The sequence below is a fragment of the Polypterus senegalus genome, chromosome 17 (assembly GCF_016835505.1).
Source record: "Polypterus senegalus isolate Bchr_013 chromosome 17, ASM1683550v1, whole genome shotgun sequence".
Taxonomy (NCBI): Eukaryota; Metazoa; Chordata; class Cladistia; order Polypteriformes; family Polypteridae; genus Polypterus; species Polypterus senegalus.
In genome coordinates, this window is record NC_053170.1 from 78,055,829 (window position 1) to 78,200,007 (window position 144,179).

Here is a 144,179-nt window from a genome sequence, read left to right on the forward strand (position 1 = left end):
CCTTAAGTTCTTAATGAGGGTAGTGAGTACATATATAAACCCCTGACATATTTTTAGGAAGTCACTGTGCACTGGAAAGATTCCAAAGGACTGGAAAATGGCAAATATCATCACATTATATAAAGAGGGTGGCAGAGCAGATCCAAGCAACTATAGGCCAATAAGCTTAACATGCATCACAGGAAAATTAATGGAAGAAATTATTAAGGATAAGACTGAGCAACACTTGGCAAGGATAGGAGTTATTCTGAGCAGTCAGCATGGGTTCAGAAGAGGGAGGTCGCGTTTTACTAATATGGTAGAATTCTATGAGGAGGCAACAAAAGGATATGATCAAAGTGGAGCATATGGTATTATTTATCTTGACTTTCAGAAAACATTAGATAAGGTGCCACATACAAGGTTGGGCATCAAACTAAAAGAAGTGGAGTTCAGGGTGATGCTTTTAGATGGGTGCAGAGTTGGCTCAGACACAGGAAGCAGAGGGTAATGGTGCGAGGAATCTTATTAGAATTGGCTGATGTTAAGAGTGGTGTTCCACATGGGTCAGTGCTAGGCCCAGTGCTATTTTTAATATACTGTATATATATATATATATATATATATATATATATATATATATATATATATATATATATAAATATAAATGATTTAGATATGAGATAGATAGATATGAGTTAGATTAGATATAAGTAACAAGCTGTTTAAATTTGCAGATGATACCAAGATAGGTGTATTAGCAGATAATTTGGAATCCGCTATATCATTACAGAAGGACTTGGGCAATTACATAGAGGCTTGGGCAGATTTGTGGCAGATGAAATTTAATGTCAGTAAATGGAAAGTATTACACAAAGGAAGTAAAAATGTTAGGTTTGAATACATAATGCGCAGTCAGAAAATCCAAAGTACACCTTATGAGAAGGATTTAGGAGTCATAGTGGACTCTAACCTATCGATTTCCCAACAGTGTTCATAAGCCATTAAGAAGGCTAACAGAATTTTAGGATATATAGCACGATGTGTGGAGTACAAGTCCAGCAAGGTTATGCTAAAGCTTTATAATGCACTGGTGAGGCCTTATCTGGAGTACTGTGTGCAATTTTGGTCAACCAGCTACAAAAGAGGACATTGCAGCGTAATGTGTATCAAGACTGTTATTTTAAAATGAGTTCATCAAGAACATGTGGACACAGTTGGAAACTTGTTAAGGGTAAATTTCGCACAAACATTAGGAAGTTTTTCTTTACACAAAGAATGATAGACGCTTGGAATAAGCTACCAAGTAGTGTGGTGAACAGTAAGACTTTAGGGACTTTCAAAACTTGACAATATTTTTTTGGAAGAAATAAGTGGCTAGGACTGGAAATTTTTGTTGGGCTGAATGGCCTGTTCTCATCTAGATTGTTCTAATGTTCTAATAATGAACACCGTGATTGAACATAAGGTGGCTCATAAGTATATTTAGTACAGCATCACCTTAGGTCAAAGATCTATGATCAATTTTATAATTATATCATCAGATTTACACTCGTATGTTCTGGACACTGAGATGAACAAAGGGGCAGAGCTGTCAACTGATCACCACCTGGTGGTGAGTTGGGTCTCATGGTGGGGGAGGCGTCTGGGCAAACCAGGAAAGCCCAAATGAGTAATGAGGGTGTACTGGGGGCATCTGAGGGAGGCCCATTATCAGAAGACTTTCATCTTCAACATCCAAAAGAGCTTTTCCAGCATCCTGAATGAGCCAGCCTTGTTCAAAGTCCCCATTGTGGAATTGGCTGCCAAGAGCTGTGTCCCGAAGGGGCTGCATCTATTATTCAGGGAAGAAAAAACCCAGGTGTGGGAGGAGTTCAGAGAGACCATAGAAAAAACTATTGCTCAGGCTTAAAGAGGTTCTGGCAAACCATCAAGTGACTCAGAAAGGGATGATATGGTTTTACCCAGGCATTTCTCAGCAAGGGTCAAGAAGTGCTGACCTGGACTGATAATGTAGTTTGGTGGTGGAAGGAATACTTTGAGGAGCTCCTGAACCTGATGGAAATGCCCTCTGTGGTGGAGACACAGCCAGAAGCTGATGGGAGATCAATGGTCATTTCCCTCATGAGACCCCTGAGGTAGTTAAGCAACTCCACAGGGGCAAGGTCCCAGGGTTGAATCAGATCTGCCGAGAAACACATTGTTGGGCTGTCATAGCTGAAACTCTTTTCCAATGCTGCATGGTCATCAGAAGCCATGCCCCTGGAGTGGCAGACTGTTGTGCTCCAACTATCAGGGGATAACACTCCTCTGCCTCCCTGGAAAAGCTTATGCCAGGGTACTGGAAAGGAGACTCCGCCCAGTTGTGGAACCTCAGATCCAGGAGGAGCAATGCAGATTCTGTCCAGGCCATGGAAGAGTGAGTCAGCTTTTTACCTTCATGAGGATCTTGGAGGGGGCATGGGAGTTTGTCAAATTGGTCTACATGAGTTTTGTGGACTTAGAGAAGGAATATGACAGTGTTCTTTGAGGGATTCTCTTTTTGGTGCTTGGAGATTATGGGATTCTGGGGCCCTTAATAAGGGATATTTGGTCCCTGTATAATCAAAGTGAGAGCTGTGCCTGCATACTCTGAAAAGCATCAGCACTGTTCCCAGTGGGTGTAGGACTCAGCCAGGGCTGTACTTTGTCTCCTATCCGGTTTGTGATTTATGGACAGGATATCAAGTCTGGGAGGGGAAGGCGGCTTTAGAATTGCATCAGTGCTTTTTCTACATGACATGATCCTGTTAGCTTCATCGGGCAATGAACCCCAGCATGCACTGGGATGATTTGCAACTGAGTGTGAAGAGGCAGGGACTAATTGGAAAATCAGCACCTCCAAATCTGATGTCATGGTCCTCAGTAGATAAAATGTGGACTATCCACTGTGAGGTGGAGGTGAGTTACTGCCTCATGTAAAAAAGTTTAAGTACCTCAGGATCTTGATCACGAGGGAGGGTAAAAGGGATGTTAAAATCAACAGATGGCTGGGGCGGCAAGATTAGCAATGTGGTCACTATACCGATTGGTAGTGATGAAGAAAAAGCTGAGCCAAAAGGCAAAGCTCTCAATTTACCAATTGATCTACATCCCAATCCTTACCTATGGTCTTTAGGTAATGACTGAAAGAAGGAGATCACAGGTACAAGTGGCTGAAATGAGCTTTCTCAGCAGAGTGGCTGGGCTTTCTCTTAGAGATAGGAAGAGAAGCACAAACATCCAAAGAGGCTTGGAGTAAAGACACTGACCCTCCGTATTGAAAAGAGTGAAATAAGGTGGTTCAGACATCTCCCTGTGAAGGTTTTACGGGCACAAATCCCAAGAATAAATTCCAGGCACAAATGGACATGGTAAATGTTTCATTAACTTGTAATGTGGACCAATCCAAAAAGGGACTACATTATAAAATACAGACATCTAGAAGCAGGTAGACTCAAACATACAGTAAGAATTTACACTGGTTCATAGAAAGCATATGGCCTTAAAGGTCTAGAAGTATAAGAATATGTGGTAAGGGAGGAATAGAAACTAACAGCAGAGAAACGAGTCCGGATCTTCTGTGGTACCACCAGCATCTGATCAAAGCACTGTATAAGCACCTGTGATATCTGAATGAAAACATATACCCCAACTTCTCACAAGTCATCCAAGACAAACCCTAAAAAAACCCAATAAGGATACTGAAGTTTCTTATAATGCTCTATGACATTTATGTTAGGTAGACTGCTCAGCGGTGGCTGAATTACAAAAATATATTTTTTTTATAAATGTAAGCTTCTAAATAAAGTGGTGTTAACTGGTACTGTCTTGCTTCCTTCTGCTATATGAGGTCTCAAACCATAAAATACTAATAAGTCACTTTCACAGATACATTGTTTTTTCATTCATGTAGTTTTATATTTTATTGTACCATATCATCACTACAATAATGAATCATCAGATTTCACATCACTAAAATTGCCTCACTCAGACCTAGATATCTTGCCAGCAACACAAAATGATTCCACAGGTGCAATTGCTTTGGTTTAGTCAACTGTAATTAATGGGTTACCGACTCATATATACTTATGGCTCAGAAATTGGTAGTCTTGATAGAAGCAGTCAAAAAGGTTGCACAAAATAACACACAATATGAGTAATGTTTAAAGAAAATTACATTCTTTCATTCTACAATACAATGGCAATTAGAAAAGTACACTTTTGGAAATTAATGTTTTTGCAGTGCTGAAAAGGCGGAACACAAATGCCAGAGATGTTCATTGAAATTATGCAAGTTTACCAGACTCATGCACAATATCACATAAAATATATGACTACAAAAAAAAGAAAATTATATAGAAACAATTTCATCTGTATTGGCAAGTAACCAAACAACAAAACTGATTAAAAGTCTAGATGTGTTAATCTATTTTTAAAATGTCTAGTCTACAAGCACACACCTGAAGATTAGATTCCTTTTAATGTTTGAAACTGCTCTGTTGTATCCATCCAACCCCAGAAATGGAAAATTCAAACAGTTTTCATGTCCTTGAGGAGCTGGATGTTGCCTCTGAAAATTCTAAGGTGGTAAGCAGGCATGAAAAACCAATCCCAGAAAGACAGAGGTTATGAAAGTTGGGGACTCAGTCATTAGATTGAAGTGCAGGTTTGCTCCAAAGACAGACAGAGAGTCTTGCACAGTGTGCTGCCTTCCGGGTGTACAGGGGGGGAACCTCCCTGGATGAGTTGATAGGCTCTTGGCCAGAACAGGGGTGGATCCAGTTGTCATTGTCCATGTTGGAACAAATGAAATACATAATGGTAATCTATCAGTTCTGCAATCCAAATTTAAAGAGTGAGGTGCCAGGCTGAGGACCAGAACTGATAGGCAGTCTTCTCTGAAGTTCTGTCTGTGTCACACACCAGATGAGATGAGACTGAAGATATCAGAAAGCTTAATGTATGCCTCAAATCTTGGTATTGGTTTATGGGACATTGGGACTCCTTTTGGAACAGATGGTACCGGTTCCACCATGACAGGTTACATCTGAACTAGAGGGGAACCAATGTGTTAGGGAAGCATATGAGTAGGTTATTCAAGGATTGTTTAAACTGGGGACGGGTGGGCAGGCCAGGTATAGACCTATACATAAAGGAACACACAACAGTGTAAAAATAAAAATACATAGTAATGTAAATTCTAACACACAACCAAAGACATTTAAAATAACTTGCATTAATGCCAGAAGTATCAGAAATAAAATGGGTGAGTTAAAGTTGTATTTAGCCGAGCATAGTTATGATATTATTTCAATAACAGAAACATCTTTGGTTAAATAACAAGGATCTGGATGAGTATAACATAGATGGATACACTTGTTAAGGAAAGATAGACAGAACAGAAAAACAAGTGGAGTAGCTGTTTATGTCAAAGAAAATTTAAAAACAAGTCTGCTTCAATTGGACGATGAGCCCCCCACATCTTAGTGGGGACATATGGCTTTATCTGAAAAGCATTAGGGAAACAGACCTTATGTTAAGAGTATGTTATAGACCATCTAATGCAGACAGTAATTTCAATGCACATCTTTTTAGTAATATTAAAAAGGCAACTTTACAAGGGAATATTATAGCCGTGGGGGACTTTAACTATTCGAATATTAGCTGGACTAACCTTGCAAACAGCTAAACATAAGAACAGGAATTTTTAGAAGTAATCATTGACTGTTTTTTTTTTTTAATTATTTTAAAGCACCAATGCAGGGAGAAGCCTGTCTAGATTTAGTATTTTGTAATAATCAGGATAGAATTGAGGGTGTACAGGTTATTGAACCAATAGGGTCAAGTTACCATAATATAATACAATTCTCTGTGTTTTGGAAAGGCACGGATGCAAAGACCAAAATTATTAAGTTTAATTTTGCTAGGGAACATTTTGAGCAGATACATCAAAGTTTAAGATGGATGGACTGGGATAATAAGCCTTTAAGTGTGGCAATAGTCGAGTAGCTGTGGAGCAGGTTTGCAAATATTTTACATATAATGCAGGACAGTTGCATTATTACATTTGGAATCAGAAAAAAAAACTTGCAGTGGGTTAATAAAAAGTTGAAAAAGAAGCTGCAAAGTAACAAACAGCTATATAATGTTCATAAGACTGAAAACTTCAATGTGAATTGTAGGTGGTATGAGAGGGTGAGGGTAACCTTTAAGAATATTATTAGGGAAGCTATAAGGCAGTTAAAGAGGAATATAGAAGATAAGGAGAAAGATGACCCAAAGAGATTCTTTCAGTATTTTATTAGCAAAAGAACAGTCAAGAAGGAGGTGAAGTGCATCATGAATAATAAAGGTGAAACTAAAATACAGAAAGTATTAGCAGCAGATACTCCAAACTCTCATTTTTCTAAGGTCTTCACATATGAGGAAGTAGATAACTTCCCAGCATTAAATGGGGAAGTGCTGCTTAGATTAAATAGGCTGAAATCAAATAAATCTCCAGGACCAGATAATATTTACTCTAAAATTCTTAAGAAGGTTAGTGAGTACATATATAAACCCTTGACACATATTTCTAGGAAGTGACTATGTGCACTGGGGAAATTCTGAAGGACTGAAAAATGGCAAATATTATCCTGTTATATGAAAAGGGCGATCAGGCGCATCCAAGTAACTAAAGGGCAGTAAGCACAATGTGCATCACAGGTAAATTAGTGGAAGGAATTATTAAGGAAAAGATTCAAAAGCACACAGCATGAACATAAGTTTTACTGAACACACAGCATGGGTTCAGAAGAGGAATGTTATGTTTTATCAAAACGCTGGAAATCTATGGGGATGTAACAAAAGGATATGATCAAAGTGGAGCATGTGACATTATTTATCTTCACTTTCAGAAAGCATTTGATAAGGTGCCACATGAGAGGTCAGGCATCAAACTAAAAGAAGTGGGAGTTCAGGGAGATGTTTGTAGTTGAGTGCAAAATTAGCTCAGACACAGGTTATGGTGTGAGGAGCACTAACAGAATTGGCTAATGTTAAAAGTGGTGTTCCATAACCTTGAACGCAAAGGCAGCTGCTATTTTTATATATATATATATAAATAAATGATTTGGATAGGAATATATGTAACAAGTTTCAGATAATACCAAGCTAGGTGGATTGGCGGATAATCTAGAATTCATTGAATCATTACAAAGAGGCTTGGACAGCATACATGGCTTGGGCAGATTTTTGGCAGATGAAATTTAATGTAAGAAATAGTAAAGCATTATATGTAGGAAGTAAAAGTGTTAAGTTTGAATACACATTCAAATGCACCTTTTGAGAAGGATTTAGGAGTCATAGTGGACTCGACATTAGCAGCTGCCAGACAGTGTTCAGAAGCCTTAAGAAGGCTAAAGAATGTCTTACATAGTATGGTGTGTAGAGTACAAGTCCAAATAGTTTATGCTGAAGCTTTAAAACATAGTGGTAAGATCTCACCTGGAGTGCTGTGTACAGTGTTGGTCTCCAGGCTGTAAGAAGGACATAGCAGTGCTAGATAAAGTCCAAAGCAAAGGAACTAGGCTGATTCCAGGGCTATAGGGGATGTATAAAGAGGAAAGATTAAAAGAGCAGAGTCTTCTCAGTCTAAAAAAACTATATAAAGGGAGATATGACTGAAGTGTTTAAAATTGTGAAGGGAATTAGTACAGTGGATCGAGACTGTTACTTTTAAAATGAGTTCATCAAGAGTACAGGGACACAGTTGGAAATGTGGTAAGGGTAAATTTTGCACAGACTAATAAAACTAGACTTGGTGTTATTTTAGAAGAATGAAATGGATAGGACTGGTGAGCTTTGTTGGGCTGAATGGCCTGTTCTTGTCTGAGATTGTCCTTATGTTCTAAAGTACAGGTATAGTACAATGGTTACAGACATACCAGAAGTTGTTGGAATTGGTTCACTAAAATTATCCTTCAATGTGGTCTTTTCAGATATTTCAGAGTGTTCATCCACTTTCAATTTAATAGGGACTCCAAATCTCTATATTAATATTATTAATACAGAGTTCACACACAAATCACTTACTCAAAATAGAGGGAATGTCACACGGAAAGTAATACAAGAAATCAGATTTTACTAACACACAGTGAATTACAAGTATCACACCTTTAACATAGAGTTTAAAAATGTCCAACTGGACCTAAGATCATGAACTCTGGCTCACCATATCTGCCCGATATTATGGGTCATTATTTTAGTCAAGTATAAAAACAGTATTTTTTTTTATGGAAAGTTATTGCAGAGTGTAGATAAAGCACCATAAGACATTTACATTTCATTCTTGTAGAAATGAAAATAACTTGAAAAATTATCTTAACATGTAATTCATGCATTATGCTTGAATGTGTTTGATGTGTCTGTATTTTATATTCATAAAATCTAATGTATAATATTTAACAAATCAAGAAAAATTAACTTATGCAGAATTTTGTGGAACTTATTGGAATTAAATTCTGTTCCGTTTTATTCCAATTCCTTTTCCTCTTGAGCTTGGTTTAAAAAAAGCACTGCGTTATTTCACAAATATATTGCCAGCTGCAGTTAGAACATTATGCATGTACATGCTCCAGTCAACTAGTAATAGTTAGTGAGGAAGAGGTTAAGCAATCAACTGATAATAACTGAACAGATGTTCTAAGTAATCCTACATGTGCCGAAGGGAAAACTTATTCCCCTCCAGTTTATTGTCACAGGGATCAAGTGATTACTGCAGCAGCAAAGGGTATATAGCAAAAAGCAAAAATGGTAGACAGTATGCCAGTACTTTGCAAGGCATAAACCCACAACCAATCAAAAAGAAAAGAGTGCAATGCATGCAACCCAGTAACAGAGACATATAAATAAAGTCTTGTTCTGTACTGGACAATCTTCAGTTTTTGAACTGCAGACATTACATGTTAAGTTTTCATTTTTCCACAGTAAACCAGGAATAATTGAATTTAAGGGCCCTAATAAGCAAATTGGTAACATAGACAATTCACATTTAAAATATGTGTCTCTTATACATTCTTTTCATATTGTACTAGTGAATTATAACCTTAGTGCATCTGTTTCAGTTGGTCTACACTTTACTTGCTTCCACTGGGATCAGTCGTTAGAAACATAACTCTAATTTTCACTCGTATGTAGATGACACCTAGTTATACGTTTCTCCAATGTTGTCTTTAATTAGATGTGTTAGTGAGTTTAAAGAGTGGATGGATGAGAACTACTTGTCTTTAAACACAGACAAAAACAGAGAAGTTAATTATTGGAGGGAAAGATGCTGATCGCAACAATATTTCATCATTATTTAACTCCATTGCAACCAACATTAGTTTTACTGAATTAGCCCACAATCTAGCTGTTATCTTTGACTCTAGCATGTCATTTAAAGTGCATATTACAAAACTTAACGATGGTAAATTAAGGCATTTTCTAAATATGCGGGATACTGAAAAATTAAATGAATGCATTTACTCCTAATACTACTACAATGTGGTGTTCACTGGATGTTTCAAACTGTTCTTTATACAGCTTCCATTTAATACAAAATGCTGCTGCAAGAATTATTACAAGATCAAGAAAATACGAAAACGTAAGTCCAGTTCTTATATCCTTACACTGGCTCCTGGTTAAGTTTAGGGCAGATTTCAAAATCCTCCTTTTTAACATATAAAGTTTTAAATAGATAAGGTCTGGCTTATTTATCTGAACTTAAATAACTTACAAACCAAAACATACATTAAGAACTCAGGAAGTAGGTCTGCTTTGGATTCCAAGGATTAGATTTAAAATAACAGTGGAGGTTGAGCTTTTAGTTACAGGGCCCCTAAACTGTGGAATGGTGTGCCTACTATGATAAAAAATGCCCCTTCAGTCTTAGCTTTCAAATCCCAGCTGAATACACACAACTTCAGTTTAGCATATCCTGACTAAAGGTGCTGATTTCCTGTAAATACTGCATCTCTGTTGTTAGTCATTAGCACTAAAACATAAGTAATATGACAGTTATAATTTGCTACTAATCCTCACCTTTTCTGTTTCTCTTCTCAGTACTCAAATGTGGCACTTGCTGCCACTGCCCTACTGCCAAGTTGATTTACCTGCCTAAGGTAAAATCATCTCTGATGGAGGATTGCAGGAATCATCAGGTAGAGGCATCCTTTCATCAGATTGGCTAGCCTAGCTCTGTCTCAGCTGTGGAATGGGTAATAGGGGAAAGCAGCAAATTGTATTATGTAATATCATCTACTATTGAATTCTGCTCTATACTTGTAACATTTTTACTGCACTATTATATTGTATTGAGGATTACTTGTGTTCAGTATATTGTATTGTGTTTACACCATTTTTTGACACCTACTGCACGCCCACCCTATCTGGAAAGAGTTCTCTCTTGAACCGTCTTTCCCAAGGTTTCTTACAATTTTTTTTCCTACAAGGGTTTTATTTTGAGAATTTTTCCTTGTCTTCTTTATAAGTCAAGGCTGTGGGACTGTCAAACGGCAGAGCCTGTTAAAGCCCATTGTGGCACTTCTTGTGTGATTTTAGGCTATACAAAAATAATTTGCATTGTATTGTATAGTTCATTTTCAATTTGTGCATAATCCCTTGGTGTTAGTACTAAACCCCTATATGTGATGAGTATTCTGGATTCAGTTTACGTTTTTAAAGATGTATTCAAGACTATAGCTACTTTATGGAATTGAGTACTGAATACTTTTAAAGTACATCTCAGTATCCGCAGATTCAATCAGCTGTGGATCGAACATACTTTAAAAAAAAAAAGTTTGCATGAATGCATAAGAATAAAGTGATATGTAGGCAATGCCTCCCAGCATTTTACAGATCCCCAGTCTTTCCCCAGCATTCGTTGTTTTAGCATTGTTCGTCTCGCATCTTGTTCATTTGATACTTGTATTGTGTGTGTAACTGGTTAATTACACGTTCAAGCATTTTGGAAATTTGCACTTAACTTTTTCTGATGGTAAGGCTAGTGCTTGCTCACTCCCTCTCCATCTCTGTCTCTTTTGTACTGGAAGCAGCAGCGCTGTAGATGCAAAAGAGTTTGCAACATACTACTTTTGGGCTTTACTTCTCTTTGCTTTTTAGGTGAGCTAAAGTCTTATTAAATTTTGGTCCCTTTACTCAGTTTTCTAAAAATGTTTGCTGTTGAATTATATTTGATTGTGCTTTAAAGACTAGCAGTTAAGTAATTATATGATGTTTTAAGTAGTAGCTCTATAGACACAGAGAAAATGTAAAACCGTTTACGACACACTAATGATTCTGGCTATTCTGTTCGCTTTTTAGCCTGTTGAACCTAACTGCATCTTGAAACAGGCAATAAAGTTAAAAGGGGATATGAACAGTGATCTGTGGTTGACACTATATGACCAGATAAGACATAGTTAAACAAAGCAAAGCATGCTGTCTGGGGTCTGTTCCAGAAAAAGGTGCTAGATAATCCTGGATTTAAATTACGAATCCCAGCCTACTTTAGCATGACTTTACACTAGCCGATTAGAAGGCTCCAGAACACTGAATTTCAGTTAGCTCAAGCAATGCCTGATAGATTGATCCAGATTAACACATATTCACGGCAAAATTTACAAGCCCTTATAAGTCACGCACTGAACAGTTGATCAACCAAGGACTACAAGTCTCAGAAATGGGCAAACGTCATGCCAGCACAGCAAGATGTGATGGTAGCATTGTATGAAGGTTATCGTCACATTTGGTAAAAGAGCAGCCACGAAACTGTATGTATTTTTTTTTGCAGTGAAGCACCTTCAATTGTTTTTACATTATTTATAGGAGAGCTCTGCAAATCTGTACATTTTTTTAAAGCAAGGTATTCTTCACCTAATAATCCCTCTCTTATGAGGGATTCATTGGTGCCATATATAATCACTAGTCATAATCATCTATGCTTTCTTCTTCGCGTTGAACAGTCTCATTTACTATGCAGTTGCAATGTTTATTAAAAGCTGCTACCTGTATTAAGGTTTCATTCTCTCCAAGGACCACTCTCTTCAACAAAATAAGAAAACAATTTTATCCTTTTTCTTTCATCTGTTTTGTTTCCTCTTGCACATTGGTCCATTCCAACACATCATACATGTGTGTTAGCTAAATCTATACTTAAGTGAAACTCCTATTTCCATCATGACAAACTAAGCCAAAATCGTAGTTGACCAAGCACATCTTTGACGTTGGTTATGGACTCAGAGCAGCCTCAAACGTTTTCCCCATTATTTGCTAAAACTTCTTTTAAAAAAAAAAACACACCAGCTTCCCATCTATGGCCAGAACTCCATCGCCACTATGTCTCACTTGTACTTCTTGAAGAAACTATTAGGTTCCTAGTTCCCTTATATAACACTTTATTGTAGTCAATTAACACTTAAACTACTGTTCAGTTAGACTATTAGCAGAAAATATCCATGCTGCAATGCTACAACACTTAATCCTATATAGTTATATTATGCATATTAATGCAGTAATAAAATCAGAAATTGTGCTTTTTTCACAAATTTTATAATATAAGAGATAATTTTAGACAAAATTAACTGTGGATCAAAAAAAAATGTATTAAACATTTTCTGAAGAAAGAAGACATTTAAAGTTAAAACAAAAACAGGAATTAAAATTAAATGGTACTGGAGAATTGTATCAACCTCACTGCCAAAGAGTAAAATAAAACCTGTGACACCTAATTAAATGAAAAGCTGTATTAACCTTTATTTTTAGCAAAACGACTGAATTCATAAACCTTAGAATATAGTACTTGTAATAGTACTTGTCCATCCATCCATTATCCAACCCGCTATATCCTAACTACAGGGTCACGGGGGTCTGCTGGAGCCAATCCCAGCCAACACAGGGCGCAAAGCAGGAAACAAACCCCAGGCAGGGCGCCAGCCCATCGCAGGGTGCTCACAGACACACACACCCCCACACACCAAGCACACACTAGGGACAATTTAGGATCGCCAATGCACCTAACCTGCATGTCTTTGGACTGTGGGAGGAAACCAGAGTACCCGGAGGAAACACACGTAGACACGGGGCGTAATAGTACTTGTAATTTATACAAACGATGTTCTAACAAATTCAGTAAACAACCCACTTTTTCAAAAGAAGCTTCTAAATTGATCTTCCTTATTCACTTTTTGTTCACTAAACATGGTTTATTCCATAATTCTGTTTGTAAAACCTTTAATTATTGATGGGATGAGTTTACTGAAATGAACATTGGGCCTAAAATACAGTAAGGTAGAGTTGCATATATTTCTTTTAAAGAAAGGTTTATAGCGCACTGACAAAGTCAGCAAAGGAGGAAGGCATTTTATACCACCATACAGTAGCTGAAAATTGGTAATATTTTTTGCTCCATTTAATTTAAAATGTTGCTTTGCTTGTTTCACCAGTTGCCTTGGATATATAATGGAACTTTGTATTATCTTGGTTTGCATATTATGCCAATTACATTCCTGTACTGTGCATGGGCTGGCACACAAAATGAAAAAAAAAAATCTAAGTTTTATTCTTAAAGAAAAAAACTTCTTCTCAAGTTTCCTAAGGACACTAGCATGAACAATAAATATGTGTAATAACTGCTACATTAATATATTTAATTTCTGTTTCCAAAGATATCTCTGTTTTTACAAAGAAACTGTACAAAAAACATGTTTTTCTCTTTTGAACTATCAAAATTTCTAGCTGACTTTCTTGTACCAGTCATGTCATTTCTAAAACTCTTGTGACCAGCTTGGAGAGAGGGACCCCCAAAGAGCTTTATATCCCTCAAACTACCTCTAGTTGGCAGACGCCCTTAAGAGATCCTGGTTTTCAGCCAAATGAAGTTTCTGACTGAAACAAAAGTTAAGGAGCCATGTGTTTAAAGTGCATTACATATCTGTTCTTAACTTATAGTAAAGTCTGACTTTGTTTTAATCAATAAATTATAATCAATTCAACCTTTAGTAAAGTCTTAATGTATATTAGTTATTAAATCAAAATAATATTTACTTGAAAAAGGATACATTGAACTACTAAGCTCTTCCAGCTAAAGAAAAAACAAAGAAGGTTAATGTACATTCAGTAGAAAGGCAACTTTATGTATGGAAAAAAGGAACCTTAAGGCCCATTCAGTCAACTTACATTACACAGCAGATGCTCAAGGTTGCGGTCTGAGGCAGACTTTTTTTGGTCATCAGATAACTCCTCCATGTGACTGTCCAAGCTAAAATGCAATCTGGCAAGTTTTTCTTGCATTTCTCTCACATGCTCCAGCTGTTCAAATGAACAGACCTTTCCTAGAATAATAAAAAATAGGACAGAGGTGATTATTTGCTATTTTGATCTGTACAGAAAAAAAATGTACAAGAACTACCTGCAGAATTCAATGAACATGATAGACTCCAGCTTTCCCATGACCATGCCCAGGAAAAGCTGGTTAACAAAATGGATTGTTGAACATTATTATTTAATTCCTTCTCATATAAGGAGGTTGTCATATTCAACAGGCAAAATCATGGTTTCAGGGAGCATTCCTAAACAGAAAAACTGTCAAGATGTCATTTATGCTTGAGTGTAAATAAATAATTAAACCAGTGGTGTTTCTGGAAGAAAAACTGGTGTTGTCATGCGGACCTGGCAGCACTACACTTGCAGAATGAGACAGGCTATCCTGTTTTCAGTTTGTCTTCATGAGCTATTTAGAGTAGATTGGTGAGGAAAAATGGCAAATGTATCCATTTAAAACTCAATCTACAAAACAATAAAATGTGCAGAAAGTGAAAGGTCTGAATACTTTCTAAACATCACTGTATATATACACTACCAGGTGTTTTAGACGATGGCAATTTTTACTGTTTTTACAGAAATTTAAGTAGCTCAACTCCACTGAAAAACCAGAAAGGTACACTGTTAAATGGCAAAAGGTCATGCCAACATGCCAAGTTCATGTTAACAAAAACTGAAAAATAATGTAATTTTCACAATCAATTGTGATTAAGTCATCATATAACAAAACCGTACAAACAGATAAAATTTACAAGTCTATTATTAACATAAGTTTTAATAAATGATTAGACCAGGGGTCCCCTACTCCGGTCCCGGCGGGCCCATGTGGCTGCACGTTTTCATTCTAACCCTTTTCTTAATTAGTGACCTGTTTTTGCTCCTAATTAAGTTCTTTTCAATTAATTTTATTTGACTTGCTCTTGAAGACTCAGATCCCTTAATTGTTTCTTTTTTTCTTAATTAGCAGCCAAACATTAATGAGATACAAAATTACAAAAGCATGACCAGCAAAACTTGACCAACATTGTCAATCACACAATATCTGAAAATAAAGAATGGCAAAGGTCTCAGAAATACTGATCTGCTCAGTTCCTGTAAAAGAAAAATTAACTGCTTGCAAGCTAGTTAGGGTTAATAGCCGACAAAGCAGTTTTGCTATAGCGGCAGGTTATTCATACAGACAGCGCAGTAAGCTGACCTAGGAAAATTTCCAGTTTCTTTAGGAATGCGTCTATTTGACACAGGAAAGATGACCTTTCCTTTTTAGGGTCTATCTGACAAGTGAAAAAAATAAGAACAGATGTCCCATTAGCATAATAAAATCAAATGCTTAAGTAAATTATATTATGTTTTTTGTTATAAATAAGGGGAAGGAGAAGGAAGAAGAAAAAATGTAACTTTGCTCTTGTGCCTTGCAGCGTAGAATCCAGGCACTTCTGTGACTGAAAAAAAATCTAATTGATTGAACTTGTCCTGTCTTCTTCAGGGGGTTTTCTTCCACAGTGCTCTTAGAAAAGAGAAAATCGACAATTTCAGAAATGTATGCTATTGCACAATGAAAGCAGCAATAAGGCACGGAATTAAAGAACGGGTTTAATTAACAACAAGAGTCAGAGCCTAATTAAGCAACTGGTTGGAGTGATATTGGTTAGAGTCTCAGGCCCTGACTTAATTGACACCTATTTGACCCCAAAAAAAAAAAAACTTTGGACTAGGTAACATTAGTCAAGATCATGCACCAACAATTTCATAACGGTTTGTTTGTAACCAGGGAGCATTTCTTCACCAACAAAAAGGAGAGATATACACAGACGGCTGTGAAGTATACTGCACACGATAATTCCTGTTGGAAATCACACTTTCAGTAACTTTTTGGAATCACACAAATAAATTAACAAATGTGCTTGATCACAATGATCTATTCTTGACCTTTTCTCATTCAAAGCTGCAGACTAAACATAAAATATCGTCTCAGTGTATGCTCCGAATGCGGTGAGTGATGTCTCATTTCACATTTTATTTTACGGTTTTTACTCGTGTACCACGTGCCCTCATGTAAAATGAGCACCCTAATTTTTACAAAGAAAAATGCAAAAATCGTTTTGCCCCGTGTACGACGCACGTTGTGATTGTATAGGAAGCGTTTACAGAGAGAGAGAGAGAGAGAGAGAGAGAGAGAGAGCACGAGTGTGCGAGAGAGAAAGCAAGCAAGCGAGCGAGCGAGAGAGCCCATGCAGAAGAAGTAAACATTACAGAATTACATTTCCTCATGTATGACGTGTAACTGATTTTCTAATACGAATTTTTGGGAAAAAATGTGCGCGTGGTACACATGTAAATACGGTATTTTTATTTTATTCTCGTTTCACATTTTATTCGCAGCTTTGCTCTGTGGTTGATGCGACCACTGGCACTGACAAAATTGCAGGGCCTACAGAAGTGCCCAGTTTGTGAATTCTAACAGAACAACATGCAGAGGACAGAAAGATATGGGAGAAGATGATCCATTGTGGCAACCCGTAATGGGAGCAGCCGAAAGAAGAATTATATTATATATATATCTATATATATATAAATAAATATCTAACTATATACATCTATATATATAATTAAATATCTATCTATCTATATATAACTATATATATCTATATATATATATATATATATATATCTCTCTATATATATATATATATCTATATATATCTATATCTATATCTATATATATATATCTCTATATATACTGCTCAAAAAAATTAAAGGAACACTTTCTAATCAGAGTATAGCATCAAGTCAATGAAACTTCTGGGATATTGATTTGGTCAGTTAAGTAGCACAGGGGGTTGTTAATCAGTTTCAGCTGCTTTGCTGTTAATGAAATTAACAGGTGCACTAGAGGGGCAACAATGAGATGATCCCCAAAACAGGAATGGTTTAACAGGTGGAAGCCACTGACATTTTTCCCTCCTCATCTTTTCTGACTGTTTTTTTCACTAGTTTTGCATTTCGCTATGGTCAGTGTAACTACTGGTAGCATGAGGCGAAACCTGGACCCTACAGAGGTTGCACAGGAAATTCAACTTCTCCAGGATGGCACATCAATGTGTGTCATTGCCAGAAGGTTTGCAGTGTCTCCCAGCACTGTCTCAAGGGCATGGAGGAGATTCCAGGAGACAGGCAGTTAGTCTAGGAGAGCTAGACAGGACCATAGAAGGTCCTTAACCCATCAGCAGGACTGGTATCTGCTCCTTTGGACAAGGACAAACAGGATGAGCATTTCCAGAGCTCTACAAAATGACCTCCAGCAGGCCACTGGTGTGAATGTCTCTGACCAAACAATCAGAAAAAGACTTCTTGAGGGTGGTCCGAGGGCCCAACGTCCTCTAGTGGGCCCTGTGCTCACAACCCAGCGCAGTGGAGCTCGATCGGCATTTACCATAGAATACCAGAATTGTCAGGTCCACCAATGGCACCCTGTGTTTTTCACAGATGAGAGCAGGTTCACCCTGAGCACATGTGACAGACGTTGAACGGTCTGCAGAAGCCATGGAGAATGTTATGCTGTCTGTAACATCATTCGGCATGACCAGTTGGGTGGTGGGTCTGTGTTGGTCTGGGGAGGCATATCCATGGAGGGACGCACAGACTTCTACAAGCTAGACAAAGACACCTTGACTGCCATTAGGTATCAGGATGAAATCCTTGGACCCATTGTCAGACCCTACGCTGGTGCAGTAGGTCCTGGTTTCCTCCTAATGCACGACAATGCCCGGCCTCATGTGGCAAGAGTATGCAGGCAGTATATATATCTATATATCTATATCTCTATATATATATATATATATATATATCTCTATATATATATATATCTCTATATATATATATATATATATATATATATATATATATAGAGAGATATATATATATATATATATATATATATATATATATATATATAGAGATATATATATATATATATATATAGATATATATATATATATATATAGAGATATATATATATATATATATATATATATATAGAGATATATATATATATATATATAGAGATATATATATATATATATATATATATAGAGATATATATATATATATATATATATATATATATATATATATATAACGTCCTCTGACTTTCAACTGTTTTTACTTTCAGTAAACTTAATGTGTAAATATTTGTATGAACAGTAAAAGAGTCAACACCATAAGACATAAGCTAAAAATGTTTCACAATGTGTCCCTGAATGAAGGGAAGCTCAAAATCAAAAGTACCAGTCAGTATCTGGTGTGGCCACCAGCTGCTTGAAGTACTGCAGTGCATCTCCTCCTCATGGACTGGACCAGATTTGTCAGTTCTTGCTGTGAGATGTTACCCCACTCTTCCACCAAGGCACCTGCAAGTTCCTTGACATTTCTGGGGGGAATGGCCCTAGCCCTCACCCTGCGATCCAACAGGTCCCAGACGTGCTCAATGGGATTGAGATCCGGGCTCTTCCACTGCGAGGATGATGAGCTGTCCTTGCTGTCTCCCTGTAGCGCTGTCTTAGGCGTCTCACAGTGCGGACATGGCAAGTGAAGAGCACTTTTTGCCACTCCTGTCTGGTCCAGCGAAGGTGGGTTTGTGCCCATAGGCGGCGTTGTTGCTGGTGATGTCTGGTAAGGACCTGCCTTACAACAGGCCTACAAGCCCTCAGTCCAGCCTCTCTCAGCCTATTGCGGACAGTCTGAGCACTGATGGAGGGATTGTGTTTTCCTGGTGTGACTCGGGCAGTTGTTGTGGCCATCCTGTACCTGTCACGCAGGTGTGATATTCGGATGTACCGATGCAGGCGTTGTTACACGTGGTCTCCCACTGCGAAGATGATCAGCTGTCCTTCCTGTCTCCCTGTAGCGCTGTCTTAGGCGTCTCACAGTGCGGACATGACAATTTTTTGCCCTAGCCACATCAGCAGTCCTCATGCCTCCCTGCAGCATGTCTAATGCACGTTCACGCAGATGAGCAGGGACCCTGGGCATCTTTCTTTGGGTGTTTTTCACAGTTGGTAGACAAGTCTCTTTAGTGTCCTGCGTTTTTAGAACTGTGACCTTAAATTCCTACTTTCTGTAAGCTGTTAAGGTCTTAACGGCCATTCCACAGGTGCATGTTAATTAATTGATTATGGTTAATTGAACATGCATGGAAAACATTGTTTAAACCCTTTACAATGAAGATCTGTAAAGTTATTTGAATTTTTACAACATTATTGTTGAAATACACAGTCCTGAAAAAGGGACGTTTCTTTTTCATCTCATGGCACAAATAAAGTAAAATTCTTCCGTACCCCCAAAAATATATATTTTTTTCCGATCTGACAAAATATAGGCATCATTTTTGATTGACTTACAAAAAAAAAAAATAATAATAGTTATTATTTACCCTCTTTGCTTCAAAGTGGGTTTTTAAAAATCCTTTTTGATATAATTTATTTATGACAGCTGTCAGAGATGGCTGGGGCGGCGACCCGGCCGGGACGCCCAGGAGGAGTGGAGGTGGACCAGAGACAGTGAAAGGCATAGTGTGAAGGCCTGGACTTAAAGGGGTGATTGGTGCTGCAGCACTGGGTTTGTGCATTTTATTGTAAATATTATAGTGTAAATAAACGTGTGTGGTGTAAAAACATCATGTCTACAGGTCTGCGTCCAGGCTGTACCCCACACAGCTTGAAATAAAAAAGTAGTGCTCAAAATTATAATGTGCCGTATCTAAGAGGAAGTGGTGGTGGTACAGGGGTAAGATTGCCGAGTTGCAGTTAAATGATCACTGGCTTGGGTCCGGGGGGCTTCCTTTCTGTTATTTTATTTATTTATTTTTACACATTGCTTTGGGTAGTAAGGAAGGCGCTATAAAAACCATTAGGAATTACTATTATTATTACTATTATTATTATTATACGTGTGAATGCGGGATCAAATTCAGCTGCTGCGTAGTCGGGTATAAATAGGGACACAATGTGCTGGACAATACCATGAGTTCATTGAAATAATTACACAGCAAGGTGTGCACGCAATACAAACATAATGTGTATGTTATTGAAGTAAAGGTTCATATAAATTGATTATATACAAAATTTTAAGTTGAGACATGTAAACTGGTTAAAATACACACAATTATACAGGTATTGCTTTATAGTTCACATACAGTGAATATATATTATTAAAATAATTATATAAAAATATAAAATGGTACAGAATCTGCATCATAGACTTGTTTTGTGTCATATTTCTTCAAAGAAATCAATAATTAGTTTGCTTTAAAAAAATGTTATGGCGCACACCTATGAACCGTTGAAAATTGCTGATCTAAACCAATGAATATATTTGAACAGGTGCTCTAAAATATCTGTGCCTCGTAGAATTCAGTTTCCCTTCTCTTAGGTGCACTGAGATGTGATTGTTGCAGAACTCCTCTTGTTCACATGCCTTTGCGTACCTCTTGTCTTTTGTTTTAACGCATGCTCCGAGAAAAATGCTGTCATATCTGTCAGTAAACATGTACACGCAGCAATGTCCTGATGTCTGCATTCCAAGGCTGTAGGTATATTAAATGCTATTGCCGTTTTACTGGGGTGCTCTGTCATTGACGGTGGACAGTACACTTTGTTAAAATGATATCGAAAAATATCAGTCGTCAGTTGTATTTTCAGTCGTTTTGGCGCGTTTACTGTTCTGTTAACAACAAATTCTTCAACGGGGGCTCATCAACAAAAGAAATGTGGATAGTAAGATTTAGTAAAATATCAGTAATAATAATACAATGCTCAACACCCAATAACACTTTACAAAGACATTTAAAAGATAGTTTGTTAAAATAAATGTATTGTCATGCTATTAGTGATAGCTTGCTCTTAAACATTTACACAGGTGGTTGTTCCTAGGGATAAAAAGGAAAAAAAATCCACGGGAAAAGCTTTGTTGTTGAACTCAAATTTCACCTCCACCATATGAGTGATTAAAACTATTGGAATGAAAATGCATGTCTTATCCACTGGTGGGGACGCTCATTTCCATGGCTGTTGCAGAGCCATAAAATGTGTGCCCTCTGACTGCTGATTACAAAATGAACACCGGAGAGGTAAAATTATGCAAAATTGATTTTAAAACATCATAGGTATAGTCTTCTATATAATCCTGTCCACTATGCGACTATGCATCCTATCCCCTACAGGAAACACTCATTTCCATGGCTGGAGCAGATCCATGGGCTTGTGTGCACCCGGTCTGCAGCTTTCAAAATGAACCATGTAGAGGCAATATCTGAAATCCATGGTAAAAGATTGATATAAGTCTTCTACATCAATTTCAGGTCTACTGTGTCCCACGGTCCTCTCCACTCAAATGGACACTCACTTCTACAGCTGAGCTTTTGCCTCAGCACATTTTCCCTACGAGGACAAATAAAGTTCCATCTATCTATGTGAAATATGAGACTTTTAACATTAGTATCATTTGTCAAATGATGTACCAAATATCCACTGATACACATTTGTATGACAAGTCAATTAAAGAGTCTAATAAACAGCAACTGAGATATTAAAACATTTTATTGAATCTGTTCTGACAATTACAGTCTTTTAATTAAAATAATGACTATAATTACCAGAAAATGTAGACATTTTAATGTCAACATAAAACCAGGCCAGTAACATCTTTGTGAAATAATATCAGCAGTTTTATAAATTCCAGAATGTACACCGATAGCACTGGCATGAACTTCCTTATAAGTATCCTTTGTCTCCTAAACTCAACAAATAACTTTCATATTCCTCCTGTTGCCCTGCTTGTCTATTTTAGCAATAGTAAAGGTCACCCCTTGAAAAAATTATATTCACGCAGCAATTAATAATATGGTGCAATGTAAAACACTTCAAACAAACCTCCAAAATGTTCTTTTTCTTTACTTAAGTTGACTTCTTCAATGGATCTAACACTTACAACACTGGGCACTACCACACACATGCAGAAATATGTTTTAGTATTGTTATAAATGGCCTTGAAAGTTGTTAGTATCTGACAGGCTTGGGCCAGAAGACAAAAATGAGACTGAAAGAAATACCAGTCTAGTGTTTGCCACACTGACACTCGCTCATACTACTACAGTTTAAAAGTGTCACCCAACTTAATGCTAAGTCTTTCAGATGGGTAGTGAACCCCAGAAAATCTCTTGGAGGGGGAAAAAAAAGTAAAAAGACTTATTCTGACAGTGACCAAGTTGGGGATTGTTGATCTGTAAAGTCGCACTAAAAATCAAAAAACAATTTTGATTTTCTGATTACAACATATATCAAGAAAACTCAAAAGGTAATGATTAATTTATGAAAACTCCATAGAATAGATTCTAACACACGTTTTTCCTTCATCAGTCATGCTAATGTCAAAATTTGTGGGTTTTATTACCTACTTTGTGCACACATTAAAGATATTTTATGTAAAACATAAGCACATGGGTAAATAATTGTCAGCAGTTACAATTTAAATGTATATTTGCAGTATATACTGTATCCTGAAATGCCAAATCAGAAATGAGAGGATGATGATTGCTTAATATACTTTAATGAAACTGATCACAAAATTTCCTAATCAGTTTTACTTTGTTGGTACCATAGAGTGGCACATATCTTGGAAGAAGCTTTATTTGGATTTAAAAAAACAGACATAATAATAATAATAATATGTTACATTTATATAGCACCTTTTTGGCTACTCAAAGTGATTTTTTATAGACATAGTTAAAAAAGACAGTGTAAGTGCTTGATTTTTTTATTTTTTTTTAAATTAAAAAATGTTCAGTATCGTAGCCTAATTTTTCAGAACAGAAATAGACTTCTAAAGATAAGCTCCGGCCATGAAAATGAGTATCTCTGCCAGCTGACAGAACAGAGGGCCACAATAGAAAGGTAAGCAATACTAAAGAATGCCTGTGAACTTTTAAAAGGGATTTTGAACAATTATGCAATTCCCGTGTTCATTTTAAAAGCAGCAGACAGGGGCCCACATTTGTACAGCTCTGCTCCAGCCGTAGAAATTAGTGTCCCCTGCAGTAGAAGGTACAGACCACCACAATAGACACAAAAGTGATCTAAAATTGTTCAAATACAAGCTCAACAATTTTAACTGTCTAGTGTTTATGTTGTAAGCAGTATTCAGGTGGCACACATTTCTATGGCAAAGGCTCCACTGAGGAAATGAGGGCCCTCACCAGTGGATGAGTAAGGACATAGTAGACAAGAAAGTGATATAGAAAACTTCTTTCAATCTTTTTAAATAAGTTTTGGACAATTGTATAATTCCAGTACTAATTCTGCAAGCAGAAGACAGAGGGCACACATTTCTACAGCATAGACCAAGCTGTGGAAATTTAATTTTAAATATCTGGTGTTCATTTTGTAACTGACCACGGCAGATAAGAAATGCCACAGACTGCTTCCTACACGTTTTTGAAATATATATGACCAGTTTTAATCTCCCATGAAAAAACTGTACACATAACTCCTATGAGTTTCATAGGATAATTGCACCTGCTGTGAGAATGAGATCCCTCTCCAATTTTTATCTATATTTATATATAGAACTTAAAATGTTTCATTCCAATGGTTTTAATCACTCATATGGTGGAAGTGAAATTTGACTTCAACAACAAAGCCTTTACAATGGATTTTTTTTCTTTTGTATCCCCAGGAACAACCAACTGTGTAAATGTTTAATAGCAAGCTATCTCTTAAACCATGACAATGGAGTGCTACATTTATTTTAAAGAACTGTCTTTTAAATAAGGTGACCAGAATTTTTTTGGCCAATCTGGGGACATGGGGGCGCTACAGGAGTGTAGACTATATACAAAGCAAAAGCTTCTCGCGCGATTTCTCGCCAGTTGCAGGATGCGGTAAAGCATAACATCCTTTACGATTATATCTTAATTGCTGTTTTAACAATGTGCGGAATTAAATTAGAGTATGTTACTCGCTTTGCAAAAAAAAAAAAAAGAGCTTATTCACTAATGCAACACTATAGACTAGGGATATTCAATTGGCGGCCCGCGGGCCACATGCGGCCCAGAATCAACCTCCGAGTGGCCCAGCCCGTGGTTCCGCCCATAGATAATAAATTAATATATATTATTCATAAATTGTTATTTAATATAAATATATTTATATTATATTAATATAAATATATAGTACTGTATATTAATATAAATATAAAGTATTTATGTCTATGGTCCCGCCAAAAACGCGCATTCCAAGTAAATTACGTAGCCTGCAACACGCAAACAATGCAGAGCGTGCCGGTAGTAGCTTAGATTACTATCAATATGTCTTTCTCAACACTGAAACGTAAAATTGCCAATGAAAACCGTAAGTTTAACCCTGCCTGGACTGACAAATACTTGTTTATTTTACCGCCACATCCAAACCGATGTGTTTAATTTGTAATGAGTGCATTGGAGTATTTAAAGATTACAATGTGCGGAGGCATCATGTTGAGAAGCACCACACTTTTCGCACCAATTTTCCAGAGAGGGCTGCAAAAGTGCAGAGTTTTATTGCATCTTACAACCGGAGCAGTACTACCATGGTGCTGTCATTCACAGCCCAAGAGAGAGCTACTGCAGCATCCCTTCGTGTTTCCTGGATACTGGCAAAAAAGAAAAGGCCATTCACAGACTCTGAAACCGTGAAGGACTGTATGCTGGCTGTCGTGGATGAGGTGATAAATGACGATAAAATTAAAATGAGCGTGGTATCTGCTATAAAAAACGTACCCCTGTCAGATACTTCAAACATTCGTAGGGTTGAAATTCTTGCTGCAGATGTGTATGAAACGCTGTTAGGAGACTTGATGAAAGCTGATACTATGTCTATAGCAGTAGATGAGTCCACAGACAAAACTGATACTGCTCAGTTGTGCATATATGTCCGTTTTTTTGATGGCAAATGCTTCCGAGAGGAGCTGCTCGGCCTACTGCCATTAGAAGGACACACAACTGGCAATATAGTCTTTGGGAAAAATTTCCGCCTTTTTTAAAGACAGTGGTCTGGATATGAAGCGTGTGTGCATGCTTGTGACAGATGGGGCTCCGTCCATGACAGGGAAAGTGAATGGTTTGGCAGCACGTTGGTCCGCTGTTGCACCTCAGTTGATCTCCTTACACTGCATTGTGCATCAGGCGGTGTTGTGCGCAAAACTAAGCGGGGCGCTCAAAACGACAATGGACAGCGTTATGGCTATAATTAATTTTATTTGCTCCACATCAAGCCTCCAACACCGCTTATTCCGCATGCTGCTGTCAGAAATGTCTGCTGAGCACCACGACCTTCTTTTGCATAATGACGTGACGTGGCTGTCCAAAGGCAAAGCACTGGAGCGTTTCTGCGGTCTCAGAGAAGAGATCATAACTTACCTCCGGCAGCAAGCAAAAAAAGGCAGAAACACACTTGAGTCGCATACTGGACGACAACTTCATGGCCAATGCCTGCTTTCTGAGCGACATATTCAAACACCTAAACGATCTCAATTGACACAAAACTGTCATCGACCTTGTGGAACAGATGTGCGCATTCCAAGTTAAACTGGACCTTTTCGCAAATGATTTGAGCACAGGCCGAATGCTGCATTTTCCGACACTCCGCAAATGCATCTCATCCCCCGCACAAATCACGGATGTGATGACAGATTTCATTGCGATGTTGAAAAATAACTTTGCTGGTTGATTGGATGGACTTGATCTGCCCACAGAGTTGGCCGTTTTTGTCAGAGACCCATTCACTGTTGCAATAGAAGGGGACTTATCCGCCAGAGCTAAGAAACTGGTCCCTTCCATTGACGAGGGGAAATTCACACTCGAACTTGTTGACATGCAGTCATCTGTAACCATGGCACAGGAGCTTTCCACTAACGGGCCTGCAATGTTTTGGACTGATGTCAACGCACATCAGTTCCCTAACATTAAGAAAGTAGCGATCGTCATGCTCATTATGTTTGGATCAACATATACATGTGAGTCAAGTTTTTCACACATGAACTCCATAAAAAGCAACTCTCGTTGCTCCCTGACTGACCATACTCTCCACCAATGCCTTGAATTGCATTGACAACTTGACAAATTATGAGCCTAAACACTGCTCTCGTTCAAAACAAAAAAATGTCACTTCTCCCACTAAGTCAGCAGGGTAACTGTAGCCTACAATACATCAATATAATGTGGGATGTGTAACAGAGGCATGCCTAATCACACATGGTGATTTAAAATATGTTCCCTCAGTGTTGTTATAGTTGTGAATACTGTGCACTTTTTATTTTATGCACTTTGAGATGTTCCTGGGTCAAATGTGTGCAAGTTGTTTATTTTGTTTCAAAAGGGAACAATGTTATTTCTAATAGCCTACTACTTACTGTGCACTATTTTGTTTTATGCACTTTGTGATCAGATAGGTCAGATATGTAGCCTAGGTCAGTTTTTTTTTCTTTTGTAAGTGGAAAAAAATAGGGGCTACCTCAGATTCTGTTAATTCAGCTCTTTTTGTATGCACCTTTTGCTCTGCAAACTGACCAAAGTTAAGAGAAACAACGAATAATCCTTATGTTTTTCAATAAATTTGTTTGTGTTGGTTTTAAAATTTGTCATTACGAGCTGCTTTGCCGCTAAAATGACTTGCCCAGCTAACCTTCTTGGTGTGACAATCTGGCCCAACTGAATTTGTAATTGAATAGCCCTGCTATAGACCACTGAGTGTGTTCAAAGAGAATTGCGTAGGCGTGCACGTCCAGCAAGCCGCAAGTTAGCGTCGCTCCCTGCCTCAAAATGAGAGAACAAACAGCACCAGATGATAAAACAGCCTTGCCATCTATGTCATCAGAGTTAATTGCCAGACATCGTTCATTCTCACTTGCATGGCAGTGGTTTGGTTTTAAAAAGACTGATGTTGCTCAAAAGACAGCAATCTGCAAACTATGTGGTAAATCGGTTGCCGTTAAAGACAGCTTGACAACTAACACGTTTCACCATTTACGAACTAACCACCGCACAGAATACGAAAAATATGTAAAGCTTAAGGAGCCAACTGTCCAGCACAAGTCTAAAGTAACCAAGGTACAAGCACAAAAACACACTCAGCAAACTTTAGCGGAAAAAGTGCCTTACGACAAGAAAAGCAACAGATGTCATGACATAAACGCTGTCACCAATTACATTGCAAAAGATATGGTGTCAATTCAAGTGGTTGAGAGAGATGGTTTTAAACAACTATTGAATACTTTAGACCCAAGGAACACACTGCCTGGCCGAAAATATTTCAGTCAAACAGCTCTGCCTAAGTTGTATGATTCGTGTCGCAAAACTCTGATGCATAAACTGCAAAAAGTTTCACATTTTGCCACAACAACGGATTTATGGTCAAGCCGAACATCCAAGCCATACCTTTCCCTGATGGTACATTTCATTGACCAAAACTGGCAACTGCAAAGCTTCTGTTTGGAAACATCCTACTTCCCACAAGATCACACTGGCGACATCATTGTGCAAGGTCTGAAAGATGCGCTGGCATCATGGTCACTGCGAGGAGACCGCATGGTTTGCATGACAACAGACAGCGGGGCTAACGTGGTCATTGCACTACGGATTAATAACTGGAAAAGACTACCTTGTTTTGGGCATAGGCTTCATATTGCAATTGGTGAGTAATTTGGGGTTTCTCTATAAAATGCAGTTTAGGTTAAATTAATCTTATTTATTATGATGATTTAAAATACAAAAAGACCTGATAAGTAAAGCTATAGATGACAAAAATATAATTCAATATAATTTCAAATAATACATTACATTATCTTGGAATTATCGTTATCGTCAAAGTCCCAGAAAATCCATCCATCCATTTTCCAACCCGTTGGATCTTAACACAGGGTCACAGGGGTCTGCTGTAGCCAATCCCAGCCAACACAGGGTGCAAGGCAGGAACCAATCCCGGACATGACCCTGTAGTTAGGATATAGTGAGTTGCATAATGGATGGATGGATAAATAAATTATGTCAAAAAGGTTTTTTAAAAAGCCACTTTAAAGCAAAGAGATTTTTTTTCTAGCATAGGAAAAAAAAAAATATATATATTATATATACATATACATACATACATACATACATACATACATACATATATATATATACACATATACATATATACATATACATATACACATATACACATACATATATATATATATATATATATATATACACACATACATACATATATATATATAAACACATACATACATACATACATACATACATATATATACACACACACACTAGGAAAATACCCACGCTTCGCAGCGGCGAAGTACTGCCTTAAAATTTTTATTAAGTAGAAAATTAAACCTTTTTAAACTGAGGGAAAATATAACAATAATTATTTGTTAAGGATCTCTTTGTATACCACATTGTCAGTTCGGCCCTCCGGTTGTAATATGACTAAGCTGTGCACTGAGCTTATCTTGAGCATGCAACGTACAGTTGACCATGTGAAAAGTAATCTTGCCTCAAATCAATACCGACTTTTGTAGGGTCTGTCCCTGAGACTTACTAATTGTCATCGGGAAGCAGAGCCTTACTGGAAATTGGAAGCATTTGAATTGAAATGGGAGATAAGAGGGCATAACAGGGATGCAAGGAATAAATACTCTCTCCCCTGAGCCACTGCCAGTAAAAATAGTTGCCTCAATTAGGTTCTTTTAAAGACACGTGACCTGAAGCCTCATGCCGTTACAAAGTTTCGGTGGCTGTAACTTTCTCAGTAACATTATTGGTGCCCCAACCTTCAAAATGAGGATTATGCTCAGGAGTGCCTGGAGGATTCAGAGTGTGGAGAAACTCTACCGGATAGTGAACCACGTCTTCTACTTCTACAACTGAATCCACAGACCTGATATGTTTTCGGTTGTGAAGGTAGTTCTTGAAGTAAAATGTGGTTTATAGTCATAGTCATGTAATTTCTTGGTGTCAGGATAGCTCTCTCCCTCAACCATGACACGTCGTTTTCGTTGGCAATTTCAATATGGCGGCCGACAGTGGCGTCATACCACCGAAATATGTATGTACATCGGTTTCGGTTAGCGCAGGAAGCCACCTACCAAATTTTGTGAAGATGGGGCCATAAATAAGAAAGTTCAACATGGCGAACGTTGTCGAACATTATGACCGTTACGCGTAGCATTTCAAAATGAAACCTGCCCAACTTCTGTAAGTAAGCTGTAAGGAATGAGCCTGCCAAATTTCAGCCTTCTACCTACACGGGAAGTTGGAGAATTAGTGACGTTGGAAACTTCAATATGGCAGCCGACAGTGGTGTCATACCACCGAAATAAGTATGTACATCGGTTTCGGTTAGCGCAGGGAAGCCGCCTACCAAATTTTGTGAAGATGGGGTCAGCCTTCTACCTACACGGGAAGTTGGAGAATTAGTGACATTGGAGAGTTCAATATGGAGCCTGACAGTGGCGTCATACAACTGAAATAAGTATGTACATCGGTTTCGGTTAGCACAGCGAAGCCGCCTGCCAAATTTCGTGAAGATGGGGCCATAAATAAGAAAGTTCAACAGGGCGGAAGTTGTTGAACGTTATGACCGTTACGCGTAGCATTTCAAAATGAAACCTGCCCAACTTTTGTAAGGAAGCTGTAAGGAATGAGCCTGCCAAATTTCAGCCTTCTACCTACACGGGAAGTTGGAGAATTAGTGATGAGTCAGTCAGTGAGTGAGTGAGTGAGTGAGTGAATGAGTCAGTGAGGGCTTTGCCTTTTATTAGTAGAGATAGACTTCTGCTCGATGCCCGCAGGAGGCGGAGTTACGCCTCCCACATAATTTAGTGCCTGCCCATATAAGGCCGTCCGTCAGCGCCAATCCAATAGAAACACTGCCGCTAAATATTCATGGGTGAAGGACTGTGCTTATGCAGAGGAAGATGAGATGGTCAGGGTGGTGTTTGGCACAAACCCGGCGAAACTGCGAGAGAAACTTTTAAGTGCCGGGTCTTAGCTAACATTAAATACAGCCGTGGACATCGCACGAGATGGCACCAGCACAGCTAGGAACCTTCGATGCATGGACACCGAACGGCTCACATGAAATGACGCAGTGCACAGACAAAAGGCAACAGTTTCAAAGAGTGCTGAACAAAAACCGAATTACACAATTGAGAAGGCAGCAAAAAAATATGAAACGTGTGATACATACAACCATATTCAAAAGTGCATCTACTGCGGAATCAAAGCACATGGTGGAAAAAGTCAATGTCCCGCTAATGGAAGACAGTGTAAAAAAAAACCGTCAATGCAGTGTGTCACGTCTCAGATAAAGAGGAAGACGAGCTGTTTATTGATGCAGTAAGAAACGAATCGATGAATGAAACCTGTTATCTTTACAACGATTGACAAACACAGAATGTAGCTTGAACACAACACATCCTACAAATACGAACCTGATTGAAAGAAATAATGATAATCAAATCCTTGATGACAGCAACACTCATAAACACTCACAAAACAATTACTGTATATTGACAATCATGTTACATTATTTTTAAAATGTTCCCTTTTCTTTTTCATAACTTCTTTAACACACTACTTCTCCGCTCACAAGCTGATATATATATATGTATATATATATATATATATATATATATATTATATACCCGATCTACATACTCTCAAATAGACAAACCACACGCCGTGGCGCAATGGTAGAGGCTTCGCCTCTAGCGGCGACGTCCGAGGTTCGATTCCCGAGAGGGGGTGCACTGAGTATGTACGCGCTTCCCGATTCATTTTACCCTCGCATCCCCTTGGTTTGAGACGTATGAAAAAATATGTGGTGAACACAGAAAGACAGATCACCAATTGAAGCTTTATGAATAATGGATACTTTATTCGCCTTCAATAATTGTTTTGGTAAAGCCATACTCAGTGTATTCATTAGATGAATGGTAAAAAAGTAAGAGCGAGGGGAGGGTGACTTATTGAGGCACGCAGATGAAACAACAATAGCACGCGGGCTCGATGCATCGGTGTGCGTCAACTCGATCTGAATTGCGTGATCACATTCGAAAAAAACATATCTTTTCAAGTTCTATTTAGTCGATACAAATATCTTTGGTTGGAATGTAAGACGAATTTACTCTTTACATTTGTATGGTGAAGAAAAATGTATGCAATGATGCCTACATTTAACTTACATTCCTACCAAAGATATTTCTGTCGACTAAATAAAAATTCCTTCTATTTAAAATTTAAACAGAACTTGAACAGATATGATAGTTCATAATATCCACACAGACTTGCACGTAAAAGCAGGAGTCATCCATTTTAACAAACACAATATTGCACTGATACGAAATAGCCTACCCATTTAATTATTTAGGAATGGATAAATAAATTAAGATTTTGTACAAATAATGTTTTCATTTTCTTCCTTGATGGATTCTGCCACCCCCAGCAACAGTTGCTCGCACCCCAAAGAGTGTATATATGTATGTATATACACTGTGTGCACAATTAGGCAAGTGAGTATTTTGACCATATCATCATTTTTAATGCGTTAGTCCAACTCCAAGCTGTATTAACTTGAATGCTTATTGGATTTAAGCACGTCAGGTGATGTGTATTTGTGTAATGAGGGAGAGTGTGGCCTAAGGAGATCAACACCCTATATCAAGGTGTGCAGAATTATTAGGCAGCTAGTTTTCCTCAGGCAAAATGGGCCAAAAAAGATTTAACTGACTCTGAAAAGTCAAAAATTGTAAAAAGTCTTTCAGAGGGATGCAGCACTTTTGGAATTGCTAAGATATTGGTGTGTGATCACAGAACCATCAAACATTTTGTTGCAAATAGTCAACAGGGTCACAAGAAACGTGTTGAGAACAAAAGACGCAAATTAGCTGCCAAAGATTTGAGAAGAATCAAACGTGAAGCTACCAGGAACCCATTATCCTCCAGTACTTTCATATTCCAGAGCTGCAACCTACCTGGAGTGCCCAGAAGTACAAGGTGTTCAGTGCTCAAAGACATGGCCAAGGTAAGGAGGGCTGAAACCCAACCACCACTGAACAAGAAACATAAGTTGAAACGTCAAAACTGGGCCAAGAAATATCTGAAGACAGATTTTTTTCAAAGGTTTTATGGACCGATGAGATGAGAGTGACTCTTGATGGACCAGATGGATGGACCTGTGGATCAGTAATGGGCACAGAGCTCCACTCCAACGTGGAGGTGGGGTACTGGTATGAGCTGGTATTTTTAAAGATGAGCTAGTTGGACCTTTTGCATTGAAGATGAACTCAAAATCAACTCCCAAACCTACTGCCAGTTTTTCGAAGACACTTTCTTCAAACAGTGATACAGGAAAAAGACCATGATTTTTATGCAGGCCAATGCTCCATCACTTGCATCGAAGTTCTCCACTGTGTGGCCAGCCAGTAAAGGCCTTAAAGATGAAGGAATAATGACATGGCCCCCTTCCTCATCTGACCTAAACCCTATCGAGAACTTGTGGGCACTTCTTAAACGCTAGATTTACGGGGGAGAAAAACAATACACCTCTCTGAAGAGTGTCTGGGAGGCTGTAGTCACTGCTCCACAAAAAGCTGATCGTCAACAGATCAAGAAACTGACAGACTCCATGAATGGAAAGGCTTATGACTGTTATTGGAAAGAAGGGTGGCTATATTGGTCATTGATTGATTGATTTATATTTTTTGAAATGTCAGAGATGTTTATTTGTAAATTTTGATGTGTTTTTTTATTATTCTCACTATAACAGATGAAAATAAACAAGTGAGATGGGAAAATTTTCATTTTTCCTTTAGTTGCATAATAAATCTGCACACTAATAGTTGCCTAATAATTGTGCGCACATATGTATTCCCCTGATGATGTTCACACTCACATTTCCGTTGTGAAACATTCAGGTTTCAGGTTTATTAACATTTTGGATTGACTGATAGCACTGTGTTTGTTCCATATTAAAATTAATCCTCAAAAATACAACTTGCCTAATAATTGTGCACACAGTGTATATGTGGATTTATGTGTGTATATATATATATATATCAGCAACACTCATCACTCACAACAGTGACAAAACAATTATATTGACAATCATGTTACGTTACAATCATGTTATGTTATTTTCAAAATGTTTCCTTTTCTTTTTCATTACCTCTTTAACACACTACTTCTCCGCTGTGAAGCGCGGGTATTTTGCTAGTTTTTAATAAATTTGCAAAAACCTCAAGTAAACTTTTTTCATGTTGTCACTATGGGGTGTTCTGTGTAGAATTCTGAGGAAAAAAAAAATGTAATCCATTTTTGAATAAGGCTTTAACATAACAAAATGTGGAAGAAGTGATGTGCTGTGAATACTTTCCAGATAGATCGATAGATAAAGCTTTTTTGACTATATATTGTGCTCTATAACCTTAGCATTTTAATGGCTTCTATATTCCACCTAGATGTAGAAAGTGAACAGTCTGCTATTGCTTTTAGGTTATTCCCATAAAGTGTTTTTTTAAGCTTCAAAGCTCTAACTGTGTCTTTGAATCTACTTTTAACATCCAATGTGTAGTAGTTTTTTCTTTATCTCTTTAAAATATTTTTATATTAAGCTCCGGCATAACCAGATGCAGAAAAGCCTTATGTTCTTTATTAAAGACGACCAAGTGTTTTATCTTTACATATTTTATTATGAACATGGAATTCTGTAGGCTTATTGTTCAGTGACTCTAAAAATGCTGAAATAAAACTCCCTTAAAATAATACTTTAACTTATAAAATATGTACAGAAATTATGTATCCACAATACAAATAGCATTAAAGAAAATAAAATGCTTCTTACAATTACAAGCTGTCATATTTCTTTGGTAATTTACTTATTTGAAACCTTACTTTAAAATAATATTTTTCAACATTTGTCTAAGAAAAAATGTATATTCTCATACACTTATTCAATTAATTTATATTGGCACCTGAACACTGTTTAAATGTAAATTTCTCAGCTCTCATCATTAACTGCACTACAGCTTTTTTGCTGTAAAAATATACATTTACTATATTTACTCAGATTTTGTTTGTTCCCCAGTGTACCAGCTAGACATTCCTAATTCTTCAGGTGTAATTATACATTTTTAATTATAAAGTATGCATTTTACCAAAACTTAAAATGCATGAAACACAAAAATTTAACACAGTACAATCCTTTAACATACTTATTTGATAGATTTGTGGCTTTTTTTAGACTTGGAAACTCTTGATAAATATTTTAACAAGTTTACAAGTAAAATTGACACATTTAGTTGTTAAACTAATAAGACTATTGTTTACTAAGCAGCAATTTCAAATTCTGCTTTATCTTGTTTATTCAAATTGAAACTCAAACATTCTGTTTCTATTTTAATTAAAGCACAAATTAAAAGGGTTTGAATCCATTAAAGTAGCTTTTCTTGCTATTTGCCTAATTGTACAAGATGATTCTTGTGATGATAGTTCTTTTTCTCAATTACTCAATTTTCCTTAATGTAAAGGTTAATATACCAGTCTTCAATCTGTTTGGTACAGTGTGCCTTGCTGTTTATAGTCTGCAGCAAAATAACATGTGCTTGCTCAACTACCATAATACCTCACCAAAAGAAGCACAACTAAATTACCATAAATCTTAGCAAGCAGATGCTGATAAAATCAGTTTTGTTATCAGCCAGTTTACTGATAACCAACTGAGTGTTTAGTATTGACACTCATCTAATTCAGATCAGCAGTCAATCGATTGGAGCATCCCTACAAAATGTTGCTTAATAATACAATGTTCAGTTGTTTTAGAGAAAAAAAATTTGGAACAATATTTCCCTCCCAATGCCTATACCAGCATTCTTACCAAAGGCTTGGAGCTTGCCAGAGTGGAAGTCATTGAGCAGGCTAAGTAACCCTCCCTCCATTTCCCGTACATCAGACACATCTGTCAGGAAAGAATGCTGCAGTGGTGATGATTGTAGTGGCTTAACTGGCTCGGATGGATGAAGAACCTTTACCTTTTCTCTGTGCAGTCTGCAAAAGAGTTTACCCCCCAACACCTGGTTAATTTGATTGAACACAACATAACACGATCAGCCAAGAGAGTCACATAAAACTAATTTGCTATTCAGCTTCCTGTTTGCTTCCATATCAGAAGGTTCAATTTCTATATAAATATAATTTGCTGAACTAAGTTTCACTGTCAGTCAACAAGATGCTAGGCTTATAATTAAGTCCTCTGCTAAGTATATGAACTCTAATCACTGTGTCACAATGCCAAAATAGTATAATTGCAACCTTGTTAATTCTAGAGATGTGATTCAGTATGAACATGAAGTTTGTTCTTGATTTCTTGCTTACAACAGCTCTTTTTTTGCACTGACCTTTTAAACTTGTTTCTTTGCTTTGGTGAGGGTGGCTGTGGGAGCCCCAAAGAGAACATGGCACTCTTGCTTGCGGGCACAGACAGCTTGCGTGGGTTGAAAGGTGGAGGAGGCTGGGCCAAAGAAACCTTTGGGCTCCGTTTCTTCTTCTTATCTTCCATTGGTTAAAACCTAGCCAGTCAAACAAAGGCAGACACTAAAAGCATTAAGAGAAAAAAAAAAAAAAAACATTAAATGAGACAAACTGCAGACTCAAGAAAGAATAAAGCTGCAAAAGCAATTGGACATCAATGCTTTTCTTACCACAGTGTTTTTAGAAATTTCGCTAATTTTTAAATCACATTTTCAAGTAGGAAATCCTATTGATTTAATTTTCAGTGTTGAATGACAAACTTATCACAAAGTACTTTAAAATTAGGAAAAATATTTTCAAGGAAAAGGTAATCATTAGGCGGCACGGTGGCGCAGTGGTAGCGCTGCTGCCTCGCAGTTAGGAGACCCGGGTTCGCTTCCTTGGTCCTCCCTGCGTGGAGTTTGCATGTTCTCCCCGTGTCTGTGTGGGTTTCCTCCCACAATCCAAAGACATGCAGGTTAGGTGGATTGGTGATTCTAAATTGGCCCTAGGGTGTTTGTGTGTGTCCTGCAGTGGGTTGGGCACCCTGCCCAGGATTGGCTCCTGCCTTGTGCCCTGTGTTGGCTCCAGCAGACCCCCGTGACCCTGTGTTCGGATTCAGCGGGTTGGAAAATGGATGGATGGATGGATGGTAATCATTAATAAAGTGAGCTATTGAACATCCTTTGAAAGAACTTTTAAATAATAAATTAATAGGAAATAAATAAAATTCAGCCCCTAAATACAAATATGACTGGATACAACGGAAATCAAATTACATTGTCAATTCCTAATAATAATGAAAACATTTAAGTTGATATTTTAAATTTCGTTATGAAGTCCAAAACAGTGTAGAAAATTTTTATGGAGAATAACAATATATAGAAATCCACGAATGAAAACAAAGATAAGCTGACACTCAAATGAAAATGTAATATGGCAATTACTAAAAAATCTTCTGGATGTCGCAGTCATATATAGGTGCATTTTAAAAGCCTCCGCAGCTGGGAAAAAAAAAATCAGAATAACCTGTACACCAGGCCGGGACAAGTCTGAAATTCTCTAAAAAGTCATTCTTTATTTGGAAAGGTTACACTTCGATCGAATACAAACCCAGCTGACACCAATAGCAAACATTCACCAGTCGCATTTGCCTCCAGCGAAATACGTCTTATAAAAGTTATAGACGCATTCACAAGCAAATCCTCGACTTTTATTTCTTTACACGTTGCTTACCTTGCTGTAGGTTTAGCAATCCAGTACTGTTTATAGGTATTTGGCGATTTTCGCGTTATCAACAGCCAGAACTGTGCTCAAACAGCAGCAGGAATAGGACACTGCAGCATAAAGCTTTTGACGACGATACGTCAACCACACCACGCGGGGTAGCGTAAGGAGGGGAATGAATAGCGCCAGCGTTTTAAAGAGACAGCCAGGATAACCGTAGGAAAAAAAATTAAATGAAATGCACGCCGCCTTCGGTGCATAAACATTTAAGTACAGGTGCAATGTTTGTGATGCTTTTATGCAGCCTTGAATTCATTTTGAAATTGTATTTGATTTTATAATGAAACCTATAACACTAAGTGTCCCACAGATACACTTCTGTTTAATTTGTTGACCGAGCTTTTAGTTACAGGCCCCGGATGCTGTTCAATTGTCGGATTGCTACGTTTAAGCGATGTCCCTTAAGTCCATCCATCCATTTTCTAACCCGCTGAATCCGAACACAGGGTCACGGGGGTCTGCTGGAGCCAATCCCAACCAACAATGGGCACTAGGCAGGAACCAATCCCGGGCAGGGCGCCAACCCACCGCAGGCCCCTCAGCTTCTAAGTCTCAGCTTTTAAATCCAGGCTGAAGACCCATTACTCCAGTTTAGCATATTCTGAACAGAGCTGCTGATTAGTTTGTCATACTGCATCTCTGTTGATAGTCATTAGTACTAAAACATATAAGTAATACGATATTTATAAATTGTTATGAACTCTCCCCTCTTCTGTTTCTCTCCAGGTATCCTCATATGGTACTTGGCGCCACTGCTCTACTGCCAAGTTGTTTGCCTGGCATGGAAAAGTCATCTCAGAGAAAGGACAGGAATCATGGGGCAGAAGGGTCCTTTCATCAGACTGGCTAGCCATGCAGTGACACAGCTGTAGAATGGCCAGTAGAGTGGAGGTGGCTAGTTGGTTGAAGTCACCAATATTGTTGTTTATTAGTTTTATTGACTAGTTTCTTCTTTGTTTTTGATGTATTTGAAAAAAATGTGCATCTTCGTATGTGATAGTTATGTAATCTATTCTTGTACTTTGCCTTGTAGTTTGTACTTCTGTATTGTATTTCTGAGGTGGCAATGACAGATTGGCTGTCTAACTTTGTGACGGGACTTACTTGTGCTCTTTTGTTGTATATTGTATTTTCCCCATTTTTGATGGCCAACCAACCTGGAAGGGTCTCTGTCTGAACTGCCTTTCCCAAGGTTTCTTCCCTTTCTTCCCTCTACAAGGGTTTTTTGGGGAGTTTTTTTCTTGTCAAGGTTTTGTGTCTGACAAAAAATGGGTATTGTTAAAGCCCACTGAGGCATTTCTTGTGATATTTTGGCCTATAAAATAAATACATTGCATTACACATAATCCCTTATATCTTTAAAATAGTTATCAGACTCCATTTAAAACATTGGATTTGGATCTATAGTAAGGATGCCTGGGGTTTCCCCTTGTCCGTGTAGGCTCCTTCTGGGTGCTCCTGTTTTCTCCCATGGTCTAAACACATACAGGTTAGGTGTGTTGGTGATGCTAAATTGGCACATTTTTTTTGTGTGGCATGTGTGTGTGTTTGCCTTGCAAGGGACTGGTACTCTGTCCAGGGATTGTTCCTGCCTTGCGCCCTAGGCAGGCATAGAAAATAGACAGATGGGGTTTCTTAAGAATTTCAGACCAATATACAATTTATCTTTCTTTCTTTCATACTAATGATTATAGCTTTCTGCTACATCAGATTTGGACACATACTGTAGCTGGCCTATCAAGTACTGTTCTTAGGTGGTTTAGGTTGTATTTAGCAAATTGTGCATACAATTGCAGACAGTACTGCCTCATTCATGCCCATAGTTAGATACCATATGGTGTTCCACATACTTTGGTGCTGATGACGTTTAGCTTTATTTATAATTAAAATTAATTCATCTTCAATTACATACATATAATTAATAATAGTTGTAGATCTCAAACTTTTTAATCTAAGCAGCACTTCTCCCTCTACAATTTCCAAATCACTTTCTTAGTAGTGCTAGTAACTGTTAGAAGGTTATCAACTTCTACTTTAAGAGCTCAAGTGCTTTTATTAAACAAGGGTGAGTTTCTATGTGCTGTAAGAAGAATGAGTCGGAGACATCATAAACGTTTGGGGCAGCCACCCGTATAATTGTATCGGCTGCAAAAGTTGGTTTTTGAGTAGCACAATGTGCTTAGTTCAGAGTCCAGAACAGAACTGCCTGTACTGAGGCATGATGGTCGTTTTAAAGGCCTGGAAGAGAAATTACATCATCTGGGCAGGAACTGGGAGTGGCATCCTCGTGCCCGGAAGTGGCGTCATCCTTGGGGCTGACAACAGGCGGGATTTCTCTCTAAAATACTAGAAAAAGTAGTCGCCAGTCAGCTTCAGTCACACCTTACGCATTACAATTTATTTGAGAAATTCCAGTCTGGCTTTCGCACTGGTCATAGTACAGAAACGGCACTAACACGGGTTGTAAATGACATTCTGATATCCTCTGATGAAGGAAATTCCACTGTAAAAATGTTGTTGGACTTAAGTGCAGCATTTGACACCATTGACCATTCTATTTTACTGCACAGGCTAGAAAACGATGTTGGGCTTACAGGCCCCGTGCTCGCTTGGTTCAGTTCGTATTTATCAAATCAATTCCAGTATGTACAGAAATGTGCAGACAGTACTCCATCATTATACACAGAAATTCAATATGGTGTCCCGCAGGGCTCAGTACTGGGACCTTTACTGTTTTCACTTTACATGCTTCCACTGGGATCTCTCATTAGAAAACATAATGTTAATTTTCACTCGTATGCAGATGACACCCAGTTATACCTTTCATTTAAATCAAATGAAGTTTCTCCGATGTTGTCTTTAATTAGTTGTGTTAGTGAATTAAAGGAATTGATGAATGAGAACTACTTGTCTTTAAATACAGATAAAACAGAGATGTTAATTGTTGGAGGGAATGATGCTGATCACAGCAATATTTTGTCGTCATTTAACTCAGTTGGAATCCCAATTAATTTTACTGAATCAGCCCGCAATCTAGGAGTTATCTTTGATTCTAGCATGTCATTTAAAGCACATATTACAAAGTCTTCCAAAACATGTTTTTTCCATCTTAAAAATGTTAGGAAATTAAGGCGCTTTCTAAATAAACAGGATTGTGAGAAATTAATTCATGCATTTATCTCTAGTAGGATTGACTACTGCAATGCGGCGTTCACTGGCTGTTCAAACTGTTCTTTATACAGCCTCCAGTTAATCCAAAATGCGGCTGCAAGAATTATTACAAGAACAAGAAAATATGAACACATAACTCCAGCTCTTAAATCTTTACACTGGCTCCCAGTTAAGTTTAGGGCAGATTTCAAAATTCTCCTTTTAACATATAAAGCATTAAATGGCCAAGGTCCGGCTTACTTGTCTGAACTTATCATGACTTACAAACCTGAGCGCATATTAAGATCTCAAGATGCCGGTCTGCTTAGGATTCCAAGGATTAATAAAATAACAGTGGGAGGTCGAGCTTTTAGTTACAGGGCCCCTAAACTGTGGAATGGTCTTCCTGCTTCCATAAGAGATGCCCCTTCAGTCTCAGCCTTTAAATCCTGGCTGAAGACTCACTACTTCAGTTTAGCATATCCTGACTAGAGCTGCTGATTAACTGTACATACTGCATCTCTGTTGTTAGTCATTAGCACTATAACATAAGTAGCATGATAATTATATTTGAATACTAACCCTCACCTATTCTGTTTCTTTTCTCGGTACCCAAATGTGGCAATTGGTGCCACGGCCCACCTGCCAAGTTGTTTGTATTTCCCGGGACAGGTCTGCAAGGGACTGAGAGAGATAGTCTGTACACTCCGCCACCCCCTGGCCTGGCGTAGAATTACTAGTGTTTAGGCCCTTCAGCTGTTTCCCATGCGCACGTGTGACAGTGCTTTAATCAGTTTTAAGAGCAGCCATTGTATCCAAAACCTCTTCCAAAGTCACGTTATAGTTATATGTTAGCTAATATAAATCATTTCCCTAATTATAGTTACAGTATATGTTAGCTAATCTAAATCATTTCCCTAATTATGGTCATGTTTCTTAAAATATGTTTACATTTTGAGCAGAGATACAATCCAGATGTCATGCTATCTGTTTCAATTTGTGATTGTAATGGCAAGAGCAAAAACAAATCAAACCTATAATTAAGTAGTGATCAGAAATAACTTCATTTAATGCAGTAATATTTACATTTTGAATCTCAACTCTATACAGTGGTGTAAAAAAACTATTTGCCCCCTTCCTGATTTCTTATTCTTTTGCATGTTTGTCACACAAAATGTTTCTGATCATCAAACACATTTAACCATTAGTCAAATATAACACAAGTAAACACAAAATGCAGTTTTTAAATGATGGTTTTTATTATTTAGGGAGAAAAAAAAAATCCAAACCTACATGGCCCTGTGTTAAAAAGTAATTGCCCCCTGAACCTAATAACTGGTTGGGCCACCCTTAGCAGCAATAACTGCAATCAAGCGTTTGCGATAACTTGCAATGAGTCTTTTACAGCGCTCTGGAAGAATTTTGGCCCACTCATCTTTGCAGAATTGTTGTAATTCAGCTTTATTTGAGGGTTTTCTAGCATGAACCGCCTTTTTAAGGTCATGCCATAGCATCTCAATTGGATTCAGGTCAGGACTTTGACTAGGTCACTCCAAAGTCTTCATTTTGTTTTTCTTCAGCCATTCAGAGGTGGATTTGCTGGTGTGTTTTGGGTCATTGTCCTGTTGCAGCACCCAAGATCGCTTCAGCTTGAGTTGACGAACAGATGGCCGGACATTCTCCTTCAGGATTTTTTGGTAGACAGTAGAATTCATGGTTCCATCTACCACAGCAAGCCTTCCAGGTCCTGAAGCAGCAAAACAACCCCAGACCATCACACTGCCACCACCATATTTTACTGTTGGTATGATGTTCTATTTCTGAAATGCTGTGTTCCTTTTACGCCAGATGTACCGGGACATTTGCCTTCCAAAAGTTCAACTTTTGTCTCATCAGTCCACAAGGTATTTTCCCAAAAGTCTTGGCAATCATTGAGATGTTTCTTAGCAAAATTGAGACGAGCCCCAATGTTCTTTTTGCTTAACAGTGGTTTGCGTCTTGGAAATCTGCCATGCAGGCCGTTTTTGCCCAGGCTCTTTCTTATGGTGGAGTCGTGAACACTGACCTTAATTGAGGCAAGTGAGGCCTGCAGTTCTTTAGACGTTGTCCTGGGGTCTTTTGTGACCTCTCGGATGAGTCGCTCTCGCTCTTGGGGTAATTTTGGTCGGCCGGCCACTCCTGGGAAGGTTCACCACTGTTCCATGTTTTTGCCATTTGTGGATAATGGCTCTCACTGTGGTTCGCTGGAGTCCCAAAGCTTTAGAAATGGCTTTATAGCCTTTACCAGACTGATAGATCTCAATTACTTCTGTTCTCATTTGTTCCTGAATTTCTGTGGATCTTGGCATGATGTCTAGCTTTTGAGGTGCTTTTGGTCTACTTCTCTGTGTCAAGCAGCTCCTATTTAAGTGATTTCTTGATTGAAACAGGTGTGGCAGTAATCAGGCCTGGGGGTGGCTACGGAAATTGAACTCAGGTGTGATACACCACAGTTAGGTTATTTTTAACAAGGGGCAATTACTTTTTCACACAGGGCCATGTAGGTTTGGATTTTTTCTCCCTAAATAATAAAAACCATCATTTAAAAACTGCATTTTGTGTTTACTTGTGTTATATTTGACTAATGGTTAAATGTGTTTAATGATCAGAAACATTTTGTGCGACAAACATGCAAAAAAATAAGAAATCAGGAAGGGGGCAAATCGTTTTTCACACCACTGTATGTAATAATTAGATTTAATGTTTGATTATTATTGTTTGGGCCATTAACAATCTGGCAAAACTGTACTACAGGCATGTCAAACTCGCTACCGTTGGTGGGCTGCTTTGACTGCCATACATGCGTCAGCGGGCCACACTGTAACAAATACTATTATACTATTATACAAAGTTACTGTAGCTTTCATTCCAATACTGAAAACTTTAAAAAATGTAACACTTAAAGTTTAAAGAAAAGCAATTTACTTCCATACAATCTCCATACAACAGCACATAATTAGAGTCTTAGCCTCTTATCTAGGTCCTTATATAGGAGTCTTACAGTGTGAGATCTATTTCTTTTGTCCCGACACTTGGCATCTCTTGTTAGTAACCAGTTCGTCAATATCAGGCTTGAAATCTTCTGTAGCTGCCACTTTTATGAGGGGTGAAAGGTGCTCGACAGGAAGTCTTGAGCGATGTGGGGTTTTGGTAGCTTTCATTAACAAAAGCAAATGCTCACAAAGGTAAGTGCTTCCGAACATATAGACAGTACTCTCGATGCCAACGTACAGATCTGCACATACGAGGGTGGCAGGTAAGCATACAAGCCTGGCACAGCAACTTCATTGTATTTTGCCTTCAGAATAGAATCTGACTGCAGTTCAATCAATTCCATTTCGATATTCTCAGGCGCATTCTCAACGTTGTAAGAGTATGGTGACTTAAACAGTGCAAAGTCCTGTTCATGTGAACTGAAACCACAAAAACGTTCACTGAATTCATTGCTCAGTAATTCAAGTTGGAAAACAAATCCTCCAAAAATCAAATTTTACATTACTAAGTTTACTTCAAAGTTTATATTGTAAAATAAACCGATATGCAAAAAGCCCCCTGACCTACACTAATTTTACAAACTCAGAATCACAAAAATTTGTTAATAAATAACTCACCAACTTCTCACATCCACTTCAGATCTTCAGCTGTAGTCTAAACTAACTGTTCGTTACAATACTAGCACAAAATTACATAAAACTAGAGCAAAAAATTTGAAAATATGCGAGCTATTACTACTAGTGTCATGCCTAGGGTATCAAGGAGCTGATGCCGCAGCTGCAACTGTACTAGCAGATGATTTTTCCAGTACCATAATGTCATTGGAAAACATGCTTTTGTCAGAAGGCGGAAGTAAGAAAAGTCAATAAGTAATGCCGAAGATGAAGAATGATTTAATCACAAACGATAGTAATCATTCTGTACAAGTTTAGTGCTAACTTGGATCTGTCATGCGGGCCGCTTGTTTGACATGCCTGCTGTACTATGTTCAACAGATAAGTAAAATATTTGCTAAAATTGTCCACATCAATGTGGACACCTAAATAAGAAAAAGGTTATGCTAAGGTTAAGGTTCAGTCATGAGCAATAAATACTGCCCTGGTGGCCTACAGGCTAGCACTACAATTGTGCTGGAATCCATTTAAATATCTAATATGTGTGCCTCAAAGCTTGTAAATTCATCTAAATTTTGGTATTGGTTCGTAGTTCAAGAAACAGAATTACCCCAAGGCTACCTCCTCAACCACTATTTCTTGATTTATGATGTAATATATAACCAGCTAAGTTCTGCCTCAGCTAAAAGAATGGTTTAAGAATTACTAAGCCAGGCTTACGTAACAAGACACAAATCTGGTTTTATACTTAATATAATATCATTTACTAAAGTAGCTTTATTTCTCATAGACTGAATGTTTAGCAAACACCATTTTAAACTGTAAACTTGTTTTTAAACTCATATTACACCTTTGTTTTAGTTTGAATTATGTTATTAATTCAGGTGCCCCTAGTGGACAAACTGATTTTTACTGTTCTTTTAATTATGCTCTTTAACCTCTGCTTATTAGTTGATTTAAATGTTGCACCAGGACTATATTTATAAGATGCTTCACAACAGGAATTCTAGACAGCAGTTATAGAAGAACAAGTGGAATAAACAACAGTCTGTGATTTAAAATAACAAGTCGGTGGCCTGAACGGTGTTTTAATCAGCCAGCTAGGCAAGTTTGCTGCCATAATTTGGGATAGATCCTCTCCAGTTAGGGTAAAAACCATTCTTATTTAAAAATCCAAGTCTTCTGCCAAAAATCAACCTGTCTATTAACAAAGGATATGCTTTTATTTGCAGTCTATCTCTCTAACCAAGTCAGCTGCAGCTCTCACTCTATCATTAAAATATTCCACCTGACTGGTAACATTATTGGCTGTAATAAGTCAAAATGAAGTGCCTGTCCTATTATCTATACTAATAAAAGGCAAAGCCCTCACTGACTGACTGACTGACTGAATGACTGACTGACTGACTGACTGACTCACTCACTCACTCACTGACTCATCACTAATTCTCCAACTTCCCGTGTAGGTAGAAGGCTGAAATTTGGCAGGCTCATTCCTTACAGCTTCCTTACAAAAGTAGGTAAATATGCATATATATATATATATATATATATATATATATATATATATATATATATATATATATATATATATATATATATATACAGTGGTGTGAAAACTATTTGCCCCTTCCTGATTTCTTATTCTTTTGCATGTTTGTCACACAAAATGTTTCTGATCATCAAACACATTTAACCATTAGTCAATAATAACACAAGTAAACACAAAATGCAGTTTTTAAATGATGGTTTTTATTATTTAGGGAGAAAAAAAAATCCAAACCTACATTGGCCCTGTGTGAAAAACTAATTGCCCCCTGAACCTAATAACTGCTGGTGTGTTTTGGGTCATTGTCCTGTTGCAGCACCCAAGATCGCTTCAGCTTGAGTTGACGAACAGATGGCCGGACATTCTCCTTCAGGATTTTTTGGTAGACAGTAGAATTCATGGTTCCATCTACCACAGCAAGCCTTCCAGGTCCTGAAGCAGCAAAACAACCCCAGACCATCACACTGCCACCACCATATTTTACTGTTGGTATGATGTTCTATTTCTGAAATGCTGTGTTCCTTTTACGCCAGATGTACCGGGACATTTGCCTTCCAAAAGTTCAACTTTTGTCTCATCAGTCCACAAGGTATTTTCCCAAAAGTCTTGGCAATCATTGAGATGTTTCTTAGCAAAATTGAGACGAGCCCTAATGTTCTTTTTGCTTAACAGTGGTTTGAGTCTTGGAAATCTGCCATGCAGGCCGTTTTTGCCCAGGCTCTTTCTTATGGTGGAGTCATGAACACTGACCTTAATTGAGGCAAGTGAGGCCTGCAGTTCTTTAGAAGTTGTCCTGGGGTCTTTGTGACCTCTCGGATGAGTCGCTCTGCGCCTTGGGGTAATTTTGGTCAGCCGCCACTCCTGGGAAGGTTCACCACTGTTCCATGTTTTTGCCATTTGTGGATAATGGCTCTCACTGTGGTTCGCTGGAGTCCCAAAGCTTTAGAAATGGCTTTATAACCTTTACCAGACTGATAGATCTCAATTACTTCTGTTCTCATTTGTTCCTGAATTTCTTTGGATCTTGGCATGATGTCTAGCTTTTGAGGTGCTTTTGGTCTACTTCTCTGTGTCAGGCAGCTCCTATTTAAGTGATTTCTTGATTGAAACAGGTGTGGCAGTAATCAGGCCTGGGGTGGCTACGGAAATTGAACTCAGGTGTGATACACCACAGTTAGGTTATTTTTTAACAAGGGGGTAATTACTTTTTCACACAGGGCCATGTAGGTTTGGATTTTTTTTTCTCCCTAAATAATAAAAACCATCATTAATGGTTAAATGTGTTTGATGATCAGAAACATTTTATGTGACAAACATGCAAAAGAATAAGAAATCAGGAAGGGGGCAAATGTATACCACTGTATAGAGACACACATTTACATACACTTATATATATATCTATCTATATATGTATATCTATCTATATATAGATAGATAGATAGATAGATAGATAGATAGATAGATAGATAGATAGATAGATAGATACTTTATTAATCCCAAGGGGAAATTAGTAAACTGATACAAAGAAACAATATTAAATTAAATAGTAATAAAAATGAAAAAAATTTAAATAAAATTAATGTTCGCATTTACTCCCCCGAGTGGAATTGAAGAGTCGCATAGTGTGGGGGAGGAACGATCTCCTCAGTCTGTCAGTGGAGCAGGACAGTGACAAAAGTCTGTCACTGAAGCTACTCCTCTGTCTGGAGATGACACTGTTAAGTGGATGCAGTGGATTATACATGATTGACAGGAGTTTGCTTAGTGCCCGTCGCTCTGCCACAGATGTTAAACTGTTCAACTTTAATCCTACAATGGAGCCTGCCTTCTTAACAAGTTTGTCCAGGCGTGAGGCGTCTTTCATCTTTATGCTGCCACCCCAGCACACCACTGCGTAGAAGAGGGCACTCGCCACAACCGTCTGGTAGAACATCTGCAGCATCTTACTGCAGATGTTGAAGGATGCCAACCTTCTCAGAAAGTATAGTCTGCTCTGACCTTTCTTACATAGAGCATCAGTATTGGCAGTCCAGTTCAATTTGTCATTCAGCTGCACTCCCAGATATTTAAAGGTCTGCACCCTCTGCACACAGTCACCTCTGATGATCACAGGGTCCATGAGGGGCCTAGGCCTCCTAAAATCCACCACCAGCTCCTTGGTCTTGCTGGTGTTAAGGTGTAAGTGGTTTGAGTCACACCATTTAACAAAGTCTTTGATTAACTTTCTGTACTCCTCCTCCTGCCCACTCCTGATGCAGCCCACAATAGCAGTGTCATCAGCGAACTTTTGCACGTAGCAGGACTCCGAGTCATATTGGAAGTCTGATGTATATAGATTGAACAGGACCGGAGAAAGTACAGTCCCCTGCGGTGCCCCTGTATTGCTGCACACAATGTCAGACCTGCAGTTCCCAAGACACACATATTGAGGTCTGTCTGTAAGATAGTCCACAATCCGTGCCACAAGGTGTGAATCTACTCCCATCTCAGTCAGCTTATCCCTAAGGAGCAGAGGTTGGATAGTGTTGAAGGCGCTAGAGAAGTCCAAAAACATAATTCTTACAGCACCACTGCCTGTGTCCTAATCGGGTAGCTCCACGTTAGCATCTGGGATGATAGACGTTAGCCACGTTTCACTAAAACACAGCAAGCTGCATTCTCTGTAGGTTCTGACATTGTTCACCAGCACAGCCAGATATATATATATATATATCTCCTTTGGGGTGCGAGCAGCTGTTGCTGGGGGTGCCAGAATCCATTGAGGAAGAAAAATTAAAAACATTATTTGTACAAAATCTTAATTTATCTATCCATTCCTAAATAATTAAGTGGGCAGGCTATTTCGTATCAGTGCAATACGCTGCTTGTTAAAATGGATGACTCCTAATCTTACGTGCACTTAGTGCTGCATGGGTATTATGAACTATCGTATTTGTTCAAGTTCTATTTAAATTTTAAATATAAGTAATTTTTATTTGGTCGAGAGAAATATGTTTAGTAGAAATGAAAGTTAAATTTAATCATCATTGCATAAATTTTTCTTCACCATAGAAATGTAAAGACTAAATCCAACTGCCTGATAGCCGTGGAGCTCAGCTCAGAGCAAAATGAGATGAATGGGAGGGGAGATGATGACGTGACTCCCCCACCCGCCTTAACTGTAAATCCCCCACAAACACAGTCTCTCGGAATTTGCATTAGCACAGCCCTTCAACTGCAATTTTAACTTAGTTACAAAGTGATCAAAACTCTCGTTTATATCCTGCGTCCTCTCATTAAACTTGTATCCCGCATTACCCGTGGGCATGACAAACACCAGCGGCAGCCTGTCTATGAACTTAATTTAAACTTTAAGTTTACACCGTGCTTTGTTTCTGAAGTAGCAGCACTCATGAATATTGTTGTAAATGTCAGTCGCTTGCTTCTTATTGTTTCGCTGCCTTCTCAATTATATAGTGCATGTTTTCTTCAGCGCTTTTTGGAGCTCTTCCTGGTTTTCTATGTCCTGCATTGATAGTCAGTTCACGTGATTACGTGGGAGGCGTGATGATGTCACACGAAACTCCGCCCCCCCACGGCCATCCAGCTCAACTCCATTACAGTATATGGAGAAAAATAGCTTCCAGTTATGACCATTACGCGTAGAATTTCGAAATGAAACCTGCCCAACTTTTGTAAGTAAGCTGTAAGGAATGAGTCTGCCAAATTTCAGCCTTCTACCTACACGGGAACTTGGAGAATTAGTGATGAGTCAGTGAGTGAGTCAGTGAGTGAGTCAGTTAGTGAGGGCTTTATATATAGATATAGATATGAGAACAACACTCATATCAATGACAAAACAATTACATTAACAATCATGTTACGTTATTTTTAAAATTTTTCCTTTTCTTTTTCATAACTTCTTTAACACACTACTTCTCCGCTGCAAAGTGCGGGTATTCTGCTAGACTATATTAATAAAAGGCAAAGCCCTCACTGACGCACTCACTCACTGACTCATCACTAATTCTCCAACTTCCCATGTAGGTAGAAGGCTGAAATTTGGCAGACTCATTCCTTACAGCTTACTTACAAAAGTTAAGCAGGTTTCATTTCGAAATTCTACACATAACAGTCATAACGGTTGATAACAGTCGACAACGTCCGCCATGTTGAACTTTCTTATTTATGGCCCCATCTTCACGAAATGTGGTAGGCAGCTTCCCTGCGCTAACCGAAACCGATGTACATACTTATTTCGATGGTATGATGCCACTGTCGGCCGCCATATTGAATTTTCCAACGTCACTAATTTTCCAACTTCCCGTGTAGGTAGAAGGCTGACCCCATCTTCACGAAATTTGGTAGGTGGCTTCCCTGCGCTAACCAAAACCGATGTATGTACTTATTTCAGTGGTATAACGCCACAGTCGGTCGCCATATTGAATTTTCCAACGTCACTAATTCCAAATAATTATTGGTATATTTTCCCTCAGTTTTAAAAGGTTTAATTTTCTTCTTAATAAAAATTTTAAGGCAGTACTTTGCTGCTGCGAAGCGCGGGTATTTTGCTAGTTTGTAATATTAGCAAAACTAGGAGCTAACAATCTGCTGTTTAGTTCCATCACCAGTATTTCTATGTCAAATAAAAAACAGATACACCGATAACCATGACATGGCCTGTCAATTTTTAATCCTTTTAATATGATTAAATACAGCAGGTGCTTTCTCTTATACTATATGTAGGCTGGCACATAAAGTTGATAAATTGTCTTGCTTTGGGGACACACTGGTTATTTGCGTGATAATTAAAATGCAATACTATTAGAAACCTGTTATAATTAGTTATTATATACTGCTCAAAAAATTAAAGGAACAAATTTTAATCAGAGTATAGCATCGTCAATTAAATTTCTGTGATATTGATCTGGTCAGTTAAATAGCAGAGGGGGTTGTTAATCAGATTCAACTGCTTTGGTGTTAATAAAATTAACAACAGGTGCACTAGAGGGGCAACAATGAGACGTCCCCCAAAACAGGAATGGTTTAACAGGTGGAGGCCACTGACATTTTCCCCTCCTCATCTTTTCTGACTGTTTTTTCACTAGTTTTGCATTTGGCTATGGTCAGTGTCACTACTGGTAGCATGAGGCGATACCTGGACCCTACAGAGGTTGCACAGGTATTCCAACTTCTCCAGGATGGCACATCAATACATGCTATGGCCAGAAGGTTTAGTATGTCTCCCAGCACAGTCTCAAGGCCATGGAGGGAATTCCAGGAGACAGGCAGTTTACTCTAGGAGAGCTGGACAGGTCCGTAGAAGGTCCTTAACCCATCACCAAGACCGGTATCTGCTCCTTTGGGTAATGAGGAACACAATGAGTACTGCCAGAGCCCTACAGAATGACCTCCAGCAGGCCACTGGTGTGAATGTCTCTGACAAAACAATCAGAACCAGACTTCATGAGAGTGGCCAGAGGGACGGATGTCCTATAGTAGGCCCTGTGCTCACTGCCTGGCAGCATGTAGCTCGATTGGCATTTGCCATAGAATACCAGAATTGGCTGGTCCACCACTGGCACCCTGTGCTTTTCATAGATGAGAGCAGGTTCAACGTGAGCACATGTGACAGACGTAAAAGGGGCTTAAGAAGCCATGGAGAATGTTATGCTGCCTGTAACATCGTTCAGCATGACCGTTTGGTGGTGGGTCAGTGATGGTCTGAGAAGGCACATCCATGGAGATAAAACACAGACCTCTTCAGACTAGACAACGAGTCCTTGACTGCCATTAGGTATCGTGATGAAATCCTTGGACCCATTGTCAGACCCTATGCTAGTGCAGTGGATCCTGGGTTCCTCCTGGTGCATGACAATGCCCAGCCTCATGTGGCGAGAGTATGCAGGCAGTCCCTGGAGGTTGAAGTAATTGATACCATTGAATGGCCCTCATGCTCGCCTGACCTAAATCCAATATAACACCTCTGGAACATTAAGTTTCATTCCATCCGACGCCACCAGGTTGCACCTTAGACTGTCCAGGAACTCCGTGAAGCCCTGTTCTAGATCTGAGAGGAGATCCTCCTGGACACCATCTGTCATCTCATTAGGAGCATGACCCGACGTTGTCAGGCATGTATACAAGTATTTGGGAGCCATACAAACTATTGAGTATGATTTTGAGTCGCTGCAATGAAATTTTGGCAAAATGGACTAGCATGCTACATCTTTTTTTCACTTTGATTTTCGGGGTGTCTCTGGGGTGTCTCTGTAGGTTGATAATTTTCATTTCCATCAAATGATGTGCAATCCTTTTGTTCCTAACACATTACCCAGTCCATATCAGTATAGAGATCCAGCATGATTTTTTTCCCATTGAGATATGATGTGTTTTCAAAGTGTTCCTTTAATTTTTTGAGCAGTTTATGTAATAAGTCTGATAATTTCTCTATAAAAGATGCATTTTTTTCGGAGGATGATAAACCGTCCAAACAAAAGATTGCAATACTTTTTGAATAGCTACAGTAAGATACTCGAAAGGTGTGAAAGTACTGAAAATTATAGTTTTACAGTTTAAACAGCTCTTTGATCTTGGCATACAGAATGAACAATATCATAGTTTGTAGGTGCAGCTTCAATTAACACTGCAGCAATGACACTGCTTAGCCACATTTCACTTAGCATTCGAAAGTCTATTTTCCTATCCCTCATAAAATCACTAACATAAAATGTCTTATTGGTTTAACGCTCTAACATTAAGCAAAGCCATAATGAGGATCTGAAGAAGAACACAACTGTATTGAAGTTTTAGAGCAGCATGAGATGGCAATTACGGTATTCACATTTATACCAACTTTTCTGAATCTTTTAGCTAAACTATCATACATTTTTATATAACAATATACCACACATCTATAGATAAACCCATTTATGGGTTTTTGGCTAACATTAGGCCTAAAGCTAACCGGTCATGATCGATGTATTACTTTAGAGATGTTTTCAAATAGGACCCTCTTCAGATGTAAGCCATCACAGCTGAAGAATTGCCATCTCTCAGAAGCCTATCCCAGAAGCCTGTCATCCAGGTGTTTAAGGCCAGGAATCAGCTGTAGACTTCATCAGACCGTCTTAACATTGGCAGTGTTCAGGTTAGGGCACTACCACTCCCTCAGTATTAACGACATTCAGATGGAAAGGGTGGATAGTTTCAGATACCTTGGTTTTCACATCACAGAAGAAGTCACCTGTTCCAACCACAATTGGCACCTTGGTGTATAAGGCACCACAATGTCTTTACCACTCAGATGCCTCATGGATTTTAGACTGTCCTCCCAGATACTAAAGGTTTCTATAAGTCCACCACTGAAAGTATCCTGAGGGGAAGTAATACCACCTGGTTTAGAAACAGCATTAGGCAGGACTGCAAGGTAATGCAAAGACTGGTACAGTCAGCTGAATGCATCATTAGGCGTGCACACTCCAGGACATCTATACCAAGCAATGTCAGACCAGGGCAAAGAAAATTGTCAGTCATAACAGCCATCCCGACAATGGCCACTTCCCTGTGCTGTATTCAGTGAAACACTATCACTGCCTGAAGATCAGTTCAGAGAGAGTGAGAAGCTTTTTTTCACACGGTACATAAATATCCTAAACAAGGACAGTGCCTAGAAAAACATGACACACTATTTTTATTTATTTATTTTTTAATAATTTTAATATAATGCTATCATAATATATATTGGTATTTACAGATATTTATAAAGCTGAGTATTTGCTGTTTATTTACTTTTTAAATCCTTCTAATAAATATAGTCTTGGAGTTCAGCAACTAAACATTTCACTACATATTATACTAGGTGTGATGTGAGATTTTACATATAACTTGATAAATATTTTGAACATCTTTATTTGTAATTTAGGCAAAGCAATGTAATTTAGTGTTTACCATCCCCTATCCCCACCTTTTACGACTAAGTCTCTTTGCATTTTACGACAGAGTTGGGAGAGGATGAGTCTTAAACCAGTTTGGCAAGTATTTATCTGCTAAAATCTTTCAACCCCCTGCAAGGAAGCCAGGATGTTTAACATATGGTTTGGGGGCAGGTGTTAAGATGTTCTATTTCCCCCATTGGTCTGAGGTATGGTTGTTTGGAATTGGCTTGTCTCAGAGGCCTTTAAGTGCCATGATGTCCTATTGGCTGTAGGGGTTGGACAGAAAACCCATACATTTGCTTGCTTTATCTCACTCGGTCTCTCTTGCTTGCTAACCAACATATGATGAAGAAGCATCTCTCTCTTACTAACATCTGAAAGAAGCATCTCTCTTACTGATCTGATGAAGAAGACCATCACGCCATGAACTGAAGACAACACAATAAAGAGCACAATGTCAGCCATATTGAACTGACATGTGGCTGAAAGTTGAGCACCAATGATGCCTTAACTAGAGACATTAAGTAACTACAAGTCTGTGTGCCACCTGAACTACAAATCACCATTTATTCAGGTTGTATGGTTGCCAATATTCAAATGTACTTTGCATTTTGTTATTATTTATCAATATTATCAATAATACATTATTTTATGTGTAACTAAACTCCTGCTTGTCTTTTTACTACATCTAATTGCCTGAGGTTATAGATATAGAAGGGAAGGTGGGGATAAGTTATATACAATAATACCTTATAAGCAGTGGTAATTCTGTGAGATTATGCATTCTAAGGCCACATATTAATAATACAATAGGGGAAAGTAGAGCAATATATATATTACTCTACCAAGACGAAACACTAGGGGACAAATTCCCCAGTTCACAGGCCCCTGGCCCTAAAAGACACCAGGGCCCCTATTTCACAACCCCTGCAACAGAACCAGCCTACCGATGCACTGAGTAACAGTGTGTTATTAATCCATTTACTGATGCTTATTTGTACTTATAGGGAAAACGCAATTTAACAACTTCATTAACTAGTTGAATATATACATACATAATTTACACAACAATCATTCACTTTGGGATTAACATGCTTTAAGAGAAACCACAAGAGCATATAAATACTTTGCATTCAGTAATACAAATATATTACAAATTGTGCTGCCTTTCTTCCCAACAAGTTATCACAAAAGTCCAAGGTAGTATTTTGTTCAAACTGAGGCTGTCCTCGCTAAAGTCACATGAGTGGTGCATTTGGCAGACACACACCATACGGTTACTGATGCTGAGGCATATGAGCCATGCGTTCTGCATTTGTAATGAGGTGTAGTTGAGCGACAAACAGATTGTGTGAAAATCAATAATAAGATGTTTAATAAGATTAAAAATATCTATCGATCTATCTATCTGTCTGTCCATTTCCTAACCCCATTTATGCTGAACACAGCTGCAGGGAAGCTGGAGCTCATCCAAGCAAGCATCAGGCAGTAACAGTCCCTACTCTGTCACAAGTTCAAGTTGAAAAAAAAAATGGGGCCAATTTAAATTTAAATTTGTATTGGTTCGCTTTTGTTTGTAAGTTTATGTAAATCTTAGAAAAAATCTTCTGTGTACTTGTGTAGCTCCCAGTTCAAACTGCCATAATGTTAGAGTCCCCTTCAAGATCTGGCCAAGCTAATATTAGCTTCTTTCTTGCTAATACTAAGCCCTGATAGTTGTGAGGCTTCTTCATTTATAAGAAAAATCTAGTGCTTTTGTAATGTGAATGTATTTCTACACTTTTTTTTCTTTTTCTGGACCCAAGTAGTGAAAGAGTCAAGTGATGAATCAAGCCAAGACTTTTTTCCCCCAAAATAGAACCATTATTTTAAAATGGTGAATATTTTATACTGACAGATAAATTTTCCGGACTGAAAAAAATGCAGAAATTTTCAAAAAGATTTTTTGTTTGTTTTAAATATAGAGTTATTTCTGCATAACCATGGTCTATATTAATTTGCCACATGAAATTGTGTTCTAAATTGAAGTGTATTTTATAAACTAAAAAAATAACTAACCTGTTCATTCATTTTATAATTGAGATTATGGGTACCAGGGTCATATTATTAAGAAAAACCTTAAAACTTACAGAATACATCCATTTTTCAGGCACAAAATGTTATTGAGTATTACTCTATGTCTTGCGATATATAGCAAAACAACACATCCATGTTATTTTAAAAAGAAAAAAACAACAAAAAGCAAAACATTGTGATATTCTGCCATTTTAAAGCAAGTCCAAGGGTGTGGATTCAACTCGGAAACTCACCACCAAGTGCTATTATTGGCATTATTGAGTGATAATGCTAATATATAAAATACAATTTATTTTTTTGACAGCCCCTCAGCCTTGACTCTCTAAGAAGACAAGAAAAAACTCCCAAAAAACCCCTGTAGGGAAAAAATGGAAGAAACCTTGGAAAAGGCAATTCAAAGAGAGACCCCTTTCCAGGTAGGTTGAGCGTGCAGTGGGTGTCAAAAAGAAGGGGGTCAATACAATACAATACACAGAACAGAACAAATCCTCAATACAGTATAAAATTAAAAATTACTGAGTAGAATTTAATAGTAGATGATATCACATAATATGATTTGGATTTATGATAATACTGCATATGAATTGGTATCTCTGTCCTGTAGGCAACTAGACAATAACAGAAAAAGACACACTTACAATCACATATATTCTCCATTTACTGTGGTATGCAAATGTTTTGGCCATCTTGCTTAAAATGTCTGTTACTGTGAATAGTTAAGTGAGCAGAAAATGGATCAATTACCAAAAGGCATGAAGTTAAAGATGACACATTTCTTTTCAGCATTATTTGCAAGATTAAGTGCATTGTTTTTATTTTGTACAATTGTAGTGTGAAAAATGGAAAGGAGCACCATGCAAAAGTTTGGGTACCCCAAGATATTAGAAGTCTCAGATAACTTTTACCAATGTCTCAGACCTTAATTAGTTCATTAGGGCTATGACTTGTTCACAGTCATCGTTAGAAAACCCCTGGTCATGGCAATTGTCAAGCTGTACAACTGTGAATGGGTGAAAATATCCCAAGTAAGAACTGAAAGACTGTTAACTGGCTACAGAAAGCATTTCTAAGTCATTAGTGTGTCATTAAGTACTAACCATGTTGGGTGCCCAAACTTTTGCTTCAGGCCCTTTTCATTTTGTAGTATTTTGTACCTGTGAATGATGGAAATAAAAATGTAATCTTGCTTAAAATATTACAGAAATGTGTCATCTTTAACTTTATGCCTTTTGATGATCAGTTCATCTTCTGCTCCTTTAACTATTCACAATAACAGACGTTTTAAGCAAGGGTGCCCAAAAGTTTGCATACCACTACATTTGGTAGCTTATTTCATTATTTCAGAAAAGTTTTTGCTTGTTGCTGCCGGATTGATAATGCACACATGTATTTCAGTGGGAGAGAATATTGTAACAGCCCTGTGGATATGAGAAATGGAGAAATGGAATCATCTACTTTATACCACTGCTGGTTAGGTGACCCTCAAAATGACCGCTTGGTTTCTTTTTTGGCCACTTTCACCATGCTGCCCACATGGTTGCCAGCTGCTTTGTCCTTTTGGCATGAATGTCATCCAGCACCACTCATTCAGAATTAGAAGTAACCCATATATGCCACTCTTTCAGACCCACTGATGAAACAGAATTACAGAAGCAAAAATAGGATTAAAAGCAGAAAATAGCTTGGTAGTGTGGGCTTGTTAGGTTTTCATAACCCCACACATAATGGTGGCTGTGAGCAGAAAATGAAACCTTAAATGTATTCTTTGCTTATATAAGATGTGTACCTCAAGAAGAATAGTTCCGGGAATGTATGATAAAATAATTATTCCTAGTTTCTTTTCATTATCACAATGATGCCTCATAAAAGTGGAAAGCATGTTTTTTTTTTTATCAAAACATTTCCTGCTTCAAAGCTGACATATTTGGTACGTTTTAAGGCTTTTCCATACACGTATGGACACTGGTACACTTCATCCACCATTGTAAGCCGCAAGATGAGACAAGGTACTTTTAAAATCTAAAAAAAATGCTTAATTTTAGAACACAATTTTAGGTGGCAAATTAATATATACACTGATTGTAAAGAAGTAAATTGACTTGAAAAATACCAAACCTATATATACACTTTAAGATTTAACCAAGCATCTGACAGGGATCAGTGAGGCAGCATATCAATCCCATTTAAATGAAGACAGGAATCAGTCACATTTTCACATACAATTTCTCAGACTGGGAAAAAAGCCAATGGTTTGATGGAAATTCTGATTTCAATGAGACAGCAATATGATAATAAACTTATAGCAGCAGCAGGAGAATGTGATAGTTCCTCTTTTTAACACCTTATTGAAATACTGTCTGTAAACTTAGCCCAATGAATTATATAGTTACCATGTACTCCTTTTAACACTCCCCTTTTGTTACATTAAAAAAAATCTTCTTCCTGACCTTCAACTTTTGTCTCTGGATGCTTACACCTGAAACCATGAAACTGCTTAAATACAATGATGTTTTATTTTATATAGCATGTGACATTAAGCTAAAATGATTGTCCAGTACTGAAAAAATACCAAATGTCTGCACAAATCACAGTTTAAGGTTTAAGTATTTTACATAAGAAAGTATTTGTTTTCATTGCATTCAAAAAGGAAAGGAACAAAAATCACCTAGAGAGCAGAGGTTAAACGCTTCAACATTTCATAACTGCACCCAGAAACTTCACAAAAAGATGAGGAGGAAGAACAAAACATATCACATGAAGACAAAAGAAACATGATACAAATTGAGGTTTCAGCCGGGAATACCCCATTTGACTGGTGAAGGCAAAAGAAAATTAGTTCAACACAAAACTAAACAAAAACAAACGCCAACTGCCCTTGCGATTAAAGTGGAAATAGTCATACTTTTCATTTTAATAGTGAATCATACTTTTTTACTTTATGTTGGTACTTTTAAAACACTGTATTGTGAAACACTGCAGCTATTTTTGTCTAAACTTCAAGAAAGGAGCAGACCAGGAATGTTGCTGGTCTAGTACTGAGCTACAGGAAGACCTCAAAATCCTAAGATTCAGTCATGCTGTACATGGTGTCAGAAACTCCACACAGAGCCATAGCAAGGTTTGGGGCAGCCACCCGTATATCTGGTATCCTGGCTGCAAAGTCGCAAAAAAGTTTACAGCACTGATGTGCACAAAATGGAGTCCAAAACAGAACTGAGTGAATAAGAAAAAGGTGCAGGCTTTTAAAGGGGGAGACAGGAAGTGAAGTCCGAGGGGTCAGGCTCATAAGGATTTTCAGCCATAGGCTCAAGCCCAGACATGACATCAAAGGAGCCGGAGCCGACAAGGTCTTCTTCCATAGGCTTGGACCCGGAAGTGACATCAACAGGGCCAGGTGGAATCTCCTGTGGATGGTCGGCAGGCCAAGAAGAAAAAGAATCAGTGCACTTTGCTACCTCCCGGTTTGACTTGGAATTGCCCTTACTCAAGCCCTTTAGCTACCTCCCATGTGCACGTGTGTGACAATGGCCAGTCCATCTCCTAACCACCACATTGAATAAATATAGTTAAACTACTAATCTACAGTCCTCATCCTTATTTGGTATTTTTAATTAGGTTTAGCAATTGTTAAATCAAAATAATTATTAGTTATAATAAAATAATGTAGTTGACCAAGTTTAAAATCATCATCTGAAATCTGAATTTGAAAATTACAGTATATACTTGCGTATAAGTAGGGTCTTGAAACCCGAAAAATCGATCATAAAATCAGACCCTGACTTATACACCAGTTCAAAAATGCGACACTTCATTTTTTTTTGACATCTTCTTGCTTCCTCCAATTTTGCACTAGTTTTTCATACACATCAAATTTTATTGCAGCAGCGCAGTTACCAATTTCTTTTGCCACTTCAACAACTTTTAATTTAAAACCACCTTCATATTTCCTTCTGATCGAACGCTCTATCGTAGATAAGGGATACTCTTACGATAAAGGTGTATGAGGGTGTGAGATACAAAAAACACAAAACAGTGTCAATGTTGCTTCAGAATAATTTGGGTATTACCACTTGGTGACATAGGCACAATACATAGAAAAAAAGGTAGTGTGTTCCGTGGTTACTCTCTCCGGTGGGCGTTAGCATATCATAGTCTATTGCACCAATAGTGTGAGTTTTCCACATTCGTCTTATAGGACCGACATTATAAAATACCAGAAATTTTACTGTAAAATCAAGCCCTGACTTAAACGCGAGTGTATACAGTAATACACATACACACACACATACATATATATACATACATACATATATTGGATTACAAGTGACATCAAGGGCCTTTTGAACCAGAAGAAAATGGCTTTTAAAGGCGGTAATCAGCTTGAGCTCAAGCACGTGTAGAAGGAACTCCGTGTGCAGCTCAGGGTGGCGAAGGAGCAGTACAGGAGAAAGCTGGAGCAGAAGTTGCAGAATAACAGCATGAAGGAAGTGTGGGATGGGATGAAGATCATCACTGGCTGCAGCTCGAAGCAGGGTGCCACCATCGAGAGAGACGTGGAGAGAGCAAGCCAAATGAGCAACTTCTTTAACAGGTTTGACCACCCTAACCCACTCTCACCATGGAGTGCTGCACCCTCCACCCATCCTTCTGCTGATACCAGCATAAGAGAGAGTTTCCCTCACCCATAATTACAGCCGTCCAGGTAAGCAGAGAGCGGAGGATTCTTTGTGCCAGCAAAGCAGTGGGTCGAGATGGATTGCCGCCACGAATGCTGCAGGCCTGTGTGTTGGAGCTGGGGAGTCCTCTACAGCGCATCTTCAACCTGAGCCTGGAACAGGGGAGAGTCCAGAGGCTTTGGAAAACATCTTGCATGACCCCAGTCCCAAAGGTATCACGTCCTAGTGAGCTGAATGACTTCCAACCTGTTGCTCTGACGTCACATGTGATGAAGACCAGGAGCGGCTGATGTTTCACCACCTGAGGCCACAGGTCCACCCTGCCCTCGACCCTCTACAGTTTGCATACCAGGATAGGTGGGAGTGGAGGATGCCATTATCTATATGCTACACTGATCCCTCTCCCACTTGGACAGAGGCAGTGGTGCTGTTAGAATTATGTTTCTGGACTTCTCAAGCGCCTTCAACACCATCCAACCTCTGCTCCTTAGGGACAAGCTGACAGAGATGGGAGTAGATTCATACCTTGTGGCATGGATCATGGACTGTCTTACAGACAGACCTCAGTATGTGTGTCTCGGGAACTGCAGGTCTGACATTGTGGTCAGCAACACAACTCGGAGTCCTGCCACTTGCAAAAGTTCACTGATGACACTGCTATCGTGGGCTGCATCAGGAGTGGGCAGGAGGAGGAGTATATGAACCTAATCAAGGACTTTGTTAAATGGTGCGACTCAAACCACCTACAACTGAACACCAGTAAAACCAAGGAGCTGGTGGTGGATTTTAGGAGGCCCAGGCCCTTCAAGGAATCCCGTGATCATCAGAGGTGACTGTGTGCAGAGGGTGCAGACCTATAAATACCTTCTACTTATGTTCCAGTGGAGCAGCCAAGGGTTCCTCAGTACCACCCCCGGGATACTTGGTGGCAGCCTCCCTGGCTCATGATGGTGCCTCAGTTTCCCGCAGGGTTTCATGGGAGTTGGAGTGCTCCCCAATCCTGTGGGGATCTGGGGTGGCAGCCAGGGGGGGCTGCAGGGATCCCGGAGCCAACTTGGACACCTCTATAGCCCTGCCCGGAGGACTATAAAAAGGGCCTGCCTCCCTTCAAAAGGAGCTACAGTGGGGGGGAGGAGGACTAAGCTTGAAGAGGAGTGGTGGTAAAAGGAGAAAGAAAAAGAGTGTGTTTTGGTGTACTTGTGCTTTGGGACTGAGTATTGCCTGTGGGACACGGGTCGGGCGCTATAAAGCCTAATTATCACATCTGGCGTAGTCAGCAGGATGCCGGTCTGTCCATTTGGGCTGGAACCTGCATTTAAATTTGAGTGAAGACCCGGCATAGCAAAGTGCTGCAGCGCGAGGCAAGTATTGAACCCAACTGCGCAGAGACACTGCTCCCGACGCAGCTGAGGATGAGCACAGCGCTTTGAAGCGTGCACACGCGGTAGGGACCGTAGGCCAGACTAGCACAGCACACCGAAGTGCGCAACTGTGGCTGGGGTCGCAGGATAAACCACTGAGGAGCTTTGGAAGACACCGCGTGCAATGGGGAAGAAAAAAGCTGGGTGGACACAGAGGCCAACTGGCAGTTGGCGCCATGCTAGTCCGCCGCATGGGTTACAGCCGGAGGTAGGTGATGGGCCCAAGGCTGAAGGGCCACGGGAATGCTTTTCTGCATGTGGCTCATCCTACCTCCTAGATGCCGAGGTGTGAAGCACTCGATGCGGGCAGGGGGACGTGTGTCCATGACGTGTCGGCATAGCAAGCTCGGGAGAGAGCATTGCAAAACTGTGTCTTCCTTTCGGCCTGATCCATCGGCTGGAAGAGGAGAGCCCGGACAAGCTTCCCAATGCAGTGTCCCCGCTGGAGTAGCAGGAACACCTCCTTGGAATAGGTAATGGGGGGGCTTGTGTCAGTTACCCACCGATGAAGGTTGGCAGGCGGATATGGCAGACCTCCTCTCCACACCTCCGGATTACCCGAAAGGGCCTGTGGGGGATCCACAGAGCCTCGGTGGCTCGTGATCGGTGGGCGGGGACAAGGACAGCCCAAGTCCACTGCCAAACGAAATTATTCATTTCTCCTGGGCTGCATGGGATTAGGAATCCGTCCTCCTGCCCCTGCAGCCCTTGTTTAAAGTCTTTCAGGCCCTGCAGTAGACAAAGGAGGGGATCGAGAAGATGCTTGGCAGCCCGTGTGGAGCCTTGGTTGAGTGGCTTCGTGGACATGGAATGTCATCCTCCTACTGGCAGGACCGAGCGGTGCAGGTGAGTGAGACCTGTGCTGTAGAGAAAAGGGGGCGGGATGCATCGACGGTAATGATGGTTAGTACTGCTTGCCAGGTCACCCTGCCCACTACACGAGAGGCTGCCGCGATGACCAACAGCTGGGGAGGCGAGCATGCAGGGAGGCAGCTGGCAGAAGCCGGTTGCCAAACAACCCCGCCCCGATCGCCAGCGCCGGTCTTGCAGCTGTTGAAAGTGGATGGAGACGGTGAAGGGTCCCTCCTTTTCCCATAGAGGGACTCAGACCGCCAGTGTGTCCCAAAGAAAGAGGAGGGTCCAGAAGAGGAAACCGGAACCTCCTGACAAAATGGAGCATGAGCTTGTTGGCCAGACAGCATGCGAGGGCCATGCTGCAGAAGGGCGGAAATGTCAGAAGCTCTCACCTGAGCAGGTGGAGTGGCAGGAGTATCCTACATGCTTCCGCTTCTGCAAGGGTTGGGTAAAAGGGAGTCGGGCATGTTATAACTGCGACCGCTGGGGCCATGTCTGGTGGTGTTGTCCTGAGAGGACGTCCGAGTGGCAAGGATGTTGGGGAAACACCCCCAGACCTTGTGCTTTTATATTTCCAGGGCAGAACCGCAGCGCTGAGGACATTAACCCCCCTTTATGGAGAAGACCTGCCCTCGCGGGACAGGCTGCTGAGTCCCATAGGACTCATCTGGAAAAGAGGTACTGTGGCGGGGAGCCGGATCCCATGCCCGGCCGGGACGCCCCTTCTACTTATGTTCCGGGGGAGCAGCCAGGGGCTCCTCAGTACCTCCCCCGGGATGCTTGGTGGCAGCCTCCCTGGCTCATGATGGTGCCTCAGTTTTATGCAGGGTTTCATGGGAGTTGAGTTGCTCCCCAACCCTGTGGGGATCTGGGGTGGCCACCAGGGGGGGTTGCAGGGATCCTGGAGCCAACTTGGACACCTCTACAGCCCTGCCCGGAGGAGCAGTTAGCACCAGCTGATCCAACACCTGGAGCACTTCCGGGAGGACTATGAAAAGGGCCTGCCTCCCTTTAATAGGAGGAGTCGGGAGGAGGAGGACTAAGCTTGAAGAGGAGTGGTGGTAAAAATAGAAAGAAAGAGAGTATGTTTTGATGTAGTTGTGCTTTGGGACTGTGTATTGCCTGTGGGTCACGGGAAAGACGTATGCCCACGGGGGTAAGAAAAATATAAGCCTGTGTGTATTTTGTACGTGCCTCTGCATCAGTCTGTGCCGGGTACAATAAAGCCCAATTATCATAAAATATATATATATATATATACATGCCCACACGTGGACAAAATTACTTTAATTAAATAACTTTAATCTGACAAAAGTAATAATAAATAAAAATTCTATGAAATTTAACCAATGAAAGTCAGACATTGATTTTCAACCATGCTTCAACAGAATTATTTAAAAAATAAACTCATGAAACAGGCCTGGACAAAATGATGGTACCCCTAACTTAATATTTTGTTGCACAACCTTTTGAGGCAATCACTGCAATCAAATGATTCCTGTAACTGTCAATGAGACTTCTGCACTTCTCAGCAGGTATTTTGGCCCACTCCTCATGAGCAAACTGCTCCAGTTGTCTCAGGTTTGAAGGGTGCCTTTTCCAGACGGCATGTTTCAGCTCTTTCCAAAGATGCTCAATAGGATTGAGGTCAGGGCTCATAGAAGGCCACTTTAGAATAGTCCAATGTTTTCCTCTTAGCCATTCTTGGGTGTTTTTAGCTGTGTGTTTTGGGTCATTGTCCTGTTGCAAGACCCATGACCTGCGACTGAGACCAAGCTTTCTGACACTGGCCAGCACATTTCTCTCTAGAATCCCTTGATAGTCTTGAGATTTCATTGTACCCTGCACAGATTCAAGACACCCTGTGCCAGATGCAGCAAAGCAGCCCCAGAACATAACAGAGCCTCCTCCATGTTTCACAGAAGGGACAGTGTTCTTTTCTTGATATGCTTCATTTTTCCGTCTGTGAACATAGAGCTGATGTGCCTTGGCAAAAAGTTCAATTTTTGTCTCATCTGTCCATAGGACATTCTCCCAGAATCTTTGTGGCTTGTCCACATGTAGTTTGGCAAATTCCAGTCTGGCTTTTTTATGATTTGTTTTCAACAATGGTGTCCTCCTTGGTCGTCTCCCATGAAGTCCACTTTGGCTCAAACAACGATGGATGGTGCGATCTGACACTGATGTTCCTTGAGCTTGAAGTTCACCTTGGATCTCTTTAGAAGTTTTTCTGGGCTCTTTTGTTACCATTCGTATTATCCGTCTCTTTGATTTGTCATCAATTTTCCTCCTGTGGCCACGTCCAGGGAGGTTGGCTACAGTCCCATGGATCTTAAATTTCTGAATAATATGTGCAACTGTAGTCACAGGAACATCAAGCTGCTTCGAGATGGTCTTATAGCCTTTACCTTTGACATGCTTGTCTATAATTTTCTTTCTAATCTCCTGAGACAACTCTTTCCTTCGCTTCCTCTGGTCCATGTTGAGTGTGGTACACACCATGTCACCAAACAACACAGTGACTACCTGGAGCCCTATATATAGGTCCACTGACTGATTACAAGATTGTAGACACCTGTGATGCTAATTAGTGGACACACCTTGGATTAACATGTCCCTTTGGTCACATTATTTTCAGTCTTTTCTAGGGGTACCATCATTTTTGTCCAGGCCTGTTTCATGAGTTTATTTTTTTAAATAATTCTGTTGAAGTATGGTTGAAAAGCAATGTCTGACTTTTATTAGTTAAATATCATAGAATTTTTATTTATTATTACTTTTGTCAGATTAAAGTTATTTCTGTGACCATTTTGAGTTTTTCTTTCATTGACTGAAGGGTACCAACAATTTTGTCCACGTGTGTACATACACACACACACACACATATATTATATATATATATATATATATATATATATACACACACACACTATGGGGTTCCAAACAGGCAAATACATTGATTTTCTGAATATATAAAGTCAAAACTTGAATATATAAAGTCATTTCCGAATATATAAAGTCAAAACTTGATTATATAAAGTCACTGTCGGAATATATAAAGTCAGCGTCGGTATATATAAAGTCAAAGCTTGAATATATAAAGTCAGCGTTGGAATATCCATCCATTTCCCAACCCATTGAATCCGACCACAGGGTCACGGGGGTCTGCTGGAGCCAATCCCAGACAACACTGGGCGCAAGGCAGGAACCAATCCTGGGCAGGGCACATGCATCATTTTCAAAACATTAACCGAACAGGGTTTTTTTATTTTATTTTTCTGAATACGTTTTTGTTAACTTATTTCAGTTTTTTTAGTTTACTAAAAATGTGCCTGAGTCGTTTCAATCAATATATTTTGACTTTGACTTTATATATTCAGGAATGACTTTATAAATTCCGATGCTGACTTTATATATTCTGACGCTGACTTTATATATTCAAGTTTTGACTTTATATATTCCAGCGCTGACTTTATATATTCTGACGCTGACTTTATATATTCAAGTTTTGACTTTATATATTCCAACGCTGACTTTATATATTCGGGAATGACTTTATATATTCCAGCGTTGACTTTATATATTTAAGTTTTGACTTTATATATTCAGATGCTGACTTTATATATTCAGAAAATCAATGTATTTGCCTGTTTAGCACCCCATATATATATATATATATATACACATATATATACATATATACACATATATATATATATATATATATATACACACACATATATATACATATATATACACACACACACACACACATATATATATATATATATACACACATAAATACATATATATACACACATATATATATATATATATATATATATATATATATATATATATATATATACACATATATAAACTGCTCAAAAAAATTAAAGGAACACTTTGAAAACACATCAGATCTCAATGGGAAAAAGAAATCCTCCTGGATATCTATACTGATATAGACTGGGTAATGTGTTAGGAACGAAAGGATGCCACATCGTTTGATGGAAATGAAAATGATCAACCTACAGAGCCCTGAATTCAAAGACGCCCCAAAAATCAGAGTGAAAAAATTATGTGGCAGGCTAGTCCATTTTGCAAAATTTAATTGCAGCAACTCAAAATTGTATGCAGCACTTTGTATGGCCCCTGTGTTCTTGTATACATGCCTGACAACATCGGTGCATGCTTCTAATGAGATGACAGACGGTGTTGTGGGGGATCTCCTCCCAGATCTGGACCAGGAAATCACTGAGCTCCTGGACAGTCTGAGGTGCAACCTGGTGGCATTGGATGGACCAAAACATAATGTCCCAGAGGTGTTCTATTGGATTTAGGTCAGGAAAGTGTGGTGGCCAGTCAATGGTATCAATTCCTTCATCCTCCAGGAACTGCCTGCATACTCTCACCACATGAGGCCAGGAATTGTTGTGCACCAGGAGCCACTGTACCAGCATAGGGTCTGACAATGGGTCCAAGGATTTCATCCTGATACCTAATGGCAGCCAAGGTGCCTTTGTCAAGCCTGTAGCGGTCTGTGTGACCCTCCATGGATATGCCTCCCCAGACAATCATTAACCCACCACCAAACTGCTCATGCTGAATGATGTTACAGGCAGCATAATGTTCTCCATGGCTTCTCCAGACCCTTTCACTTCTGTCATGTGCTCAGGGTGAACCTGCTCTCATCTGTAAAAAGCACAGGGCACCAGTGGTGCATCTGCCAATTCTGGTATTCTATGGCGAATGCCAATCGAGCTGCATGCTGCTGGGCAGTGAGCTCAGGGCCCATTAGAGGATATGGGGCCCTTGGGTCACCCTCATGAAGTCTTTCTGGTTGTTTGGTCAGAGACATTCACACAAGTGGCCTGCTGGAGGTCATTTTGTAGGGCTCTGGCAGTGCTCATCCTTTTCCTCCTTGGTCAAAGGAGCAGATACTGGTCCTGCTGATGGGTTATGGACCTTCTATGGCCCTCTCCAGCTCTCCTAGAGTAACTGCTTGTCTCCTAGAATCTCCTCCATGCCCTTGAGACTGTGCAGGGAGACACAGCAAACCTTCTGGCAATGACACGTATTGATGTGCCAACCTGGAGAAGTTGGACTACCTGTGCAAACTCTGTAGGGTCCAGGTATCGCCTCATACTGCCAGTAGAGATGATTACTCAAGCCAAAACTAGCACGAGTGGAAAACCAGCCAAAAAAGATCAAGAGGGAGAAACTTGAAATGACCTCCACATGTAAAACCAGTCCTGTTTTGAGGGTTTTCTAATTGTTGCCACTTTAGTGCACCTGTCGTTAAGTTCATGAACACCAATACAGCTGAAAGTGATTAACAATGACCTCAGCTGCTTAACCAACCAGAAAATTATCAGACAGGTTTAATTGATTTCATGCCAGGCCCAATAAAAAAGTGTTCCTTTAATTTTTGTGAGCAGTATATATATATATACACATATACATATATATACAGATATAGATATACACACACACATATACATATATTCATATATATACATATATACACACACACATACATATATTATATATTATATATATATATATATAGTTATTGTCTCTTATGTGACGTTTACTGCCGTATAACTATGGGAGGGATATTGCCTTTTAATATCATCTACTGTATATATTGTGATGGACGGCTGGGTCCTATGCCTGGCCGGGACGCCCCTGATGTATATGTTCCGGGGGAGCAATTATGGACAAATCAATACCTCCCCCGGGATGGGGGCAGCCTCCTGGGCCGACTATGATTCCCCACCATCCATCGAAGCAATACTCTCATTGTAAATTGCGCCGCATGACTACTTACTGCCCTTAAGGTGAGTTCAGGTCACTAAAACCCCGCAACATTCAAGATTGCTTTTGTGATTAATCCTTTTAAGAAGATGGATGGTTTTGTGATGATGTGGGTTCCTTCCATGCTCCTAGCCGTCTTCATGGGAGCCTTTGAACCTTACACCGTCAGTAATGTTACCAATGAGCTTAGCAGTAAGGTACAACAAAGCAAAGGTATGGTGAAAAAGTGTCAAGTGCTTTTATTTAAAAACAACAACAAAAACAAGGAGTTCAAAATAAGTGCAGTGCATTCAAAAGTCATTAAATAAATAATCCATTAAAATGAGTGTTATTGTGGAGGTTAAAATTAAATAGAACAAATCTTCTAAAAACGACGACGTTAAAATAATGCAGGAAGCATTCCTTTAAAACAAAGCAGCCCGGTGTCTTCTTTCCTGCGGCAACTCCCTTACTCTTCCCATCTGGGCTTCTCAACAGGGGAGTCGCCCAACCTGCTGCTTGCCCTCTGTCCATTGTCCTGCTGGTCGGTTTCCTTACCGATCCCTGGCTCCGGTAGGCTCCTCGAACAGGGACTTGAGATTCCCCAACGACCAAGGCTCTCACGCTGAGGACACCACGTCCCATGTCCCGACTCCTGCTGCCTCCGGTCACTCCCATCCTTCCTAAAAACAAACTCTGCGGGAGCAACCAGAACTACTATGCCCCGGGTGTCGGCCAAACACCCAGGCTGCCTGCACAGCTGCATGCGAGCCTTCACTCACTCACTCGCTCGCTCTCTCTCGCACCAGCTTTCTCTTTCTCCCTACTGCTTCCTGCTTTTTCCTCCTGCAACCTCCCGTCCGTTCTTTCCTCTCTATCTGACTCATGCTTCTATTTATCAAGAGGGCATGGCAGCTGTGCCAAATCAGCGGCCCCAGGAACAATCATGTATGTGGACAGTTTCTCATCTGTGGACTTAGGTGAGAAATGCCCACACCGCAAATTGCCCAGACAACCGTTTCAGCCACACTACCACGCCCCCTTGCTAAGCCGCGAACGCAGTGAATTTTTATTTAAAAACGGACCTTTTGTCGTGCGCTGTGGACCTGCTACACCACAGGTTTACATATAAGAAGATGTACCGACCTTTTCATGTTAAGTTTTGTACTTGGGAATTGTTTGGATCTTCTGCCTGTTAAGCACAGTAGGGCAGCGTCCACATTTCTCTTAAATCACAGGCACGTAGTTCAAGGTTGTCAGGCAGAAATTTGCAGGATCTCATAGAAAATGTCATTTCTATACCACAGCGGTCGTGTAGCACCTTTCACAAGGGATCTGCTACCGAGAGATGATCCAAATACATTTAAGCTGCTGTTAGTGCTACTTACCTGTTGTGTTATTACGCCTTTAAAATGTACTTTACCCGAAAGCACTCCAGTACTGCTCAATGTATCTTTACTTCTCACATGTTAATGTTTTACTGTTTAATAATTTATATACTGCATTTTATATTTATCCCTTGCACTCAGTGAGCGAAGCCACTGGGTAATCAGCTAGTATCTCTATATTTTTCAGTTACTTAAAACGCCGCAATGGTAAAAGACCTTATTCCAATTAGGGAGCTATATTGCACCCTAAAAAGGAAACAGCTCACAAAAAAAATGTTAGCAAATTGCAATTTTGCTAAAAGGCATGTTTCTGACTTGGTAGGTTGCCCAGTTTGCGACTGCCACATTTTACTTTACACTTTTTCAGTTCAAATAAATCTGAACTGTACCCATTTTATTTTGGTCGCGGTAAAAGTTATTTAGGCCTACTTCCAATATCAAAAAAATATGCCATTTGGCCAGGAGTGACTAAAATTTTGCACAATACCTTAATTACCATGCTGAAAATTACTAATGAAAAGGTTAGTACACTACTTTGCTATCTTTAAATATATAAAAAACATACTTTTTAAAAACCACGCTTTCATTAAATTAAAAAATTTACTAAAAAGTAAAAAAATAAGTCTCTCATATATCACTTGTAAAATAAAAGGTGGATGCTTTTGCTAAGATTTTAAGAAGTGTTTTTTGAATGTTGATTGATTAAAAGTGCCCACGCTTTTATTTTATGAGTGATGTATGAGAGACTTATTTTGTATTTTTAGTACACTTTTTAACTTAAGTGTGGTTTTTAAAAAGTAAAAACTTTTTAGTCTTGGGTTTGTTTTAGTATAATTTTGTAATCAATATTTTAATTTCTATCAGTTACTAGCACCATCTATTGGTGAAATCTTAAACTATTCTTCATATGAAATCTTAATTTCTTAATTAACATGGATTAATTGATCGATTGGTGAAACTGATTATTGATTCATGTATTGTCATCGGAAGTGTGCAAAATTTCAAGTCATTTGGACAATAGGAAGTGGTTTAAATATCAATTACAGTATTTGTACCAGACAACAGGTGGTTAATATAAGCGAGGTAAGTAATAATAATAATAATAATGAAATGATTAAAAAAGGGAAACCAGGACCTTTTGTTTTCAAGCCTAATAACAATAAGCTGAGAGCAATCACACAAACTTTAAGGTTAAGTAAATATAATGCAGTAACCAGAAAAACTACTGGCCATACAAATTTAATTCCTCCAACAAAATAGTGACTATGTTTTCATTTATCCAATTACTAATGGTTCTCTTATGCAAACTCCAAAGAAAATAATAGTTTATAATGCAAATATTATGCAACTTTTTTGTCTCCTCTTCAATTTTACAACAAAAATAATTCAATAATTTGTATAAAATGACATGGACACCAAAGTTTCTCATACATTTACATTTTTTGCAGCTGCACCTAAAACAAGAATGTACAAATAAGAAATAAGAAAGAAATAAAATTTTAGCATATTTGGCATTACAGTATTGGTTTTTCTTTCCACATGCAGAAGATGTTTGTCACAGCTCAGTTTCCAGCAGCTATGTATATTACCTCACTTACTTACTTGTGCCTCTTTCTTCTTCATCTTTTAGCTTGTTTATATCCTTTAGAATCTCCAGTTGTTTTCAATACCTGCATAGTGCTTTTCTTGATTAACTTTGAAGAACATTTTAAGTACTGGCAACTTCCTTCCTGTACATTAGCACTTTGCACAATGTTGGTGAGGCTGGGTGCTCATGAAAGATGATGTGCTGGACTAATGCTAGCGGCAGCATGGCTTCTTTACAACATGGTGTCTTCCAGCACATTAAGGCTGCCACTCGATATTGGTTCTAGATTGGATATATATATATATATACACACTACTCTTTACTTGGTGTTGAAAACTTGTGAACACTAGACACTACTATTTACAAAAAGTTTACATAAAAGAACATCTAAAAACAAAAAAGTTGTAAAATAAATTGTTATCCACAAGTGAAAGGATGACAATAATTCCATGGGCTTCTTTTTCAAACCTGAATCTTTCTCTAGTAAGAAAATGACCCTGACAATTTTTAATCACACTTGTGATATTTTCCCCCCCATTAGGCAATGATGAGGTTACATACATTTATGCATGTTTAGCAAATTAACAGAGATTTTGACTTAATTACAAGTAAAATAAATGCAAAAAACAGATGACAATTAAGCAGAAGACAAACAAAGGAAAAAAATGCAGGTCATGGTAAATCTGTGATTAATTTACAGCTTGATAACACATTCAGAACTGAACATCTATGTTTTTAAGATCATTCATCCATTAAGACATTACTAAAATCACAGCCTACTCTAACAACATACGGCACAAGGTAGGGGCCAAGACTGGAAGCAAAGAAAATCCATTATTGTTAAGTGATCAGTTAAATTTCTGCAAATCACTGATGACTTATTTATCACAAGAAACAGCTGACCTTTGTCAAATAAATCTTAAATTCTTTAAGATTAAAAACATCAAGAACAATCAAATATGATTTTTGTATTTTTATTCTCAATAACATTGTTCAGATTTAACAAGCATGACTTCACTGCATATGGTTTCTTATGGTCTTGGGTCTTCATTACCAGTGTGGTGAGGAGGTGGAGTGTATTTTCCTTCCTTCATCATCTTTTCCTTCTGTGTCCGTATCTCAAGCAAGCGTTTTTTCTATTTACAAAGAGAACAAAATGTAAACTAAAGAGGGTGACTGTACAAACAGCAAATAAACTTCAATCTCAATTATTCTGAAACATAACGTACAGCAGTTTCTTCAAGCATTTGCCAAACATGCTTTCCAGCTGTTAGCCAAACAATACTGTCAAGTATAGTATCTTTTCAGCAAGCTTGAAAATTTAAATAAAGATAACAAAATTAAAACCATCCTGTAAAAGCTATGTACTTCTGTTCCATAGAACTGAAAGATACAAAATGCTAAACAAAGTCTCTGCCAAATAAATATCACAATGAGATTTCAAGTACATAGTTTTAAGTGTTAACTGGTTGAACAAACAAATTGAAAGTGGATTAAATGAGACATTAAGAATACTCTTGTACAAGCAACAACTTGCTTATGATTCAGTACATCTCAGCTTACTGTCTTTTGCCGGTGCATGCACTCATAGAAATCTTCAAATTCAGATTGACATTCCCTACGTGCACGAATTTGCCCAATTCCATGTGAGCACTCAATCCACTCCTTTTCAAAAGCGTGGCAACGAGATGCTTGTTTGTATGGCTGTTGACCACTCTGAGCTAATATCCATTTGTCAAGATTGATGCCAAGCCGGTCTTGGAGGTTCACAAATGGCATGGCTCTATAAAAAAAAAAACACAAAAACAACAGAAATCAGCTTTTATAAAACACAATCCACTATAGTTCTCCCAAAAGGTCATTCCAGTTGCTTGATAACTTGCAGCCTTTTCTGACTTGGACTGGCATGCCACGAACATAACAGAAAAGATGCAAGCAGTTTTCTGTTGTCTTAATGTACTTGTATCACTGTTACCAGCAGATGACATCTGGGAGCTAAATAACATGAACACGCTTAAAGAAAACTACATCATGTTGTAACGTGCATAATAATAGCAATGCATATTCTATAAGACGTCAATTGTTTTAATGCACCAATATGTAGCATGAGTGACATACAAAGATTATTTGGTGGGTAGGAGCTCCAATGTGGAAAGCATACACTATAAATGGAAGAGTTTGTAATTATTAGATTAAAGTGTCACAAACAACATGTTTGTGCATGATTGTACAGTATATCCATTTTATTTATTTTTAAATACTTTGGATTAACATAGAAGCTATGTACCTCTATCTTGTACGTATGTAAAACTCTCTTTTGTTCAAAATGCAGTTAGATTACAAAAATCTATATGTTTCATTCTATATGAGTGTTTCTAGCTAGCCATACATATATTTAAAGATATTGCACAGGCAGTCTGTTAATGCAAACTGCATGTGAAGTCACCTCATCTCTCAGTTTCAATGAAGCATCCCGTTGTACCTTTACTCACTCATTTATTTTTATCAGTCTGCAAAAGGCAACTCAATGTGGGGATTGGAAGTACATAAGATGCAGGTCCATTGCTAGACACATGCTTGCATTTAAAAGAGGCCATCTGAAAGTCGCTGGTTAGATTAACTTGCACTAACAGTAGTGAGGTTGGATTTTTACCGAACACCCACACCCAGCAGTCAAAAATGAACCCATGGCTAAAATAAAATAAACCGGGTTTGGTAAGTATTTTTATCATTTTATTTTAGATTTTATTAGTAAAGAAACCAAACAGTATATGAACATTAATTAAATTACATTTACCAAAATATTGGAAACATTTCAAATGAGACTAATTTAGACCAAAATTCTTGCAAAAGCAAGTCTGTATTTATCATACAATTAATGAAATATACGTAGATGTTGTCACACACGCACACTTAGGCGCCAGCTAAAGGGCCCAAATGAGCCTGAAAATACGAAAGACAGGGGAGCGGAACAGAGTATTAATGCCTTTTCTTTTTTATCAACAGAAAAACAGAAGAACAGCAGCCGAAAAATACCTTAGATCCACTAGACTTCAGTACTTCCGGCTCTCTGCGATCTCTTCAGTTCTGGTCCCAGGTCAATGACTTCACTTCTGGCTTCCATTCAAGACGTCTTCCCTGTCCATCAAAGACGATGTCACTTCCACCTTTTTCCTGCCAACTCAGTTCCATTTGATTATCCAATTTCCTGTTTGCTCCTCTATAAAACACCTCTGAAAACTCCATGTCTTTGTCAAATGTGTTCTTGGACCATTTATGACCATATTTCAAGTCAAACGACCAATCCACAAAGCCAGACATTATACATGGAATTCCCCCAATCCTTGATTGTTTTTCTCTGTGTTTTTTGTCATTCACAGATTGGCATAGTCGGCAGGATTGCTGTTCAGTATGTCTGAGGGAAAGGACCTGAATACAGTGCAGGGAAGTATCATGAGTTAACTTTAGACCATGAAATTACAACTGGACGAGACCCAGATCCAACTGGCGGAGATGGAGGCGCATCTTGCTGCAGTGGAAGAGGTATAGCCAGAGGCTACTTGGCATCCCCCCCTTCTCCATTAGTAACCCTTTCAGAGAGAGATAATATTGAGCACACTGCTGGCCGTAACCTCTGGCCGAGGACAGACAGGGCAACACTTACTTCCGCCGTACTTGGTTGCAGATTATGACACCCTCAAAGTTGAGATCTTTAAATGCTACAGATTCACCGCAGACCAGCTGGCAAGAGACTGGAGAAACTGAAAGTTCAACCCAGAAAAGCTCACACAATCCCAAGCATTTGAGATTAGGAGAAAACTGTGTCACTGAGAGTTGGGCCTCGTAACGGATGGGGAATTCCCCAGACTCAGCTGCCCCCAAGCCGTTTAACCCCATAGTCCAATATGACATCATAACTCCTTCAGACACGGTGGAACCTCCCTCACCTCACCCGGATGTGAATTCTAACCCTGAAGACATTGAGGACATCAAAACCCTGCCCCTTGAAGTCAGTGATGATCCCTTAGAAACCCTTCAATTTCAATTCAAACACAATCCTTCATCCTTTAAATGATAGCAATGGAATGATGATTCCTTAAAACTGCCAAGGAATGCTGTAGTTTCAGTAGACAGGCAAACCACATCAAATGCCATTCCACAAGAGCTCCACTTTGTTTAACAAAATCAGAGATGCCCAAACTAGGGCCCGCGGGCCAAAGTTGGCCTTCGACACATATCGTCATTTGTAGTTTGACATAACATTTTTGTTTGTTTTATTGTTGAACTACAGAAGAGTAAACTGATATTAAATGTTTAAATTAAATGTAAATTAATTCGATTTGAGACACTCCACGTCAATTAACGTCAACAAATTAACAAACGCAATAATGGAGAAATCAAGGCGGTGGCACACAGACAAGAGAAATTTTTAAAAAGTTTGGCAAGACGAAGTTTTTATTCACTGAAGTCAAATCAAAGGCAGTATGTCTAGTTTGCAAACAGTCGGTTGCTGTTTTAAAAGAGTACAATATCCATCGTCATTATGAAACAAAACATTCTGCAGCTTTCTCAAAGTACAGTGGCGAGGCGCGAAAACAGAAGGCTAATGAGCTGCTTGCTAAACTTTGAATCGAACAGAGCGCGCTGCTACGTCCTTTAACAGCACAAGAAAGCGGCACACGGGCCAGTTATCAGATTTCCGCTCTAATTGCTAAAAGTGGAAGAGCCTTCGCTACTGGAGAGTTTGTCAAGAAATGTCTTGCAGTGGCTGCAGAAGCAGTTTGTCCTTCTCAGGTACGAATGTTCTCACAAATTAGCCTGTCAAGAAATACTGTCACCCAACGCATAGAGGACATGGCTCAAGACATCGGTGAGCAAATCAAGACAAAGGCAAGTGAGTTCTCTGCCTATTCAATAGCCTGCGACGAGAGCACCGACGTATCCGATTCCGCACAGCTGTTGGTATTTTTGCGTGGAGTAAATGAAACTTCTGAAGTGACACAAGAGCTGGCTGACATTGAGACCGTCTCTGGTACTACCAAAGGACAAGATCTCTTTTTTGCTGTTGAGAGAGTGTTGGAAAAAAATTAATTAAAGTGGGAGAAGATGGCTGGCATTACAATTGACGGAGCGCCGGCAATGGGAGGAAATCTGGCCTTGCTACATTAGTGTCTCAGAAAGTCAGTGAATGTGGATGAAAGGTTGCTAAGTACCACTGCATTTTACATCAAGAACAACTATGTGCTAAATATGTCCGGCTTGTGGATGTGATGCGTGACGTTGTCAAAATTGTTAAGAATATACGCTCCAAGGCACTTTCTCACCGACAGTTCAAGGCACTGATGGAAGAGATGGATGTGCAATATGGTGATGTGTTGTACCACCAGGAGGTCAGATGGCTCAGCAGAGGAAAAGTTCTCTGGAGATTTTTTGATCTGCGTAATGAGATCAGAGTTTTTCAGGAAAGCAAGGATGGTAATATTCAAGTGCCCACTGATAATAATTTGCTCTCTGACCTGGCTTTCCTTGTGGATGTAACAGAGATGCTCAATGTTTTGAATGTTCAGCTCCAGGGAAAGGACCAGATTATCACCCAGCTTTCTGATCACGTCAGAGCCTTCAAACAAAAACTACTGCTGCTCAAAAGACATCTCTCAGCAGGTAACCGTAACATTTACAGTTATAATATTCAGGAAATTTTATGTGCAATTATTATATTATTAGTAATTATATTTAGAATTATATGTGGAGTTTGCATTTATAATCAGTCATGTCAGCATTTGTGTTTTTGTTGTACTTCAAGCTGATAAAATTTGCTTAAAATTAGCTTGTTTCTTAAATTGTCATGAAATAATAAATTTCCTCATTTTTTCAGTTATTTATTCAATTTTTTTCTTCCTCTGTTTTACATGCCTGCTTTGCTCGTTTCACTTCCATTCTCACACTGTTCTTTCTGTTTCTCACCCCACATGCAGGAAATTTAGCCCATTTTCCCTGTCTTGGAGAGGTAGGCATGGTGAAAGAGAAGGTCCATGAATATGATGCTGTTCTCAGCAACCTTATCCAGGAGTTTGACAGTCGCTTTGAGGACTTCAGGCACAACACTGCCGACTTTGAGTTGTTTGCTCAACCCTTCACCATCAGTGTGGATGCAGTCAGAGATGATCCTCAGATGGAACTAATTGATCTTCAGTGTGATTCAGAACTGAAACACAAGTTCACATCTCTTCCTTTGACAGACTTCTACAAATGTGTCCCAGCAAACAGGTACCCAAAGATGTGCAAGCAGGCACAAGTGATGCTGTCTCTGTTTGGCAGTGCCTACCTCTGCGAGCAGACTTTCAGTCTGATGAACTTGAACAAGAGTAAACTCAGAAGCAAACTAACTGACTGTCACCTACAAAATATCTTGTCTTTGTCTGTAAGTCAGCTACAGCCCAATCTTGAAAAACTTCTGAAAAATAAGGACCAGTTTCATATCTCTCATTAGGTCACTGACATTGCAACCGAATGGTTTTATTATTGCTTACAGCTTGTCTGGCATTGAACTGTATTGTACATTGAACACTTGCAGATTGTTTGTTTTTATTGTAATAAGTTCATTAAAATGCAAAACTTTACAAATAAAATTGCATTAGTTAATCAGATTAAAGTTGTTTTATATTTATTTTAAATATTATGAAATAAATAAGGGGAAACCATAGCAACTTTAATGTAATGCAGTTTGATATATGATGCAAAATTTACTTTTGGCCCACGGCACCTCAGTCAAGTTTGATTTTTGGCCCTTCATAGGAAAAAGTTTGGGCACCCCTGAACAAAATGATCTGTTATATCAAGTAGCAGAACATGAGGGTGAGGGTGAGATGAGGTCATTGTTAGTTCCGTGAACCTACCGGCAGGAGGTTTAGAACTCGCACATGCCCATCTCTTGGGCACCCATTTAGGAGCCGATAAAAACCTTGGAGAGAATTAACTCTTAAACTGCCGGAACCAGCTATAGTCCGTTCCCACTGCAATTTGCCAGCACGCCGGAGCCGATTATATACTGTAAAGTACATTTGTTGAACGGCACAACCAGCTAAAGTCAGTTTCCAGTACAATTTCAAAGCACACTGAAGCTGAGTATATGCGACGGCATACATTCTGCGACATATATTCATTGAACTCCACAACCGACTAAAGTTGTTTCTCAGTGCAATTTGCTAGCACGCTGGAACAGAGTATATTCGGCGACGTACATTCATTGAATGCAGCAACCGGCCAGCACGCTAGAGCTGATCAGTCAGTGCCGTATATTTGTTGAGCAGCCAGCTCATGACCACTGCCAACCACAGGAGCACTGCAGCCTCACTGTCTCTAAGATTCAGCCTCTGCACTAGACTAGCCTGCAAGCATCAGCTCTGTGTGTTTGCGTGCAGCCAGTTCAAGGGAAGTTGGCTCAGTGATTTACTGAATTTCATCAATGGCGTCAGTTGCACCTTGTACCTATAATAATTGATTGTTGCAGTAGTTTTATTTAAAGTTTTTACAGTTCACTGCCAGTGTGTAAAATGATCAGTAATTGTAATACCCTTTGCATGAAAAAAAAAGTGTGTTCCACTAAAATTTCACATTTTATTTTTGAATTGTGACGTTTACTTAAAAAGTGCAGCAATAAAGTATTTGGTGTCCAGGGGTGCATTAACCCCCAAGTATGTGGTTATTTAAGGGTTAAACTCTGATTCTTTTTGCCTGGAATAAACAAGGAGGTCCAACGATTTTGCTCTTCTTGTCCAGAGTACCAACTTCATCAGATTCATCATAAGGGCTGTGCTCCTCTCATTCCTCTCCCTCTGTCTGATGTCCCCTTTGAACGAATCAGTATGGATCTCATAGGTCCTTTAGAACCCTCAGCGAATGGTCACAAATATATGTAAGTAACTGTGGACTATGCTACTCAAGATCCAGAGGCCGTTTCCTTGCACTTGGCTAATTAAAAAAATATCATACATGAACTTGTAGGGGTCTTTTAGGAATCCCCAAAGAGGTCTTTACTGACCAGGGGACTCCTTTCACCCTGGAGATGTTCAAGGAGGTTGCCAAGTTACTCCACATTAAGCATCTTAAAACGTCTGTCTATTATCCGTAAACAAATGGATAGGTAGAAAAACTTAATCAGACCCTTAAACAGATGCTCCGCAAGGTAGTTAATGAGAATGGAAGGAATTGTGATCACTTACTTCCCCTCAATCTCTTTGCTTATCAGGAGGTGTCACAAGCCTCAGCGGGGTTTTCCCCTTTTGAAATATTATTTGAGGTACAACCTCGTGGCATATTGGATATACTAAAAGAAGGATGGGAAGAAGAGGTTCTTCCCTCCGTTAACATTTTAGAATATATTGTGCAGTTACACAATAGATTTGGGAAAATTAGACCCATCCTAAAGGAACACATGGATCGTTCGCAAACAGCTCAAGTTTGAAATTCTAACCAAAAACGGCACCCTTCAGGAATTCCACCTAGAGAATCGTGTTATGGTGCTCATATCCACTTTCCATTCCAAATTTTTGGCACACTGGCAAGGCCCTTATGAGGTGAAAGAGAGAAAGGCCTCGTTGACTATTTGCTTAAACAACCTAATCGCTGACCGAGTGAGTGAGTTTATCATATTAACTTGCTGAAACCATGGTAGGACAGGGACTAGAGTCTCCCTCTGGTCAACACCACACTCTTTTCTTGCAAACAATTTCCTCAATCTCAGACCCAACTTAACCAGAGAACAAAGACAGGAACTTGAGTCTGTTATCCTGTCTGACCCGGAAGTGGTTAGCAAAAACCCCAGGCAAACCTTGCTGATTGAGCACAACATTTTGTCAGACCCAGGAGTGAATGTCCAGGAACAACGCTATCATCCTCCTGGAAGCAAAACAAGCTGAAGTGGAGTTAGAGATCAGATGATTGTTGGACTTAGATGTGACGGAGGAAAGCCATAGTCCTTGGTTCAGTCCAATCGTCTTGGTATCTAAGCCCGATGGGACTTGAAGGTTCTGCAATGACTTCCGACATCTCAAACAAGTCTCCAAGTTCGATGCATATCCTATGCCCCTAGTAGACAAGCTCCTCAAGAGGTTGGGAAATGCACAATATCTAACTATTCTAGATATGACAAAGTGAAACTGGCAAATTCCCTTAACGGACTTTGCAAAGGAAAAGACCATGTTCAGCACCGCTATTGGACATAGGCAGTATATGGCACTCTGATCTGGACTGCACAGAGTTCCTGCGTCAGGTAGATAGAGGGCTTAAGACCCACAGTTCCACTATGTTACATGGGCAGAACACTTGCTGCAGGTCTATACAGTTTTGCGGACATTAGTTAAAGCCGGCCTATGTAGTAATCTGAAGACGAAACCAAATATTTAGGTTATCTGGTGGGAAGGGGAACAGCAGATCCAAGCTATTTTAGGATTAGTGAGTTACTGCCGCTGGTTTGTACCAGAAAAAACTTGTACCAGTTTTCAGAAAGAGCTATGCCCTTGACTAATCTCACAAAGAAAAGGGTCCCCTTTAATGTGGTATGGGATGAAAAGCCTGAAAAGGCATTTTGTGATTTAAGAGAGGTCCTTATTTCAGCACCTGTTTTGAAAACTCCTGATTTCTCTTCTCTTTCTATTCTCCAGACCGATGCTTCGGACACAGGTGCTGAGCCAGAGCATCGATGGCGCTGAACACCCCGTGATGTACCCGAGCCAGAAACTGCTAGACCAGGAGACCTGTTATGCCGCAGTAGAACGGGAGGCCTTGGTGATTAAATGGGCAGTGACCCAGCTACTTATAAGTACAATCACCTCACTATAAACTTGCACTACAGTTGTATTGCACAACCTGAGCCACTTAATAAAGAGCATATTTACATATGACGACGACAGGCTTCTAAGTCAATTTAAATTTCCAAGCGCTATCTTCTTGGAGCTCTTTGTCATTTTTATGATGAAATGCAGTAAATCATGTTTACTACATTATACAGATAAGTTTTAAACTTCATTAAAATAATGTATATTGTTAATAATTAAACATGTGAGGACACAGTGGACAGCGGTAGCAACAAGCTGGTGCCCCATTCAGGGGCTGTTCCTGCCTGGCGCTGTATGCTTGCTGGGATTGGTGCGACCCTGGGTGAATAGATGGATGGAAAAATGAAATGTATTATGAAGATATTTCAATGTTCCATAAAAGTTTTGAAGAATCTGCGTTCTAAGCTTACAGATGGCTTGGCATCTATTACAGAGCTGATAGTGTGGTGATTTGTTACTTGGAGAAAGAAAAGGAAGGACAGGAATTGGGAGGCTAGTATGTTTGAGATAGAAAGTACTGCTGCAATAAATTATTTCATTGAAGGTCAAGCACGGCGCAGCAAGCATCTTATGGGAGGCAGGATCAATCTCTGGACAGGGCGCCAGCTCATTGTTAATACTGCGCCACTGTGTAACAATGTTTAAAACATGCTTTAATTCCTATCATTATGAAAATGATATCAAGTATACATCAGTGTTCTCCCTAGCGTCTTTTAGCCGGGCTCTCAGCCTGGCTAATTTAGTTGAGTGCCCAGCTGTCAACTCACATGACATTGTGAGATGATAGCCGCAGATCTACAGGCACAGGCAGATCTAATGATCTGCAGAGATGGCAAGGAACGAGCGGGCAGGTGGGCAAATATTTTAGAAGCAGGATCGTATGTGGCGAGGGGAGAGGCACAAGGCGGAATGTTGCCAATCACTCAAAGCTGAACAAGCTAATGGCAGGGACAAGGTGGAGCGGAGTTCACAAGCAAAGAGTATGGGGAAGTGGGCTTTCGAGAAGCCGCTGTACAGGGCAATAGCGGGGGCAGAGCAGCTTAATACAGTAGCAAGGAGTATGGAAAGGTGGGCGGGCGAGAGGAGGACTGATAAAATAAAAACAAGTCTAGTGGAACCAGCCTGTCAGATATCAGAGAAAGGGCGTCAAAAAGTGACGTTTCTGTTGTCAGTGTCAGTGCAGTCTGTGTAGTGCTGCTAAGCGTAGTATTCTTATTCTGCCTTGAAGACGAGTCAATGTTCAGTACAATATTATATAATATATATAATATTATATATCACGCTTGGGTCACAGATTTTCACAGAGACACAGGTGGTTGTAGAAAACAGGAATTTTACTCAAACACTGCAAACAAACATTTCTTTCTTTTTTCAAAAGCTTAAACGAGCTCCATGACAAGTCAGAGATGACAGTTCCGCTTAAAGCAGAGAATGTCAGAGAGAGAGAAAGAGAGATAAAAGCAAACAATTAATTCCCAAAACTGACAGGCGCTACACAAGGCTTTTAAGTCGGCAGAGTACCGCGCGAGGTTTGTATTACGCGTTATAGCGCAAAAGGATAAGGAGCAATGTGAGGGTAGGCTGTGTTTCAGGGGTTGTGGTTTTCCCAGGGGCGTCTGCATTTTCTTGGGGTGCGATCAGCCCTCCAGCAAACTATATTATATATATATATATATATATATATGGAAGAGAAGGTCTGTGATACGGTTTGCATATTTGCAGCTGGAGATCCACAAAGGGAGAAAATGAATCACATATCATAAAGTACTTTTTATTCCTGAGCTTTCAACCCCTAACAGGGGTCTTCATCAGAGGATAATGCTTAGACTTACAAGAATGAAAGGCAATATATAGCAATAAATTACGTGGAGGGGGGTGGGGAGGTGTGGCTACATCGAAAGAAATAATGACGCCACCCTGACCACTAGTGTTTACCATAAAGAATGCTAGACAGACAAGATATTACACTTCACCAGCAACCACCCGGTATCTCATAAACGGAGCTGTGTTAACACTCTATTCAGAAGAGTCCACACCCATTGTAATACGAAGGAAACAAAAATGAAAGAGAGACACTATTCTCTTCCACCTTTTCACTTCAAACGGATACTCAAAAACATTCATTAATCGAAGCCTACACAGAAGACGCCAACAAAACTCAACAAAGAACTGACTTGAATCAGAACCCCCACCCCACCTGGCACTCACTCCCTTATCACCACAATGTGTCTGAAGGTGCAGCACGCATCCTGGCCAAGTCAGGTGTCAGAATAGCACACAAACCCACGAACAATCTGCGCACGGTCATCTTTAATGCTAAAAACGAGAAATTGACAGCAGAAATAAGAAACACAGTGTACAGCATTCCATGCAGTTCGTGCTCAGCGGTATACATTGGACAAATTTCAAAAAGAATCGCAACACGTATACAGGAACACCGCAACATCGTCAGAAGAAAGGACTCACTATCATTGATCTATACGCATATGAAATCAAGAGGACATACATTTAATTGGGAAAATGTACAAGTAAAAATTTGAAGCCAATACTAAATAAATAAATAAATAAATAAATAAATAAATAAATAAATAAATAAATATATATATATATATATATATATATATATATATATACACACACATACAGTGATCCCTTGCTGTATCACGCTTTGACTTTCGCGGTTTTGCTCTATCGCGGATTTTATATGTAAGCATATGTAAATGTAAATTATGGATTTTTCGCTGATTCGGATTTCTGCGGACAATGGGTCTTTTAATTTATGGTACATGCTTCCTCAGTTTGTTTGCCCAGTTGATTTCATACAAGGGACGCTACTGGCGGATGGCTTAGAAGCTACCCAATCAGAGCACGTATTACATATTAACTAAAACTCCTCAATGCTATAAAATATGCCTCCTGCGCGGTGCTCGATTGTTTGCTTGTCTCTGCCTCTATCTCACCCTCTCTGACATTCTCTGCGCCTGACGGAGGGGGTGTGAGCAGAGGTGCTGTTTGCACAGAAGCTGTTTGCCTAGTGGATACGGACGGATCCTCTAAGAAATGCCGCTTTATCGAGGTGCGTCCAAAAGCACACTTATTGATTTTTTGATTGTTTGCTTTAATCTCGCGCGCTCTCTCTGACGTTCTCTGCGCTTGACGGAGGAGATGTGAGCAGAGGGGTTTTTTGCACAGAGGCTGTTTGCTTAGAAGATATGGACGCTCCTGTAAAAAATGCTGAAAGGCTACCTTCGCATTGATCCCTTCATTGCCACTGCTTTATCGCGGTGCTTGCATACTTAAAAGCGCAACAGCCCTATTGATTTTTCCTTGTTTACTTTACTCTCTCTCTGACATTCTCCACTCCTTACGCGCACTTTGAAGAGGAAGATATGTTTGCATTCTTTTAATTGTGAGAAAGAACTGTCATCTCTGTCTTGTCATGGAGCACAGTTTAAACTTTTGACTAAAGGGTGTTATTTCATGTCTAGAGGGCTCTAATAATGTTAAAAAACGTATTTAGAAGGTCGTAAACAGGTTTTCTATGCTCTGCGAAAATATTAGATTTATAATTTAAAGAATCCTACTTCGTGGAAATTCATTTATCTGTCTGGAGCGGATTAACCGCGATAAACAAGGGTTTACTGTACAACTGTGCGGAGAATATTTATAAACAGTGTGGGAGAGTTTCTAAGGGCTTAAAATATATAAAAATAATCATACAAACATATGGTTTCTACTTCGCGGATTTTCACCTATCGCGGGGGGGTCTGGAACGCAACCCCCGCGATCGAGGAGGGATTACTGTATACACACATATATAAATGGCCGTGCAATATGTAACAAAGAGAGTGGAAAAGGCAGGTGCCATATATATATATATATATATATATATATATATATATATATATATATATATACACACATATACACAAACCGGATTCCAAAAAAGTTGGGACACTAAACAAATTGTGAATAAAAACTGAATGCAATGATGTGGAGATGGCAAATGTCAATATTTTATTTGTAATAGAACGTAGATGACAGATCAAACGTTTAATCCGAGTAAATGTATCATTTTAAAGGAAAAATATGTTGATTCAAAATTTCATGGTGTCAACAAATCCCAAAAAGTTGGGACAAGTAGCAATAAGAGGCTGGAAAAAGTAAATTTGAGCATAACGAAGAGCTGGAAGACCAATAAACACTAATTAGGTCAATTGGCAACATGATTGGGTATAAAAAGAACTTCTCAGAGTGGCAGTGTCTCTCAGAAGCCAAGATGGGTAGAGGATCACCAATTCCCACAATGTTGCACAGAAAGATAGTGGAGCAATATAAGAAAGGTGTTACCCAGCAAAAAATAGACTTTGCATCTATTATCATCAACTGTGCATAACATCATCCGAAGATTCAGAGAATCTGGAACAATCTCTGTGCGTAAGGGTCAAGGCCGTAAAACCATACTGGATGCCTGTGATCTCCGGGCCCTTAAACGACACTGCACCACAAACAGGAATGCTACTGTAAAGGAAATCACAGAATGGGCTCAGGAATACTTCCAGAAACCATTGTCAGTGAACACAATCCACCGTGCCATCCACCGTTGCCAGCTGAAACTCTACAGTGCAAAGAAGAAGCCATTTCTAAGCAAGATACACAAGCTCAGGCATTGTCACTGGGCCAGGGATCATTTAAAATGGAGTGTGGCAAAATGGAAGACTGTTCTGTGGTCAGACGAGTCACGATTCGAAGTGGAAATCTGGGACGCCATGTCAATCGGACCAAAGAGGACAAGGACAACCCAAGTTGTTATCAACGCTCAGTTCAGAAGCCTGCATCTCTGATGGTATGGGGTTGCATGAGTGCGTGTGGCATGGGCAGCTTCAATGCAGAAAAATATATTAGGTTCTAGAACAACATATGCTCCCATCCAGACGTCATCTCTTTCAGGGAAGACCCTGCATTTTTCAACAAGATAATGCCAGACCACATTCTGCATCAATCACAACATCATGGCTGCGTAGGAGAAGGATCCGGTACTGAAATGGCCAGTCTGCAGTCCAGATCTTTCACCTATAGAGAACATTTGGCACATCATAAAGAGGAAGGTGCGACAAAGAAGGCCCAAGACGATTGAACAGTTAGAGGCCTGTATTAGACAAGAATGGGAGAGCATTCCTATTTCTAAACTTGAGAAACTGGTCTCCTCGGTCCCCAGACATCTGTTGAGTGTTGTAAGAAGAAGGGGAGATGCCACAGTGGTGAAAATGGCCTTGTCCCAACTTTTTTGGGATTTGTTGACACCATGAAATTCTGAATCAACATATTTTTCCCTTAAAATGATACATTTTCTCAGTTTAAACTTTTGTTCCGTGATTTATGTTCTATTCTGAATAAAATATTAGAAGTTGGCACCTCCACATCATTGCATTCAGTTTTTATTCACGATTTGTATAGTGTCCCAACTTTTTTGGAATCCGGTTTGTAGATATATACAACAGTTGAAGCTCATCGAGAGAATGCCAAGAGTGTGCAAAGCAGTAATCAGAGCAAAGAGTGGCTATTTTGAAGAAACTAGAATATAAAACATGTTTTCAGTTATTTCACCTTTTTTTGTTAAGTACTTAACTCCACATGTGTTCATTCATAGTTTTGATGCCTTCAGTGAGAATCTACCACTGTAAATGGTCATGAAAATAAAGAAAACACATTGAATGAGGAGGTGTGTCCAAACTTTTGGCCTGTACTGTATATATCTATGCTAATAAAAGGCAAAGCCCTCACTCACTCACTCATCACTAATTCTTCAAGTTCCCGTGTGGGTAGAAGGCTGAAATTTGGCAGGCTCATTCCTTGCAGCTTACTTACAAAAGTTGGGCAGGTTTCATTTCGAAATTCTATGCGTAATGTTCATAACTGGAACCTATTTTTTCGTCCATATACTATAATAGACTTCTAGTCGATGGCCGTGGGAGGCGGAGTTACGCCTCCCACGTAATTTAGTGCCTGTCCATATAAGGCCGTCCATCAGCGGCAATCCAATAGAAACACTGCCGCTAAATATTCACGGGTGAAGGACTGTGCTTATGCAGACAAATTTGAGATGGTCAGGGTGTTGTTTGGCAGAAACTGTGCACAGACAAAATGTCAACTCGATCTGAATTGCGCGATCACATTCGAAAACATATATCTTTTCAACTTCTATTTAGTCAACACTTAGCATATTCATATGTAAGGCTGATGCGCAACTCAGCACGCCTCCTATGTAATTGACTGCCTGCCCATATAAGGCCATTCTTCGCTGCGGTGTCTTCATTCGTTTCCTTGCTTCGACAAGGAAGCAGCTTTATCACAGCTTCTGCGCTGTTTTATTAACGAACGACATATAAGAAAGTCCTTTTTCCTTGCTTCGCCAACGAGGCAACCTTTTTATTTAATCCACAGATTCTGCGCGGTTTTATTGTTCATGTTATAGTTATTGTGTACGTATTTTACACTTAGTTTACTGTTCAAGTACTCACTTCCTTTATTTAATCCGTGACTGTGCTTATGCAGACGAAGATGAGATGGTCAGGGTGGCGTTTGGCAGAAACTGTGCACAGACAAAATGTCAATTCGAACTGAATTGCGCCATCACATTCGAAAACATATATCTTTTCAACTTCTATTTGGTCAACACATAGCATATTCATATATAAGGCTGCTGTGCAACTTAGCACGCCTCCCATGTAATTGACTGCCTGCCCATATTAGGCCGTTCTTCGCTGTGGTGTGTTCCTTCATTTCCTTGCTTCGCAAAAGAAGCAGCCTTTTCATAGGTTCTCCACTGTTTTAGCATATGCATAGGTGCGGCTGCTGTGGAAATCTGCACGCCTCCCACGTAATTGACTGCCTGCCCATATAAGGCCATTCTTCGCTGCGGTGTCTTAATTCGTTGCCTTGCTTCGACAAGGAAGCAGCTTTCTAACAGCTTCTGCACTGTTTTATAAACAAACGACATATAAGAAAGTCCTTTTACCTTGCTTTGCCAACGAGGCAACCTTTTTATTTAATCCACGGGTTCTGCGCTTTTTTATTGTTCATGTTATAGTTATTGTGTACGTATTTTACACTTCGTTTACTGTTCAAGTACCCATTTCCTTTATTTAATCCGCGGCTTTTCTGCTGTTGTTTTGCTCATTTATTACAATTATACTTATTTCTTTCACTTTCTTTGCCTGACTGCCTGCCCATATTAGGCGCTCCGCAGTTTTTTTGTGAAGCAGCTTTCTCACAGCTTCTGCACTGTTTTAAAAACGATAGACATACAAGAAAGTCCTTTTTCCTTGCTTCGCCAACGAGGCAACCTTATTTAATCAATCCGCGGGTTCTGCACTGTTTTATTGTTCATTTATTATGATTGTTATAGTTATTGTGTAGGTTTTATTTTATCTTATTTAATCCACAGGTTCTCCGCTGTTTTATTGTTCCTTTATTACGATTGCTATAGTTATTGTGTAGATATTTTATACTTTGTTTACTGATCAAGTACCCATTCCCTTTATTCTTCCAACTGTACCCCTATTAAAATGTCTATCGATGTGATCTCAATGCCTCTTAAACATCTTAGATTCACAGGTGACAATTTGAGTAGTGAACACTTTGATGTTTATGAATATTTCAACTCTCAAAAGCTGGATGCGAAGTTATTGATGAAGCCGGTTGTATGCTTACATCGATTGACACATGCTGAATGTCACTTCAACACAAATCCAGCTGATTATGACAGCGGCAATCCAAGCTGTGAGAACCCAGTAAAAAGGAGGCGTATCAGACGTCGTGGTAGATTTTCTCATACAGCTAGACGGAATCATCTTCGTGCAGCTGCCGCCAAATACTCGCAGAAAAATCCACAAATTCATAGGGACGCTGTTGCTAAATATTCGCAAGCACATCCACAAATTAATAGGGACGCTGTCGCTAAATACTCGCAAGCACATCCACAAGTTAATAGGGACGCTGTCGCTAAATACTCGCAAGCACATCCACAAGTTAATAGGGATGCTGTCGCTAAATACTCGCAAGGGAATCCACAAGTTCATAGAGACTCTGACACTAAATACACGAAGGCAAATCCACAAGTTAATAGAGGTTCTGTTTCTAGATACGATCCCAACAATGGAAAGCGGCTCAAACGAAAACAACAGGTTTGGCTCAAAAAAGCCAATTGTGGATTTGCGTACGACCCAAATATACATTATGAGTCTGACAAAACAGTACACATTGGATCCATGGATGTTTACTGTGACTATTGTCAAGCAAAGAAGTGGAAATGCGAGTCTCCTGGTTTGTGTTGTAACGGTGGTAAAGTCTCTCTTACTCCTTTATGTAAGCTTCCTCAACTTCTTGAGGGCCTGTTAAATGGAGGACATCCTCAAAGTGAGCATTTCTTGAACAACATTCGAAAGTACAACAGCGCATTTCAAATGACATAATTTGGTGCTAACCAAATCGTTGAGGGAAATTTTATGCCTTCATTTAAAGTTCAGGGACAAGTGTATCACTTGATTGGCAGTCTTTTACCTATGCCAAGTGAAGAACACTAATTTTTGCAAATTTATTTTGTCGGGGACGATGAAAAGGAAGCACAAATCCACTGCGCTAATTTTTATGGACTTAACATGCCCCTGGTCAAGCAATTACAAAAAATGCTCCATGACTGTAACACTTACATCCTGGACTTCCACTCCACAATCGAGAGTATTTCAAATGATGACAAACACTTTAAAGTTGTCATTCACGCAGACAAAAAACCATTACATGCACACAAAGGCAGATTTAATACACCCACAGTTCATCAAGTTGGTGTTGTCATCGTTGGGCAAACGTTCAACAATAGAGATATTGTCTTGAAAACCAGAGACAATAAACTGCAACGCATTAAAGAAACCCACAGATCCTATGATGCACTTCAATATCCTCTCATGTTCTGCTATGGTGAAGACGGCTATTCTGTGTCTATACCTCAAGTTCATGCTGCCAGTAAGTTACCTATAAACAAAACCGTCTCTGCAGCAAACTTCTATTCATACCGGCTTATGATCAGTCAGCATCATGTTAATAATATCCTTTTCTTCCGAACTTTATTAAATCAGTTTTTAGTTGATATGTACGTAAAAATTGAATCCGAAAGACTAAATTATATCAGACTAAATAAAAAAAAACTATGGGCTGAAAATTACGTTCACTTAAAAGATGCTATTGACAAAAATGACACTGATTTAACAGAACTTGGTCAAGCTGTAATATTACCATCATCCTTCACTGGATTACCTCGCTCTATACACGAGCGTACACAAGACGCAATGACATATGTTCATCGTTATGGCCCGCCCTGACTTATACATCACATTTACTTGCAATCCTAATTGGCCTGAGATCTCTGAAATTCTCCTTCCACGGCCACGACCTTATCAGGCGTGTATTTCATCTCAAGATCCGCAAAATGATAAGACTTGCTCACGAAGAGTAACATTTTCGGCTGTACAAATTGCTACATGTACACCATAGAGTGGCAAAAGCGAGGTATTCCCCATGCACACATTCTATTGTGGCTAAAGGATAGGATTAAACCAGCTCTCATCGATAAACTCATCCGTGCAGAAATTCCTGATCCACAGACTGACCCTGCCCTACACAAAATAGTAAAATCCAACATGATTCACGGCCCATGTGGACCTCATAATATCAACTCGCCCTGCATGAGCAACAGAATATGCACTAAGTACCACCCGCGTCCGTTCATCTCACAAACTCAGACCGGAGAAGATGGTTACCCTCAGTACCGCCGGCGCGCACCTGCTGATAGAGGTCATACAATTAACATCAAAGGAGTACATATCAACAACAGATGGGTGGTCCCTTATAGTCCTGTGCTGTCCCGCTTCTTCAATGCTCACATCAATGTCGAAATTTGCAATTCAGTAAAATCGATCAAATACATCTGCAAGTATGTTAACAAGGGAAGTGACCAGGCAGTATTTACTGAGTACTTGAAAGAGACATCTTACAACACCTTGCACTTGGCCAATATAGTCACAAATAACAAGCGGTTGCTAAATAGTGACCAAAAGTCAGTTTATGAGCAAATCACAAGCAGTGTTGCGTCTGCCACTACCACAGTGTTTTTCCTTGATGCTCCAGGAGGAACTGGTAAGACATTCCTAATAAACCTTCTCCTTGCAAAAATCCGAGCAAAACGTAACATTGCCATAGCTGTGGCTTCTTCTGGCATTGCTGCAACTCTTCTAGAGGGTGGCAGAACTGCTCATTCAGCTTTCAAGCTGCCTCTGAACCTCAACCATACTGAATCCCCCATGTGTAACATATCAAAGCAGAGCAACATGGCTGAAGTGCGTCGACATTGTCAACTTATTGTCTAGGATGAATGCACTATAGCACACAGAGCAGGTATTGAGGCTTTAGACAGGACCCTCCAAGACATCCGAAACACCAACAAACTTATGGGAGGCTTGACAGTGTTGCTGGCTGGAGACTTCCGCCAAACCCTACCAGTCGTGCCCAGAGGAACACGCGCTGATGAAGTTAAAGCATCTCTGAAATCTTCATACCTTTGGCCACAAATCCATGTTGTTACTTTAAAAATAAACATGAGAGTTCATTTGAAACGCGACAAAAAAGCCGAGGAGTTCTCTGCTCTTCTGATGAGTATAGGTGATGGCACCTTCATACAAGAAAACCGTAAAATAAATATTCCTACAAATCTCTCTCATCGTGAATACCTTACAAAGCCTTCTTCAAAATGTTTACTGCGATCTACGAAATCTACACCAAAATAACGTCTCATGGTTAAGAGAGAGAGCTATCCTGACACCAAAAAATGACATGACTATTCGACTATAAACCACATTTTACTTCAAGAACAACCTTCACAATCAAAAACATATCAATCTGTTGATTCAGTTGTAGAAGTAGAAAACGCGGTACATTATCAGGTAGAGTTTCTCAACACTCTAAATCCTCCAAGCACTCCTGAGCATAATCTCATCTTGAAGGTTGGGGCACCAATAATGTTACTGAGAAACTTACAGCCACCGAAACTTTGTAACGGCACGAGACTTCAGGTCACATCTCTACAAAACAACCTAATTGAAGCAACTATTTTTACTGGCAGTGCCTCAGGTGACACAGTTTTTATTCCCCGTTATACCATCTAATCTCCCATTTCAATTCAAACGCATTCAATTTCCAGTAAGACTCTGCTTTGCAATGACAATCAATAAGTCTCAGGGACAAACACTACTAAAGGTTGGCATTGATTTAAGGCAGGAAGGCTTTTCACATGGCCAACTGTATGTTGCATGCTCAAGAGTAAGCTCAGCACACAGCTTAGTCATATTACAACTGGAGGGCCGAACTGACAACGTAGTATACTGAGAGATCCTTAACAATTAATTTTTTATATATTTTACGTAAAATTGTTTACTTTTTTCTTAATAAAAATATTCAGCCAGTATTTTACCACACAGTGGTACCTCAGTATATGTCTGCTTTGGAATAAGTCCAAATTGGTATATGTCCTGTTTGGACACGAAACATTTTGCTTGGTATACGACCTTTGTTTGGAATACGACTCGCATGCTAACCTCTCTCGAGACAAAGCCACGACTGCCCACGAGCGTTAGTGCGCCAGTTGCTAGCATTCAGTGAACCCCCCACGCTATAACTCTCTGTGAACTTTCATGTGTGCGATATAGCAGGTCCACAGTTCCTGTCAAAGTCCAGCTTTAAAATAAATAATCACCGCGCTCGCAGCTTGGTGAGGGGGTGGTTATGTGGCTGAAGGTTGTCAGGGTGATTAGCAATGTGGGCGTTTCTCACCAAAGTGCACTTGTGAGGGACCGTCCGCATTCATGACTGTTCCTGGGGCTGCTTATCTTGATAAACAGAAGCGCGGGTCGGCTAGAAGGGGAGGAAAAAGAAAGAATGGACGGGAGGTTGAGTGAGTGAGAGAGAGAGAGAAAGAGAGCGAGCGAAGTAGCTGAAGTAGGCAGAGTTAACGTCAGCAGCAAGTAGGGCGACTCCCCTGTTGGGAAGCAGGGGGGCCGCTACGTAAAAAGGCACCGAGCTTCTTCTTGGTTTTTTTTTTTTTTTAAAGAATGCTTCCTGCTCTATTTTAACCGTTGTTTTAAGAAGACTTTTTTCTATTGTTTTTAACCTCCACATTTCACTTTTGATTTTATGGATTATTTATTGGAACTTTGGAGACTGCACTTTAATTTGAACACCTTGTTTTGTTAATTGTTTTAATAAAAGCACTTTGCACTTTATCACCATCCCCTTGCTTTGTTGTTACCGATGAGGTTAGCAGTGAGGCACATTACAGATGGTGTAGGGTTCAAGGGCTCCCCGGTAGCAGATGGGAGCATACAGCAAACCTGCATCGTCACAACGTGATTTTTGTGTTTTTTTCATGTAAATTTGAATTGATTGTTGAAAAGTATGAAGGTGGCATGCGTATCTGGGACATGGCTGTTGCATACCGTTTGCCGAGAACGACGGTATCTACGATTGTGAAAAACAAAGATGTTATTAAAAAGTAAAGTGAGGTAAAATTTTCATTTATTTCATCTAATTGCTTTTGTATTTATGTATTTTAGTATTAAGCAGTGTTTAAATTATTTTATACAACCGCATCAATGTATAATATGCGAATAGCAATAGGATTTTTTTTTCCATGGGAACAGATTAATCATTTTCCCATTATTTCTTATACACATATATATACACACACACACATATATATATACATATACAGTAATCCCTCGCTATATCGCTTCGACTTTCAAGCGGCTTCACTCTATCTGCGGATTTTAAATGTAAGCACATCTAAATATATATCATGGATTTTTAAGCTGGTTCGCGCTGTCTGCGGACAATGGGTCTTTTAATTTAGGTTACATGCTTCCTCAGTTTGATTGCCCAGTTGATTTCATACAAGGGACGCTATTGGCGGATGGCTTAGAAGCTACCCAATCAGAGCATGTATTACATATTAACTAAAACTCCTCAATGATATAAGATATGCTTCCCGCGCCGTGCTTGTTTGCTTCTCTCTCTCACTCTCTCTGCCTGACGGAGGGGGTGTGAGCAGAGGGGCTGTTTGCACAGAGGACACGGAGGCTCCTCTACAAAATGCCGCTTTATCGCGGTGCTTCTGTATACTTAAAAGCACGTATTGATTTTTTGATTGTTTGCTTTTCTTAGCGAGCGCTCTCTCTGACATTCTCTGCTCCTGACGGCGCTCTTTTTGAAGATAAGATATATTTGCATTCTTTTAATTGTGAGAAAGAACTGTCATCTCTGTCTTGTCATGGAGCACAGTTTAAATGTTTGACTAAAGGGTGTTATTTCATGTCTAGAGGGCTCTAATAATGTTAACAGGGTGGGAGAGTTTATAAGGGCTTAAAATATATAAAAATAACCATACAACATATGGTTTCTACTTCGCGGATTTTCACCTATCGCGGGGGGGTCTGGAACGCAACCCCCGCGATCGAGGAGGGATTACTGTATACACACATATATATATGGCCGTGCAATATGTAACAAAGAGAATGGAAAAGGCAGGTGCCATCTCCGGGCATGGAAACCACTCGGTAAGTGACAGTTCTTTGATTGATGGTGATCACCTCGATAGACATGTTAATGCGGGTACGGTTGGAATGATAAAGGAAATGGGTACCTGAACAATGTAAACTATGTCTAAAATACCTACACAATAACTATAATCATAATAAATGAACAATAAAACAGCGGAGAAGCCATGGATTAAATAAAAAGGCTGTAGTTATCAGCAGGGAGACGTGAATCCCGTGGCGAATCAAGGAAGGGAATGTAGAGACTGGAGCGACAGACGGCCTTATATAGGCAGGCAGCCAACAACGTGGGAGGCGTTGGGATGGGGACCAACGCCGCCACACGTGACCGAGCTGCAGGCTATGGACGTATATATGCGTAAGTAGGATTCAGTTAGATTCATATATATATATATATATATATATATATATATATATATATACTTCTCAAAACGGAGAGGTGCAGAATCGAACTCATGACCTTTTGCATCCCAGTTGGTAGCTGAGTCAATTGTGCCACAGAAGAAGTCATAACAAACAATTGTCAAAGTCGCTTGTTAAGGCAGCTTTTTGTTTCTGTAGTTATATTTTTTGAATAAAAGCGCAATTGTTGTGTTAAGATTTGTACCTTCTGTGAAAATATTTCTTTTGATATTTGGACTTCAGGCTTCATACATTATATAGTTTATGCCTACATTTTGTCATCTACTACTAGAATGTAAAAAGCGTTTCTGTTTTAACAATGTGTTTACACAGATTACTGTAGAAACGGAACAGACATGAAATGCGTGTGTTCCAAACGATCTATTATTTCCACTCTAAAACTCCACTTCACTCCCAGAAAATCAATCAAGGCATGAGCTGGGAGAAGTTTGTGCACGTTCTAAGTCAGTGGGGATGGAATAGCGGCTGCTTTGCAGCCTGATTTTATCAGCACATTTAGATCGTTAACAACCTTTTTACTTTTAAAAAAAAGGGGCCCGGGGGGGAATTGGGGGCCCCCCTGCCCTTTTTCTTTTCCATTTTTCAACAAATTTCCAAAGCATTTTCCAAACCGGGGCTCTTCCTTGGGGGGGCACCCACCCAACCGGGCAATGGTTGGGGGCCAAAAAAAGGTAGACTTAAAAAATTTTCCAAATTTTAAAAAAAAAGAATGCAAGCCCATTGATGCGAATGGCGGCCCCCAGTTTCTTTTCCCCTTCCCCCAACATAAACCCCAAGGGGTTTTGTTTGGAAAAATTTTCCCTCTTTCCCCCTTGGCCCCGGCAACGGGGCAAAAAACCCGAGGAAACAGAAAAAAGGAAAAGATTTTTGGAACCGGGGGGTTTCTTTCCAAAATCCCAAAAAGGCAAAGAGTTGGCCCCCCTTTTTTTTTGGGGCCGGAAAATTTATGCTAGGGAAAACCGGGGGGGAGAACCTTTTTTTAAAACGATTTAGCATGGAACTTAATTCATCTTCTGATTTTTTCCCCTTTTTTTGTCGAATTGGGGGTCCTTTAAAAGGGGAAAAACCCGGGAAACCCAATGAAGGAAACTTCCCAAAATTTTAAAAAAATTTTGGTTTTTGAAAAAAAAAGGGGTTTACACAATGGCCCTAATTTCTTTTCCCCCAAAGAGTAAAAAATTTCCCTTTTTGTGCAGGGGGAAATTTTTAAAAAATTTTTTGGGGGTTTAAGGGCCCTTAAAAAATTATTTTTAATAACCAAAGGTTTTTTAAAATTTTTACTTCATGCTGGGGTTTAACCAATTCATTTTATTTGGGGGGGTTTCAAATTCACTTATGTATTTTCTTCCCCCAAAACGAATTTTTGCCCCTTTTGGTTTTTGTCATCTTGGAATTTTTAAAAAATTTTTTATTTAGGAATCCCAATTATATTTTTTTAAAAATAAAAATTTTTTTAAAAATTAAAAAAAGTTTTTATTTCTAAAATTAAAAATTTTTAATTAAAAATAAAAAGGGATTTTTTAACTTTTGAGGGGAATATTTTAAAAAATTAAATTTCCCAAAAGGGAAAAAATTTAAAAAAAACCAAAACAAAATATTGGGTTTTTTCCTTTCGTTTTGGCCCCCCAGGGGGTTTGGAGCAAGGGTCCCAGGAATTTTTTCTGGGTTTTTTACCCATACCTTATGGATTTTCTTTTAACAAGCGACAATACTTTTTAAACCCGGTTTAGCAAAAAATTTTTATTTAAATTTTTTTGGGGCCCGGACCCGAATTTGGAATTTTTTCTTTAAATTTAAAAAAAAAAACCCGGAAACCAAAAGTATAAGTTGCTAGGGAAAATAATTTTTTTAATTTTTAATTTTTCTAATAAAAATTTTTTTTTTTCCCTTTTTAACTGGGAAATTCCCCCCAAAAATAAACTAAAAAATTTTTCCCGAGAGTCCCAACTAAAAAAACGGGGTTTTGGTTTGGCCAAAACCCGTCGGCCCAGGCAATCCTTTGGTTTCTACCTCTTATCACTGTTAAGTGGCAGTCCTTCTGGTGAACATTGCTGTAGACGTATCAGCTACATGAACCCGTTCAGCACCATGATTAGCTGGGGACCAGCCAGCTGAAGCTGGAACTTCACATTCGTTTTCGATCACTTGTATCAAACAAAATCAGAGTCCGGCAAGTCGTAGTCCCAGTTCAGAAATAATAGGCAAAACGTCATCCATGGGGTATTTTACTTTACGTATTCGCTTTGATCTCTCGCCATTACGTCAGTGCCATTTTTGCTCTTGTCTGTGCCTTACTACTCGGAAATCTCGGTCAAACCAATGAAGCTAACTTTCCTTCTAGCAACGAGAGTCCAACTAAAACAGAACGGTTGGTTTTGTCACAGTTTACAGTCGATCACCATCGTCAACTCCTCCTTTTGACAAAAGTTGACATCAGCCCTTAAAGAGTTAATTTTCCCCACCACCCTGCTACTTTTTCACGCCACCCGGCTGGAAAAAAATTCTGGGGAGAACACTGTACATCTTAATATTTAAATTGTTCAGAGAGCGGTAATGTCATGAATGTAATGTATTCTGTGTCCTGTCAGAAACACTAATACACACCTAACACACACATAGAACACATAAAACAACATAGAATATGAAGCATTTAACGTGCTACTTAAGTTACAATGGGATCTGAGAAACTAGTAAATTAAATGATTTTAAGATGAAGTTTATGACGTTCTACTTTAATGACAAAAAACACTACATAATTAAAATGGAAATTTTCGAGATTAAAGTTGACATTTGGACATTTTTTTCAACTGTGTCCCTATTTTGTTTTTCTTTTCTCTGTACCCTAATACGCTTCCATATGACACTCAGACAGTGGGCTACGACTCACCTTTTCACAGCGACTTTGATATCTGACCACTTCTTATTTATTTCGGGCTTTCTGAACTTGAACTTTCGGGGTTCTCCGCCACTCTGTTACTCAATTAACTTCCTTTTGCTGTTTATATCACTGCTTAAATAGTATGTTCTTCGTTGTCTCTACTTGGAATTTGCTGAAATTCTTCTTTTTTCTCTGTGCTTTTGCCATTTTCTTTTCACAGAACTCAAAACATAAACGGGTATTTATATTAATTTGCATATTCAAAGACGGGTAATTCTGGGAGTAGTCTGGAAGGGGCATCAGGCAGATGCACGAGCGTTACATTTCACACAGACCAGGATTTATGTAGCGGAAGAACAAGGAAAATAGCTTCCGCACATATTTACACATCTGGATTTTTTGTGCGTTTGCACATTTCTGCTTTTGTCCGCATGCCATGTTTTAGTGTGAATTCTACGCATGGCATTATGCATGAGGCCCCTGGTGTTTTCCTTCATGCTCATTCAGACACAATGGTGAGCACAAAATATCATCCAATATATACAAAGAACAGCAATGGACTGGCACCACGTTCGTGGATTGTTCTTACCTTGATCCCAATGATTTCTGGGACAGGTTACAGCCGCCCCGAGACCCTACCCCAAATATGCGAATTAGCAATATGGGTGGTAGAATGGATATGCAAAAATTATTATTTATGATTTCTTCCACCATATGATTTGAAAATGCATGCTTTTTCCCCCCATTTTGGTCTTCCATCGACACCAAAACAGCACTTTTACCAACGAAAATATATAATTTTGATAAAGGTTTTCAAAGTGTATAAATTTGAAAAAACAGGGTCTCATGCAGCAGTGTGGATAGGCAAAAGAAGTATAATGATCTAGTCTTTACTGTGCCGATTGTTCTGCCCTAATTTGTCCATGTCAGCCTTAAAACACTTCAATATTTCATTATTTAATTTTGCAGGATTCCCCATGCATATTTTCCTCACACTCATTAGCAACCTCCTCTGTCAGGACAAAAGCAGGTTTTTTTTTTTTGTTGTTTTTCCCAGCCTTCACAATGGCCATAGCTCATATGTCAGGACATTTCAGCAATTAGCATGTACATTATCTGGGATTCTTGCTTGTCTATTAGGTTACGCCTGTCGGTTATATCCGTTTAAATTACTTACAAAATGAATTTGGACCATCAAACAAAAAACTTGGGACACAAGTCAAAATTTGCAATCAAGTCACTTTTATTCGCAGTAGGAATATAAATTTATTAGCCTGCAGAAAAACACAAAATCAAATATACTGTAGATGGTATAGATTTTTCAACTCATTTTACCATCACAACTTTTCTCTAGCATTATTTTAGGATTTTGTTTGAGAAGGAGACTACGCAGAAGTTAACTGTAGTGAATTGGGCAGACTTGCTTGGGTAGATGCCCCAGTAGATGGTGCCTATGGTATGTGCACTAGTACAGATCTAAATGCTGACCTAATGCATGAATCAGGATGGAAGCAATGATACAATGAAACATCCTAATGCTTATAAAGTCATATGTTTGACATGATTAAGATTTTCTGGATTTCACATTTAAGGCAATTAGATTAACTGCATCTCTGCACTATTGTTATATGCTCAGTATTTTTCCTAATGTAGATGCTACATATTACAATGCCGTATGCAAATTACAGTCTCAACAACAATCATAAATTACTCATTTAAGTAGTCTATAATATAGCAAAACTGTAAAAACATTTTCTTCTGCTGCTTTTTTTTTTTTAACCTGCCACTCTATTTTGGATCTTTGCTATAAACCCGTTGTGAAGAAATGAACAAAACAGGCTGCTTCCACATAACACTCTGTACACTGTTATACTAATTTGTATTTTACACACTCCTCCAAAAATAAGTAACATTCAAGCGTGCACATGCTTAATTGGTCTTACAGCTCTGTACTCTAACTTGTAGATGGAAAAGAAATTACATCCCCAATTCCAAAAAGCTGGGATGCTATGTAAAATATAAATAAAAACAAAATGCAATGATTTGCAAATCTCATAAAGCCATATTTTAGCCACAATAGAACATATAAAACATCAACATATCATTCTAGCCTGAAATACAAATATGAAATAAACACTTTCACAAAACGTATACAAGTATAACAAAACAAGTACACTTTTAGTCAAGAATTTAATCGAAGAAAAAAGAAAGCAGGTTATGGCAGGCGGTTGATACGACAGCTTGCATGGTGCAATGCTAAGAATTCCAATCAAGAGGTCGCGGTGTCGATATCAGCTGCTTCCCAAATTTACCATTTTGAGTAGTGAGCTGCTCTTATTGTTTATATCATACAATAAAAACATACATTTGATTTGCGTCTGTAAATTCATAGTACTTGTCAAAGTTTTTTTTTTTTTTTATTCTCTCACTCACGTTCAAGCTTCCACCCCCACCGCCCCCTCGATCTGACGCCGTTTTCCAATAAAGACGTGGTACAGCAAACAAACTTGTTTTGTTACACCCCCTCCTTCTTTGAAAACCGTGTCAGATCTTATGCACGAACGAGACTTGGAAAACTGCTTCACACCTTATATACATGTCGTAAATGTAGGAAGGACAGTCCATGGGTGTGTGTGGGAATTGTTAACATTTGAATCTGAGGATTGTATATAGCGTGGAACTGACCTCTCTGTACTATTCTGTCCTCTGCACCTCCTGGAGTTCAAAAGAAATAGCAACATGAAAACAATGGCTAAGATCGGGAAAAAAAAAAAAAAAAAAACACAGTCACGTCATGACTATAACCGCTTGAAGCAAATGAATATAATGTTGCATTATTTCAAATGTCATATATACCTAAGTCTCGGGTTAGCGGGTTTGACATGATGCATCAGAAGGTGCATACCAATTCAGCTTGAGCAGGAACACTCAAGAATAAAACTGAATAAAAAAAAATCACATCCACAGTCATTCTCAGTCACGCATGCCACTCACATCCACAGTTTTCCCAGTCTTGTTGGCGCACAATATCTGAAACGGTTTTCAAATAAAGGGGGGGGTGTAACAAAACAAGTTTTTTAGTTATACCACATCTTCATTTGAAAACAGTGTCAGATCTGTGGAAGCCTGAACGTGAGTGAGACAATAAAACGGAAAAAAAAAAAAAACACACTTTGACAAGTGCTATAAATTGACAGACGCAAATCAAATGTATGTTTTTATTGTATGATACAGTGCATCCGGAAAGTATTCACAGCGCATCACTTTTTCCACATTTTGTTATGTTACAGCCTTATTCCAAAATGGATTAAATTCATTTTTTTCCTCAGAATTCTACACACAACACCCCATAATGACAACATCAAAAAAGTTTACTTGAGGTTTTTGCAAATTTATTAAAAATAAAAAAACTGATAAATCACATGTACATAAGTATTCACAGCCTTTGTGCAATACTTTGTCGGACCACCTTTGGCAGCAATTACAGCCTCAAGTCTTTTTGAATATGATGCCACAAGCTTGGCACACCTATCCTTGGCCAGTTTCGCCCATTCCTCTTTGCAGCACCTCTCAAGCTCCATCAGGTTGGATGGGAAGCGTCGGTGCACAGCCATTTTAAGATCTCTCCAGAGATGTTCAATCGGATTCAAGTCTGGGCCACTCAAGGACATTCACAGAGTTGTCCTGAAGCCACTCCTTTGATATCATGGCTGTGTGCTTAGGGTCGTTGTCCTGCTGAAAGATGAACCGTCACCCCAGTCTGAGGCCAAGAGTGCTCTGGAGCAGGTTTTCAGCCAGGATGTCTCTGTACATAGCTGCAGTCATCTTTCCCTTTATCCTGACTAGATTCTGCCACCACCATGCTTCACTGTAGGGATGGTATTGGCCTGGTGATGAGCGGTGCCTGGTTTCCTCCAAACGTGATACCTGGCTTTCACACCAAAGAGTTCAACATTTGTCTCATCAGACCAGAGAATTTTGTTTCTCATGGTCTGAGAGTCCTTCAGGTGCCTATTGGCAAACTCCAGGTGGGCTGCCATGTGCCTTTTACTAAGGAGTGGCTTCCGTCTGGCCACTGTACCATACAGGCCTGATTGGTGGATTGCTGCAGAGATGGTTGTCCTTCTGGAAGGTTCTCCTCTCTCCACAGAGGACCTCTGGAGCTCCGACAGAGTAACCATCAGGTTACTTGGTCACCTCTCCCTGACTAAGGCCCTTTTCCCCCGATCGCCCAGTCTAGATGGCCAGCCAGCTCTAGGAAGAGTCCTGGGGCCTCATGTATAAACGGTGCGTACGCACAGAAATGTTGCATAAGAACTTTTCCACGTTAAAATCGCGATGTATAAAACCTACACTTGGCGTAAAGCCACGCACTTTTCCACGGTACCTCATGCCTTGTCGTACGCAAGTTCTCTGCTCGGTTTTGCAGACTGGCGGCACCCAGCGTCAAAGCAGTGCTACTGTTCCTGTGTGGTTACTCATTTTCCTGACGCGGCTTTATAAATACACTGAAACTAACCGCATATTGTTTATTAGTGTAACACATCTGATTGTAATTAACTTGTAACAATATAATGGTCCAGGGAATAGCCATAGTATTCCAAATACCATAACTGCTTTAGTGTTGTTACTCTCACTTCTTCTTCTTTCAGCTCCTCCCATTAGGAGTTGCCACAGCGGATCATCGTTTTCCATATTACTTTCACTGCACCACTCGGAGTATTTATATCACTGTATCTGAGTGTGAATCACAGCAGCAGCTGATCCGAAAGAGAATTATCAGTATACAGTTTCATGGAGACGCTGTCTCAGCCACTGCAAAACGTTTTAAAGCCTTTCCTGTACAGACCTCGTGGATCAGAAACAGTTTCATCCCAATAACTTTAAATGCACTCAATCAATTGCACCTTGTAGAACTGTTTGTACTTATAAGTACAATCACCCCACTGTAAACTTGTACTATAGTTATATCATCGCACAACCTGAGCCACTTTATAAATTTACATACGATGACGATATCATTTTTAAGGTGAAATGCAGCAAAATATGTTTATTAAATTACACAGATAAAAATTTAACTTCATTTAAATAATCTATATTCTTCACTGGGAGTGTCGTTAAGGATAGAATAATTAAACATGTACTACGAAGATATTTCAATGTTCCTTAAACGTTTTGAAGAATCGGCGCTAATCTTACAGATGGCTTAACTTCTATTACAGAGCTGATTGTGTGGCGATCGGTTACTTAGGGAAAGAAAAGCACTGACTGCAGTGACGGCTACGCCAATATAACACAGAAAGAGAAAATAACAACACAGCTAAAAATGCAGCGACAAATTTCGGCAAAAGTTTAATGCTTGCGTCATGAGCACGAGGCGGCTATGCAGTGTCTGCAACGGACGTGGCCATCCACTGTGCATAAGCTACCTTACTGACATTGGCGGGCGAAGGAGACACCGATTCTTCCTCTGCCCAGTGCCACCACAAGCCTAGAGCCGTCCCTGAGTACTGCTGCAATAAATTTCATCGAAGTGAAATACATGTTTAATAACGTGCTTTAACTCCTATCATCATGAAAATGATATCACGTATACATCTCAGTATTTTAGTTATTCAGAGAGATGTAATATCACGAATGTAATGGATTCTGTGTCCAGTTGGAGGAAGAGAGCCGGTTTAAGAAGCAAGTAGTGATTCACACAATTAGGCACATAGAAGATCAAATACAAAACAAAGCATTTAACGTGCTACTTTAATTACGATGTGATTTGGAAACTGGTTAATTAAACGATTTTAAGATGAAGTTTATGATGTTCTACTTGAATGACAAAATAAACTACGTGATTAAAGTGGAAATGTCGAGATTGAAGTTGACATTTCATGTTTTTCCCTACTGTGTGCCTTTTTTTCTCTGTACTCTAATAAGCTTTCATATGACACTCAGACAGCGGGCTACAACTCGGCTTTTCACGGCGACTTTGATATGTGACTTCTTTTTTATTTCTGGCACTGTGCGATTTTGTGAATGTGAGCTTTCAAGTTTCTCCAACACGCTATGTCACTCGATCAACTTCCTTTTGTTGATTATACCACGGTTTATTTGAACAAATAGTATGTTTTTCCTTTGCCTCCACTTGGTATTCGCTGAAATTCTTATATTTTCCCCTGAGCCTTTCCCATTGTCTTTTCACAGAAGGCCGAGTTTAAGGGCGATTTATATTCATTTGCATATTAAAAGAGGCGTAATTCTGGGATGAGTTGGGGCGTTACATAAAGCGCGTGCACGAGCGTTAGTTTTCACGCTGATCGGGATTTATGTAGAGGAAGAACGTGGAAGTTGGAGTACGCACAGATTCCTGCATCTGGATTTTTCTGTGCGTAAGCACTTCGTAACTTCGTAGTTGAAATCTGCTGTACTGTATATGTAAAGTGTAATGTGAATAAAAGTATGTGCTGCACAATTAATTACAATTGTCTTTCAACAAAAACAGCAGCCACTGTAGACACCTTTGTGGTAAAAAGAGAACCCGGCAATTTTTACAGAGGTTGGCATTAAAGATCCTCTTGAGTGCTGAGGTAACAAAAAGCAGCAACATAAACACATCTGGACCTGCTGTAAAAAAAGCATTTCTCTTTACCGACAGCATCCCTCCCTCATGAACACATTGTTCAAGGCCCAGATATGTGATCAGTAAAAAGTTGTCTTAGTCACATCATAGTACAATAATAAAACATTTCCTTAAACAAATGATAGTTGTCCAGTCTGTATTATTTCTAAGCAATCTTCCAGTTACAGGAGGTGCAATCCCAGTCACTAACACATTTACCGTGTAACCACCCCCCAACACTCAAAGTAAGAACACATTTCACCCGATTAATTTAATATTTTAAATTTAAACCCCTAAGTCCGCCATCAACAACCACAACAGCTGAAACTGTCACTCAAGTGATTTGTTTTGTTATAAACATGAAACAAGATGCACATTGAGATACAGTTAGGTCCATAAATATTTGGACAGAGACAACTTTTTTCTAATTTTGGTTCTGTACATTACCACAATGAATTTTAAATGAAACTCAGATGCAGATGCAAAATTAGAAAAAAGTTGTCTCTGTCCAAATATTTATGGACCTACTGTATCTATATCTATCCATCTCTATATATAAGCATGTTTGATATAGGTTTACTAGGGGTGTGTGCAACTTGCCCGCTTATGGTAATCCAACAAAACTTCAATAGCGAGCAAGGTCCACAGTGGAATTTTCTGTTAAACGGAGAAAAGAAAAGGAAAAAAAAACCAAAAAAAAAAAACCAGAAAAACAGACACTTTTGAGTAACAATTCACACTGGATGGACGTGGGACCCAAACCCACGCATGCCTTATTATGGGGCGGCAACGCTATCGATGCATCACTACTGTTTTTAGCAGATTGGATATACATAATGTATGTTTTTTATGTATGTATGTATGTATGTATGTATGTACAGTGGTGTGAAAAACTATTTGCCCCCTTCCTGATTTCTTATTCTTTTGCATGTTTGTCACACAAAATGTTTCTGATCATCAAACACATTTAACCATTAGTCAAATATAACACAAGTAAAAACAAAATGCAGTTTTTAAATGATGGTTTTTATTATTTAGGGAGAAAAAAAATCCAATAAGAAATCAGGAAGGGGGCAAATAGTTTTTCACACCACTGTATGTTTGTACTAGGGAATCCATTTCCCAAACAATTTTCATTCCCAGAATGAAACTGCTGTAATTCCCGGGAAACCAGGAACAGCCAAGCTCGCATATATAGCATGTAAAAATCGATCAAGAAATAACAGAGTTATAGTTGCAAATAATTAAGTGACACGTTTCTTTGGCCCACAGTGTAGTGTGTTGCCAATTAATTCAGTCAACAACAGACCAGCAGCAGTCAGTCTCCTGGCTCCCACTAAGTGGACTGGGAGGAGTCTGCACTCTGCAGCTCACGAATGCCGGGACGGGGCAGACTTCATTGACGTCTGTCAGACAACAGCTTTGAACAGCAACTTGAAATTGCAATGCATCAGTCAGTTACATCCGCATTATCTGTGCCAAGAAACTTGCCATCACAGAAAGATGACAAGAAACTGGATGCATCAGTAAAAGCTGAAATGACAGTGTTTCAGAGCAACAGCAAGCGTGGCATTGTCTAGAACATGCATCAGTATCTGATGACTGTGCCGCCTACTTCAGTGGAGGCAGAGCATGCTTTCTCCGCGGTTAGCGTACTCTGCACGAAGGTGCGCTCTCGCCTGGACGACTACACGCTGGACACGTTGTGCTTTCTATGCTCTTATTACCACAACTAACTAGATACATGTACTTATATGACAGCATGAACTGCTTGTAGTTATGGTTAGTCTTTTACTGGTGTCAACATATTGCAGTAGTTTTATTAAAAATAAGTGTCGGTCATTCTAAAACAGTTCACATGTGAGATGCCCGTGTACTGTGTCATCCCCGGGAGCCCGGGAACGTTGAGAAGAGAGTATTATAATGAGAAAGCTGTCGTTGCCCGTATTACTAAAGCTCTTCTTTACAGCATTATGTAGTCTACAAATCAGCAGTTGTATGATGTATAATTTATAGTTTTATTTCTTGCCACAAGTAATAAAACTATCAGGCACAATCAAAATGTTTTGATCATCTACAAACATTTATTTCGCCTAGCAATTGTGTTGAGTTTTTGAACTCTGCTGATGCCATATGTACTTCAAAAGGGTGCTCAATGAATAATGATTAAAAGCACTCAGCAAACATGCACACTAATTAATGAAACTCGGAACGCGGCTCGAAGCACTGAGCAGACATGCACACTGGAATCGTCAAGCCCGGTTCGAAGAACTGAGCAGACACATGCACTAGGATTTCATCGTGATGTATAGTTCAAAACACTGAGCAGACAGGCGCATTGGGATTGCATTGTGAAGTTCAGTTCGAAGTACTAAGCAGACGTGCATACAGGATTGCATCGTAAAGTGCTGTTCAAAACACTGAGTGGACATGCACATTGTGAAGCGTGGTTTAAAGCACTGAGCAGACATGCGCACTGGTTAATGAGGTGTGGTTCGAAGCACCGAGCAGACATGTGTGCTGGTTACTGAACTGTCAAGGCGGTCGAAGCGGTGAGCAGACATGAGTAGTTAAAGGAGGCTTTGTGAAGCCTCAACACACTTGAAGGCATTGAGCTCTATATTTTTGAGAGTCTGACACTTAACTCTCTATTTATATTTTGTAATTTGTATTGACACTACACACTTCAGTTGATATAGTTAAATGACAGCCTGAAACAACAAATTAGGAAGTTGCTAATTGTGGATTGCTATGATTTCCTTTGTCTGATACATAGTGTCAAAGATATATTGTCAGATATCAACTTTAAATAAATAAATAAAAAGTTTAGGTAAATCTTAAAACCTTTTTATGCAACGTTCAATTTTCATCTAAACCATATGTCATGTAGTATACATCTATAAATATAATTTTTTCGTCTTCATTAGGAGAATACAACAATGATACTCTTGTCAATTAAACCAATTTAATGTGCATATATCAAACAAAATATACTGTCTACATCCGCTGCGGTAAGAACAGTAGTAGTAGTTCAGGTGTGTGGAGCTCATCAATTACCCCGATAAGGTGTTTCTTGTTTTCCTGGTGCTCGAGTCCGAGACGTGATGAGACGGGCGCCGACCATCTTCGAGAAACACAAGAGGGCAGTTGGATCCATCATTTTACACGCCAGCGTAAATGACATAAGGCACCAACAGTCTGAGATTCTCAAGGCTGACTTCGCAGCACTAATTAAAGACACGAAGGAGAGGACCCCATCGGCAAAAATTTTCATCTCGGGTCCACTACCTCTCGTCAGACGATCAAATGAATACTATAGTCATCTGCTGGGATTAAACAACTGGCTGAAAGGCTTCTGCGAGACTCAAGACATCGGGTTCATCGATAATTGGGACCTTTTTTGGGAAAGACCGCGTTTCTTCAAGAGGGATGGCTTGCACTAGAATAGATTCGGCGTCCGGGTCCTCTCTGAAAACATCGCTAAGGTAATTTGTCTATCTTGACTGTCTGTTTCTATTTTAAACTCCCTCCGTAATACTACTGCTTTGCTAGGACATAATGGCTTAATAAAGTCTTCTGTAAAAGTGCATAACATTAATACTTTAATAATCAGTCTTAATGCACGTAAAACATCTAGGCAGTGCGGCATAAACACCAATAATTTAGTTGCAATTACTACTTTAGATCAACAATGCATTAAAACTATTAAAACAGATTGTAGATTAAATAAAAAATACACACAGAGCGGCGCTAACAAAAATAATTTAGTTTCTGTTCCAATAACTAATAACGACTCCCCATGGGCTCACCACCTATGGGAGGGGCCAAGGAAGTTGGGTGCAGTGTGAGTTGGGTAGTGGCCGAAGGCGGGGACCTTGGCGGTCTGATCCTCGGCTACAGAAACTGGCTCTTGGGACGTGGAATGTCACCTCTCTGAAGGGAAGGAGCCTGAGCTAGTGAGCGAGGTCGAGAGGTTCCGCTAGATATAGTCGGACTCACCTCGACACACAGCTTGGACTCTGGAACCAATCTCCTTGAGAGGGGCTGGACTCTCTACCACTCTGGAGTTGCCCCGTGAGAGGCCGAGCAGGTGTGGGCATACTTATTGCCCCCCGACTCGGAGCCTGTGCATTGGGGTTTTACCCCGGTGGACGAGAGGGTGGCCTCCCTCCGCCGGGTGGGGAAGGGTCCTGACTGTTGTTTGTGCATATGCACCGAACAGCAGTTTGGAGTATCCACCCTTTTTGGAGTCTCTGAGGGGTTGCTAGAGGGCATACCTTCTGGGGATTCCCTCGTTTTGCTGGGAGACTTCAATGCTCACGTGGGCAATGACAGTGAGACCTGGAAGGGCGTGATTGGGAGGAATGGCCCCCCCGATCTGAACCCGAGCGGTGTTTTGTTATTGGACTTCTGTGCTCGTCACGGATTGTCCATAACGAACACCATGTTCAAGCATAAGGGTGTTCATATGTGCACTTGGCACCACGACACCCTAGGCCTCAGGTCGATGATCGACTTTGTGGTGGTCGCCGGACTTGCGCCATATGTCTTGGACACTCGGGTGAAGAGAGGGGCGAGCTGTCAACTGATCACCACCTGGTGGTGAGTTGGCCGATGGTGGGGAAGATGCCGGTCAGACCTGGTAGGCCCAAGCGTGTTGTGAGGGTCTGCTGGGAACGGCTGGCAGAGTCCCCTGTCAGAAGTAGCTTCAACTCCCACCTCCGCAGAACTTCAACCACGCCCCGAGGGAGGGGGGGACATTGAGTCCGAATGGGCCATGTTCCGTGCCTCTATTGTTGAGGCGGCTGACCGGAGCTGTGGCCGCAAGGTGGTCGGTGCCTGTCGTGGCGGCAATCCCGAACCCGTTGGTGGACACCGCGTGAGGGATGCCGTCAAGCTGAAGAAGGAGTCCTATAGGACTTTTTGTCCTGTGGGTCTCTGGAGGCAGCTGATAGGTACCGGCAGGCCAAGCGGAAGCGGCCGGTTGTTGCTGAGGCAAAACTCGGGCATGGGAGGAGTTTGGAGAGGCCATGGAGAACGACTTTCGGACGGCTTCGAGGAGATTCTGGTCCACCGTCCGGCGCCTCAGGAGGGGAAGCAGTGCAGTGTCAACACCGTATATGGTGGGGATGGCGCTGCTGACCTGACTGGACGTTGTGGGTCGGTGGGAGTACTACTTTGAAGACCTCCTCAATCCCACGAACATGCCTTCCAACGAGGAAGCAGAGCCTGGGGACTCTGAGGTGGGCTCTCCCATCTCTGGGACTGAAGTCACCGAGGTGGTCAAAAAACTCCTTGGTGGCAGGGCCCCGGGGTGGATGAGATCGCCCGAGTTCCTTAAGGCTCTGGATGTTGTAGGACTGTCTTGGTTGACACGTCTCTGCAACATCGCATGGAAATCGGGACAGTGCCTCTGGATTGGCAGACCGGGGTGGTGGTCCCCCTCTTTAAAAAGGGGGACCGGAGGGTGTGTTCCAACTATAGAGGGATCACACTCCTCAGCCTCCCTGGAAAAGTCTATTCGGGGTTCTGGAGAGGAGGGTCCGTGGATAGTGAACCTCGGATTCAGGAGGAACAGTGTGGTTTTAGTCCTGGTCGCGGAACAGTGGACCAGCTCTTCACCCTTAGCAGAGTCCTGGAGGGTGCATGGGAGTTTGCCCACCGGTCTACATGTGTTTTGTGGACTTGGAAAAGGCATTGACCGTGTCCCTCGGGAATCCTGTGGGGGTGCTCGGGAGTATGGGGTACCGGACCCCTGATAAGAGCTGTTCGGTCTCTGTACAACCGTGTCAGAGCTTGGTCCGCATTGCCGCAGTAAGTCGAGCCCGCTTCCAGTGAGAGTTGGACTCCGCCAGGGCTGCCCTTTGTCACCGATTCTGTTCATAACTTTTATGGACAGAATTTCTAGGCGCAGCCAGGGTGTTGAAGGGGTCCGGTTTGGTGGACTCAGGATTGGGTCACTGCTTTTGGCAGATGATGTTGTCCTGTTTGCTTCATCAGGCCGTGATCTTCAGCTCTCTCTGGATCGGTTCGCAGCTGAGTGTGAAGCGGCTGGGATGAGAATCAGCACCTCCAAATCCGAGAGCATGGTCCTCAGCCGGAAAAGGGTGGAGTGCCCTCTCAGGGTTGGGGGGAGAGATCCTGCCCCAAGTGGAGGAGTTCAAGTATCTCGGGTCTTGTTCACGAGTGAGGGAAGAATGGAGCGTGAGATCGACAGGCGGATCGGCGCGGCATCCGCAGTGATGCGGCTCTGCATCGGTCTGTCGTGGTGAAAAAGGAGCTGAGCCGTAAGGCAAAGCTCTCAATTTACCAGTCGATCTACGCTCCTACCCTCACCTATGGTCATGAGCTATGGGTAGTGACCGAAAGAACGAGATCCTGAATACAAGCGCTGAAATGAGTTTCCTCCGCAGGGTGTCTGGGCTTTCCCTTAAAGATAGGGTGAGAAGCTCAGTCATCCGGGAGGGGCTCAGAGTAGAGCCGCTGCTCCTCTGCATCGAGAGGAGTCAGATGAGGTGGCTCGGCATCTGATCAGGATGCCTCCTGGACGCCTCCCTGGTGAGGTGTTCCGGGCACGTCCAAACGGGAGGAGGCCCCGGGGAAGACCCAGGACACGCTGGAGGGACTATGTCTCCCAGCTGGCCTGGGAACGCCTTTGGGATTCTCCCGAAGAGCTGGAAGAAGTGGCCGGGAGAGGGAAGTCTGGGCCTCTCTGCTTAAGCTGCTGCCCCCGCGACCCGACCTCGGATAAGCGGAAGAGGATGGATGGATGGATAACTAATAACGCGCATAGAATTCAGCTCTGCCCCCCCGAATCATTAAATATGGTGCTATTAAATGTTACAGCTTTAACTAAAAAGACATTTTTTCTATCAATGATCTTATTAGTGATAGAAACATTGATTTTATTGCACTAAGTGAAACGTGGCTCAGCTCAGATGGTGCAGCTGTTTTAATCGAATCTGCGCCTCCGGATTACAGTTTTACTTGTGCAGACCACCAGGGAAAGAAGGGCGGAGGCTTGGCTAACATTTACTCCAGCCGGTTAAAGTGCAAAGATGTTAATTTTGGTAAATTTAAGTCCTTTGTGTATCTCGCCGTTGTTATTCATGGAGTTTCTCATGTTCTAGTTTTATCCGTGTATAGACCTCCTAAATTTAACTCGTTTTTCATTGAGGAATTCTCAGACCTAATGTTAATTTTAATTACGAATTATGACACACTCTTAATTGTAGGCGACTTTAATTTTCATATCGATAATCAGTGTGACCTAAAAGTAAAAGAATTTATGAACCTCCTAGACTCTTGATTTGAGACGGCTCGTTAATCAGCCTACACATAAAGCAGGTCATACGTTAGACTTAATTATCACCAAAATTACCTCTTATATCATTGAAAGATGCTGAGAAATTAATTCACGCTTTTGTTTTTAGTCGATTAGATTACCGCAACGCACTGCTCTCAGGACTACCCAAAAAAGACATAAATCATTTGCAATGAGTGCAGAATGCAGCTGCTAGAATCCTAACTAGGAAAAGAAAATCCAAACACATTTCTCCTGTTTTGGTGTCGCTACACTGGTTACCTGTGTCTTTCAGAATTGACTTTAAAATTCTTCTTATAGTTTACAAAGCCTTAAATAATCTCGCTCCATGTTACATATCGGAATGTCTGACACCCTATATTCCAAATCGTAATCTTAGATCATCAAATGAGTGTCTTTTTTTTTTTGTTTTTTCTGTCCCCCCTGGCCATTGGACCTTACTCTTATTCTATGTTAATTAAGGTTGACTTGTTTTATTTTCTTACTGTGTCCCTTATTTTTCTATTCTTCATTATGTAAAGCACTTTGAGCTACTTTTGTATGAAAATGTGTTATATAAATAAATAAATGTTGTTGTTGTATTGCAGCTGTCTCTCAGTAAAAACACAAGAGGCTCACATCATTGATCCTCCTCTTGTGAAAAGTTTTTTTTTCTATTCCTCCATTTAACAAAAAAATCCACCTTGGACCAATAGCGAGTGAATTGAGCTATTGAGGAAAAGTTAGGCCACTGTAGTTGGCCAGGGGCACAAACCTCTAATTATATTGTGTATTTAAAGAGTTTCACTGTAAAACGTAATAAGCTTCATATGTGAGTGTTTGGAGACCCTGATGTCGTACTGAATTTGTTTTGTAGAAAAACATAACATAAATTACTGCCCAGCATGCTTAAATGTGTCATTTCATTTCTGATCACTATGAACAGTTTCAGCCAATCAGTGCCTTCCAAACATGCAGCAGGACAGTTTGAACCTTCATAGTTAGGCTATAAATTTGCATGAACTGTGCCGTTTCTTTTTTTCATGACATTGTGTCAGTAGAGAGTGCATGATGTTAACAATGCATTCTGTTCTAAATGACAGGACATAAGCTTTATGATATTTCCTAATGACCAATGTGTCTCCATTTGTTCATTAATATATTTTGACAGTGATTTTAATCAAAATTATTATGAACATATTACCCATATTCAATTAACATGTAGATATGTAATGTTTGGTGAGGATAAATAAAAAATGAACAACATATAATAGTTATGCTGCATTGTTCATAATTAACAAAACTCATTTTTTATCTGTGCAGTGGGCTGGCGCCCTGCCCGGGGTTTGTTTTCTGCCCAGGATTTGTTCCTGCCTTGCGCCCTGTGTTGGTTGGGATTGGCTCCAGCAGACCCCCTTGACCCTGTGTTAGGATATAGCAGGTTGGATAATGACTTGACTGATTGACATATTAATTTGTATTTAGTTTTAGTTTCACTGTTTGACTTAATTCCTCGTGCGTGCAAAACAAAAAACAATGTTTTTAGTTCTAGTTCTCGCTACGCAAATATCACTGGTACTGGTCCGTTAAAGTATCCATCTATTTTCAAACTGGTTTACAGTTCAGGATCACTTGGGAAACATTGAATGCGTCCCTATTACACGTACAGGATTTTAGACACTGAAAACCAAGGCAAGTTTCAGACGGTATCTATTTGACTTGTCTGTACTGGCGATGAACCTTTGGTGCTCAATTTGTAACTGTCAAAATAAAATTTACTTTGTGTGTTTCGAAGAACAAATCTCAACGATTCTACCAGTTGGCTGGACGGGATAAACTGCGTATTTCATTACTACATCCGAATATGCAAACGCTAAACCTGTGTCATTTGATTAGCTTTTAAATCGAAACGAATGTTTATTAGTACTAACACTAAACATGACGTACGTGTGTGAGTACATATGTCATATCTGTGAAACTCAGCCTAATTTAATGCAGTCTCACTACCGGTTATGTCGGTACACTGCTTCATTTCTGGATACAAAACTATAAGTCTTAAATCTGTAAGGAAAATCGTTGAGAATCCGTAGTAAAAGCGCACATTTTACACAGAAATCTAACAGTGATCCTGGCAATAAGACTGTATCAATCCGTTTCATGAAACGCAATGGTTATCACAACATTAAACATTTCGTCTTTCGATTATCTTAATACTCTAAGCTGATAACGAACTTACAGGGAAATTTACTATACCATGATATTACCTTGATGGCTTTGGCTTCTTCGATCGTCTCTTTGCCCTTCTACTTAAGTCACCTTTTACGGCAATCGATCTGTCGCAAACTCGCTATTTTATTTACGACGGAAATACAGAGAAATCCAAACAAAGATACCGCATCCGTTTCGGCCAAACACGTCTGCAGAGTCGCCATCTTGGAGCGGTCAACGTCTTCTCTTAAACCATTGTCGGGCAACCGGTGCTGGAATTTTCTAGGGGCGCCACGAAAACTTTTGTAAAATATTTAAAATTGCTGGTGTTTTTGAACTTTTGGTTGATTAAAAAGATATTTTTTTAAAAAAAATATATTTTATGTTGGAAAAACAGATAACGGAACACTTACGGAAATGAAGTCTAAGAAACACGACAGACTTCAAATGATTGACAAGGAAATGCGCGTCTGTCTTTCGAAAATTGATCCTCGCATCAATCTCATATGTGCTGAAAAACAATCTCAACGTTCACATTAATTCAATTTAAGATTTATCCTTTGAAAGAAAATTTTTGGACTTATTGCACCGCAACTCGAAAAAGGTTGACTTTCAGTGTCTTAAAGGCTTACATCATTTGACAAAGTCCCTCAATACAAAAGAGGCAAGGGTCAACTGAGAGAACTTTTATGCGTGTTTTAATTGTATTACTAGTTTGTATTTTCTATCACAAGAATTCCATAGTTAGCTCTGTCAGGCATGCAGAAACATCAATATACTGATATTTTGATTTCTGTGAATGTATCCATGACAAAATATTCATTACATTGTTTGTTTTATAGGCATAAGTAATAATATTTTATTTTCAAGCCCTGATACAGTAATGTGCCCCATTTCACAGATATCATGTGTATTTATTTTATCATTAATATGGGAAAATTATATTATCTCTGGGATATTAATACTTACAAGGTTACATGGATTTGTATTCAAACTCCTTGTCCAAAGTTTACAATTGATAGTAATATTGGTCATATTATGTTGTTTAACAATAGTTTGATTTTACCAAGCAAGTGCAATGCTTGAAACAGACAGTTTCAGAGAAGGGAGAGAAATTTTTTGATCATTAAGATGCAAACAACAGCTTTTGAAAGTTAAAAACAAATAAAAGTCATAAACCAGACCATGTTATTGGTAGACTCTTGAAATCCTGTGTAGTGAAACACTGCCTGATTTTTAACTTCATTGATAGGTTCTCATTAGAACAGCAGAAGGTCCCAAAGCTATGGAAACAGGGTGCAGTAATTCCAGTAGCTGAAAACAAATCCCCAAAAACCTTAAATGAATTCAGACCAGTGGCTCTGACATCACTGGTTATGAAGTAATTTAAAAATATATAAAGAGTAGGCTTACAGAGAACACTCAAGCTTTATTAGATCTAGTTCAATTTGCCTTCCAGTCTAAGAGATGGACAGAGGCTACCATAATACCCTTCAGACTCATCTTCTTGCGTAGAGGCATACAGATTAAAGGTTTTAATTTGAATTTCGATTTAGTACGGTTGCTGTGTGATGTTTTAATAGATAGAACTCAGTGAGAAGTCAAGCAAAATAACACCTTTTACTGGCTAACTAAAAAGATTACAATATGCAAGCTTTTGGGGCAACTCAGGCCCCTTCTTCAGGCAGTTTTACCATAAAAAAGAAGATGAGAGTATCTTTAGGTCTACAGTATAACTTTGTAGTAAACAACTGTTTTTTCTATACAACACATTCCAATAGAAGTGAACGTTTAACTATAATCTGAAATAAATTTTCCAATCATTACACCATTAGAAAATATTGTCAGGATCAAACACCAGTATACAGTCTGCATCAGGAAAATAACAACACCAATAGCAAATGTGCATTATTTAATTATAAACATTGAAAATAATTCAACGTTTAAGTAAGTTATGGCACATTGTCTGGTGGAGAAGCAAAGTTTGCTTTTGTGGTGTATGGTGTCCTACAGGTGTGGCAGCATATTGAATACAACCCACCATTAATCAGCTTCCAAAACCTCAAAAAACCTTCAGCACACAGGGGAAAATAAGTCTGCCAACTTTGTTTAAGTTTTTTCCCCCTACTATTCAAAGGTATACAGTTCACCAGGAACAATACACTAAAAGGGGGTATTTCCTTATGCAAATTTCATAACTTTGGTGTTACTGAAACAGTGCTTTACCATTTTACATTTTACAGTTGTTTACCTTTGTTATTTAACAGTTTTACATTGTAAAATTAATAGTGATTTTTTTCAGTATAGATTTTATCACTTCTTAGTTTTTTTGATCCAAAACTTCACTTAATGAGTATATCCACTTTTTCTGGTGTGGTCCTACAAATCTTTCATCAGTAGTCTGCAATCATGCTGACATTCCAACTACCCTGGTACCTTCTTTCCATGTCCTTGATATTGTCCTGGCTTGATAGGAACAGATAACTAATTTTTTAGATGAATCAGGAAATATGAGCAAAACGCAAAACAAATAAAATATAAACAAAGTGAGAAATACAGTACCTTGATAAGAAGCAATAATCAAAGGCATAAAGATCAATTAGAAAAAATAGAATTATTTTTTGTTTTGTGTTTAAAGGATTTATCTGCATATCAGATAAAGCTTGGTGCAAACCTTTTATCCCACCATGATGACTGTGACACCACCAGGGGGTGTACAGCCATCCTAACCCGGACACAGAATCAACTCAACACCCGTATTTATTTACAGCAAAAGTGCACAAATTACCAACAACCAATACCCAGTCCATTCTTGCCGTCAGTGCCACTTCACTCCTCCTCAGGCTTTGTCTCCTTCCTCCCAACTCTGGCCTTTGTATGGTGGGACTGGCCCCTTTTTATAGGGCTCCTGGAAGGACTCCAGGTACTTAACAAGCTTCTTCCAGCCACACTTCCAGGTGCAGTGAAAGCATGACCAAATAAGGCCCAGGAAAGGTCCATGCGCCCCCTAGTGGTGGCCATGGTCCCACTGGAAACCAAGGGGGCTGCCCTCTATCAGCCCAGGGGAGAAACTCTCCTAATAATACTCTCCCCCAGTCCTTCTACACACTGGGCATCCTGACTGGGTAAGGATTCCGGCCACCTGCTACCCTGCAATCCCCGAACCAAGCTGAGCCTTGCCAGGCAAAGTGTCCTGTCCCGTGAGGGCTGTTCTTCTGTCACATGGTGTGCTGCTCTCGTCCAGGCCACGGTTCCTTCCTGAAAAATATAAGCACAAGGAGAGATAGCAGGGGAGTTTTTAAACAGATTATTTAATGCAGTCTTGGAAAGCGAGAGGATGCCTGAGGAGTGGAAAAAAAGTGTGCTGGTACCAATTTTTAAGAATAAGGGAGATGTGCAGAACTGTAGTAAATACAGAGGGATACAACTGATCAAACACAGAATAAAGTCATGGGAAGTTAGGTTAATAAGGGAGGTGATGATTAGTGAGCAGCAGTGTGGTTTCATGCTGGGAAAGAGCACTACAGATGCAATGTTTGCTCTGAGGGTGTTGAGGCAGAAGAATAGATAAGGTCAGAAAAGTTGTATTGAGTCTTTGTGGACTTAGATAAAGCATATAATCTAAGTGGTTAGATCAGATCAGGGTGTCTAGAGAGGAGTTGTGGTATTGTTAGAGGAAGTCAGGAGTGCCAGAGAAGAGTGGCACAGGATATTAAAGGGGGAAGGAAATGGTGAGGTCTGCAGTAGGAGTGACAGATGCATTCAAGGTAGAAGTAGGGTTACATCAGGGATCAGCTCTGAGCTCTGAGTTATTTTCAATGGTGATGAACAGGTTGACAGACGAGATTAGACAGGAGTCCCCATGGACTGTGATGTTTAAGGATGACATTGTGATCTGTGACGAGAGTAGGGAGCAGGTCCAGGAGACCCTGGAGACATGGAGATATGCTCTATGGAGGAGAGGAATGAAGGTCAGTAGGAACAAGACAGAATACAAGTGTGTGAATGAAAGTGAGGTCAGAGGAATGGTGAGGATGCAGGAAATCTAGTTGGCAAAGGTGGAGGAGTTTAAATACTTGGAATCAACAGTACAGAGTGATGGAGAGTGTGAAAGAGAGATGAAGAAGAGAGTGCAGGCAGGGTAGAGTGGGCAAAGAACAGTGTCAGGAGTGATTTGTAAGAGACAGTACCTGCAAGAGTGAAAGGGAATGTCTACAAGCTAGTAGTGAGATCAGCTATATTATATGGGTTGAAGAGAGTGGCACTAACAAAAAAGCAGGAGACAGAGCTGGAGGTTTTCAGAGTTAAAGATGTTAAGATTTATCTTGGGTGTGACAATTGTGGACAGAATTAGAAATGAGTACATTAGGTAATCAGAGAGGCAAGATTGCGGTTTGGACATGTGCAGAGAAGAGATGCTGAGTATATTGGAAGAAGGATGTTAAGGATGGAGCTGCCAGGTAAGAAGAAAAGAGTAGGATCTAAGGGAAGGTTTATGGATGTGGTGAGAGAGGATTTTTTTCTAGTGCTGCCATGTCCTTTTTGTAGCCTGGTGACCAAAACTATACACAGTACTTCAGGTGAGGTCTAACTAGTACATTAATAAACTTTCAGCATAACTTCCTTTGACTTGTACTTTACACTTCATGCTATTTAACCAAACATTTTGTCAGTCTTCTTAATGGCTTTTGAACTGTATGTGGCAGTTGATAGTGTCCACAATGACTCCTAAATCCTTTTCATAAGGTAAAATTTCAATTTTCAAACCTTCCAGTGTGCATTCAAGCCTATAATTTTTACTTCCTACATGTAATACCCTGCCCTGTGTAACATCCTCAGGCTTCCTCAAGGTTGCTGAATATAATGGGCAGTCTTTACACTGATATTGTGAGTGCTTGTGCAGAGTGGAGGCAGAACCTCTGCATTTTTCCCAGTTGATTCTGGGGTTCTTCAAGGGTGTGTTCTTGATCCTAGTCTGTTCAGTGCTTACATGGACTGGCTGTTGGGCAAGGTTGTGGGGTCCAGAGGCTCTGGGGCATCTGTTGGTGAAGAAAAATTTACTGATCTAGCCTTTGCTGATGAAGCTCTGATCTTCATGGAGTCAATGGAGGCTCTGATCAGGGCTCGCGAGAGACTGAGCGATTAGCCTGAGTATCTTGGCTTGCAAGTGTCCTGGATAAAAACCAAGATCTAGGCCTTTAATGACCTCTTAGGCACAGCCATCAGCAATGTGTCTGTCTGCAGAGAAAGTGTTAATCTTGTCAAAAGGTTTACCTACCTCGGCAGTAACATTCTTGTCTCTGGTGACTCTTCCTATGAAGTCAATAGATGAATTGGGAGTGCATGGGAGGTCATGAGGTCGCTGGAAAGGGGTGTGTGGTGCTCTCGACATCTATGCAAAAGGACGAACTAACTGTGTACCTGACCTGACCTGACAATGTTAAGAACAGATGCCGTAAGAACATCCATTGCACTTTTTACTAGTTTTGTTGACACTGGATTTGGGGAACAAGTAGTAGGTTTCATTTTAGAAATTAACAATAAGACCTCCTGTTCTGTTACAGTGTTGTCTCACTGATATTGTCCATGCACTGACTACAGTGGAACCTGGAGAGACTGAAGATGAATCAGAAGTACCCAGTTTGTCTAAACAAAATGAGTTGATCCAATTTTTAGTTTGCTTAATCACTATCAAGTTCCTCAGGGGTCCTCTAAATCGCATGTTTTCCCGACCAACTCTAAATTAATTAAGCATTTTTGGTAGGTGAAGCTGTCTATATTGTCAGCTGGAAAACCTCAGCTTTGCTGCAGGATACACAACATATAAAAATGCACCCTCAACATGGAGAGAATAGATGCAACTTACGTTCAGCACCAGGTTCATCTTTATCCTTTCTGCAGTAGCTTCAGTGCTTTCTGCGTTCAGCTGAAGACCATCTGCTTTATGCTTTCACCACCCGCTGGGTGATTGACTTCGCACTGTTGGTTATTTTTCCTCATCGGATGTCAGCTTTTACTCCAGTTGAACTTTACTGGTGGATTTGATTAGTTTTTGGCTATTCTTTTCTGGTGCTTGTAAAAGGTTATGTGTGTATGTGAGTGCTGATCTTGTGTTCTCCTGTGCTTCCACTCACAGACAGACTTGGAAAGCATACAGGTTTAGGCAGATTTGTGGCAGATTAAATTTAATGTGAGTAAATGTAAAGTAATGCATGTAGGAGTTAAAAAAATATTAGGCTTGAATACACAGTGCAAGGTCTGAAAATTGAAATTTTACCTTATGAAAAGGATTTAGGAGTCATTGTGGACTCATCACTATCAACTGGCAGACAGTGTTCAGAAGGCTAACAGAATGTTAGATTATATACAGTAGCAAAAAGTGTAGAGTACAAGTCAAAGGAGGTTATGGTCATACTGGCAAGGCCTCGTCTGAAGTACTGGGTATAGTTTTGGTCTTCAGGATGCAAATAGGACATATCAGCGCTAGAAAAAGTCCAGAGAAGAGCAACTAGGCTGATTACATGGCTACAGGGGATGAATTATTACAGAGAGAGAGAGAGAGGTTAGGAGCATGCACTGATACAGCACGTTGCAACACCCACCACATGACAAACCACCTCAGGATCCCAGATTAGGACCCAAGTGCAGCCATGCAACAGGTGACACATAAGCACCACACTAATTCAGATTGGATAGAACAGTGTGAGGTTTTTTATGGTAGCTGGAATGTCAATTCTGCCACCATCCCCCAAACTTTTCTCTGAAGGCTGGAGGGCCTACTTGAAGGGCTGGATGCAGGTTAATGTCATACCCAGTACAGAGTAATTGCAGGTTAAGGGCCTTGCTCAAGGGCCCAATGGATTAGAGTCACTTCTGGCATTTACAGGATTTGAACTGGCAACCTTCCAATTGCCAGTGCAGATCTCTAGTCTCAGAGACACCACTCCGCCCAACTGAATTATCATAATGAATTATGATAAAAGATTAAAAGAGCTGAGTCTTTTCAGTATTAGATTAAGACTAGAAACGATTGATGTATTTAAAATTATGAAGGGAATTAGGACAGTGGATTGAGACTGTTATTTTAAGATCAGTTCAACAAGAACACAGGTACAAAGTTGGAAACTTAAGGTCAAATTTCCCACAAACATTAGGATGTTTTTCTTCACACAGAGAACCACAGTTACATTGAATAAGTTGCCAAGTAGTGTGGTACACAGTAGAACTTTAGAGACTTTCAAAACTAGATTTAATGTTATTTTGAAAGAATTAAGTGGATAGGACTGTTGAGTTGAGCTGTTAGGCATATTCTTGTCTGTATTGTTCTCATGTTCTAATGTACAATTCTGGGTACAAAACAGGAAGTTGTAGTAAGTTGAGTCATTATTTTCTGTAGTTAAGTGGATAACGGATGGATGGGTTGTTACAGACGTAGAGTAAAAGGCAAACAAAAAAATGGGAAAAATATTTCTTCTATAAACTTAGCTTTTCTTGTTAAACCTCAGTTGTTTCTATACTTAAAGATGCTTTACTTCATCATTAGTATGCTCTAAACGTATGGCACTACACGTTCAATAGAGCATGTTAACTTTCATATTATTGAGCACATAAGGCAAGTTTTAAAACCGTGTGCCCTTCATGCCTTACACACGGCAAGGCAGGTCTGTTGCTGAGACTAATGTATAGTGAGAGGGGCAAGAAGTAGTTAGAATACAGCAATTCAGTTCAACTTGTGGGGGTTTTAAGAACATCCCATAGACTATGCACTAATATATAGGCAAACATTTAATATAACTTAAATAACAAACAAATGGCTCTTACTTTTTTTTTTTGTTTATTATGAAACACTTTTGATATTGTTTGGAGCTTCCTTTCGGGGGAAAATGGTTGATGCCTCCAAAGGAAAGTAGGGTGCAAATCGGAATCTTACTTGGCTTGCCCAGAGGAGGCTCACCAGACTTTAGTTCCTAACACACCTGCTAGATTCAGCTGGAGCTGGAAAATTTTCAAAATATATACCAAAGACCCGAAAAGAGGAAGCATGACAGTTAACCTTTGGCTTGTAAAAACAGGGAAAATGAAGAATCTTTATAAAAAAGAAGATTTATTAACAAAAAGATGCAAGAAGAGGCTCCAAAGTAAAAAAAAAAAAAAAAAAAAGAGGCATATGGAAGTTGCCTAAATGGTAATACAAAGAAAACAAAGTTTCAATACATACAACATCAACGATAATGATTTATTTTTTTCATAGTCCAAAAATACACAAGGCGTTCCTCAAAGGGCTTTAACAGGTCCTGTTTTTGACTGCCCCCAGCCTTGACTACCTAAGAGGACAAGAAAAAACTCCAGCCAGAACAGAAGCTTATGCAGGGTTAAAAAATTGAAGAAGAGAGAACCTCTTCCAAGTACTTTGGTGTAGAATTGGTATAAAAAATTGGGTTAATATAACACTCAAAACAGAACAAATGTAATCCTCGTCAAAGAGCTAGATGGACAATCTATCATTGCCATCTCAGAAATGCAATACAACAGTAGAAACTACTTTGTTTTTGCACAGCGCACTCCTCATCAAGTATAGACACAGAGAGCTGCAATGAAATTTTCAAGGCATAATGCAAAAATAGATTATACCACCCTCTAAATAACAGAACTCTCAGAATTCTTTGAATCTTAAGCATGCTGGCATTTTGAGATCTTAATGTGTGATGCTACAGCAGCCCGTGTTAATATTGTTATTAAACTGTTTGATACGTTCCTACCTCCACCCCAATTTAATCAATACATTTGGTATGTCCCTAGCTCCCTTTTGCTATTGGCGCTGCTTTTGTTTTTACTTTAGTTTCCACTAGTAATGGGCGGAGTGAAGCCTCATAAAGCATTGTCGCTACCCGATCTGCATGCCTACCCGATTTGCGCGCGCAGGCGTATTGAAAGCCTAACATGCCGTAAAGTGTTCACGCATGCGTTAAACAGATTGGGCAGCACCGTAAAGTGTGTGATGACGTAGCATTTCAATACGCACGCGCATGCAGATCGGGCCGGCAACGGGAACCAGGTAGTGACACACACCGCATGCGCTTAATGAAAAAAACATTAAAAACAAAAAACAAAAAATCACTTTACGGCACGACCCGATCTGAACTGTGCATGCAGCACAATTTGACATTACGGTTTATTCATTTTAGTTCCACATTAGTTGACCATAATGAAAATATTCATCCTGCAAAATAAACAAAGCAGCCTTTGTGGCGTAACGTTGATGTCCAAGGCTCGATCACTGTCAGATGAATCTTGTGTGCACACCTGATAAGCCCCAATTAGGGCGAACTACACGCTGTGTACTCTTTGTATTATTTGGCAGGTACTAATATATATATGTGTGTTATATATATTATATAAAGTATGTAGTGTTTTTATTTTCCCACTCACTAATAAATCATATAAAGTTTCCTTTCCGTTTTGATCTATTGTTGCAATTTCCCTCTTATGTGCAAATTGTGTTTGTTTAAAAATATCTTTAGACATCAATTATTAATAAAATTGCCATTTGTCTTAAGGCATCAGGTTTACAAAACCTAATGTATCCAACCAGTTTTATAGAAATATATGGTCGTTTTTCAAAAAATGAAAAGAATTAACACTGTGTTGCATGGCATTGTGCTGACTGTCCCTGTCCTTAGTATTAACTGTGACTGTCCACTTGTTAAAATTCTTTAATTCGTTCTCAGTTGTGCAATCAGGTCAGATGCTGAAAAAATGAAGAGCATAAAGCCACCGGTTCAAATCCTCATTCATTCCAATGACTATTTATCTTACAAAGAAGTTTAACATTATATGCGCAAACTTAAATTAAGGAAATGCGCTGTTATCACTTGAATCTATCTATTTGATCTATTTTTTTTTTACAGTAAGTGCTTGTTGCTGTAGTTCTTATTTGTAATATGTTTGTTCTTAGTGATGTGTTTTTAATTTTATTTCAAGGCGTCTCTGTAAAACCCACTGAGAAACCAACTTACCTATTAATATAATAAAACTGAACTGAATTTAACAGCTGTAAAATAAAATATTCTTCACTAACTGAGCAGAATTTAAACAGCATGAAGTAGTTCAGTTTATGATGAACACCATGTGGACAAAGGGCAGTGATACTCATTCTTACAAGTTTAATTAACATAACACAGGGCTGTTTGTGTGCAGACTCCTCATCTCATGTCAATGATTTTATTCACCCATATTGACACAGAGACAGTTCATTTTTATAACTTAAAAAAAGGAAATACAATACACTTATCGTACATTTTATTGAAGGAATAAATGGTACATTTAAAAATAAAAGTGAAAGATCTGTGAACAATGTTTCTCAAAAACAAATTACACACACCCATATTTATATGTACTGTATATATACTATATATATATATTATGAGTAGAAAATTCAGTAATCATAAAGATGTATAAATGGTAAATGCATTTAACTAGAACACAACTACAATGAAAATGGCCAACAAGGGGTGGTGTTAAAAAGTATTAGGGAAGGAGAACACAAATATATTTACAGATTTTTACCTTAGTATTTAAAAAAAAATGTTAGCCAAGGTTTTGAACACAATAAAAGTGAATCACTAAATTTGTCAAAAAAGGAAAAATGCTATTTTAGCTTTATGAACAAGATGCTACTCTGAGTCAGAGTTCTTATCCAGCAATATTCCATAAAAATTCTGTTCTATTTAAACTGACGTTTTTCCTGATCTGTCCCTTAACATTTGTTCACTAATAATATTTCTACATCACCTTTGCTTACAAGTGTGCTCAAATTGCTCCACAAAAATATACAGTTACAAAGAAAACTGAAGGCATTATAAAAGTAAATGAGAAGCAAATGGAGGGGTCCTTGTCCTTTGTAATAAATACACTGCCTGGTCAAATGCTGGGGACAAAGACAAACTTGCAGCCTTCAAGGATACTGGAGATAATAAACCTCTGGGCGTCCCAAGCTAAAGCCCACACAGCCCCCCTCTGCACATCCCAGCATACATGATTGTGGCCGTCTCACTCCAATCACAATTCCATTTCAGGATGTCTTGTGAACTTTTCTTCTATCACAGGCAGTTGGAGTTGATGTAACAGACGGTGGAGACGCAGGGGGGCACCATTGGAATAAACTGGAAAAAAACAACAGAGAAACACAGCAGAGGTTAGTGCCCAGTACAGAGCTTACAAAGTGTACACAGCGCCATTTCTAATCTATTACAACCAATGCAAGTCACTAAGAAAAGCCAAATTAGAAAAGTGGGCTTGTTGAAGTTTTTCAAATGCTTGACATTTGTAGCCTGGCACTTTTCTATTGGCAACGCACTCCAGATTTTTTTGTACGAGTACAGAAAGCTGCTGGTTTTTATGGTTGATCTTGGAATAAAAAGCAAAGTAACGTTTGAGAAAAGAAATGTTGGGAGCAGACACTCGAAAAAACAGGCAGGGTCTAAAATACTCAAAGCCTTCTAATTATTTAATAGAACCTTAAAATCAATTCTAAGTGAGACAGACAGCCAGTGTAATGAGACCGAGACAAAAAGGCCAATACCTCGTGATCACTTGGCAAAGGCACAGCAGATCAGACCAGAGATTGAGATGGAGGATTCTAGAAGTGTCAGGAGGGCCAGCCGCTACTTCAACATGGTACACATTTCTCCGTCCTTCTTCTTAACTGCTGCCCCATAACACGAGACTCTTCTACTTCACTGTAACTGTTAAAAACATAAACACAGTAGATATTCACTCACGGAGTTCAAACATTAATAAAGTGTACTCTTACTTCTTATTCTGCCTCCTTTCTTGGTTCACCTGTAGATCAATTATTACCAAAGTAAACCATCACAAAAGATAAAGGTCTGCTTAGAGTAACGTCTAACTAATAATATTATTCTTAATTGTGTTTTTTTGTTGGATTTTGAAAGAACCCCAACTTAACTGTCATTGTATGTAACATCATTTTTTCCTTTTACATTACGCATACAGTAGACATTGTGTTATAATCTCTGTATATCTGAACTTCTAATGTGATGTGCTCAGGTGTCAGTACTTACATGAAAACATCTTTGTTTTCTCTCCTGCCTTAGTTTTGTATTAATTTAAAATTAAGTCTCGGTTCTTTCAAAATCCAACAACAAAGCACAGTAACTTAAGAAAATAAATGTTATTTTGCAAAACAGAACAACATCCCTGTTTAGTGACTGCTGGACTGATGCTCCTCAGTCTCTGTGTTTGTGAGGATTCACACTCTGAGGCTTTCTGTCTAAAATTAAAAAGCCGTGTTAGTTACTGGATAGAGTGAGCAGACATACAGTACAGTATTTAAGGCAGCAAAATATTACAAATCAAATAATAAATATGGGGAGGCTTTGCAGGAATTGTGCACAAAATATTTTTGAAACTGGAAGACTCAGTAGTCTTACCTGTAGAAATAGCAAATCTAACATGAACTGCACATCATCTCGAACTGGAAATCTTAAAAACAGAAGAAAAGGACATCCAGTTGTGTTTCAGAATTCGGGTACACTGGCATCTGTTCAGCCACATGGAAGGCTGGTTACCACCGGGCATCCTATAGGATCAAGAGAAAAAATACAATAAAGGGGCATTGTATTTCAAACTGCAGCAATAATAAAGTTATTTCTAAGGAGCAAGGCTCCTCCATTATATTCAGTTAAATGTGTGTACTGTATGTAAACTTCTATAAGCTTAGAACACGTGACAACAGCAGGTGCCCAGCCTGTCATTGTGCCACATCAGATGCACACCACACTTCTCTGATGGCTTTGGATATAAATTTTAAAATTGCCTGTTTTCAACAATGGAATTATTTTCTACTAAATAAGGTTAAAGTAATCCATTAACAATTTGTAATGCTATTATCTGCATCCTGCTTTCTTGTAATAACTTAGTTGTTGCTACTTTTGTATGTAATATAGCCTTCATCATTGTATTTTGTTAACTTTATTATGGAAAAACTATTGCATTGATGTAATCTGATATCAACATAATAAAAAAAGATGGCTTTGGAGGGCACACTTTACACCGGTCGAGTGTCAGTCCAGAACTCCTAATTCTATTCCTAATTCGACACCTCGATTACATTGTTTTTTTTTAATTATTAGCACGCCGTTCGCTCTTTAATATAAAAAATGTGGACAAATGTTAAAAGAAACACATCAAACTCATGATCCACTTCAATGACGTCTGTTAGAACTCTTATTGCTTTTATTTTTTCGCTGCTACAGACTGACAACGAAGAGAATGGTTCGTCAGCAACTTCTAGTGTCTGATGTCTAAAAAATATAAATATATATATATAACTAACGCCGACAAGCAGAATGTACTATACGATAGCAAGAGTTAAACAAAATAAGACGCCTCACTCATGGATTCCCGACTCTTTCAATTAGTATTTACTTTTGCACTGTATCATTATAATCGCTCCTGTGATTAGTATTAGAATTAACCTTCATCTTTTCTTGAGATCACATTTAATAGCCTTAAATGTTTTCTTTGGTTTGACTTAATTAAAATGGAGTACACGGAAAATAAAGGTTTATCCCTGTACTTTGCCATGATATAGGTAAGCATTTTTGAGAAAGAAAAGGTGAAATCCGTAAATCAGTTGTTATTATTATACAGTATCAAGTATTGAAATATTTCATTTATTAATACTTTACAATATTTTGTGGAGCACGAAAGTAACGAATTAGCTACAAAGAAATGACGCCGTCAATGGCTCAACTAACTAAGGTGGCTGCTTTTCAAATTCTGAGCGTAGTGCTAGCCCGCGTTCGATCCGACTTAAAGACTCATCAAAATGAACAATAATAAAAAAAATGATCAGAATTGAAATCTTTATAACCAATCTGAACTAAATAATTTTGAGAGATACTGTGAAAGGATCGCATAAGAGATCTGTTCGGGAATCACCAAAATCGCCATCAAAATGCGATGTCTAATTGCGGATGGCAGCTCACGTATTTACATTAATCCATTTCTATTCATTGCCATTTGACGTCCATAAACCCCTCCATTGAATAAGGCAGTGGTTCTCAACCTGTGGGGCGCGAAGTAACAAAAAGGGGGCGCGAACATCTGTTGGAACCAAAACAAATTAACTTAAACTACATTCTGATAATAGAACAATAAATACTGTATAGAGTTAGATAAATGTCGATAAAAGTTAAGTAGGTATAATCAAATATGCATCTACATTTCAAAAAAAATGTTGGTTAGCGATTAAAACTGTTATGAAAACTCGGGTCGCAAATACTTAAAGGCTGAGAAAAGCTGAAATAAGGTGATAACAAACCCACTGTGGTAGATCAGGTTGAATTTGTTCTGCTGCACCAAACATTCAACGGTGTCAATCCGGAGCACATCAGAGAGGCTGAAAGACACGGCGCACATCAGTCACCGGCACACAGACACACAAGGGGCACTCCATTGTGAGTAGTGCACATATTAAGGTCGGCATTAAAGATTGAGTGCAGAGGCAACAAAAAACAGCGGGATAAACACATCTGAACCTGCTGTTGAAAAAACATTTGCTTTTAACAACAGCATCCCTCCCTCGTGAACACATCTTCAAGGTCCGGACAGGTGAACAGTAAAAAGTTTTTTAGTCACAGCACAGTGCAATAATAAAACATTTCCTAAAACATATAGTTGTCCAGTCTGTATCATTCCTAAGCAATCTTCCAGTAATAGAGGCGCAATCCCAGTTACTAACACATTAACACTCAAAGTAAGAACACATTCCACCTTATCAATTTAATATTTAACAATTTAAACCGCTAAACCCGCCATCAACAACTACAAAAACAGTTGAAATCGTTACTCAACTATTTTTTTTGTTATAGACATAAAACAAGATGCACATTTCCATTTGATATATCTTTACTAGTGTTCTCGCCTTGCTCGCTTCCGGTCCACGCTGGAATTTGCTGTTTAATAAAAAAAAGAAAAAAAAAGAAAATCAGACTCTTTTGGGTTATAATTCACAGGGGGTGGACGTGGGACCCGAACCCACGTATGCTTTATTATGAAGCAGTAACGCTACCGCTGCACCACTACTATTTTCAGGAGGATGGTATATAATGTATGTTTTTAAATTTTTAACTGAAGACGAAAATAATTATATATAGATGTATACTATATGACATACCTTCAGTGTTGCATGAAAACGTTGCATGAGGCGAAGAATGGATATTTATGAGAGTATTATAGTGAGAGATGTGTCGTCACCCGTATTGCTAAAGCTCTTCTTTGCAGTATTATGCATTCAACAAGCCGGCGTTTGTATGATGTATAATTTATAATTTTATTTTTTGCCACAACGTATTATCGGGCACGATCATTTAACATGTATTGATCATCTACAAACTTTCATTTTAATGGGAATTCTGTTGAGTTTTTTAACTCTGTTGATGCCATATGTACTTCAAACGGGAGCTCGATGAATAAATAATGAGTCGAAGCTTTGCGCAGAGTACTGAGATTGCGTCATGACGGGCTTTGAACGGGGCTGTCGCTACCCGATCTACGGTGCCTACCCGATTTGCACGCGCATGCGCACGCATGCGCAGAGCTTTACTATTACGATCTGCGTTTTTTACTTTGCGACATGAGTCCCCATCCGATTTGCCTCACGCACGCGCTCTCTGCTTAATTAAAATTCATTTCACGACGCTGCCCGATTTGTTCTGCGCATGTCGAATGTTTTACGACACACGTCACTCGTCAGGTTTGACTTGTACTTGCGAGTCATTTTTGTGTTGTTGTTTAACTCCGTCTGTAAGTGGACTTGTTACTGGAAAAGATGACAACTTTTGAATTTTATAACGTCATGGAAGATGTGTCGCCTGAAAAATTTAACTCCAGTCGAATGAAGAGGGAGCGAAATTAAATGCGACGTGTGTCTGTGAACTTTATGGCCATCTACAGCTTTTTGTAAGTACATCACTTTTAGTTAAACCACTTCGTAATTTCGTGGTTTAAGCGTAGAAATCACAGCATTTGGTGATGTGTTTTTTTTTAACATTTGTCCACATTTTTTATATTAAAGAGCGAACGGCGTGCTAATAATTAAGCAAAACAATGTAATCGAGGTGTCGAATTAGGAATAGAATTACGAGAGTACCTCTGACACTCGACCGGTGTAAAGTGTGCCATCCAAAGCCATCTTTTTTTATTATGTTGATATCCGATTACATCAATACAATAGTTTTTCCATAATAAAGTTAACAAATTATAATGATGAAGGCTATATTACATACAAGAGTAGCAACAACTAAGTTATTACAAGAATGCAGGATGCAGATAATAGCATTACAAATTGTTAATGGATTTCTTTAACCTTATTTAGTAGAAAAAAATTCCATGGTTGAAAACAGGCAATTTTAAAATTTATATCCAAAGCCATCAGAGAAGTGTGGTGTGCGTCTGATGTGGCACAGTGACAGGCAGGGCACCTGCAGTTGTCACATGTTATAAGCTTATAGAAGTACACATACATACATTTAACTGAATATAATGGAGGAGCCTTGCTCCTTAGAGATAACTTATTTCTTATTGCTGCAGTTAGAAAAACAATGCCCCTTTATTGTATTTTTTCTTTTGATCCTATAGGATGCCTGGTGGTAACCAGCCTTCCATGTGGCTGAACAGATGCCAGTGTACCTAAATTCTGAGACACAACTGGCGCAAACACAGGAAGCAGAGGGTGATGGTGCGAGGAACCTCATCAGAACTGGCCGATGTTAAGAGTGGTGTTCCACAGGGGTCAGTGCTAGGGCCGCTGCTATTTTTAATATATATAAATGATTTAGATAGGAATATAAGTAACAAGCTGGTTAAATTTGCAGATGATACCAAGATAGGTGGATTAGCAGATAATTTGTAATCTGTTATATCATTACAGAAGGACTTGGATAGCATACAAGCTTGGGCAGATTTGTGGCAAATGAAATTTAATGGCAGTAAATGTCAAATATTACACATAGGAAGTAAAAATATTAGGTTTGAATACACAATGGGCGGTCGGAAAATCGAGAGTACACCTTATGAGAAGGATTTAGGAGTCATAGTGGACTCCAAGCTATCAACTTCCCAACAGTGTTCAGAAGCCATTAAGAAGGCTAACAGAATGTTAGGTTATATAGCACGATCTGTGGAGTACAAGTCCAAGGAGGTTATGCTCAACCTTTATAATGCACTGGTGAGGCTTCATCTTGAGTACTGTGTGCAGTTTTGGTCTCCAGGCTACATAAAGGACATAGCAGCACTAGAAAAGGTCCAGAGAAGAGCGACTAGGCTGATTCCAGGTCTACAGGGGTTGAATTATGAGGAAAGATTAAAAGAGCTGAGCCTTTACAGTTTAAGCAAAAGAAGATTAAGAGGTGACATGATTGAAGTGTTTAAAATTATGAAGGGAATTAGTAAAGTGGATCGAGACTGGTATTTTAAAATGAGCTCATCAAGAACACGGGGACACAGTTGGAAACTTGTTAAGGGTAAATTTCGCACAAACATTAGGAAGTTTTTCTTTACACAAAGAACGATAGACACTTGGAATAAGCTACCAAGTAGTGTGGTAGACAGTATGACGTTAGGGACTTTCAAAACTCGACTTGATGTTTTCTTGGAGGAAACAAGTGGATAGGACTGGCGAGCTTTGTTGGGCTGAATGGCTTGTTCTCGTCTAGATTGTTCTAATGTTCTTTTCTTCTGTTTTTAAGATTCCCAATTCGAGATGATGTGCAGTTCATGTTAGATTTGCTATTTCTACAGGTAAGAGTACTGAGGCTTCCAGTTTCAAAAGTAATTTGTGCACAATTCCTGCAAAGCCTCCCCATATTTATTACTTGATTTGTAATAATTTGCTGCCTTGAATACTGTACTGTATGTCTGCCCACTTTGTCTAGTAACTAACATGGCTTTTTAATTTTAGACTGAAAGCCTTAGAGTGTGAATCCTCACAAACACAGAGACTGAGGTGCATCAGTCCCAGCACTTCACTAAACAGGGATATTGTTCTGTTTTGCAAACTAACATTAATGTTCTAAAGTTACTGTGCTTTGTTGTTGGATTTTGAAAGAACCAAAACTTAATTTTAAATTAACACAAAACTAAGGCAGGAGAGAAAAACAAAGATGTTTTCATGTAAATACTGACACCTGAGCACATTACATGAACACAATGTCTACTGTATGTGTAATGTAAAAGGGAAAAAAAATGATGCTACATATAATGACAGTTAAGTTGGGGTTCTTTAAAAATCCAACAAAAAAACACAATTAAGAATAATATTAGTTAGACTTTACTCTAAGCAGAAATGTATCTATTGTGATGGTTTACTTTGGTAATAATTGATCTACAGGTGAACCAAGAAAGGAGGCAGAATAAGAAGTAAGCGTACACTTTATTAATGTTTGAACTCCGTGAGTGTTTATGTTTTTAACAGTTATAGTGAAGTAGAAGAGTCTGGTCATGTTATGAGGCAGCAGTTAAAAAAGAAGGATGGTGAGATTTGTGCCATGTTGAAGTAGCAGCTGCCCCTCCTGCCTGGCACTTCTAGAATCCTCCATCTCAATCTCTGGTCTGATCTGCTGTGCCTTTGCCAAGTGATCACGAGGTATTGGCCTTTTTGTCTCGGTCTCATTACATTGGCTGTCTGTCTCACTTAGAATTGATTTTAAGGTTCTATTAAATAATAGCAGAATACCCGCGCTTCGCAGCGGAGAAGTAGTGTGTTAAAGAAGGTATGAAAAAGAAAATGAAAAATTTGAAAAACAATGTAACTTGATTGTTAATGTAATTGTTTTGTCATTGATATGAGTGTTGTTCTCATATCTATCTATCTATCTATCTATATATATATATATATATATATATATATATATATATATGTTGTTCTCATATCTATCTATATATATATATATCTCTATCTATCTATATATATATATATCTCTATCTATATATATATATATATATACCCCTTGGCAGCGAGAAGTAGTGTGTTAAAGAAGGAAAGAGAAACAAAAGGAAACATTTTGAAAATAACGTAACATGATTGTCAATGTAATTGTTTTGTCACTGTTATGAGTGTCGCTGTGATATATATATATATATATATATATATATATATATAGCAAAATACCCGTGTTATAGCGATGTCATGTGTTAAAGAAGTTATGAAAAGAAAAGGAAACATTTTAAAAATAATGTAACATGATTGTCAAAGTAATTGTTTTGTGTATTTTGGCAGCGCCACAAAGTTTTTTCGCCTAGCTGCATCAGAAAATGTACCACAATGTCTGACACGCCTCCTTTTTACTGTTTTCTCACAGCTTGGATTGCTGCTGTCATATATATACACACACACACACAAACACACACACATACATACATATATACACATACATATCTTCATATCTACATATCTATATACATATCTACATATACACATATATATATATATATACATACCTATCTACATCATATATACACATACACACATACATACACACACACAAATTATATATATGTGTGTATGTGTGTGTGTGTGTGTGTGTGTATGTGTATATGTATATATATATATATATATATATATATATATACACATACATACATATATACACATACATATACTTGTGTGTATGTTTGTATGTGTCTATATGTGTGTGTATAGCTTTGGTCACTGAGTGCAAGGGAAAAATAATAAAATATAGTCTATAAGTTATTAAACAGTAAAACATTAACGTTTTAAGAAGTACAGGTACATTGAGCACTACTGAGTGGTTTCAGGTAAACTACATTTTAAAGACTGTGTAACACAACAGGTAAGTAACTAACAGCAGCTAAAATGTATATGGATCATCTCTCGGTAGTAGATCCCTTTTGAAAGCGCTACGACGGCTGTGGTATAGAAATTACATTTTCTATGTGAACGCTCAAATTTGTGCCTCTGGTAATGTGCCTTACCGCATTTAAAGAAAATTAGTTTTGTGTCCTCTGCAGTGTTAAGAGAGAAAGGCTTTGGTTTGGGATAAAAGGAAAAAAGGTGTAAAGAAAGGAAAGTTGCCTTTTTCTTTTATATAGTATAGAGAGATGTATTCGCTGACGCTATGATCGCCTTTTGGGGACAGTCGCGGTGGGTCTTGTGTAGAATGGTGAGACGTCCCTGCCATTAATCAGCTGTGATGGCACTGTCAGTCCTCCACTCGTGTGCGTGTCTTCATAATCCGAGGTGAGGACCTCATAATTGTATACGTGTAAAAGAAAGTGTGAATCGCCTTAATATTATTTTGCCGTGGTGTAGAAAAGGGGTCCCGTGTTTGCACTTGTCTGGGCTATAGCGCAGGGGAGGATGAAAAATTAAAAGTGCTCACTTTGACTTAAGGCAGAAGCGCAGTCAGCGTCTCAAAGGCGGCACAGCTATGCAGCGCGCTGGCTGCTCGACTTTTGCTAGGCAGGAGACCACAGTTTTGCAGACACGTTCATGATATCAAAAGTCTCAGCTCTTTGGAGGTCATTCATATATATATATATATATATATATATATATATATATATATATATATATATATATATATAGCAAAATCCCCGCGCCTCGCAGCGGAGAAGTAGTGTGTTAATTAAAGAAGTGATGAAAATGAAAAGGAAACATTTTAATAATAACGTAACATGATTGACATTGTCATGAGTGTTGCTGTCATATATATGCCTGCCTAAATAAGTCACCCTCGCTTTGCTCTTACTTTATTTACCGTTCATTTAATCATGACTATTGGCGGAAAAATTATAAAATGGAAGGAGGATGGCTTTACCAAAACAATTATTGATGGCAAATCGATTATTCATAAAGCTTGAATTGGTGATGTTTTTCTGTGTTAACCTCATATTTTTTCAGACTTCTTCTCAAACTAAGGTGGTGCGAGGGTAAAATGAATCGGGATGCGCTGATCAATGTAATCGTGTACAGTACCAGGAAATCATGCATTGACAAAAGCTCCCTTTGCTTGTAATGCAAAGTGTGATTAAATGCATTATTTTTAGCGCGTTATGGAGCACATGCATCGAAGCTTCTCAGCTGTGCTTGTGCTAAGAAAAGGAAAGATTTTAAAATAACGTAACACGATTGTCAATGTGACCTTTGTAAGTAGTGCCTGGAGGATTCAGTGTGGAGAAACTCGAGATAGCGTGTGTATTAACTTGTGGATTTTTCTGTGAGTATTTGGTGGCAGTCTGACGAAGTTGCTTCGAAAGACGGCATTAGCCGTGGAGCTCAGCTCAGACCGAAATTAGATGAATGGGAGGGGAGATGATGACGTGACTCCCCCACCCGCCTTTAACTGTCAATCCCCCACAAACACAGTCTCTCGGAATTTGCATAAGCACACCCCTTCACCTACAATTTTAACTTAGTTACAAAGTGATCAAAACTCTCGTTTATATCCTGCGTCCTTTCATTAAACTTATATCCCGCATTACCTGTGGGCATGTGAAACGCCAGCGGCAGCCTGTCTATGAACTTAATTTAAAGTTTAGGTTTACACCTTGCTTTCTTTCCGAGGCAGCAACACTCATGAATATGGTAGTATATGTCACTCGCTCGCTTCTTGTTGTTTTTCGCTGCCTTCTCAATTATATAATGCATGTGTTCTTAAGCGCTTTTTGGAGGTCTTCCTGGTTTTCTACGCACTGCGTTGACAATCAGTTCACGTGATTACGTGGGAGGCGTGATGATGTCACACGAAACTCTGCCCCCCCACGTCATTCCAGCTCAACTCCATTACAGTTAATGGAGAAAGATACCTTCCAGTTATGACCATTAGGCGTAGAATTTCGAAATGAAACCTGCCCAACTTTTGTAAGTAAGCTGTAAGGAATGAGCCTGCCAAATTTCAGCCTTCTACCTACACGGGAAGTTGGAGAATTAGTGATGAGTGAGTGAGTGAGTGAGTGAGGGCTTTGCCTTTTATTAGTATAGATTAGAAGGCTTTGAGTATTTTAGACACTGCCTGTATTTTGGAGTATCTGCTCCCAATATTTCTTTTCTCAAACGTTACTTTGCTTTTTATTCCAAGATCAACCATAAAAACCAGCAGCTTTCTGTACTTGTACAACAAAATCTGGAGTGCTTTGCCAATAGAGAAGTGCCAGGCTACAAATGTCAAGCATTTCAAAAATCTTCAACAAGCCCACTTTTCTAATTTGGCTTTTTCTTAGTGACTTGCATTGGTTGTAATAGATTAGAAATGGTAATGTGTACACTTTGTAAGTTCTGCACTGGGCACTAACCTCTGCTGTGTTTCTCTGTTGTCTTTTTCCAGTTTATTGAAATGGTGCCCCCTGCGTCTCCACTGTCTGTTAAATCAACTCCAACTGCCTGTGACAGAAGAAAAGTTCACAAGACGTCTTGAAATGGAATTGTGATTGGATTGAGACAGCCACAATCATGTATGCTGGGATGTGCAGAGGGGGCTGTGCGGGCTTTGGCTTGGGACCCCCAGAGGTTTATTATCTCCAGTATCCTTGAAGGCTGCAAGTGTGTCTTTGTCCCCAGCCATTTGACCAGGCAGTGTATTTATTACAAAGGACAAGGACCCCTCCATTTGCTTCTTATTTACTTTTATAATATCTTCAGTTTTCTTTGTAACTGTATATTTTTGTAGAGCAATTTGAGCTACACTTGTAAACAAAGGTGATATAGAAATATTATTAGTGAACAAATATTAAAGGACAGATCAGGAAAAATGTCAGTTTAAATAGAACACATTTTTATGGAATATTGCTGGATAATAACTCTGACTCTGAATAGCATCTTGTTCATAAAGCTAAAATAGCATTTTTCCTTTTTTGACAAATTTAGTGATTCACTTTTACTGTGTTCAAAACCTTGGCTAACATTTTTTTTTTAAATACTAAGGTAAAAATCTGTAAATATATTTGTGTTCTCCTTCCCTAATAATTTTTAACACCTCTCCTTGTTGGCCATTTTCATTATAGTTGTGTTCTAGTTAAATGCATTTACCATTTATACATCTTTATGATTACTGAATTTTCTACTCTATATATACTGTACATATAAATATGAGTGTGTGTAATTTTGTTTTTTAGAAACATTGTTCACAGATCTTTCACTTTTATTTTTAAAAATACCATTTATTTCTTCAATAAAAAATGTATGAGTAAGTGTATTGTATTTCCTTTTTTTAACGTTATAAAAATGAACTGGCTCTGTGTCAATATGGGTGAATAAAACCATTGACATGATACGAGGAGTCTGCACACAAACAGCAGTGTGTTATGTTGATTAAACTTGTAAGAGAGAATATAACTGCACTCTGTCCACATGGTGTTCATCATAAACTGAACTACTTCATGCTGTTTAAATTCTGCTCAGTTAGTGGAGAATATTTTATTTTACAGCTGTTAAATTCAGTTCAGTTTTATTATATTAATAGGTAAGTTCGTTTCTCAGCGGGTTTTACAGAGACGCCTTGAAATAACATTAAAAACATCATTAAGAACAAATGAATTACAAATATGAACTATAGCAGCAAGCACTTACTGTAAAAAATAAAAGATCAAATAGATTGATTCAAGTGATAACAGCTCACTTCCCTAATTTAAGTCTGTGGGTATAAAGTTAAACTTCTCTGTAAGATTAATAGCCATTGGAATAAATGAGGATTTGAACCAGTGGCTTTATGCTCTTCATTTCTTCAGCATCTGACCTGATTGCACAACTGAGAACAGTTAACACTCAGGGGGACAGTCAGCACAATGAAATGGAACAGTGTTAATTCTTTTCTTTTTTTTGAAAAAGGATCATGTATCCAACCAGTTTTATAGAAATATATTAGGTTTTGTAAACCTGATGCTTTAAGACAAATGGCAATTTTATCTATACTAATAAAAGGCAAAGCCCTCACTGACTGACTCATCAGTAATTCTCCAAGTTCCTGTGTGGGTAGAAGGCTGAAATTTGGCAGGCTCATTCCTTACAGCTTACTTACAAAAGTTGGGCAGGATTCATTTCGAAATTCTACGCGTAATGGTCATAACTGGAAGGTATTTTCTCCATTTACTGTAATGGAGTTGAGCTCGAAAGCCGTGGGGGGCGGAGTTTCATGTGACATCATCACGCCTCCCACGTAATCACGTGAACTGACTGTCAACGCAGTGTGTAGAAAACAAGGAAGACCTCCAAAAAGTGCTGAAGAAAACATGCATTATATAATTGAGAAGGCAGTGAAACAATAAGCGAGCGAGTGACATATACTACCATATTCATGAGTGCTGCTACTTCAGAAAGCAAGGTGTAAACCTAAACTTTAAATTAAGTTCATAGACAGGCTGCCGCTGGCGTTTCTCATGCCCACGGGTAATGCGGGATACAAGTTTAATGAGAGGACGCAGGATATAAACGAGAGTTTTGATCACTTTGTAACTAAGTTAAAATTGCAGGTGAAGGGGTGTGCTTATGCAAATTCCGAGAGATTGTGTTTGTGGGGGATTGACAGTTAAGGTGGGTGGGGGAGTCACGTAATCATCTCCCCTCCCATTTACCTAATTTCGCTCTTAGCTGAGTCATGCTAGCCGCCTTTCAAGCAACTTCACACACTGCCACCAAATACTCACAGAAAAATCCACAAGTTAATACACACGCTGTCTCTAGAGTTTCTCCACACTGAATCCTCCAGGCACTACTTACAAAAGGTTACATTGACAATCGTGTTACGTTATTTTTAAAATGTTTCCTTTCTTAGCACAAGCACAGCTGAGAAGCTTCGATGCATGTGCTCCATAACGCGATAAAAAATAATGCATTTAATCAAACTTTGCATTACAAGCAAAGGGGAACTTTTGTCAATGCATGATTTCCTGGTACACCGATTACTTTGATCAGCGCATCCCTATTCATTTTACCCTTGCACCACCTTGGTTTGAGAAGAAGTAGGAAAAAATAGGAGGTTAACACAGAAAAACAGATCACTAATTCAAGCTTTATGAATAATCGATTTGCCATCAATAATTGTTTTGGTAAAGCGATACTCAGTGTAATCCGCCTTCCATTTTATAATTTTCTGCCGCTAGCCTTGAATAAATGAACGGTAAAAAAGTAAGAGCGAAGCGAGGGTGACTTATTTAGGCAGGCATATATATGACAGCAACACTCATGACAATGTCAATCATGTTACGCTATTATTAAAATGTTTCCTTTTCTTTTCATTACTTCTTTAACACACTACTTCCGCTAAGTAGGTGGGTATTTTGGGTATATATATATATATATATATATATATATATATATATATATATATACACATATATATATACCCAGCAAAAAAAGAAACGTCCTCTGACTTTCAACTGTTTTTACTTTCAGTAAACTTAATGTGTAAATATTTGTATGAACACTAAAAGAGTCAACACTATAAGACAAACTAAAAATGTTTCACAATGTGTCCCTGAATGAAGGGAGGCTCAAAATCAAAAGTACCAGTCAGTATCTGGTGTGGCCACCAGCTGCTTAAAGTACTGCAGTGCATCTCCTCCTCATGGACTGGACCAGATTTGTCAGTTCTTGCTGTGAGAGGTTACCCCACTCTTCCACCAAGGCACCTGCAAGTTCCTGGACATTTCTGGGGGGAATGGCCCTAGCCCTCACCCTGCGATCCAACAGGTCCCAGACATGCTCAATGGGATTGAGATCCGGCTCTTCCACTGCGAGGATGATCAGCTGTCCTTCCTGTCTCCCCTGTAGCGCTGTCTTAGGCGTCTCACAGTGCGGACATGGCAATTTATTGCCCTAGCCACATCAGCAGTCCTCATGCCTCCCTGCAGCATGCCTAATGCACGTTCACGCAGATGAGCAGGGACCCTGGGCATCTTTCTTTGGGTGTTTTTCACAGTCGGTAGACAAGTCTCTTTAGTGTCCTGCCTTTTTAGAGCTGTGACGTTAAATGCCTACTTTCTGTAAGCTGTTAAGGTCTTAATGACCTTTCCACAGGTGCATGTTAATTAATTGATTATGGTTAATTGAACATGCATGGAAAACATTGTTTAAACCCTTTACAATGAAGATCTGTAAAGTTATTTGGATTTTTAAAACATTATTGTTGAAATACACAGTCCTGAAAAAGGGACGTTTCTTTTTTTGCTGAGTATATATATATATATATGAATGACCTCCAAAGAGCGCTGAGAATTTTGATATTGTGAACGTGTCTGCAAAAACTGGGGTCTCCTAGCTGTGCCAGGATTTGAGACGCTGACTGTGCTTCTGCCTTAAGTCAAAGTGAGCACTTTTAATTTATTTCATCCTCCCCCTGAGCTATAGCCCAGACAAGTGCAAACACGGGACCCCTTTTCTACACCGCGGCAAACTAATATTAAGGCGATTCGCACTTTCTTTGCACGATCACGATTATGAGGTCGTCAGCTCGGATTACTTAAGACACGCACACGAGTGGAGGACTGACAGTGCCATCACAGCCGATAATGGAAGGGACGCCTCACCAGTCTACACAAGACCCACCGCGACTGTCCCCAAAAGGCAATCATAACGTCAGCGAACACATATCTCTATACTATATAAAAGAAAAAGGCAACTTTCCTTTCTTTACACCTTTTTTCCTTTTATCCCAAACCAAAGCCTTTCTCTCTTAACACTGCAGAGGACACAAAACTAATTTTCTTTAAATTCCGGTAAGGCATATTACCAGAGGCAGAAATTTGAACGTTCACATAGAAAATGTAATTTCTATACCACAGCCGTCGTGTAGCCTTTCAAAAGGGATCTACTACCGAGAGATGATCCATATACATTTTAGCTGCTGTTAGTACTACTTACCTGTTGTGTTACAAAGTCTTTGAAATGTAGTTTACCCGCAACCACTCCAGTAGTGCTCAATGTACCTGTACTTCTTAAAACGTTAATGTTTTAATGTTTAATAACTTATAGACTATATTTTATTATTTTTCCCTTGCACTCAGTGACCACAGCTATACACACACATATAGACACATACATATATATACACATATATATATACCTGTGTGTATGTTTGTATGTATGTGTATATACACTGTATATATACACACACACACACACATCTATCTACATTATATATATATATACACACACACACATACATACATACATACACACACACACATATATATAATTTGTGTGTGTGTATGTATGTATGTGTGTGTATATATGATGTAGATAGGTATGTATATATATACAGTATATATATGTGTATATGTACATATGTACTGTATATAGATATGTATATATATATATATATATATATATATATGTAGACTCAAACCCATTATGACAACAGCAATCCAAGCAGTGAGAAAACAGTAAAAAGGAGGAGTGTCAGACGTCGTGGTACATTTTCTGATGCAGCTAGACGAAAACAACTTTGTGATGCTGCCGCCAAATACACAAAACATTTACTTTGACAATCATGTTACATTATTTTTAAAATGTTTCCTTTTCTTTTTCATAACTTCTTTAACACACGACATTGCTGCGAAGCGCGGGTATTTTGATATATATATATATATATATATATCACAGCGACACTCATAACTGTGAAAAAACAATTACATTGACAATCATGTTACGCTATTTTCAAAATGTTTCCTTTTGTTTCTCTTTCCTTCTTTAACACACTACTTTTCCGCTGCCCAGCTGGTATTTTGCTATATATATATATATATATATATATATATACAACTTGTGCCTCCTCCAGACCGTGAGGGGACGTCCGTCCTGGTTATGTAGGGGGCCTAATCTGTTTAACACATGCGCAAACACTTTACGGCATGTTAGGCTTTCAATACGCCTGCGCGCGTAAATCGGGTAGGCATGCAGATCGGGTACCGACAGGGGCCCCGAAGCCTCAGACATGCGTACTACTGAGATCATGACGGGGCTACTGAAGCCTCAGACATGCGTACTACTGAGATTGTGTCATGACGGGTTTCGAACGGGGCTCTGAAGCCTCAGACATGCGTACTACTGAGATGATGATGGGGCTACTGAAGCCTCAGACATGCGTAATACTGAGATTGCATCATGACGGGCTTCGAACGGGGCGCCAAAGCCTCAGACATGTGTACTACTGAGATCATGACGGTGCTCCGAAGCCTCAGACATGCGTACTACTGAGATCATGACAGGGCTACTGAAGCCTCAGACATGCGTAGTATCGAGATTGGATCATGACAGGGTCACTGGTTACTGAATCTTTGTGAAGCCTCAGCACACTGAAAGGCATTGACCTCTATATTTTGAAAGTCTATCTGACACTTAACTCTCTAATTATATTTTGTAATTCGTATTGACATTACACATTTCAGTTGATATGGTTAAGCTACAATTCAGGTAGTTGCTGAGAATTAATTATTGTTCTTGTGGATTGCTGTTATTTCCTTTGTCTGATACATAGTGTCAAACATATATTGTCATATATCAACTTTATATATATATATGAAAAGATTAGGTAAATCGTTCAACATTTTTATGGAACACTTAATTTTGTTCAAAACCGTACGTCATATAGTATACATCTATAAATATAATTTTTTCGTCTTCATTAGGAGAATACAACAATGATACGCTCGTATCAATTAAACCATTTTAATGTGCATATGTCAAACAACATATTTCATCCGCCACAGTAAGAGCAGTAGTAGTAGTTCAGTTGTGCAGACCTCGTTAATTATCCGGATTAGGTGGCTCAGTGGTGTTGTCGCTCAGGTTCGCGTCGCTGATCCTCCTCTTGTGAAAGTTTTTTTCTATTCCTCCATTTAACAAGCTTGGACGGATAGCGAGCGAATCGAGCTATCGATGGAAGGTTGGGCCACCGTAGTCGGGCAGGGGGCACACGCCCCTAATTATATTGTGTATGTAAAGAGTTTTACTGTAAAACGTAATAAACTTCATATTTGTGTGTTTGGAGACCCTGGTGTCGTACTGAATTTGTATTGTAGAAAAACAAACTACTGCCCAGCATGCCTAAATGTGTCTTTTCGTGTCTGATCGCTATACAGCACTTTCAACTTGGGACAATTCGCTATAAACAGTTTTAGCCAACCAGCGCCTTCTAAACATGCAGAACGACAGTGTGAAGTGTGAACCTTAATTGTTGAGGCGCAGCATCTTCGTTTCAGTCAGTCATTGTCCTGTTAGACTATTTACTGTTAAGTGCTGCTTGAGCTACCGTTTATAGTACAACAGGTGGCATACGTAGTTCTTAAATCAATATTGAAATGCGCACACAAGTCTTCTAAATTATTTATTGTAATACCTACATTTACAGTGGCCGTTTTAGGAAGTCGTAGTTTTTACTTGTTCCCGTTATTAGGAATTATAATTTCTCAGTGTCACATATTATTAGTTACTAATCGCGAGTCCCGTATCATTGAGATTGTTTTATATTCTGTATAAGGAAACTTTTAAAAGGAGCGTTGATTAAACTGACTATAGCAGACTTGTCATCTTCTTAAAATGACTTTTTCATCAAGGAGGATTTGAGTTTGCATGGACTGCGCTGTTTCTTTTTTTTCGTGACATCGTGTCAGTAGAGAGTGCGTCACGTTAACAATGCATTCTGTCCTAAATGACAGCGCACACGCTCTTTTATATTTCCTAAAGGCCAATCTGTCTCAATTTGCTCATTAATATATTTTGACAGTGTATTTTAATGAGAATGATTATAAACATATTACCCATGTTCATTTTGTAGATATGTAACGTTTGGTGAGTATAAATAAAAAGTAACAACACATATAATAGTTATGTTGCATTGTTTATGATTAACAAAATTCATCATCACTTCTGAAGGTGTACATTGTCGGTATTCTCCATTGCATTTGCCCCCCAGAGTAACGTGTGCCAGTGTAACCGAG

The 144,179-nt window shown here is 39.2% G+C and overlaps 2 protein-coding genes across 5 annotated transcripts; both read right to left on the reverse strand.

Annotated features, from left to right (window-relative positions):
- Positions 1 to 4,141: 4,141 nt before the first annotated feature.
- ccdc28b (coiled-coil domain containing 28B) lies at positions 4,142 to 37,311 on the reverse strand. Of its 4 annotated transcripts, none has more exons than XM_039739518.1 (7): positions 37,172 to 37,311; positions 35,824 to 35,994; positions 35,304 to 35,473; positions 14,197 to 14,351; positions 14,079 to 14,101; positions 13,849 to 13,905; positions 4,142 to 5,143 (listed from the first exon to the last, which is right to left on the reverse strand). In XM_039739518.1, the coding sequence occupies exons 2-6, from the start codon at positions 35,982 to 35,984 to the stop codon at positions 13,851 to 13,853; spliced, it is 564 nt and encodes a 187-aa protein (XP_039595452.1). In that variant the 5' UTR covers positions 35,985 to 35,994; positions 37,172 to 37,311; the 3' UTR covers positions 4,142 to 5,143; positions 13,849 to 13,850. The 4 variants fall into 4 exon arrangements, with proteins under 4 accessions (XP_039595452.1, XP_039595453.1, XP_039595451.1 ...); XM_039739519.1 differs by having other exon boundaries at positions 4,142 to 5,052; positions 35,824 to 36,019; positions 37,172 to 37,310; XM_039739517.1 differs by having other exon boundaries at positions 35,824 to 36,019; positions 37,172 to 37,309.
- Positions 37,312 to 72,245: 34,934 nt separating this feature from the next.
- On the reverse strand, positions 72,246 to 114,357 carry ndufs5 (NADH:ubiquinone oxidoreductase subunit S5). The gene is made up of 3 exons (XM_039739638.1): positions 114,260 to 114,357; positions 72,851 to 73,070; positions 72,246 to 72,423 (listed from the first exon to the last, which is right to left on the reverse strand). Exons 2-3 carry the CDS (start codon positions 73,064 to 73,066, stop codon positions 72,319 to 72,321), a joined length of 321 nt encoding a protein of 106 aa, XP_039595572.1. The 5' UTR covers positions 73,067 to 73,070; positions 114,260 to 114,357; the 3' UTR covers positions 72,246 to 72,318.
- Between the last annotated feature and the right edge of the window lie 29,822 nt (positions 114,358 to 144,179).

Bases quoted from the DNA above. Each gene is read 5' to 3' on its own strand.
- ccdc28b (XM_039739518.1), bottom strand. From the start codon at position 35,984: ATGGAAGATAAGAAGAAGAAACGGAGCCCAAAGGTTTCTTTGGCCCAG. The intron at 35,474-35,823 runs GTCAGTGCAAAA...ACTCTTTTGCAG, and splicing joins CAAAGAAACAAGTTTAAAAG to ACTGCACAGAGAAAAGGTAA. The intron at 14,352-35,303 runs GTAAGAATGCTG...TTATTATTCTAG, and splicing joins TGGCAAGCTCCAAGCCTTTG to GAAAGGTCTGTTCATTTGAA.
- ndufs5 (XM_039739638.1), bottom strand. From the start codon at position 73,066: ATGCCATTTGTGAACCTCCAAGACCGGCTTGGCATCAATCTTGACAAA. The intron at 72,424-72,850 runs GTAAGCTGAGAT...CTTTGTAAATAG, and splicing joins GCATGCACCGGCAAAAGACA to AAAAAACGCTTGCTTGAGAT.